Source organism: Eleutherodactylus coqui, chromosome 6 (assembly GCF_035609145.1).
Source record: "Eleutherodactylus coqui strain aEleCoq1 chromosome 6, aEleCoq1.hap1, whole genome shotgun sequence".
In the NCBI taxonomy this organism is placed as follows: Eukaryota; Metazoa; Chordata; class Amphibia; order Anura; family Eleutherodactylidae; genus Eleutherodactylus; species Eleutherodactylus coqui.
Genome location: NC_089842.1, coordinates 204,777,386 through 204,921,564, shown reverse-complemented (window position 1 = coordinate 204,921,564; position 144,179 = coordinate 204,777,386). Strand labels below are relative to the sequence as shown.

At 44.5% G+C, this 144,179-nt stretch overlaps 2 protein-coding genes across 3 annotated transcripts; one reads left to right on the top strand and one right to left on the bottom strand.

Moving 5' to 3' along the window:
• Positions 1 to 32,186: 32,186 nt before the first annotated feature.
• On the bottom strand, positions 32,187 to 58,322 carry RHOV (ras homolog family member V). Its single transcript, XM_066608645.1, has 3 exons — positions 57,891 to 58,322; positions 41,017 to 41,075; positions 32,187 to 36,381 (listed from the first exon to the last, which is right to left on the bottom strand). The coding sequence occupies exons 1-3, from the start codon at positions 58,114 to 58,116 to the stop codon at positions 35,941 to 35,943; spliced, it is 726 nt and encodes a 241-aa protein (XP_066464742.1). The 5' UTR covers positions 58,117 to 58,322; the 3' UTR covers positions 32,187 to 35,940.
• An 18,880-nt stretch (positions 58,323 to 77,202) lies between these two features.
• VPS18 (VPS18 core subunit of CORVET and HOPS complexes) lies at positions 77,203 to 91,676 on the top strand. Of its 2 annotated transcripts, XM_066608643.1 has the most exons (6): positions 77,203 to 77,368; positions 80,116 to 80,257; positions 82,663 to 82,754; positions 84,526 to 86,381; positions 90,421 to 90,752; positions 90,868 to 91,046. In XM_066608643.1, the coding sequence occupies exons 1-6, from the start codon at positions 77,281 to 77,283 to the stop codon at positions 90,902 to 90,904; spliced, it is 2,547 nt and encodes an 848-aa protein (XP_066464740.1). In that variant the 5' UTR covers positions 77,203 to 77,280; the 3' UTR covers positions 90,905 to 91,046. The 2 variants fall into 2 exon arrangements, with proteins under 2 accessions (XP_066464740.1, XP_066464739.1); XM_066608642.1 differs by having other exon boundaries at positions 77,207 to 77,368; positions 90,421 to 91,676.
• Positions 91,677 to 144,179: the final 52,503 nt, after the last annotated feature.

Below are 144,179 nucleotides of genomic sequence, written 5' to 3'. Positions count from 1 at the left end.
CGTATATCGGCTGGCGTTTTCACGGGTGGCTGATATACGCTACCATTTGATGCATTGGATTCCAGTGCATCAGATGAAACAGGCATATTCCCATGGTGTAAAAACACCCGACCGGGCGCTTTCACGCTGGGCAGGAAAGATTGTCCTGGAACTATCTTCCTGGCCATGAGCTTCCAACAGCGGCCGGAGAAGGTAGGTGGGAGGGTGTTTAGCAGCGTGATTGCTAAACTCTCTTGCCCTTCTCTTCCCCTGTCCACCCCTTGCCACTCTTTGCAATGGGAGGGGGTGGGATGGGGGCAGAGATAGGCTCAGCACACTAGCTCCCACCCCATCCCCTTGCAAAGGGGGAGGGAAGGGGGAGACAGCTTAGCAGAGCCCTGCATTAGATGGTAGCATATATCGGCAGGCTGTGAAAACACCAGCCAATATACGCTCGTGTGAATAAGCCCTTCCACTCTAACTGGGGCATCTATAGGAGATGCATCCATTAAAGCCCCAGTTACAGAGGAAAACATCCCTTTGTAGTGGTGGCAGTCATGGACAGAGCTGATCTGGGTCTGCTATGACCCGGCAGCTCTGCCTTAGCAGGGGGCACTGCTTCACTTCTGCTTTCCCCTCCGGGTTCTCGGCTGTGACTAAAGCCCTTTTTACACGGGACAGCTGTCAGGCAAATGATGCCTGACACTCATCCCCGCATGTACTCCCTCCCGTGCTGCTGCTGTTCAGTACGGCTGCTGTTTACACTCATCATTCAGGATCATGGTTGAGGCTGCATAAAATCCTGAATCATGAGTGTAAATAGCAGCCATTCAGTACTGAACGGCAGCTATGTTAAGTGAATAGAGAGGGGCGGGGGAGAGTGAGGAGTGAAATCTCCTCCTGCCGTCCCGGCCCCCTGCTGGCTGCTATGACAGCATAGAAGCGAGTACACACAGGGGCGAGTGTCGGACATCGTTTGCCTGACTAGATTTGCAGTGGTCAACTGTAGACCAAATGTCCATGGTTGGATTTGAATTGCAGAATATGCGTGGCACCTGCGCGGATGATGCACAGTTCAAACCGCCCATATGCACACATCCGCAGTACAGAAATAAGAAAACCTGGATGGGTAAGCAGGCTCCTCGGCAGCGGGCAGGGTCGGATCCCGCATGCGGAATCCGACCCACCCGTGGACATGAGGCCTAAGGACTGTTATTGTGTAGTGGAAGAGTCTAGGACTAACAACAGTTCAGCCACAAAACTGTAGATCATGCAAAGCATAATAGTCTGGCCAAAGTCCCTTACTTTCTGTGAAGGGTAAAGCCCCATTTACACGCAACGATTATCTCTCAAAATTTGCTCAAACTATGTATTTTGAGTGTGTAAATACTACCAACCTTAGCTTTTCATCCAACTGATGGTTTTTAGTTGAGTTTAAAATCCATTGTTCAGATGAAGAGCTGATAACAGGGACCACAGGCTGTGATTCTCCACGGGAGCACTGATAACATTGTTTTCAGCTGCAGAACAAAGGGGCTGTATGCAGATAACAGACCACCTCCTGTTATCTGCATATCTGCGAAGGACGGCTCATTTACATGCAAATGAAGCTAATAAGTTACTAATGGGCATTAGTACCTATTAGTAGTTTATGCAAAATGATCGCTCAAACTATCATTCTCCCTACCTTTTGAATAAATTTTGAGCGATCATCTTTGCATGTAAATGGGGCTTCAAGTTAATGCTGCAGCATGCAAGGACTTCTGAGACTATTGTATGCTTCCAACTGTGTGGCAACATTTTGGGGAAGGTCCAAAAAGACCCAATATGATTACTTTGGTGCATAGGAACTCTAGTGGACTTTATTCCCGTAGAATACCTTTAAGAATAAATGGAATTCTAGTTGTGAGACAGATATATTCTCATCTAACATTGGTTTCTAACCTTACAAATGCTCTTTTGGTTGAATGGGCAAAAGTTCCATAGACACGCTGCCAAATCTTGTAAAAAGGCTTTTCCAAACAATTGGAGGTTATTATAGCCGGAGAAGGGGGCTCATCTACTATTATGATTATTTATTTTTAAATCACCATTAAAGGGGTCTGCCAGTTCAAACATGCTGTTCAATCTGCAGACATCATGTTATAGAGCATGAGGAGCTGAGCAGACTGATATATAGTTTTATGGGTAAAGATTCAGTATAAATCTCTGCACATTCTGAGCTGAACAGTCCAATGGGTGGTCCTATCAGTGATTGGCAGCTATCTGTGTATGACTGTATATGCAGGAGTAGCTGTCAATCACTGATAGGACAGCTCATAGGACTGTTCAGCTCAGAATGTGCAGAGATATAAATGAATAAAATACTATTTATGCTGAACTTTTCCCCATGAAACTACATATCAAAACTTTTTGAAGTTTTCCCAGGTAGCGAAGAGTTTGATGGATTGAGATAGAAAGTTCAAAAGTATAGGTGGCGCAGATCTGTTGTTCAACATATTTTGGTATACCATTCACACAGTCACCTGGGTGCCTTTGGATTTCACCCCTGAAATCCATAGATGGGGATTGGGCTGTCCTGCAACTTCATAGGGCGTACTCTCCCATCTCCACTGCAGCTATTTGGCCCTCTTGGTGGATTTGTGGCACATAATGGCTTGGTACCCTCCTGCAGTGGCACTTCTAACAATTTTCAGTTGGTCTTATTCATCGACCGTATATATGTAGCTATTGTAGCTGCATCAAAAACTCGCAACCATCTGAAGCATTGTATTTATTCAGGTGGCTGATTTTAGCCGGGTAAAAAGATTGCCTTGCAAAAATAGAACATCGGTGACCGATTTTATATGCAGTGTCAAAAGATAGGTCTTGCCCTATATTTTGCCGAGATACGCTGGAAGCTCCCATTGACTTCTGTGGGAGCTGAAAAAAAAGGGAGGGGGAGGGAGTTTAGCTGCGTCCAATGCTGGGAAAAGAAGACAGATTGCTCTATTTAAGCATTAGCAGTCATTCCAAGGATTTCTGCTGATCGAGGGATTTTCTTGCTGCAGCATATTTTTTTGCCATTACGCTGTAGCCGTCCATATAAAATGCATATGGTGGTGTAAAAGAGGTCTAAGCATGCAGGAACCTAGTGACTGGGTCACTTAGTCATACAGCTCCTGTACCTTCTCAAGATACCATTCCATCAAGGTCTGAGGTGTCCATTCTTTACCTTCTGTGCAGGACGGCTCTCCAAAGAGGGATGACCAGGAGCAGTGTTTCCCAACTCCAGTCCTCAGAGACCCCCAACAGGTCATGTTTTGTGGATTTCCTCAGTATTGCACAGGTGATGTAGCTATTGTCAGCGCCTCAGACATTGCCACAGGTGTTCTTATAATGGGATATCCTGAAAACATAACCTATTGGAGGTCCCTGAGAACTGGAGTTGAGAAACACTGACTATGTTGGCTCAATCAGTGACCCCTCTAAAAAGGCTTTGAGATTTCTGTCGTAACTTTGTGTAGTAGGAAAATGCAGAACAGATGAGCTTTAGATGCAGGAGGTAGAATAGGAACAGGTGTAATTATTAGAACTTGTGGATGCAGATGTAGCGGCAATTGCATGGTGCTTTGAATGTCTCAAAAATACTAAAAGGGATATAAAAAAATTACATTGATTATATTCATGATTGCAAGCTCAACAATATGCTCTTGCATGTCTACAAGGGTGTCAGTAGTGTCTATGGCATCAGCAAATTACCTGGTGGTATATCCACTGGGTTGGTATTGGATTGGGTTTGAGGATAGCATAGGTTGCATAATCTATGGTATGATCTGTTCTTCATCCTGCATTAAATTTTCTGTAAATTGACCTGTTAAAGTTACACGGGGTGCAGACATGTAGTAGCAGAGCCATGGGAGTTGCAGTGCATATATGCCACTCGGTAAAACCTTGCAGTAAGGCAAATTAGGAGCTTTGGGGCAACAAGAATAGACTACCCATCCCTGATGACAAAGTGGCTCATGGTATAAGTAATTCATTTTGGATTCCCTACAGAGAAAAAGTTGGGAAACGTTAGCTCAGAGTAATGTGTGCATGGAAACAAGAAGTGCCTTGTTGTTCTCTGGAACGCTTTTGTAGCCAGAGGAACAGTTGATCCTGCTATTATATCAGACTACAGTCAATAATACAGTAAGAAGATAAAATGACCGGTTTTCACTTTGATATGGCCACTAGCCAGCTGTTACATAACACTTCATGTCTGTTTGAAAAGTAAAGGATATCCATACGTAGCTGATTGTGAAAGATAAGATCTATGCAGGATAACATTCTACAACATTTCACGGTAAAAAAAAACTACTGTGAAACCTAATATGTCTAATATGTATGGTAAGTAATTTTGTAAATACATTGTTACTATGTGTTGTATTTAGAGATGAGCGAACGTACTCGGATAAGCACTACTCGTCCGAGTAATGTGCTTTATCCGAGTATCGCTGTACTCGTCTTGAAAGATTCGGGGCGCTCCGCTGCTGACAGGTGAGTCGCAGCGGGGAGCGGGGCAGAGCGGGCGGGAGAGAAGGAGAGAAAGATCTCCCCTCCGTTCCTCCCCGCTCTCCCCTGCAGCTCCCCGCTCCACAGCGCGTCCCGAATCTTTCAGGACGAGCAGAGAGGTACTCGGATAAAGCACATTACTCGGACGAGTAGTGCTTATCCGAGTACGTTCGCTCATCTCTAGTTGTATTCCAATGCTCAGAATTGTGACTTCCTGTTAGAGAAGAGTGTAAGGGGAACAAATCTGTGCTCTAATATATGCAGCATCCCGTAGGGTAACCCTTGACACATGGCATACGCTGAGGAGCTGGGAGGGCAGGATGCTGGCTTGTCATGGTGGCACTTACCATGCTCCCTCCAGGAGGAACGCATGCAGCCAGGGGCAGGACAGCGCTGGACCTCTTCTGGACACCCCTGGCATGGGGATGCCCAATAAACATTAGGACAGGTGAAAGGGTTGTCACGGGTGACGCCACCGTTCCGACACCCACTGGCATGAACATCGTCGAGGAAATAAACGAATCACAGATAGTAGTATAGTACTTCAGGTCCCTGGGAACAGTCAGGGCCTGGAATAACTTTACTGGGTGATAACGTCAAACAGTACAAGGCAAAAATCAGCAGTATTCTAAGTGCAGGCAAAAAAAAATATATAGATATACAGACAGACTTAATGATGAGTACCTCCACACAGCGATCCCAGACTTCAGGCCTCCTATGTGTGTGACAACTGGAGACGCATACCTCCACCTAGCGGTCTCAGACTTCAGGAGGCTTGCACTGGGCCTTGAGAAATTTTTGCTCACTTGTTGCTCACTCTCTCTCTTAGGGGCTCACTCCATCTCCATCACAAAGACAAGCACTCTGGGAAACCTCTCCTCCGTTTCCATGCATCACTACATGAGGGCTGAAGGTGCCCCCATGTAGCTGGACCTCCTCACTCTGACTCCAGAAGACATGGACTGAACCCTTTTCCTGCTCTTAAGCATTCACATTTATACCCTCTCTCAAACCACGTGACATGACTGAATTTCAATGCATCAGTTCAGATAGACGATTTTCAGGTGTGTAAAAACGGTCAGCCGGAATTTATAGCGCATTCCGGTCGGCCGTTTTTACACTGGCCTGAAAAGATAGTTCTGGAACTATCTTCTGTCCGGAATATGGTGGTTGGTCCCATAGACTCCTACGGGAGCTGCCGAAAAAGGGAGGTGGGAGGGAGTTTAGCAGAGGCTCTTGCTGGCTGTTGGCAAAAGGAGGGGGTGGGACAGGGCCCCTTTCCTTTGCCAACAGAGATTAGCACACTAATTAGCACACTAGCTCCCGCCCTGTCCCACCCCCTGCCTTTACCAACAGCAGTCAAGGGACAGAGGGGCGGCAGGAAGGGAGTTTAGCAGAGCTAAACTTTCTCCCCGCCAGACGGTATCCCGGGCTTGGCGTATATTTGCTGCACCCGAGCCTTCTGAATGGGCGTACAAACGGGAGATGCAGTCGTGACTTGGTCATGGCTGCCTCTCGTTCATACAATTTTCGGCTGCACTGCAGCTGTTACACGGCTCACCGAAAATTGCAGCGCCCATGTGAAGGAGCCCTCAGGCTGATACGCAAATGAGTTGTGGCGTGATTAGATGAACAGTTTTGCCTCCTGAGGCCCTAAATGTGGTTCCACCCTTCGCCTCTAAAAAGGCTCTTAGAAGCTACTTGTATGTAGTGACCTCTTCTTCTGCCTGTGTAGAGCTTGTTAACCACTAGACGCCGCTAAAAAATAATTTTTGTCCATAAGAAACACGATAGATAAAGCTGATTCAAACATTGGAACGCATGTTGCGTTTTAAAAACAGGTCATGTGATCCACTTACGCTCAAGAGGGAGAGTCCCTCCCTGATGATGACCTTAGGCTGCATTGCAGAGTACTCATGACGGACACCTATTTGTAAGTTATTATATATGTGTATGTATACTTGTATGATATGTATTGTATTCCATGCTTGAAAAACACACTTTTCATCATGTTGAAAAGCATTGCCATGTATTATTAAACGGATAAAAACCTACATGTGGTTATCCATATTTGCACGTTGGGGAAAGAGTGCACCTTATGTTCAGAAGGGCGCAGGGCTGGGGGCGTGGCCTGATCCATGAGGCAGTAGGATGCATCTCCTGAGCGCTCCCGCTGAACCCCGGCTGGCAAGCAGCATACCCGCATCCACGGACGCCTACCTTGCCCTATGGGACGCATCAGGAAGCCAGGAGACCGGGGGACGCCAGGAGGCGAAGATTCAGGACCGCTGGACGCATATATCAACCATCTTCCGCGGCGGCCGGCAGCTCCGGAGGTCTCCAAGGTGGCGCCGCCGCTCAGGAAAGGGGGCGGGGCTTCCTCCTCATCCGGAGCCAGAGTCCCTGTGAAGGCAGCAGCACTCCCAACCATGCTTCCGGCGCCCCGAACCAGCCCACCGGAGCCCCGAGATCGAGGACATCTATCTCCCCAGCGCCAGAGGCAGGTCAGAAGCTCAAAAAGCCTCCCGCGCCAGACCCCGCCCACCGCCACCGGCGCCATTATTAAGAGGCCGACTACCACCCGCGGCCCCAGGGGAGACCTAACGAACCCCACAGGAGCTGATAACACCCCCGAAATGAGCACCGTGGCTGCAGTGACCCCTGGGCCAACAGAAGACCACTACTTGGCAGCAGAACACCAAGGCCGAGCGAGCAAAAACCCAGGGTCTGTAAAATAGAAGGGGGGCAACGGTCAGGCCCCTGATAGGGCAGCAGAAGGAGAAGGGACACACAGCAGATCTATGTCCCCAGCAAGTGTGGAGGGAGAGATCCCCAGAGACTCCCAGGGCTTCACAGACCCAGAGGAGTCCACATACAGTCCTCACAGTGCCAATTATGCTCTAACCCCCTCACCGCCGAGAAAAAGTTCCAAATCTAATAAAAGCGCAAGCACACTAGGCGCCACTGCCCCAGATCCTGATGAAGACGAAAGTGACACATGGGACTGGAAAGCGCACCTCAAAAGCATTCCGACAAGAAACGAAATAGACGCCCTGCTAACTAAAGCCACTAGTACACAAATGCAAGCAATAGAAATGTTGCAGGTGGAAATAAAGCACATAGGGCACAGAGTCGCCGAATCAGAGGAAACGCAAAGCCAACTCCATTCACAACTCGCCGAACACCACCATATCCTCCATGACCACGCATTACAAATAACTAATATTCTAACCCAACTGGACGATTTAGAGAACCATAACAGGAGAAATAACGTCCGCATAAGAGGTCTAAGCGAAGACGTGGAACCAGCACGCCTAGAAAAATAGGCCACGAAGTGCTTCGGCGACATTCTCAACCGCCCTGCTGACAATCCAGTGCTAATTGACAGGATTCATAGAGCACTCGGCCCCAAAAGTTCTGATCCAGAGAGACCCCGTGATGTCGTCTGTAGAGTGCACTTCTACAAAGGAAAAGAGGAACTACTGAGGAAAATCCGCAAGAAAGGCCCACTAACCTATAAGGACTCTACCCTCCTGGTGCTACCTGACTTATCAAGGAGGACTCTTCAACTCCGGAAAGCACTGAGACCTGTCACTTCGGCGCTAAAGGAAAAGAACATCCCCTATCGCTGGGGATACCCCTTCCAGCTGCAGGCAGGGAAAGACGGATCCACTGCTATTTCTAGAGGTCTCGGCGACCTTCCAAGGTTCTTGGCCAAACTAGAACTTCCGATGATCGCAATCCCGGATTGGCCTAAAGTCGAAGCTCCAGACCCGCTACCCCCGAGAGAAGAATGGCACCTGGACACCTCATCCAGGAAATCTTCGACCCCTCGCTCGACCATAGGCAAGCTACGGAAAATGTTGGTAAGTCTCCACCTTGTTGACCTGTGGAGGTCCCTCCACCCGGCCGTCAAGGACTTCAGCTGCCACTCGCAGGCGCACAACACGTACAGCAGAATAGATTATATTTTTGTCTCACATAGATTGTTAGATGGAGCTCCTAAGTGCTCCATGGGAAACTTCACATGGTCAGATCATGCTCCAATCCTAGGGGAAATAAACCCAGCGACACAAGACTGCAGAGGGTTCAACTGGAGACTTAACGACAACTTACTTAAAGATCCTACCTGTAAAGCTGACATAGACAAGACAATAGAGACCTTTCTAGAAGTACACAGATCCGACCCGACCCCAGCGCCAATAAAATGGGAAGCACTAAAATGCACCCTGAGAGGGGTCTTCATAGCCCACGGCGCAAGACTCAAGAAGGAAAGAACACACAAACTCAAGAAGCTATTCCAGGACTTAGAGGCACGTGAGTCGGCTAATAAAACCCTGAGATCAGAGACATTATTACTGGAAATAATCAAGATTAGACACGAGATATTAGCTATCCTGGACCAAAAAACCCTACACATTAGAGACAGATTCTGGGCAGGACACTACGAATATGGCAACAAAAGTGGGAAGTGGCTGGCGAATTACCTACGACCTAGGGCCCCCCAGACGAACATCCAGTCTATACTCGACCCCTCAGGAAAGGATGTATACACACCGAGTGAGATACTAGAAACCTTCAGGTCCTACTACGCCCAATTATACAACATTCCATGCCCAGAGGAGGCAGATGAGCCCAACCTAAGAGAACAAATCCGACGATATCTACACCACAACACACACGCTACTATTCCGCCGGCCAACATAGAAGCTCTCGAGGAAGATTTCACTTCCACGGAGCTATCACAAGTCTTACAGGACCTTAAATTAGGGAAAAGTCCCGGCCCAGACGGGTTCACACTAAGATTTTACAAAACTTTTGGATCCCAACTCTCAGAAGTCATGCTGACAGCGTTTAACGTGGTTTCTCAGGGGAGTCCCTCCCCCCCCCCAGGCATTGCAGGCTAACATAGCAGTGATATTGAAGCCAGGAAAGGACCCTCTCCTGTGCCAGAGTTACAGACCGATCTCCCTCATAAATAGCGACCTCAAAATATTTTCAAAAATTCTGGCAAACAGGTTAAACCCCCATATCCCCTCCCTAATACACGTGGATCAAGTAGATTTTGTCCCCGGCAGAGAAGCCAGGGACAATACGATCAAAACTATATCCCTGATCAACGAGGCCCGAAGCTCTCACGTCCCCATGTGCCTTCTCGTGAAAGATGCCGAGAAGGCATTTGACAGGGTAAAGTGGTCTTTTCTGGAGTTGACACTGAGGGAGGTGGGCCTGGGACCGAAAACCCAGTCTAGGATAATGGCTTTATACAGCTCACCCTCGGCTCGCATCAGAGTCAACGGACTGCTATCCGCGCCCCTCCAGATTCGAAACTGCACCAGACAAGGTTGCCCTCTTTCTCCCCTCTTATATATATTGGCAATGGATCCCCTGGCATCAGCCTTGAGAGGAAACCCAGCCATACAAGGGATCACAGGGACAAGCGGCGAACACAAAATCTCAATTTTCGCAGATGATCTATTACTATACGTCACAAATCCCGACACATCGCTAGTTGAGATCATAAAAGAGCTAACCAAATATGGGACGCTTAGTAACTTCAAAATAAATCCTCAAAAATCGGAAATTCTAAACATAACCTTACCGCCATCGATGGCCACCTCATTAGAAGAGTCTTATCCCTTCACTTGGAAGACAGACTCACTAAAGTACCTTGGTACACACATCCCGGCCAACCCCTCAGACACCTTCGACCTAAACTACAGACCTTTATTATCCATATTTGAATCAGAACTAGATGGATGGTCGAAATTGCATCTCTCGTGGTTTGGCAGAATAAATTCCTTGAAGATGAACATCCTCCCAAGAATCCTCTACATTTTTCAAACTGTGCCCTACGACATCCCTAAAAGTTTCTTCAACCTGTTACAGAGAGCCTCAATAAGGTTTGCCTGGAGAGGTCGCTCACCCCGAATAAGTTACAAGACCCTAACCAGGTCTAGGCGGACAGGAGGAGCAGGATTGCCAGATCTAGAGCTCTACCATAAGGCGGCAATAGGGAAATGCATCTTGGACATAATACACAACTCAGACAAAAAAGCTTGGGTATCTTTAGAAACCGAACAGAACAACTTAAACCTGGGAGGGGCCTTCTGGGTCACAGGAAAGGTAGACTGGGGGGAGCTGGGAACATCTCCCCTAGCAATTCACTTGCTAGGGGCATGGAGGCGCGTAACTCAGAGCGGTAAGACGACAAATATCCCAGGCCCCCTAACCCCACTCACGGGAAACCCCCAACTACCCTCCACACGGACAGTCTCTAAGCTTTCAATCCTCCCAGACAGACACAGGCCCCAAATACGGGAGGTGTGGGAATCGGGAGGTATACGCCCGCTGAGCGACCTCGCCGGGGGTCACAGACTGAGACCGGGAGCCTGGTTGCAATACTTCCAGGTGAGAGACTACCTAGGTTCACTAGGGGAGCCGGGACCGCTTAGTGCAGCCCTCACCCCGTTTGAGAGGCTGTGCGACACGTCCTCTGCTCCGCCTCACACAATATCTGTGCTGTACGGGTTGCTGCTCGACAAGCGGACGGGGGAGACTCGCTTGCCATGGGAGACGCGATGGGAAGAATTACTGGGCAGGCAGATCTCCGGGGAGCTCTGGAACAAGTCTTACCTGTTAACTCACAAGCTGTCTATCTCTATCAGGGCACAAGAAGTTAACTACAAAATTGTCACACATTGGTATAGAACCCCAGACAGACTCCACAGAATCTTCCCTGATACCACAGACGAATGCTGGAGGTGCTGTGCAGAGGTGGGAACTATGCTTCACCTATGGTGGTCCTGTCCGCTAATCGCTCCCCTATGGGGGGACATCGCCAGAGTCCATGGAAAGTTGAGCATGTCGCAGGTTGTAATGACTCCCGAGATCGCCCTCCTCTCCATGGTGCCCGGCCCCATCTCTAAAGTCAAAAAAGGGCTTCTCAGACACTTCCTCATGGCTATGCGCCATATCATTTCACAGCACTGGAGACAGAGGGGGGCGATCCCGAGGACGAAATGGGTGGAGGCAGTAGATCACATTAAATACATGGAGGACCTTCGGAGTTCCGAGACCGAGCCTAACCGGGGCACAAGGGACACATGGGCGCCCTGGGTGGACTTCCGGAGCCCACCATCTCTCCTTCGGTGGCTCGTCGACGGATCCGTGTAGAAAGCGACGAAGAAACAGGACGAGAGCCGCGAGGGGCTGAAACCCGCCACCCTAGTCTACTTCGCCCCAACTAGCAACTCGTTGTTCAGACACAGGTGAAAGCTCATTCCCCCCCTCCCTGCTTCCCTTTCCCTCCTCTCTTCCTCTTTTCTTACTAGGATCAATGTTCCGGCTATTCTTATTGTTCTACATAAAAATTATGTTCTGCACTTGTTTATGCTTAATATATACAGATGTGATATGCAGAGTGGAAAATCAATAAACAGATTTTGAAAGAAGGGAGCAGGGCTAATTTTCTATCCTGGTTATATGCAACTCAAAGCTTCTGGTAAACCAGTTAGCTTTATCTGCTCCAGATATCTCTCCAGATTACTCGATCGTGGACAAAGGATTGTGTTTCAACGTCAACCTGGACACAGGGTGCCGGTGGGATCACCCTAACCAGGGTTAACCCACTGAGCCCCAGGTGAGTTAACGTTACTCTTCTACATTCGTTGTATTTAAGAGCATTTGTACACAAGGTGCAATTCTTATACCATCTTTATATATCTCTAAAAGACATCTTGAGGAATGTTCAGCCATGCCATCTGGATAGCCATTGAAAGATTGACAGTTTTAGTGATTGTTTTGCATAAAGTGTTAATAGACACTAATGTCCATTAACACTTTATCAGTTTCATTTGCATGTAAAAGGGCCTCCCAGAGCTGTTTGCAAAGCACAGCAAGTGAGCTGGCTCTGCACACAGCTCCATTGCTCTTTCATGGCTGTCAGCAGAATACAATGTAATCAGCTGTTCCCATGCAGAACATAGCGTGCGGTCCCTGTTATTTCCCTCTGGCTGACTGAGGAATTTTAAGCTCACCTTAAAATCATTGTTCAGGCGAAGAATGAAGGATGGCAGTGTTAACACGCAATAATTATTGCTCATGTGCCATCGTTTGAATGAATTTTGAGCAAATTGTTGCGTGTAAATGGAATACAACTTGGTGGTGTCGCAATTAACCGGGCAAAATTATTTAAACTTTGTACCAAAACTTTTCCTTCGAAGGGGCAAAATAGGGCATGGGCACATCTTATTTATAACACTAATATCTTAGTTTAATTTTCTCTTTATAAATGGCTCTTTCTATGCTATCACTCAGGAGGGATAACCATTGAGTAAATGGAGGTGGAGCCAGACGGCAATCGCTTCTGATCTCTTGTCTCCACTCAAAGCAAATTGGCAGTTGTTCATAAATGTACAATTGCCGGTTTACATGGGCCAATCATCATTTGGAATTTATGCCTGCCTACACTGAATGACGACTGATAAGTGAACAAATTATCATTCATTGTTCAGTTGCTGACAGTGTGTTAAGGCCCATTTAGACACAACAACTATCGCTCAGATTTCACTCAAAAGCCGTCTTTTGAGCGATAATCTTTGTGTCTAACTGCTCTGACATCGTGCAGTTTTCGTTAACGAATCGCTGATCGTTCTCTTTAAGCATGCTGAAAGAGAATGATCAGCCTTATCAGGAGTTCACAGCGGGATACAGGTGATACTATTGTTTCAGTTGTATCCCGCTCAGTGAACACAGCTGGGGTATGAAGAACACAACGATCCAGCTGTGTTCTGCATACCACGCTCGGAGCGCTCAGCTGTATAACAGCTGAGCGCTTCGAGAAGAAAACAGCTGGATGCAGAAGACAAGGGGTCCCGCTTGTCTCCTGCATACCCTGCTCGGAGCGCAAAGTGAGCGCTCAAAACTATCAATCAAACTGCTGTTTGAGCGATCACCTTGTTCTCTAAACGCACACAATGATTATCACTCAAAGGTCGCTCAAAAGATAACCGTTATGTCTAAACCAGGCTTAACACTAAACACGATAAAGCAAGAAACTGAAGGATAATTGTTCTGTGTAGGGTTTTTAGACTTACCGAATACATAAGATGTAGCTTGTCTAATGTGTATTTGAACCTCATGACTCAACAGTAGATGTTAGAGGAGATAAGGATCGCCCAGTTGGACATCAACTACCTGATCCTTTTGTTCTCAGGAGACAAGCCAATGCCAGAGTTGAATTCACTCTGAAAACCATTTCAAGGACCTGTAGACTTTTATTGCTTGTAGAGTGCTGCAGTATATCTTGATACTGTTGAAATAAAAGATCTAAAGATGGTTATACATTAAGTGGAGAATGACTTGCGATTTCCGCTCACGGAGGAGGAATCGCAGTATGCTCTGTTTTCGTGTCAATTTCAAAATCGCACTGGATCCGCGTCATCGCAGGCTCTGCATTCTCTTCACTACATATGCGCTCTCATGCCAGCTGGCACATCCGCAGCACACAGAGGACCAATGAGGATAGGTACGCAGAAGGTTACCGGCTGGGCACAGGGTCTGATTCCGCTGCAGGATCTCACATGCGGAATCCGACCGGCCGTGTGCATTCGGCCTTAAGGAAAAAGAGGCCACAAAGAAGAAGCTGTTATACTTCTGCAGAGCAGGCTAATTAAAGTCAGAGTTCTTACAATGCCAAAAAAAAAGTTTGTATTTGTTTTTTTGAGTGCTTCATTAAGTGGAATTCTATCCACTGGTAATTCGCTGAATTACCTATATTCTGGGGCCAAGGACAATGTAAACTTCTGGAACTTGCACAAACTTTTGAACGTGTGCTGCTGAATTTCAACATACTAACTCTATGACGGTAACAGCCGAGAACAGTGCTGTATTGTTTCTTACATTGCTATTATTTTTTGAAATGCTTTGACAATGACATTTATTACACAAATATTGTGGCCTGGAGAATTACTTTGTTTAATTAATGTTTATGGTATGAACAAATTTCAAAATGTGTTGAGCCTTTTTACCTGGAGCGTCTAAATAGAGAATTGGATCTAGTGGTTACATAGAATATTTAGAATTAGAATTCTAATTTACTAGAAATGTGAAAAAAGTTAAAGGGGCATTCCTACATTAGACACCTACTGCATATCCATAAAATAATAGAATACCATTTATATTTATTTAAAAATATCTAATAAATATAAATGATCATAGAATCATAGAATGATAGAGTTGGAAGGGACCTCCAGGGTCATCGGGTCCAACCCCCTGCTCAGTGCAGGATTTACTAAATCAGCGGCTGACGTATTCCGGGCACAAGGATAGTTCCAGGACTATTTTTACTGTCCGGCGTAAAAGTTCCCCAGTGCTATATTTCCTGGCTGCGTGCTTTTACACCGCGGGAATGCGCTCGTCTGATTTGATGTATTGGAATCCAATGCATCATATGATAGTGTATATCGGCGTCCGATATACGCTCGTGTAAAAAAGCTCTGAGTCAGTTCAGGGGTTCTGTCTCTCTGCCCTGTTTTTGGAGCAGAGAAACTGAAATATAACTGATCATTTTTTTCCCCTATTGTTTTAAATGGGGTTTCAAAAAATGGAAAGACTGCTATTTGCTTCCATTCCATCAGGTTTCTGTTTTTTGACTGAAAAAATAACACTGCAGACTGCGCTACTCTCCAAAAAAAAAAAACTGAAACCTGATAGAATAGTAACAAATTGAAGCCTTTCCGTTTTTTGAAACCCTATTGAAATCAATGGGGAAAAAACGGATTGTTTTTTCCATTTTATATCAGTTTCTCTACTGCAAAAATTGAGCAAAGAGACGGAAATCCTGAACTGACCCTAACACAGGTGTGAGAGTCGGATCTGACATGCGGGATCCCGCAGCAGGATCTGACCCTATGCCTGGCCAGTGACCTCGCTCACCTGTCCGGATTCTTCTTTTTCTGTACTGCAGGAGCAGCGGCCAGCGCACATGTGCAGAAGGGCCGCGGGACAGCCGGCTTCTATTGACTTCAATGGAAGCTGTCAGTGTGGAAAATCGCACAGAATGGCGTATGCTGCGATTTTTCTGCCACGAGCGGAAATTTCTGCTTGTGTGCAGGAAGCAGTGGATCTCCATATGAGGCTATGGGCAGTATTTGCTGCGGAATCTGAGTGCAGCCGCCGGCCTCGGATTCCGCAAATCAAATCTCCCCGTTTGCAGGAGCCCTTAGATTTTTTATGTTGAGCTATTTAAACTCTTCTTCGATTGTTTATTTTTTCCTTTTTTGCAAACATCTGAAAGCTCGTATATATTTTGCAAACAGAACTAGGTTGCAATTGACATTCAATAATGTTAATTGCAACTGTAGATGATATGTTCTAAATGTCTCTGACTCTCACCTTTTTCCACAGTGGGGGTCCCATGACCACTATCCTGCTGTCTGCATCGTTCACTCAGAGAATGGACGGAGACGACCACCTATGTATGTGGTTCTTTGCATTAATTCTTTGGGAGTTACAGAAACAGCTGAGCAAGCAGAAACATATATTCATACTAAAGTTGCTATGGTCTAATACCTGCGGTAGATATTACTGCTGTGAAACATCTGGGACTTGTCCTCAACATTTGTAATAGTTAGTACTTCTGACAGGCAGCTATAATTAACACATTTTTTTCATGCCTGCCCTCCTCACCCCATTGCCTGTCAGACTCTGGAGGTCTCCTCTATGTATTCCAGATACTTTCAAGCAGTGCAGCCTCCTGTCAGCCACCATTTTGACATTCAATTTTTTACTTTCAGTTTCCCATCTATCCCATGATCCAATCAGCCCAGCATTAGATAAGGGTTATATCATTCTACCTGTGGGGGAAAAAGTTTAATTATCATTACCTTCTATATTTACCTAAATAAGATACAGCCCAAAAGTATACAGTCAGGAAGAGGAGCTATGATCTCCTCTATTATACCGGTGTGACTAGAGCTGTGTGATCATCATCAGTAACTGCGACATAAGGTGACCAGATTTTCCCAGGGTTAAAGCAGGACATAGGGGTGTAGTCATGGGCGGGAATTATCACGACCTGTGATTCTACCTGCATCGTTATAAAAAGTATAGGGCCGGTTTAATAAAAGACAGGGAGAAAATTCTGCAGCATTTCTGCATCCAAAAAACTGTCAAAATAGATACCATTGCTGCGGATTTTGACTTTGGATTTTGATTTCATACCATGTAGTGCTCCCCCTCACCTCCTCTGTAGGCTTCCCACTGTCAAAGCTCCCCTGCTTCCGGTTCCCAATGCCCTCACCTGACCAGCATCACCTAATCAGTGGCGCGGCACCTGACCAGCCCGCTGGGAACAGAAGCTGGGGAGCCCTGACAGCACTGCTGCATATCTGCAGCTGATTTCTAATTAAAATCTGCACCAACAGTACAGATTTTGACTGTTTTTTTTAGATGCAAAATATGTTGCGGAAAGTTATGCTGCCAGGTGCAGAGTGGCAATAATAGTGACCCCCCCCCCCACAGTAGCCCCAGAAATAATAGTGACCCCCCCACAGTAGCCCCAGCAATAATAGTGACTCCCCACAGTATCCCCAGCAATAATAGTGACCCACCACAGAAGCCCCAGCAATAATAGTGACCCCCCACAGTAGCCCCAGCAATAATAGTGAACCCCCACAGTAGCCCCAGCAATAATAGTGACTCCCTGCAGTATCCCCAGCAATAATAGTGACCCACCACAGAAGCCCCAGCAATAATAGTGAGCCCCCCACAGAAGCTCCAGCAATAATATTGCCCCCCACAGTATCCCCAGCAATAATAGTGACCCCCCCTCCCCCCACAATATCCCCAGCAATAGTAGTGACCCCACAGAAGCCCCATATTATTAGCACTCCCACTAAGACCCAGTATACTTACCTCTTCCTGGTCTTCACAGTGCCAACTCTTCTCTCAGCACCTCCTCCCTTCTCCTCTTGTAAAATCAAAGAGGGGAGGTCAGGGGAGGAGGGAACAAAGATCCCAGATGCATACACTGCCAGCAGTGTGTGCATCCGTCCCGCGGCGCTGCACAGTGATTACCAGCCGGTAATCACTAGAATAGTGACCCAACGTCCTAAAAGCGGGACAAATGGCTGTCCTGCTGGAGTCCCGGCGGAAGGCAGTATACAGGGTCCCAAAGTGGGACTGTCCCTGCTAAATCAGGATGTCTGTCCCCTTATGTGACAGGAGTGCCTGTGTCCACCTCAACACAGTTGGTGTGGTAGATCCATGCAATAGCAGGCTGTGAATGTGACTAGAAAATGAATCCATAATCCCAAGCAGATCTGAGTGTGTCAGAACTGGGATCACATGACCATCTGAAGAAAAGGTTGCCAAGAGTTTCAGACAGAATGAAACAACTAATGAAGATAACACTAGCTTACTTATATATACTGGGGGAATAGTTACATAATGAATGAATAAAATAAATCACTGGAGTGGCCCTTTAAAATGTTGTCCTGGGAACAGTGATACAGACTGCTATTGTCTTCTATCATATAGCATCCGGTCTTTATCTACCTGTTTCTACAGGACACTCTCTATCATTTACTGTAATCCTACTGTACAAATTCATACTTTGATTGACAACAAGATTGTTCCTCTTTTTCAGGTTGACATAAAGATTGTTTCATCAAGGGTCCTAGGTGTGCCGCCGGTATGAGAGGTATTATAAGTTTAAAGGAGTTGTCTAGGACTATAATATTGATGGCCAACCCACATCCTAGGCCAATAATATCAGATTAGTGAGTGTCCAACTCCTGGCCCTTCAAGCAGGCATTTAGTAGTGAATGTACCTAGCATTATAGCTCAGTCTCATTAGCTTGAGCTGCAATACCAGGCACAGCCACTACCGCAATGCCTCACTTATGTGTGGCTCTGATTGGTGGTCAGGTGGGGTCCAGGTTTTAGAGGTATTTGACCTTCATCAAACTTAATCTGGCCCTGACACTACTTTGCCCTAACCCTGTATCTAGTTTCCTGTTCTACAAGATTTCCGTCTAAATATCTGGCTTGTCAGCTTACGCACAACTATGTGTCTGTCTCTAGTCTTGGTAATATCATTCAAATATCCAGTTTATCTTTGTATTCGCAGTTCCTAGTGGTCACTATTTTGTGATATCAACCGGGAAATTCCCTTCAAGAACGACCACACCTCTGTGGGGAACACATAAGACGACCCCACTTGCTGGCCTACACCATGGCAAACTCGCCCAGTAGCCCAGTGGATCCACTATCTGTCTATTAGCCTATACAACAGGTATTTAGTTGGGGATAAAGGGAGAGCGATAAAGTATATTTGATTGCTGGTATCTATATCTGAGTATCTGGGATTACATGAAGAGACAGAGGGATTTAAGCAAGCCTACATCCATAGAAGATCTGAGGTTAGTTCTCCAAGACTTTTGGAACAACCGTCCTGCCGAAATTCTTCAAAATCTGTGTGCAAGTGTACCTACAAGAATTGATACTGATTTGTAGGCAAAGGGTGGTCACGGTGAATATTGATTCAATTTAAATTTTGCTTTTGTTTAGTCACTTTGCAATTTGTTAAATAAACTATTAAGCATTTTAAGGGTCCATTTAGATGGGACGAATGTTGGGCAAACGATGCCTGACAATCGTCCCTGTGTGTCCTCGCTCCCGTACTGTCACACGGAAGCTACTAGTACTGGCTCGCTCACAGAGCGGCCAGCAGGGGGGCAGGGAGCCTGCAGGACATCTCTCTCCTTGCACTCCCCCGCCCCTCTCTATTGACTTAACATAATGGCCATTAAGTACTGAATGGCTGCTAATTACACCGAACAATCAGTCATCAGCTCATCATCCATTGTTTATGCAGCATAAACAATGGCCAATAAGCTGATCACTAATCGCTCAGTGTAAAGAGCAGCTGTTCAGTACTGAACAGCCACTGTGTTAAGGCAATGGAGAGGGGCAGGGGAGAGCGTGGAGTGAAATCTCCTCCTGCCACCCCGCTGTGAGCCAGCGATACTAGCTTCCATGCAGGTGCACGGGAGCTAGTATGTGCGGGGACGAGTGTCGGGCATCGTTTGCCCGACATTTGTCCCATCTAAAAGGGCCTTTACTTTGCAGAATTTTTCCACATCTACCTCAAATGTTTGCACAGCACTGTAGGTATACTGTACATATACACTGAATGGCCACTTGATTTAAAATGCAGTTAGAGTTTCCCTGTATGGAAATTATATCGTGACCACAGAGTTCAGCATAAATCAAATGAGCAAGTTTTCTGTGGATAAGTTCCAATATGAATCCACTTTAGAATGGGAAAAGTGAGCAATATGAGTAACTTCCAACGAGGTCTGGTCATCAGTGCTAGACTAGCCAGGGTATTTCCTAAAATGTTGACCTTGTGAGGTTTTCTCGTGCAGCGGTGTCGAGAGTATACAGATGATGCTGTGATTGAGGAAAAACATCCAGTGAAGAACGATCCTGTGGACATAACTTGTCAACGAAAGGAATCAGGGAAGATTGGCATGAAATGAGAAACTGGGTAAAAACTGACATGGAAAAGGACTTGGCAATTTTATTTAACTGCAAACTTAACTGGAGCAACCAGTGTCAGGCAGCTGCTGCCCAGGCAAATAGGATCATAGGGGGGTTGGGGGGGAAGAGGTTTGGGGGGCACATGACAAGAAAATTGTCCCTCCTCTTTACAAGTCACTGGTTAGACCACATATTGAATATTGTGAACAGTTTTGGGCACCAGTACTCAAGGAGGACATATACTTCAGGCGTGCTCTAAAAACGCCCCTCTTCAGGGAGGCATACCACATTCCCTAAACAAACCCCTCTGTACACTGCCTGATAACATGCTCCCTGACCTACTGACTGTAATCCTTGCCAGACACCATCAACTTCCCCTGCAGACATACCGATTCTGCCGTCACACGGCTAAATGTCTGACCATTGTCTGTGTATAGCATCCCTCACTCTCCACCTCGCCATACCATGCATATCTCCAGCCCCTTTGCCTTCTGTATCACCCCATTACTTGCAGTATGTAAGCTTGTTGGAGCAGGACCCTCATCCCTATTGTTTCCATCAACTGATTACTATGTAACCATGGTTCTGTAATTTTTGTACTCTTGTCTTTCTGTATCCCCCTGTCTTTGTAAGCGCTGCAGAATATGTTGGCGCTATACAAATAAAGATTATTATTATTATATCAGAGTTTGAGCGGGTACAAAGTGGCAACTAAAGTAATAAATGGAATAAGTGGACTACAATACCCAGGGAGGTTATCAAAGTTGGGATTATTTAGTTTAGAAAAAAGACTAAGGGACGACCTAATAACTGTGTGTAGATATATCAGGGGGCAATACAGAGATCTCTCACATCATCTATTTATACACAGGACTGTGACTGTAACAAGGGGGCGTCCTCTACATATAGAGGAAAGAAGGTTTCTACACCAACATAGAAGGCGGTTCTTTATTGTAAGAGCAGTGAGACTGTGGAGCTCTCTGCCTGAGAATGTGGTGATGGAGAACTCACTAAAGAGTACAAGAGGGACCTGGATGTCTTTCTTGAGTGAAACAATATTACATGTTAAAATCACTGATTACTTCAGAAGGGTCGGTGATCCGGGGATTATTCTGATTGTCATATTTGGAGACAGGAAGAATTTTTTGGCTTCTACATGGAGTGTTTTGCTTTCCTCTGGATCAGCATTGCAGAATAATAGGCTGAACTGGATGGACATGTCTGTTTTCAGCATTATATACTATAATATTATGTTCTGATGTGTTAACAGGTAGCGTACAGTCAAGCGAATTGCAGCCTAATACAATGCTGGTGCTATAAGTAATTTGTCCAAATGCAGTAATTGTTGTTCCTTAGCATGCAACATCAGACAACTAGCTAGTTCCAATGCCATTGCTGTCCAAGAGAAAAAGAATGCAAAGACTACAGTGGGCAAAAGAATGCAAAAATGTGATCGCTGAGCAGTAAACAAAAGTTTCCTGGTCGGATGAATACAGATTTCTGTTGCCCTGTGCTGATGAGACTCGTTCAGAATTTGGTGCAAATGGTATGAATTGATAAACCCTTCCCATCAGCTGTTTAGAGCATGTCAGTGCCTCCATCTAATTTTTTACAACTGTAAAAAGATTCCCGTTTGTTTGGGCCAATATTCCTAGAGAATGAGTTCAATAGTTAGTCAAATTTATGCCAAGACAAATTGCTGCAGTTCTAAGGACCAAAGGCACTACTAGATGAGTAGACTATGCAGTATATATGTACTTATGTATGTATGAGTGATAATTCCAGTAACTTGGAAACCTTGAAGTTATCACAACTTTTTCTTCTCCATCTCTGTATATACTATATGTAGATTCTTAAATGTTTAAGGCATTCTTTTGTAATCTATACAATATACCTCCTTCACTTTTGAATGACGTCTGTCATTAAGAACAAAGTGAGTAATGAGTCTTACCAGTCTACAGAGGACTGCAAACAGTGTGACAGACATGTGACTGCAGGAATTTTTACTTGGCCTACATTCCTTGTCAAGCAGTTGCTGCTACTCTATATGGTTTCTATGCTGGGCATAATCATGTAACACAATGTTATTTTAGCTAACAGACACAACCCGTGCTACATGATGACATATGGCAGACAAAGCTAAATTTTGCATTCCAGCATTCCTTTTCATGTATTTGTTGTGTTTGTAATGGTAGCATTTTTTGATCTGTAGCCTTATTGACTAGATGTTAAGTTTAGAACTTTTAGTTTAGAACTAAGGGGCTGATCAATTTTAGCCTAGCTAGCAATGCTTGTCTGTAAAACACTCAGAAGCAAATTTCTTTATGCAATTGCTCCAATTTTTGGCACAAAAATATGAAAATGAACACTATATTTACTGAGACTCGAGCCCTTTTTATTAGGAATGGAAAAAAGAGGGCAAGATGATTTTGAAATTAGAATTTGAGATGTAGACTTTTGAGAACTCAGAATTCAAGTTTGGATTTCAGAAAGGCAGATTTGAATGGACTCAGAGAGGGGCTAGGAAGGATCCAATGGCTGGATGTTCTTAAGGACAGAAATGTCCAAGAAGGTTGAGAAATATTGTGACATGAGATTCTCAATCGTTAACAATCTCCAAAAGTAGGAAGAATGGGAAGCGTTTAAAGAGACCAGGATGGATAAACACAGAACTTAAACATATGCTAAAAGGCAAAAATAAATGTTCATCAAATGGAAAAAGGGGGCAATCCTAAAGAAGACTATAGTGCAGTCTGCAGAAACTGCAGGGAAAGTGTCAAAATAGCTAAAGCTAATAAATAATTGAGGCTTGCAAGAGAGGCCAAAAGCAATAAAAAAAGGATTTGGGGGTATGTCAAAAGCAAAAGAAAAGTCAAAGATGCTATAGGATGTTTACAGGATGAAAATGGTGATGTTATGTTCATGTTGGCTAGTGAGCACCAGGCCCACACGAACATTACGAGGATAGGGAACCCCAGGTGAAACAACCACTGATTAACATCTCTCCCTATGTTCTACAAAGGAAGATGACCAAGGACCTACCTGAGCGGGGAAATTGCCCCAATAGGGAGTTGCCCAGCGGACCTCTGATCTGGGCCCTTGCTGCCCCTAGGAACCCACGCACCCAGGCTAAAAACACATACACATGCCACCCCCAACAGGGACAACTGGACAGGATAAGAAAATATACAGAGCCAAAATCCCACCATACAGCAGCCAATACGCAACACTAGTAGTAACAGATATTAATGCTATAAATGCCAGGTATTTGTTGACATTGTGGCCAAAATATGGAAGCTAGTGGGCCATGTCACGGCTCCCAGCAATACTGCTAGTCCCTAAACTAACCAGGAGTCCAATGACATAACCAAACAAAACTACAAGACACAAATCTTTCTTGCAGCCACCACACATAAAACCTGGTCTCACAACACAGAGGTAAAAATGAGAACAGAGAAAGCTGACCCCACCCACACCTGGGAAGACCACTTTTATGTGTACTGACCCAGAGTGATTGGCTGACTGACTGACACATGCCCAGCCAGCACAATCCCCACACGTGAACAGTAAAGTTCCAGAGAACCTGTAGTTTAGATCTCAGGAAACAGACATGACAGGTGAATTGGTTAAAAATGATGTTGAGAAGGCCGAAATTTTATATTTCTATTTTGTATCTATTTTCCCTCAGAAAGTAAATGGAACATCATCTGATCTTCCCTGTGCTATTGAAGGAATAATAGAATGCAGACTATCTATAAACAGAGAGATGGCGAGGAGACACTTAGCTAACTTAAATAAATTCAAGTCTCCAAGTCTAGATGAATTACATCCTAGGATACTGAAGGAAGCAACAGAGGTAATTGCTGAACCACTTGCCATAATCTTTGAAAAGTCCCAGGAGAAGTCCTAGCAGATTTGAGAAGGGCAAATGTTGTCCCTATCTTCAAAAAAGGGAAGAAGGTGGACCCAGGAAACTACAGGCCTGTGAGCCTGACTTCTATACCAGGAAAGATTTTTGAACAAATTATTATAGAATGGTAGAGTTGGAAGGGAACTGAAGGGTCATCTGGTCTAACCCCCTGTATAGTGCAGGATTCATTAAATCATCCCAGACAGATATTTGTCCAGCCTTTGTTTGAACACTTCCATTGAAGGAGAACTCACCCCTCCCGTGGTAACCTGTTCCACTCATTGATCTCTCTCCCTGTTAGAACGTTTTTCTAATATCTAATTTGTGTCTCCTCCCTTTCAGTTTCTTCCCATTGCTTATAGTCTTTCCTTGTGCAAATGAGAATAGAGTTGATCCCTCTGCAATGTGACAGCCCTTCAGATATTTGTAGACAGCTATTAGGTCTCCTCTCAGTCTTCTATTTTGCAAACTAAACATTCCCAGATCCTTTAACCATTCCTCACAGGACATGGTTTGCAGACCACTCATCATCTTGGTAACTCTTCTCTGAACTTGCTCCAGTTTGTCTACGTCTTTTTTAATGTGGGGTGCCCAGCACTGGACACAGTATTCCAGATGAGCTCTGACTAAAGAAGAGTAGAGGGGGATACTTACCTCACATGATCTAGACACTATGCTTCTCTTAATACATCCTAGAATTGTGTTTGCCTTTTTGTTTGTTGCATCATTTTTATTGACTCATGTTCAATCTATGATCTATTAGTAAACCTAAGGCCGGCTGCACACGAGCGTGACGGGCTCCGCCGCGGAATATTCCGCGGCGAAGCCCGTCACGGCGCCCCCCAGAGACCCCATACTTAGCAGCATATCCGGCGTCTTCGCTCCCGCATGACGCTTCCCCGCCCACCACCGCCGTGTCACATGACACGCCCACCGCGTCATGTGACGTGCCGGCGGCGTCATGTGACGCGGCGGCGGTAGGCGGGAAAGCGTTTTCACGCTATCTTCCGCTGTGTTACAGCGGGAGATAGCGTGAACGGACGGCTTCCATTGACTGCAATGGAAGCCGTCAGCGCGTACACCCGCGGCAAATAGAGCATGCCGCGGGTGAGGACGGAAGATTTCACGGTGCGGAATTCTGGGGTGGAATTCTGCACCGTGTGCCCTGAGCTATTAGGTTCAATAGAACCTAATAGCAGCGGGTAACGCAGCGGATTTTCGCCACGAATTACGCGGCAGAAATCCGTTCGTGGGAAGGAAGCCTAAGTCTTTTTCACATGTGCTGCTCTTAGCCCAATTCCTCCCTTTCTGTATGTGTTTTTTTCATCTTTCTTCTCCAGATGTAGGACTTTTGCATTTCTCCTTGTTAAATACCATTCTGTTAGTCGCCGCCAACTCTTCAGGTTTTTCTAGATCTTTTTGAATACTCTCTCTCTCTTCCCTAGTGTTAGCTATCCCTCTTAGCTTTGTGTCATCAGCAAATTTGATAGGTTTCCCATCAATTTCCTCCTCCAGATCATTTATAAAAATGTTGAACAACACTGGGCCTAGGACAGAACCTTGTGATACCCCACTGGATACATTCTTCCACTTGGATGTGCAGCCATTTATGACCACTCTTTGAGTACAATCACTCAGCCATATTTGGTCATTTTTTCAATAAGTCTAGTATAAGATACTTTGTCAAATGCTTTACTAAAGTCAAAATATACTATATCCACTGCATTTCCCTGATCAACCCAGTCGGTGATTTTGTCATAGATGGAAATTAGATTCACCTGACATGACTTGTTTGTTACAAACCTATGCTGGTTCTGGTTAATTACTCCATTTTTATCTAAGTATTTTCATATATGCTGTTTAATAATTTGTTCAAATATCTTTCCCGGTATAGAAGTCAGGCTCACAGGCCTGTAGTTTCCTGGATCCACCTTCTTCCCTTTTTTGAAGATAGGAACATTTGCTCTTTGCCAATCTTCTGGGACGTCTTCTGTTCTCCTGGAACTTTCAAAGATTATGGTGGGTGGTTCAGCAATTGCATCTGCTGCTTCCTTTAGTATCTTAGGATGTAATTCATCTGGACCTTGAGACTTGAATTCATTTAAGTTAGCTATGTGTTCCCTCACCATCTCTCTGCATAGATAGCCTGCATTCTTTTATTTCTTCAATAGCATGTGTAAGATCAGTTGATGTTACATCTACTTTCTGAGAGAAAACAGATACAAAATAGGAATTTAAAAATTCGGCCTTCTTAACATCATTCTTAAGTAATTCACTATTTTCATCCTGTAAGCATCCAATGGCATCTTTGACTATTCTTTTGCTTTTGATATACCCCCCAAATCCTTTTTTTTATTAAACAGCATATATGCAAGTACTTGGATGAGAATGGAGTAGTTAACCAGTGTCAGCTTGAGTTTGTAATTAACGAGTCATGCCAGACAAATTTGATTTCCTTCTATGACAGAATCACTGACTGGGTTGATTAGGGAAATGCAGTAGGTATAGTATATCTTGACTTTAGTAAAGCATTTGACAAAGTATCTCATACCATCCTTTTTGAAGAATTGACCAAACATGGGATCAACAAGGCAACTGTTAGGCAGATTCACATCTGGCTGAGTGATCATGCTCAAAGTTATGGTTATAAATGGCTACACATCCTTGTGGAAGAATGTCTCAAGTAGGGTACCCCAAGGCTCTGTCCTAGGCCCAGTGTTGTTCAACATTTTTATAAATTATCTAGAGGAGAGAATTGAGGGGAAACTGATCAAGTTTGCTGATGACACAAAGCTAGGAGGGATGGCTAACAATGAAGAAGAGAGAGAGAGTATTCAAAAATGATCTGGACAAACTTGAACAGTGGGCAGCGATTAACAGAAGGAGAAACGCAAAGTACTACATCTGGGCAAGAAAAATGCAAAAAACACACACAGAATGGGAGGAATTGAGCTAAGCAGCAGCATATGTGAAAAACACTTGGGTATAGTAATAGATCACAAACTGAACATGAGTCGCCAGTGTGATGCAGCAGCAAAAAAGGCAAACACAATCCTGGGATGTATTAGGAGAAACATAGAGTCTAGATCACATAAGGTAATTACTTCCCTCTACTCCTCCTTGGTCAGACCTTATCTAGAATACTATGTCCAGTTCTGGGCACCCCAGTTTAAAGAAGACATAGACAAACTCAGAGAAGAGTTATCGGGATGGTGAGTGGTCTACAAACCATGTCCTGTGAGGACCGGTTAAAGGATCTGGGAATGTTTAGTTTGCAAAAAAGAAGGCTGAGAGGAGACTTAATAGCTATCTACAAATATCTGAAGGGCTGTCACAGTGCAGAGGGATCAGCCCTATTCTAATTTACACAAGGAAAGACTAGAAGCAATGGAATGAAACTGAAAGGGAGGAGACAAAGATACGATATTATAAAAAAAAAAACTGTCCTATTGTACTGGTTAACTCTTTGGAGATCAAATAGATGTATGCGTTAAAAGACTGATTTAAGTTAATGTGGTTACATGGCATACACAGTGCAGCTGAAATATGCAATTATGCATAAATCAGGGGTGGGATTGAAATTTTTAAAAATAGGTGCACTATTTGGCTAACCAAAATAAGAGCAAGGTGCCTGTGGCATGTATTAGTGTAATCATTCTAGTATCAAGTTACAGTAAAGTAATTTAAACATGCAAGGGATAAACATATATCTTTCCTAAGAGAAAAATGAAAAAGGAAATGTGTGTGGAAAATGAGATCCACATCTACCTGTTTCCTACTGATCACCCAGGAAAACAACAATATACAATCGCAATACTTCTATAACTTCTGACCTCCAGACCTCTTGACTACATTTCAAACTGTATTTGTGGAACCTGCTCAAGTCTCATGAGCTGCATCTGCAATGTCCCCGCCAAGAGTCAAACACATAGAGCCAGTATGCCATTCAGTTTCACTTATTAGCTGCAGAACTAGAATGTAATGATAAGGCACTTTAGGCAGCATTCTGGGACTTTTTGGAAGAATAAAAGATGAGCTGCTGGCAGAGATCTACCTTCGTCCTTAAAGCACTTCACCTCTCTGGCCTCTAGAATTGATATTTGTTTTACATAACATCTACTTGAAGTAACCTACAAAAAAAGAAAAACTCACCAGGCTCTCAGTTTCTCCAAGCCACTTCAGCCTTCTCCTGCTAATTTTTCTAAAGAACCTGTGGAGGGGGAAAGATCCAAGCTGCCATCCAGGAATGCCTGAGAAGGCATACCTAAAATGTATGTTTGTATTGCGGTGGTAATGCACATTACCTAAACTCTGCTATCTCGGGTGAGTTGGAGAGGCTGTCTTAGATGACACTGAGTCCTCTCCAAATTTCCTGATTCTAGCATCTTTGACCGGTGGGGACTTTGTTATAGAGGCATACTTGTAATTTTTATCTACCAGGATCTGGGGGTCAAGCATAGGATACCCATGCTATCCATGAATAAGCCCATCCCAGTCCTTTCTGTGGACAGGGAGCTCATGACTGATGTTATCAGCTTTGCCACCATCCTTCTGGATCTGCAATTTGGGATCCGGCACACAGAGAAAATTTCCCTGCTGGTTCTACCCAGGTCCATAAACTCAGTGTTGTTGAGTCTTCCTTGGCTTTGTCTGCCCTTGCCAATCTCTCTTTGGAACATCCATTGCTATAGCCATTACCTACATTTATTTACTCTGGTTCTGAAACCACAAGTTCCTCCCAAGCTTCCAGGTCTATCCCCAAAATATGCCATGTATGATAATGTGTTCCGTAAAAAAGAGGCTGAGAGTCTATAGCAAGGTGATAATAAGCATAATTTTACTGAGATCAGTAGGAAACTGTGCAACAGGCAGATGTGGATCTCGTTTTCCACACACTGGTTAAATATTGGGCTATCTGAGCAGGCAGCGCTGGTACTAGTGCAATATGTCGACACCGGAAGTATGTGTGGAGACCTACTGAGTGACTGGTAATGCCCCAATGCTCCGGATTGGCGTCATCCCCATCTGGTAGCAGCGAGGGCACAGAGGATCTGGAGCTTTCATGCAGTGTGTGTTTGTCGGCATGGGGGTCCCGTGGCTCGAGGAGATGTCTGAGTAGGAGTAGGAGCAGGAGCGGCAGCAGCGGGAAGGGTGGAGTCCATGGTTCCCCCTTAAAGTCATTTTTGGCATAGCAGACAGATGAGAAATCAGAATGAGGTGTAAATGGAACCTTTCATAGAAGTAGGTTGAACGAACTATCACCTGGTGATTAATTTTTTTAGTCCATTTTGGCCATTACAGTTAAACTGACCACACATGGTGAATGACACTGACCGATGAAATGATGGATGAACATTCTTCTTGAGAGCAAGATCTTTTGTCTGACTATCAGATTAAAAAATGAAGCACAGCCGACTTCTTTTCCACTTGATGACAATGTCATCAGTTGGCTACACTGATTATTCACTGTTGTATGTCAGTCCACGAAAGATCGTTTTGGTCAAAATTGTCCATTTTCATCAACTTCAGCCCAACGTAAATGGGCAGCTTAACACAGTTGAAGAATGTAGTAGACTAAAACGAAAACTTTTTTTTCTGAGAGTTGGTACAATTACGTCAATACCAAAAGAATAATTCTTTTCCCATAACTTTTTAGTTTCCCATTGGAGGAGTTCTGTGAGAGCTTGTTTTTTGTGTGACAAGTTGTACATTTTATTGGTTCCATTTTGGATTACATATGGTTTTTTCGATCATATTTATTGTTTTTTTTGGGAGGCAAAATGAACAGTAAAAGCATTTTGGCTCCATTATTTTAAAGGCTTTTACCATGCAGGATAAATGGTGTGTTCATTTTATTGTACAGGTAATTACGGATATGGCAATATCTAATGTGTGTGTTTTTTTAAATGTATTTTTATTTAAAAGGGGAAAATATGGAGAAAGTGTTTTGTGTACACTTTTTATACATTTTACACAGCCCTGTATGGAGCTTGAACCCACGATCATATGATCACTATAAGAATACATTGTAGTACATCTGTACTGCATCGTATTATTGCTATTAATCATATAGCATGGCAATCCCAGTTGCCAGGCAATAATGTTGGGTTGCCATGGCAACTCATTGGCTCTCCACAATGACATTATGATGGGCCAATGACATCAAAGAGGAAGCACAGAACAGGACTGCTCATACCAGACTAACAGGTAGTGCATACAACACGGACTCCACCCAGAGCTCACATGCACACAGATGAAATTTCACAGCAAGTCTAACGGTGTCTTCATACCATGGGATAGACAGTTAGCCACCGAGCCGACATAGGGAACTTTGTCAGACATCACCCATCTGACATGCAGATGAGACATAAGACGTTTGGATGCCGCACCTGTAAGGGGATCTACATATGATACAGACAAGGACTACAGGTGTCCAAACCATCTTTGGGAAGCAAAGAGACACAACAGACCTACAAGCAAACACAGCTCTGAGTGGGAAACGGACAGATATATCTAAACAGTACAAAGACCAGCATCAACTACTGAGAGATGCTGGTTTTTATATGCTGCAGACTAAAGGAGATTGGCTGCTGGAGAATACCACACCCAGCCAGCTCAATTAACACCTACCTGTGAAGGTGTGCTCCTGGAGCCCAGTAGAACAGGTCCCAGCAGAACAACCTGACACATGCAAGGGGTTAACAGCGGGGATCAGTGTCCTCACCGATCCCCGCTGGTGTATTCGAAGGCTGGCTGTCAGTCAAAGCCATTTCTGACTGCAGATGGCACAGGCTCAGCTAAGTTTACGTCCTGTTGCCTTATGTACCAAGCAGCCAGGATGAAAACTTACCTATGTCATTAAACGGTTAAGGTCTGCTGTGTTTTTATTCTTTTTATGTATTTTCTACATTTAGTATTATGAAGAGAATTATATCACTATGCAGTATCTGCTTGATGTAAATCTGTCCTTATTACTGTACGTACACTACTTTACTAAAAAGGACTCCAAGACAAATTATAGAAAGAATTATCCTATATTATATAGAGAACCTGTCACAATCAACAAATGATTTAGCAAGATTAAGTTAGAGAGCAGGAGAAGCTGCGCAAATTTATGGGAAAAATATACTGTATATCTTGTAATTTATTGATCTAAATCTCTCTTAGGAGTCCAGTGGGTGGTCCTAATAAGAGATTGACAGCTATAGCTTTTTACAGGATAGGCTGTCAATCACTGATGGCACCGCCCACTGGACTCCTCAACCCAGAACAAGGATTTCGATTGGTATATTACAAGTTATACTAAATCTTTCAGACATCAGTCTGCTGAGTTCCTCCAGTTTTAGAACATGATGCCTGATAGATTGAACAGCATGTTTATGGTGACAGGTGCCTAAAGGTGTAGAAAATAAGCCAGGCAAGGTTAATAGAAAAGAATATTTTATTTACATTTTTACAATCAGTTTTCTTGTTACAGCCCTGGCTGTGCACAATTACATTTATACAAATATATACATAGGAAGGACATCAGGAAACCAGTTTTTACTCTTGAATAGGTATATTGATATAACAAGGTGTGTTATTTGTTGGCCACGCTAGCAAGCCTTTCAAAGCTTCCTTGTACAAGTAGCAAATACCACAGCCATCAGTGAATGCCAGAGGATGCAGTAGAACAGGATTGGTAGGTTTCACTATTAGAGATTTCTATGCTAGTGAAAAGTCATGATCCACTTTTGCGAAAGTTATGAGTTTGGGCTGGAAATGGGGAGACTGGGAATGAGGATTCCTGGCTAACTTTTGCCGTCTATGACTGACATATGTTTTTAATGTATATTAGTATAGTCAATAGCCTACAGCACCATTGGTGATAGGAACTCAAGTTGGCCAACTAGTTTTCCAGAGTTAAAGAGTGCTGCAATATTCAGGGAAAATGCCAATTTCTGCTGTCAATTGATCTGTATATAATTTCTAAGATGGTATTAACAGCATGCTTGATATAATTATAGATTTACCATTTATTATTAGAGATGAGCGAACGTGTCCGTAACGGACACATCCGCACCCGGACACCGGCTTTAGCGAACACTGGAGTGTTCGCGCGTAAGTGTCCGGGTGCCGCCGGGGGGCGGGGAGATGCGCGGCGGCGCGGGCGGCAGTAGCGGGGAACAGGGGGGAGCCCTCTCTCTCTCCCTCTCCCCCCCGCTCCCCGCCGCACCCCCCCGCGCTGCCACGGCGGCCCCCGAACTTTTTCGCCCGAACACCGAGGTGTTCGCAAAGTTCGGTGTTCGGGCGAAAAAGGGGCGGGGCCGAACGTGTTCGCTCATCTCTATTTATTATCAATCAGATGACATGACAATGCATGTAAAATAAGGACACTTTTTGAAAGAGAACCTGTTAGGTCCAGTAAGCACCATAGACTTAGTTATGACGCTTACAAGACAAGGAGCGTGAAATTCAGGGGGTATGCGTCTTATACTCAATCGGCTGCCCGTTCCCTCGCTGTCATGCCTGGAAGTTGGCGTTCAATCTGTGAACGTGGCTGTTGTCTTCAGCCAATGCAGATACTCGTACTGTTCTCTATAGGAGTGCATACACGCTGACTGAACACAATACTCATCCTTGCAAATTGAGCACTGACTTCCAGGGTTGACAGCAAGAGAACAGGAAGCTAGGTAAGCGTAATGCCCTTTTTAGTTAAGCCGATTCTCCTTTGAACCAGCAAGTGACGTCACCGCTAACTCGTTTGCAATTGTTCACTCTTGTGCAGCCTGTTCAGACAGGCAGATCATCGTTGAGAGTCTTTCAGTTCTCATTTAGTGTTTCGAATTTCTATCTATTTAAGCACAACGAGAAGTGTACGAGCCTTCAATATTTTTATGCCAGACTAACTGAACGATGAACAAAAAGCTAAGTATTCGTGTTTGTTCAGTTGTTTGCTCATGTTTAAACAAAACCATTTTCATTGAATTTAGTTCATTTTAACAGTTTTTTTGAATGATGCTTGCTAAGTGAAAACACACCTTCAGAAGCACACTCTGGACTCCATGCTACCTGTCCTGTAAGCAACATAATTTAGTTTATGGCACTTATTGGATGTGATGGGTTCCCTTTTAGTTTCATCCCATTGTTACTTGCAATGCATGGCTTGATCATGTCAATCCTTTAGCTTAAAGAGGAAATCTAGTCCAAGTGATTTTCCAGTACATCATAGATATAGGTGAGAAAATCACATTTATGAACCCCCTTTGACATTGCTAAAAATCAATGAAAATAAAGAAATGTGTTGTTCATTTTAATTATTCTATCTGGATTATAATTTATTATTACATTTTGCATTTTTACAATCTGATGCAGCTTCGACTTTCTATCATTTTACTTTTCCACATACTATACAGTTAGGTTTTTTTTAAAAACAAACATCCTTTTTACCATCTGACAACTGTGCCTTTTCCATTCAGTATTTCCATATCACATGCTTATAACTTTCTATAGTTTTTTTCCACATTCTCATGCAAAACTCAAATTTATCCACTTTCTTAGGCCATTTTCACACGTCCAATAAAATCACGCGAGATTTGTGCATTGCGAGGCACACAAATCTCGCATGGATATGAACACCATTTTTTTGAATAGGGTCCTACAAATGAGCAATGCTCTTTCCTGGGGAAAAAAATTGCGGCACATCCTATCTTTGGCGTTCCCTCAGAATGCTTCGCATCACCCATTGTTTTCAATAAGTCTGGCTCAGCATCTCATGGCGTGCAAGGTGCACGTGAGTGCGATGCAAGGTTTACCCATTGAAGACAATGGGAAACACTCCGCAGCAGCTTTTAGGATCACTACTCCCCCAAAGTGATGCGAGGAGGTTTTAATACAAAAACGGCTCACATCCGTAGGGACATTGCATGTTGGCAAGCGCAACATCCGGCAGCGTTTCACGACCCGATATCACACTCGCCAGTGTGAAATTAGCCCTACTCTTAAAATAGAGAAAAGAACACTTGATTTCTTTTTAGTGTAATAAGAAAAACTTATTTTCCAGCTACTCATAACATAAAGAAGTTCTTTTTAACCCATCAGTAAAACACCTAGAACAGTCTTTCCCAAGGTACTGTCCTCATGATCGCCCAACAGGTCAGGTTTTGAAGATCAGCATAGTTTTGCACAGGTGATACAATAATTGTTAGTGCCTCAGACATTGCCATAAGTGTTCTCGCTATAGGATATACTCAAATCATGACCTGCTGTGGGAGGGGACAGGGTCATAGTGACTGGAGTTTGAGAAACCCTGGTCCAGAATAATGGCTCAAATCTAGGCATTGACATTCACATTTTCTTGAGAGTCCTAATATTTTTAAAGCTGGGAAAAAAATCCCATGGTCAATAGAAGATTCATCTTCTTAAACACATATCTACAATCGTGAGAAGGCCATTTGACAAGTAAATAAAAATAAAACAATGTTTAACCATCTCCTGATTCCTGATGAATAAGGGTCCCTTTACATGGAACGAATATCATTCAGTTTATTGCTGGATTGCGAAACTCCATGATAATTGTTCATGGCAAACACTACCAGCAACTGAACAGCGAGCAATAATTTGTTTGCTTATTGTTTGTTGTTCAGTTTATACAGGCATAAAAATCAAATGACGATCGGCCCGTGTGAACATGTATGCCCGTTTACTGTCAATGGAGGCAGGCAGCCGGAAATGATCTCAGGCACGTTTTGCCTCCATTCAGTGAGTGATTATCACTCCTGTGTAAAGCACAGGATTGATAATCGCTGGGACGACTGTTGGATGCTTAAGGGCTCAACAGTCGTCTTGTGTAACAGGCATTACTCGAGTAGGAGATTATACATTATACACACAGTAAATTTAATCAGAATATATGGCAACAGATAGAATGGATTCATAATATATTATTGTCGTGGGAAGACAAATTTTGTAAGATAAACATACTGGTGTCAATATTCCTCAAGCATGCGTACAATTATAGCCAAACCAATAATCTGTAGCAGAAAATGAGTTCACAGTTGTCACTTATTAACGATTTGCAACATGTAAGGGTATCTTCTGATATGTCATAGGTTAAATCAGTTGGGATATCAGGAGCTGGTCCTGGTACTTTTTTTATTGAGCAATAGTAGGATACGAAAACCGGGGTCCATCACAGATCTGGGACAAAATACCAGAAGAAAAGCCGGGCAGCTGAGCGGAAAGTTAACCAACCCCAGTGTAGTCAATGGGGTCTGTTCGGTGCTGTTTGGTTCAGTCATAAGACTGAGTCATTTGGCAATGGGGATTCCCCTTTCCTGCTCCCCAAAAAGGAAAGCGAAACCACCCCAACACAGGGGTGAATCCACCATGATCATTTGTGGTTACTGAAGGCTTGAAGTGGCAGAGGCTTATCTGACTTCTTTCATCGAAGCAACATTGCTACTTATGGCCAGCTTCGAAGGGGTTTTTAAAGTTTGACAAAACTTTTTGCCTTAATGGGGTCCCTGACTATAAGTTGAAAGCTTCTGTGGGTTTCTGTAAGTCACATTTATTTCTATAAAAATAAGCACAAGGACAGAACATAAAGGACATTGGTGGGGGTTGAAGCTTCTAAACCCTAACTGATGTCATCTTCAGAAATGTCCATTGGACCTTTCAGAAGACAACATTCTCTTTATTATTTTGTATTGATATTCACAGTGCATTAAAATTTTATATCACATTTCATTCAACAATTGATAAATGTTGAAATGATGTAACATTAGGAACCTGTGAGGTTATCACAACAGACATGACCAATTTACAAGCACATTCTCATAGAAGATATACAGTATAATGGTCTCTTGTTGGGTGCAAACATTTTAAAAAGGCTTCAATCCTCTTGATTCTTTAACATATGAAAGTGTTAGTTCTTCACTTGCAATCACCCCAAAGTGAGTGCTCATTGTCTTTTGTATGTCTTGGCTTCAGACAAAGCAGAAATACTTCTTCCACCGGCATTTAGAAAGTCTTTTGAAACCCTTTGAGCTCAGTTTTTTTTCTAGCCTTGCCTTGTGCTCAATGGCACTGAGAATGGCTGTGTCAAACACATCTTTGAGGTTTTTCTGAGTCAATGCAGAGCATTCCACATATGTCTGAGCTCTTATTTTCTGTGCCACAGCGTGTGCTTGAGACTCACTCACAGGTTTAAGATGATATCTATTTAGGTTGATCAATACATTGACATCATCTCTGAGATCAGTCTGAGTTCCCACCAAAACCACCGGAGTGTGTGGGCTGCGGGTACGGATTTCAGGAATCCATTTCTCTGTAACATTTTGGAAAGAACTTGGATTCACAACGCTGAAACACACCAGAAAGACATCCGTTTCTGGATAACATAATGAGCGGAGATGGTCAAAGTCTTCCTGTCAAGAAAAAAAGAAAAATAAGGTCATATCTCTACTCTCCATAGACTCAACTAGGAAGATTTGACAGATACAATAACAAATACCATAGACACTTTTAAGAGAACCCTTAAGGCCTCCTGCCCACGGACGAAGCGGGATATGCCCACAGTTTACGAATAAACTACAAAGGCCCCGCTGGCGATCGTGGAAAAATTCGCTTTTTACCGCGTTTTTCCACAGTCTCCATTAATACTATAATAATAGAGACCTCACGCCGTGGAAAAACGCGGTAAAATAGAACATGCCGCAATTTTTTCCCCACTGCGTAAATCCGTGGCAGAATCCCGCATGTGAGGGCTGCGCCATTAAATTCAATAGAACCTAATAGCTGCGCTATTCCGCCACGGATTTAGGCTGCAGGGAACACGGAAAAAATCCGGCCGTGAGCATTCAGCCTAAAGGGGTTCTCCATAAAGTTTGTTATAAACAGCTGAAAAATAATCATATAAAATAACAGAAGGAGTGATACTGAGCTTATCTGTCTCCTGCTAGTCCTATGCCGGTGCTTACCTAGTTCATTGCCAATCTCTGACATGTGACCACTGCCTGCAGTCAATCATTGGCTGTAGCCATAACGTGTCAACAATACTGAAGTCACTACTTCGGTTTGAAATTGGCTGCAGTGGTTACATGTTGTGTCGACATGACATTACTGGAGTTGGTTGAACAGAGATTAGTAGGGACTAGGGAACAGGAGTAGCAGGGGATTGGTATGGTGAGTATAACTTTTTTGTTATTTTATACAATTATCAGTTGTTTGTAAAATAAATTTTATGGTGTTGGATAACCCCTTTAATGGAAGCCTGTCACCAGATTTTGGGCAACCAACTGAATACACAGGTGGTTGCCCAATGATATGAAGAGTATAATGGTACCTTTTGTATTTTCCTGTGTGACTCCACTCGCCCACTATAGCCTGGTCTTTGAGATGCAAATGAGGGTATGACCATCTGATAGGTGTGCCCACTGTGCCTGCAGTCCGGCTGCATCCCTGTCCATCACAGGTGAAACCCAGCCCATTCTGCACCTTGTAATATCCCTAGCTCCACCCACTGGTGACATCATGCGTTAAGCTTCACGGTGTTTGAACCACACTGAGCAAGCAGGCACATGTGCGGTGACTCTTTCCCAAATTGACTGATGACAGCACATGCATGTGACATCAGTCTGGCTGGGAAAGAGTCACAGTGCACGCACCTGCTTACTCAGTGTGGTGCAAGCACATTGATGTTGAATGCATGACATCTCCAGCGGTCGAAGCTGGAGTCATCACAAAGTATTGAATGGGTGAGGTTTCATCTGCAATGGACAGGGATACAGCTGGATAACAGGCACTGTGGGAAAAGCCTCACTTGCATATAGCACACAGCCAAAAAGACCAGGCTGTATTGGGCGAGTAAAGTCACACAGGAAAATAAAATAGGTACCGCTATACTCTTCATATCATTCAGCAACCACCAATGTATTCAGTTGACTGCCCAACATCTGGTGACAGACGTTCTTTAAGTATTGATAATCATAATGACTACTTGGTTATTATACAACTCTAAACACTATATTGCAACAGTGAAAACTGGTGATCAGAATATCTTGAAAAGTAGTTTAGAGTAGTTATCCAGAATTTCTGGGATTTTTTAAATAGATGATCATGGGGGTCTGCCAATTGGGATCCTCACCGATCAGCTGATTTCTAGTATCGCTGTCAGTATGGATAACCCAGTAACCAAACTGCCCTGTACTGCAGTGGTTGGTTTGGTAAAACAGGCACAACTCCCACTATCAAACTGGGCTGCTGCAGTACGAATGGTGCATTCTTTTGATCTATTTATGACCTATCCTGAAGATAGTTTGTCAATTGGAAAATAAAAATTAAAAAAATCACAGAGCTCTGGGACAAGCATTTTAAGGGAATTATGGAAACCTTTTTAGCATTGAGTTTCCTTCTCATGCATTTAAAAAGCATCATACTTGGTTTGCAGGCTCTGCTACATTTACGTTTCTAGCTGGGAGTGTTCCCATTATTGATCAGCTGGTCTCTTTCATGAATGTACACAAGCTCAGCTCCCCCTCCCCTCTCAGAGGCTGTGTTGTATAACCACACCCATTGAATACAACACAGCTATTTCTTTATCTCATCCTCTCTTTGAATAGTTGCTGGTCATTTCCCTCAGAAATGTTTAATGAAAACCAATTACAAAAAGACTTAGTTTCTAAAAACACATTGATTTAAAGAAAAATAAAGTGCAAAGCTGTACATAGCCTTTAATGCTTACCTGACTTAGGTTTTAAAAGCTATGGACACCTTTGAGAAGCAATTTCTGGGTGGGTTAACAATAATTTTCTAAATAGGGTTTCATAAAAAAAAATTTCTACAACATCTACATATCACGGTTGAAAGACACTGCAGTCTAGGTCTCAATAGGAGTTCTGTCAGTGAAGATGGACTGATGGCTAAGGAGACGTTTACATGGGCGAACAATTGCCTGAGTAAATCGTTTAAATGAGCAATTATGGCCACTGTCGGGACCCAATAGGGCAAATGACCGAGAATCGCTCACTTGTTGAAGTTGCTTTATTTTCAGCTCACCTAAAAATTGAGCGACTGTTGGCCCATGTAAATAGGCAGTGGTTCACCTATAAATAACTACTGTTTGCTGTGAATGGAGGTGGCTAGCCGGAAGGGATCACTGGCGCGCCTATATTCACTGAGTGATCATCACTTCTGTGTGAAAGCACAATCACAGGAAAAACTGTAAGGCCTTTAAGCACCCAACAATTGTCCCATGTAAAGGTTCTCTTAAGCCGTTTTTACATGGACTGATTAATTATTGTATGGATTCCTGCGATCCAGCAAGACGATAGAATGACAAATGAGAAGTCTTTCACTTCTTGTTTGTCATTCAGTTCTTGTATGCAGTAAACTGAACGACGTATCGTTCCATGTAAGCAGGTTATCATTGACTTATGAATGACGGTCTGCTTATTGTGAATGGAAGCGGGCGGGCCGGGCCGATCCCCGGCCCCCTTCACCTCCATTCCGTCAGTGATGCTCGTTCCTGTCAAAGCACAGGAATGATTATTGCTGGGACGGCCTGCCAGGCATCTGTTTCCCGACTGATCATCCAATGTAAAAACATCCTTTTACGGTTTCCCTCCTCTCCTGGACATTCTTATCAGCTAAATTATGATTTCCAAAATTAGGTGATAAAAAGGACAGGAGAGGAGGGATAGGGCCTAAAAACTAGGTCGTCAGTCTAGCAGGATCTCCTTTTGAGACTAAGCGCCCTTTTACATGAGCCGATAAATCACTCAGTGTAAATGCATGCCCCAAATGAACAATGAACGAGAATTCTCACTCAATTTACTCATGCATAAAACTCATCTATGAATGACTGGCTGTTTACTGAGGTGGACTGGAATGTTTCCTGGCCTGCTCCACCTCATTCAGTCAGTGATTCTCATTCCTGTGTAAAAGCACAGGAACGATGATCGGTGGGATGGTCTGTCGGGCATTTCCCCCATCAGATCTTTCTGTGTAAAAGGGCCTTTAGACTGTCTATATACCGTGATATGTAGAAGACTAACAAGACAAGCAACGCACATTTTTTAGTTAAACCCCATTTAATAATAATTGTCAACCCAAACTGCATCCCTTTAAGTCCAAAAAAATTGCCCCCAAAAGGTATCCATAGACTTTAAGGACTAACCATGTCAGATCTTAGAAAACTAGCACCAACAAGCACAGTAACTCTTTAAAGGGGTTTTCCAAAGAAATACTATTGATACCTATCCTCAGGAAAGGTCATCGATAGTTGATCGGCTGGGGTCCTTCACTCGGGACCCCGACCGATCAGCTGAGCAGGTGCATGGTGTCAGCGCCGCAATTACACAGAGGTCAGAGTGGAAGCCTCCGCGGTGACCTCTGTGTAGTGGCTGGCACTTATAACTGCAGGTACAGCTCTCATTGAAATCAATGCGTGCTGTGCCTGCAGTTATAAGCGCCGGCCACTTTACGGAGGATGGCGCGGAGGCTTCCACTCTGGTCCGTGTGTATTTGCGGCGCTGACAGTATACACCTGCTCAGCTAATTGGTCGGGGTCCCGAGTGACGGAACCCAGCCAATCAACTATCGATGACCTATCCTGAAGATATGTCATCAGAAGTATTTCCTGGAAAACCCCTTTGTCATTTCTTGCAGTTATAATTATCTTTTCTTTTTGTAACTGTGATTGTTCACACAATTACTTGTCTTCTTTCCTCTCATGACATTCCACTTAAATTTTTCCTTTGAAAAATAGTTTTCTGCCATGATTTCATGTATGATCCTTTCAGCTGTAACAGGACTCTGACTGCTAAGCTTTGAGTAACTCATCCTCCTATCAAAAAACATTCCTTACATTAGGTCTTGTTTTTTTCCATGATCATCAACTAGTAATGCCTGTTCTTGTATGAAATTACTACTGCGGATAGAAATATTAAACTTTAGAAATAAAATCTGAAAAAAAAATATCAATGATAAAAATAGATGCATATTAAATATGTTATGACTGATGACTAATCAGGGCACAATGCGAATAAGGTTTATGTACATACCTGTCCGGCAGTGTCACACAGTTGGATTCGTACTGGTGCCCCATCTACCTGCACTTGAACTGGAAGATTAAAAAAAGAGACAAATTAGTTCAAAGAAAACATCTAAAACTCCCAGTTTAGTACACAATTCATTCATCCTAATGCACTGAATTCACTGCAATAACACAAAAAAGCAATATAGTAACATAATATGTAAGGGTGACTACCCACTAGCGTTTTTTTACTGCGAAATTCGCAGCGTTTTTTTTTTCTGCAGGGATCTTTGGGCTATGGGACATGTAAAGCTAAAATCGCGATCACGCAAAATCGCGATTTTGCGCGATCACGATTTTAACATTACAAGTCCCATAGACCCCTGCAGGAAAAAAAACCTGCGAATTTCGCAGTGAAAAAAAACCGCTAGTGGGTAGTCACACTAAGGCCTCGGTCAGACGACCGTTTTTGCCGCGATTTGCGGATCACATGTCGGATGCACATCCGCAAATCGCGTGACCGGGGCCGACAATTCACCGAAAAATCTGCAGCTAGCAGCGTTTTTGGCGAAACGGGCCAGATCAAAGGAGCGCTGTCCAGCCCATTGAAATTCAATGGAGCCGGCAATACAGCCACCTCCAATGAAAGCAATGGGCTGCTGGCGAGCGCAGGATGAATTTTCGGGAAGGGCTTAAAAATATAAGCCCTTCCCTGAAAATCATCCTAAAATGTGTAAAAAAAAATAAATATATATATACTCACCTTGTCCCTGCAGCCGGAGTTCAGCCGCGTCCGGCCGGCAGTTCTCCTGAATGACAGCTGAGAGCTGCCCCTGATTGGCTGAGCGCAGGGACCAATCAGAGGCAGCACTCACTCACCCATTCATGAATTCATGAATGGGTGAGTGAGAGCTGCCTCTGATTGGTGAGAGCTGTGACCAATTAGAGGCAGCCCATTCAGCAGGCGGGGATTTTAAATCCCCGCCTGCTGAATACTACACAGAGCAGTTCAGAAGAACTGCCGGCCGGCCGCGGCTGAACTCCGATTGCAGGGACAAGGTGAGTATATATTTTTTTTAATTTTTACACATTTTAGGATGATTTTCAGGGAAGGGCTTATATTTTTAAGACCTTCCCGAAAATTCATCCCGTGCTCGCTGGCAGCCCATTGCTTTCAATGGAGCCGGCTGTATTGCCGGCTCGATTGAATTCAATGGGCGAACATCGTTCGTCTCTGCCACAGCTGTTACAGCTGTGGCAGAGGAGAATGATCTTTGTAGTATATGTTCTCAATGGGGTTGGTGCTGCTGCCGCCGGCCCCATTGAGCGCATATATAGAACACAAGGAATCGCAGAATGCAGATAGGCGCGATCTGCGATTCCTCGTGCCCTATAATTTATCGGACATCCGCATAAAAAGCGGCCATGTGTCCGATGCCATTGCGAAGCAATGGTTCTATATATGCGCAGATCGCATGCGCAAATCGCGCGAAAAAATGCCCGTCTGACCGAGGCCTAAGGCTGAAAAAAGACACACACATGTCCATCCAGTTCAGCCTACTATTCCCACAATGTTGATCCACAGGAAGGCAAAAAATACCCAATGAGGTAGAAGCCAAATAGTATAGCTAAGAAAGCTAGTACAGTAAAGAAAAAGTAAATTAACCCTTTGAAATTACTTGGATTTCTGCATTAATTGCTAATAAAATGTGGCCTAATTGTTAACTAAATCACAATTATAGAAAAACAAAATCTAATTTCACCAATAATGCACAAACTGTTGTACCGGTCACGTCTTTTATTGAGCACCTAAAGACCCGTTTATTAAAAAAACGCTAAAAAGCGATCGCTTGAGCGATAATCGTTGCGTCTATACGCACAGCTATTGTGCACTTTTCATGCACTGCTAGCTGAACATTAAATTCAGGTAAACCTAAAAATCGTTGTGCGGTCTTATCAGGACTGCGCGCTGAGTTCTCCGCCAGTAGTGCTGATAACATTGTTCCGTCGGAGAACAATGGAGCTGAATGCAGATAAGAGCCCTCCGGCTATTAGCTGCATTCAGCTAAAGGCTTCATTTGCACACTAATAAGCTATTAAGTAGCTGAGTAGCTACTTAATAGTTTATGCAAAATGATCGCTCAAAGCTGTTACTCAAACTGTCGTTTGAGCGATCATCGCTCTGTGTAAATGGGCCTTTATATATTACTAATATTTATGCATATGTCTATGGGAATGAGTTCAATTGTTGAATGGTGACATGCACGTGGTTACTTTTACTTTAAAGCGTGAACGGTCATACTGTAACGTCTGTGTGGGAGGAGGGGCACGCCATCTTTTGAAATGAAAATACAGTCAAAGTGTTTAAAACCAGGAAGACTGGTTTGGAATACACGTCATCTCCTTGTGACCTTAACCTGCTCACATTATTGTCTTGCATCTGAGGTATTAAAACGTGTTTGCAACTAATGGGTGACTTGAATTCATTAGACCTTAAATGTGCCCCAAATTATGAAGGTTAGCAAAAATATGCAGAGGCATTGGGAGCTGCACAGCTCTACATGTGAGGGCAAAAGATAATACTATGCAGGTTTTAATAGTTAATGATCATGAAGTTTAGGTTGGTATGACAACGAAAATTAACTTATTTTTAACCAGTTATCCTTCAAACTGATTGATATACATTCTATGTAAAAAAAAAAAATTACACCTAGAAGGAGTTGTTTTTTGCTGCAAAACTCGGAATTCAGTTACATCTCAGGCAGATATATAAATGATTAGAGTTGTGGTGTGATTAGATGAACAGTCTTGTTACCAGAGGTCTTACAAGTGGTTCCACCTTTGGCCTATAAAAAGGCTCTCATAGGCTACTTGTGTGTAGTGACCTCTTTTCCCACTTGTGTAGAGCTTGTTGATCATTCTACCTCTACGGTGTAATGTTAAAAGATTTCAACAGAGGGAGCGACCCATTGACGCTACCTGAGCCAGACTGTTAGGAGGTTTTGGTACCAGTAGATGTGTGAGGGCACACAAGGCAACTGAGCTCAGGATGAACTCGACAGACCACCAGTAGAGAGGATTGTCTGATTGTCCGACAAGCACAAGCAGCTCCAACTGTTTCATTGTCCACCATCCAGAGACAGGTGACAAAATTGTTACAGGTTCCTGTGTCTGTCGGAACCATTTCCAGGCACTTGGCTAAAGGACATTTGGTCTCATGGCCTCTATTAAATGTACCGTATATACCGGCGTATAAGATGACTTTTGAACCCCAAAAATTCTGCTCTGAAGTCGGGGGTCGTCTTATACGCCGGTAATACAAAAAAAAAAAGAAAGTGTCAAAAAAAAAAAATCATTACTCACCTCCCCCGGCGTTCTGCGGCGCTGCTGCAGGCTGTCGCTCCCTCCTGGTCCCTGGCAGAGCATTGCTTTCTGGACACAGGGCTTGAAATCCCCGCCTCCAGAAAGCTAATACTGTGATTGGCTAACATTTGCTGTCAGCCAATCACAACCATTCAATGACATCATTGAATGGCTGTGATTGGCTGAAGGCGCACGTGTTAGCCAATCACAGCCATTCAATGATGTCATTGAATGGCTGTGATTGGCTGAAGGCACGTGTGTTTTAGCCAATTACAGCCATTCCATGATGTCATGGAATGGCTGTGATTGGTTGACGGCGTGTGTTAGCCAAGCACAGTATTAGAGAAAGCAATGCTCTGCCGGGGACCAGGAGGGAGCGACAGCCTGCAGCGGCGCCGCAGAACGCCGGGGAAGGTGAGTAATGATTTTTTTTTTTTGCTCCGCTGTATTCCCGGCGTATAAGGTGACAGTTGGGGGGTCGTCTTATACGCCCCGTCGCCTTATACGCCGGAATATACGGTACTGTCTTTGACACCTACCATCACCTCCGTTATCAGTGGTGTCATAAATGATGAAATTGGACTACTAAGTGCAACCAGGTTGTCTTCAGCGTTGAATCCTGGTTTATTTTAGACACTGACGATGGTCATGTTCATGTCTAGAGGTCTAGGGGTGAGCGCCTCAATCCTGCCTTTGCTGTGGAGTAGCACACTGCCCCCTGCTGGTGTGATGATCTGGGGGGCCCATTGCATATGACAGTTGGTCACCCCTAGTAGTGGTACGAGGGACAATGACAACTCAGTGATATGTTTAGAATATCCTGCAGCCACATGTGTTCCTCTTATGGAAGGGCTTCCAAGCAGCATTTTCCAGCAGGATAATCCTTGGCCACACACACAGAAATGTCCCCACAACATTGCCACACTTCTGCGGCCTATCTGTCGCCAGATTTATCGCCAATAGAGCATATATAGGGCTATCTGTGACATCAACTTTGACAGCCTATGAGTTTCCACGATCTGGAAACTCAATTAAAGCAAATGTGAAGCAATATGCCACAGGATATCATACAGAACCTGTATGCTTTCATGCCCGGCTGTACCACAAATTCCATCCAAGCTAATAGGGCACTAAAGCCTCCATGCCCACTCATATCATATCTTACATCCAAGCCAAAGTTAGCTCAACAGGGTACTAGAGCCTCCCTTCAAGGGGTCAGTTTTCCACAATAAATTATCCTTCTGCTCTGATATTGTAATCACTTATATTAACATTACAATCGCACATATAAAGTTTCAATTGATTCTGAAATCTCCTTTTGGATGCTTTTTTTTTAAATTTACAATGACTGCAAACCAGTATGGCAAGGTTAAAAAACAACTGGTGGGTCATTTGTAGCTCACACCCGGTCAGTATCTGTGCTTATTGTTCAACACCCTTTGGCAATTTGTTTGGGTGTTCTGGAGCTACGAAGGGTGTAATATTTATATAGACAGATGTTTTCTTACTAGTTACAGCAATTTCCAATAAAGGTAAAAGAAAAATGTGAAAGAGATTTAGGCCATATCAGTGATGATAAATGAGTATCAGTGTTGTGTATGATTCCAATGATATCTCTATCTGAAAGTCAACGGACTGTCCGGAGTGTAACATGGATGGTGCAAATTTAATGCATATGGTCTGGCATAGTGTACAATTATGTGGATTTTAGAATGAGGTACAATATTAGCAATAATTAAAAAATTATATCTTGTTGATGTTGGTCTTAATCTCAGAACTTGGGTATTGTTGATGGGCATAGCTGTTTGACTAAGTTTGAGGTAATTTGGGGAAAATGGTCTAATATATATAATGGATATTTCATGTCAACTGCTGGTTGCATTGAGGTATCATAGAAAAGCATATGAGATTTAGAGGGGTGACGGAGAAAAGTGAGAAGGTGGAGAAGCATTAGGTTTTCCTTTTTTTTCCTTCCCTTTTTATTCTCTTTTTGTATGTCCCTATTTTTTTCTGTTATGATATGTTCTATGTATATTATACTAATGTCATGAAAATAAAGGGTGATTGTATTCAAAAATATAATTCCAATAAAAATGATCGGATTACAAAGTTTCATTCGATTCTTACAACTCTCTCTAGTTGCCTGTTTTTTTTTTTGACAATGAGTGTATGCAAACCAGTATGGCAAGAGGTTGTGTTCCCTAGTTACAAACAACTGTTGGAAACTTTGATAAGATGTAAGTAGACTAACATAAGAAGAAAAGAAAGGATTACTGTGGGCCTAGGTCCACATGAATGCACAAGAAAAGCTAAGGCAACTTAAGTACTGGAACTAAATCAAAAGGTGAAACTGAATTAAAAACTCCCAACTGTGAAGCACAGTAAAAGTAAACAATGAGAAACTTGGTAGAAAAGAAGAAAGATCAAGAAAGCTAAACGCTAAACAATATATTGTATTGTCTCTTCTATCATTTAATGGAAAGTAGGTCTATAAAACTGATTAAGTGATTTAATCCTTACTTAAACCCCCCACCAAATCACCCACAAAGGCTCTGATTACTTTCTGGGCCTGACACTACTTTACTATTCCATTGCTAAGTGAGAAGTCTCCACCACCTAGTGTCAAAGTGGCTGACATGACTTTTGCTCGTGGCCCTGTCAAGGGTCCTGGTTATCTTATATATCAACATGGGCTGCTGCAATAAGGACGGAGCTGACAGCTTCTGGCTCCATCCCCACTGATCAGCTAATAATGACCTATGTTGAAAATAGGTAATTAATAGTAAAAAATGTTTTGTTACATGACCCAATACTATTTAGTGTTTTGCAATCATCTTTGTTCAACTACAAGTTGTTTCGTAGGCTGGTTTGACATCTGCATTGGAACCTCCACCGGTCACAGATCCAACTCAAAATACTGGATGCAGCACTTTTTCGTCATCCAAAAGCCGGGCAGTGGAGTCCATAGTGTCTGCCCGGTGCTTTTCAGTTCCAACAAGAGAAGGATTTAAAAGCTTTGGGTTGCAAAACCTTTGGGTGATATCAGCAATTCTTTCATAAATTATTATTATTTATGTATTTAAAAGCAACATTAATTACAGGTCACTGTGCATATCAAAAGGGTTTCAGTGCAACATACGGTAGTACAATAAACATGTACTAAATGACTGACAGACTAGTACAGAGGGAGAGAAGAAACTTCCCGTGAGGGCCTACAATCAACAAGGGAAGGGGGAAGAAGACAGTAGATGAAGGAAGAAGCTGCTCGTGTGGTAGTGTATTCTGACTTTTTTTTTAAGCGGCTTTTGAAGGTTTCTGATCATTTAGGGTAGTTATTTTAGAGTAATAGCGATGATTGTGAAAAAAGCAGACAGAAGGAAACAATGAAAGAGACCTTGTGAGGATCAGAGATTATTTGTGGAGAAGTTTCGGGAGATTAGATCAGATTAGAGATGAACGAGCATATTCGCGAAGGCAAACTACTCGAGCGAGTAGTACCTTATTCGAGTACCTGCCCGCTCGTCTCTAAAGATTCAGCTGCCGGCGCGGGTGAACGGTGAGTTGTGGGAGTGAGCAGGGGGGAGCGGGGGGGGGGGGGGGTAGAGTGAGAGAGAGATCTCCCCTCTGTTCCTCCCCACTCTCCCCCGCCGGCAGCCGAACTTTTAGAGACGAGCGGGCAGGTACTTGAATAAGGCACTACTCACTCGAGTAGTTTGCCTTAGCGAGTATGCTCGCTCATCTCTAGATCATATGTATGGAGGGGACAGGTTGTGGACAGCCTTGTATGACAGTGATGATATCTTGAATTGGAGCAGCCAGTGAAGGGATTGGGAAAGGTGGATTGGTTGAGTCGGCAAGTTGATGGTGGATTGGAGGGGCACAAGAGTGTTGGCTAGGAAGCAACTGATGTAGCAGGAAAAATGTTGCAATCATTCATGAGATTATGAGGGTGTGCACTAGCTTCTTTAATGTCTTCACATTAAAAGAGTAGAGTGTTTTTGAGTTGGTGGCTTTATGAAGTGGTAAGGACTTGGATGTGCGGTTTGAAGGACGGGGCAGAATCAAAGGTTACACTGAGGTCATGGAGCCATAAACTGTAACTGCTTTCTCTTATGGTTGTGGGTTGCTAATGACTGCTAGTCCTGTGACCTTACGCTGTAGTATTGTCCTAAAAATCTTTGCAATGTAATTCACATGTAGCATATTTTGGTGCAAATATATCTGTGGATTTTACTCTCTGCATAGCAATGAATAAATCCTAAGTGAAAATTTGTGGCACTTCCACAAAATAATTAGAAGTTCCTAGAAGTTCTTCCCCAGAATCTACACGATGGTTTTTTACACTGTAGATGGTGTTTGTTAAAACTCCATTCGCATACATTGTAAGCCACAATTTTTTTCCCACCAAATTCTCTTTGTATGAAGTTGAAGTCATAAGGAGGTAACAGTAGGGCGCACAGAAGTCTAAGAGCACTGTATTACAGTTTGGAGTCGTTTGGAGCCGTAATAGGCCTGTGACACCTGGTGTGATGAAGTTTTTCAGTTTGATGGCATAGAATTAAAGTAAACTCACAGAATGTTACATTATTTTGGGGGGTGGCGGTGGGGTGTGTGTGTGTGTGTGTGTGTGTGTGTGTGGGGGGGGGGGGGGGTGATTGGGATGTGCAGACGTTCTGCCATTATTTTGGGGTTTTGTTTCCACAGTTGATAATTTTCTTTGGTGGACCAGCACTATTACTGTGATGCCAAATTTATGTGGAGTTTTTAAATTTTTTTTACTACTTTTACAAAATAAAAACATGTTTTTAAAGAAAAACAATTGAATCTACATTGCCCCATTCTAAGACACATAACATTTTTAGTTTTCTGTTACCGGGCTTTGTGGGGGCTTGTTGTTTTTAAGGGTTCCAGTTTGACGTATATGTGTTTGCTTTTTATTGCATTTTCTGGGACAAAAGAAAAGCAACAATTCCGGCTTTACTAAATACAACAAAATATTTTCATTGTCTGTTGTTACAAATGCGGTATTACACAGTATGGCCGCCTGCAGACGGCCAGGTCGGATCCCGCCGTGAGAATTCTCTGACGCTGCGGCTCACCCGCTCCTGGAGTCTCCTCTCTGTGCCGGCTGCCACCCAGCTGGCGCATGCGCAGAGAGTTGACGGCCTGTCACCGCTGACATTTCACGCAGAAATAGAACATGCCGTGATTTGTTTTCTGCGTGTGTTTTTACGCGGGCAAATCACGGCTGTCTGCCTAGGTTTGCGCTACCTAATGCAATCCTATCGCAGTGGCCACGGGCGTAAATTCTGCGGGAAATCTCGCCGCAGAATTTCCGCCCATGTGCAGGGGGCTTATGTGTTGCTTTTAAACATTTTTTTTTAGTATTTTATGCATTTAAACCATTTTTTTAGTGGGGGAAAAATGCATATTTTTTTAAACTGGATTTTTTTCCTTTCCATTAAACTTTATCGAATTAACTTATGACAGCAGCCTATTAGACTTTGCTGGAGGTGGCACCTAATAAGCTGAGTAATATGGCAGACATGCAGACCTTTGTCAGGTTTCTCTCTGCCATGGCAACCCATTTGTACTTTGTGATCACATTGCAGGGTGCCGATAGGTGACAGAAGGAGTTCCTTCCCTCCCTCATCTGCTTCCATGCTGCAATTGCTACTGATTGTGAATGTAAGGGGTTAAACTGCCAATATCTGAGGTTTCTCTGATACGTTCTGTTAGGCCGCCTGCAGACGAGCGGGTCGGATCCGGCGGCGAGAATTCTCGCCGCGGGACCCGACCCGAGCGCCTGCAGAGACGAGCGCGTACTCACCCGCGCCCGGCGGCCCCGGCTCTTTCATGTGCCGGCTCCCGGGCAGCCGGCGCATGCGCAGACCGGAGCCGGCGGCCGGGTAAGTGACGTATCTGTGCGAGGCTCTGCGAGCCCTGCACAAAAATAGGACATGCCGCGGTTTGTTTGCCGCGTGAGATTTCGCACGGCCAAACCGCGGCCGTCTGCATAGGAGTGCGTATTGTAATGCACTCCTATGCAGGCTTTCAGTGGCGGAAATCTCACGGGAAATCCCGCCGCGGGATTTCCGCCCGTGTGCAGGCGGCCTTAGAGCAGGAGCCTGGCTATTAATAGTCAGCCAAGCCACTATGTATGTGTAGGTTTAAAGCCAATTAGTGGGGTCAGTAAATAGGCGTATTGCAGTCACTAACTGCTAATAAATTGATACTAGCGCCATATTATGGCCCACAAAACACGAACCAAATACAGAATAAAAATACGCTGGTCTGCAACAGCCCTATAGTGAAGGCCAATCAGGCCGTGCGCGGGTGTGACTTCTGACGGCAGGGTGTTCTGTCACCCAAGAAGCTTGTTAACTCCTGGGAAAATCAAATCATAACTTTAGCAGATAGAGAGGAACCGGTTTAACTGGAAATGCTCCTGTCAACCGATACTAGCAACTTCACAGCGGCTGATGAGCGCCAGATTGTAGAATATACCTCCAAAGAATAACCCAGAAATACAAGTCTCTGAATTGTTTCCTTGTGGGAAATCTTAAACTTCCATTCAGCGGCTTCTTATCCACTTCTAGGTATACAGAAGTCTGCTTGACAACCCCTCCGGCTGGGAGTGCGGTGCTATGAAAGCAAGGAATACCGTATCTGCCTTGTTACCTTATAAGGGACCCTCCACGTGTGGAGGAATTGTTCCGCAAGACGCAATGAAATTTGCCAACCTGCGGAAAATTCACTACCAAAATCTGCAAGTCTAAGGGCAGTGAATAGAACGCATTGATTTCACTGGGCTTGGTCACACCTGCATTTTTTGAGCGTGCATTTTGGTCGCACAAAAAAAAACAGCCCAGCAGCATATCCTATTTTCATGTGTATTGCGCATGAGAATAGCATATAGTGAACTAATTAAACTTAATTGCCCATTGAAATTAATGATGAGCATGCTTGCCTGTTTTTTTTTACGTGCACAAATACGCATGGCATGCAAAGAATACAGTAAAATACGTGCACACAGGTAAAAAAAACCACAACGCATATTGCACAAATACGCAGTGCAGACATGTGCATAAATACTCTTACGCCCGTGTGGGGCCGGCTTCATGCGCAGATTTTGATTAAGAATTAAAAATAGTTTAATTCTCCTGGCAATTACATTTTCAAATCGTCATTTATGCTGATGGCTGAAAGTACATTTGCATGATGGGAGTTGCATTTTAGAACGCACCTGTGTGTGTTTTACGCACAGACAAACGTAGGCGTATATATACGCCCGCGATGGAGTGACATGATTGTGCTCTGATTTCGCGCGTATAGGTATGCATTCTACTGCACTTTTCTGCGCTGCCGGGCGTTTCCTGCACCGTGATTCCAACAGCTGAGCAACCTATATAATGCCTGGTGTTATCGATTAACACTGCGAAAGTGCGCACCCTCATAGACTTCTATGGTGCCTTGGGTGCGCAAATATTGAGCATGTCGCATATATTTGCATGCAAGTGAAAATATAATGCTAAAATTCTGAACGTGAGATCAATAGGTTCTACTGCCTGTGCTTTACGCAAATATGCGCACAAATGCGAGTTTGCAGGAGCCCTCACCGGATTTTTGTGTGCACACAAACAAAGATGCATGCTTCCTTTAATTTCAACGAGCAATTAAGTTAAAGTAGTTTATTGTGTGCTATGTTTGTGCACAATGCGCATGAAAATAGAACAAGCTGCACATTTTTTTCCCGAGAACGAAATGCGTGCCCTTAATACGCTCAATTGAACAAACCCATTAAAATCAATGTGTTCTCTTCATTGCGTATTGCACTGCGCTAATGTGTTCGTGTGAATAAGCCCTTAGACCTGCCCTTTTCGGGTGGATTTCTTTGGCAGCAGGTTGCGTTGCATGTTGCGAAAATATTCCTTCTTGTGTGAAAGGTCCCGAAGGCTTCCGTTACACACACTTTTTAGTGGTGTTTTTTTTAACCCCAAGGAGCATATGCAAAAAAAAGGCAGCGACTCTTACATTTTGTTTCTTAGGGTGCTTTCACACAGGGCAGAATTATTTTGCATTGCGCACCCAAATCCGCAGCGTATGCGCTGCTGCAAGTTTCATACCAAGACCTGCAAGTCTCCTTGCAGATCTTGATGCAGAATTGTAGGCTGATGAAGGGTATGTTCACACGGCGGAAATCAGCTGGGAATTCCTCCTTTACAATCCCTATCAAAATCCGCCTATTTTGAATGGATTTTCACATGGATCCGTATGCGGAATTTCAACATGCATCTTTTTTACGTGCGTTTTTGCACCAAGAAGTGTCATGTTAGGCCAGATTCACACAGGCATATGCGTATTTGCTTGCACATTGCGCCGCATTTTTGCGCATCAGGCGATGCAAAATTGTGTGCAAAATTGTAATTCCTACTGTACTATTTGCACGCACAAATCCCATTCATTGAAATGGCTAATTAGCCTAATTGGTTTCATATGTTCTATTTCCCTGCACAAATGTGCAGGAAAATAAAACATCATACATATTTTTTTTTGCACAACGTATGAGCTTTTAAATAAACCTATTGAAATCAATGGCCTTAATTTACTGCATATTGCGCACAGGGAAATACATGGTGTGAAATCTGCCTCCAAAATCTGCATCAAAATCTATGTCTTTTTGATGGGTTTTTTAGCGCGGATGCACATGCAGAATATGCCTTGTCAATGGGCAAAATCCATGTGCGGACTTTTGACATGGAGAATCTCATTTTCATGTGTTTCCGCATCAACAAGTGACATGTTAGACTACAAAAACACAGACACCTGAAAAAAAACACGTCAAAATTCCCGGCTTTCTGGCATAGTTTTTGGCTCAGATCTGCACGCAGATCTTGGCCTGTCAATTCGCAAAATCCACGTGCAGAATATTGACGCGGAAACTTACTTTTTAAAGTTTGAATTCACCATTAAAAATTCCACCACTATGTCTCCGTCTAAACATACCTAAGGCCGCTTTCACACGGGGTACAAAATCACGTGTATGTGAAGCTTAGGATTTCCAATGAGTTCCTTCACATTAGCAATGTTTTGTCTCATGCCATCTTGCGAGGAAAAAATAGAGCATGCTCTATACAGCCGCGGTTTGCGATTTTTTTGTAGCCTATGTTTCCCTATAGAGCCTTCCTTCATGTTGCATCGCACAAAATCACAGTTTTCGTGCAATGCGCTGCAACTTTTACAGTAGGAAGTCCTCCCATTTACCCTAAAATAAGCCCTAGCTGCATATAATTTAAAAAAAAATAAAAAACATTACCTGACAGCCGCTGTCCGCTCACTGCGGTGGCTGTGAGTGGTTCATCGGACGCTGAATTGATTAGTTCTCTAGCTTGCAGCTCAGCCAATCAGAGCCGGCGCTTCCTGGAGGCGGGATTTATGAACCCTCAAACCAGAAGGCGGCGGCTGAAGACTGCAAACAAGTGCGTCGGAGCTTCGGAAGGAGATGTGCGGCAGAGCGGACAGCGCCTGCTAGGTGATGTACAGTTTCTTTTCCTTAAATGCAGCTAGGGCTTATTTCTGGGATAGGGCTTATATTTTAAACCCCCAAAAAAATCCCAGCAAAAGAGTGCTACAAAGTTCTGCGGCAAAATCGCAACATTGCCGCAAGAAAACACAGCGATATCGCACAGAAATCGCAGGAACACAGCTGCGATTTTCTCGCAGTGATATCGCTGTCGCCTGTGGGAAAGAGGCCTAAAGGTTTATTCACAGAAGTAATTTTAATGCCTGAATTTGAAACTGACTGAACTCAGATCCATTAAAGAGGTTGTACTTCAATTTCAAGTTATTTCCTATCCACTAGATAGGGGATAACGTGATCGGTGGTAGTCTCAACACTGAGACCCCTGCCAGTTTTGAGAATGTTGGTCCTGGATTCCCTGTTCTCTTCACTGCAGGTTTACTGCAACACCCACACTGAGTAGGAGACTAAATGGAAAGCTGGTCACACAACTGTACTGACGCTCCATTCACTTTCAATGGGACTGCAAGATAAATTAACATGCTGTAGATGTAAAATCGGATAATTTAGGGTTCATGCCCACGGCTGTGACGGGCTCCGCAAGTGGAATACCGCAGTGGAGTCCGTCACAGCGCCCCCCCAAAGACCCCATACTTATTCCGCATCCGCTGTGCGAGTCCAGCATGACGTGCCGGAACGCATGCACAGTACAGCGCATGATGCACCGGTAGTGTAATATGATGCGGCCGGCGGGGCGCGTATTCACGCTATACTTCCGCTGTGCTACAGCGGAAGTATAGCGTGACGGCCGGCTTCCATTGACTACAATGGAAGCCGAATGTGTGTATTCCCAAGGCAAATAAGACTTGCCGCGGGTTATTTCATGCTATGGAATTCCGCAGCATGAACATTGAGCTATTAGGTTCAATAGAACCTAATAGCTGCGGTATAGCGCCGCGGATTTCTGCTGCGTTCCACGCAGCGAAAATCTGTCCACGGGCATTAGCGCTTACACTTTTTTATGCAGTATGTGGATGATTCAAAAAATTTTTTTTTAAAGCAACCCTCAGGGTCTGCAGAAACAAAAACGTCTGCACCAACTTCTCTATCTGTGTATTAGTACGCATCATTAGCCTTAAGGCCCACTTAGACGGGACGAATGTCGGGCAAACGATGCCCGCCACTCGTTCCTGCAAGTACCCACTCATGTGCTTTTGCACATGAGCGAGTATCGTTGCCTCACAGCGGGGCGGTTGGAGATTTCACTTCTCGCTCCCCGCCCCTCTCAATTCACTTGTACTGAATGGAGAGTACTGAACATCTGCTATTTACACTTGGCCAGCAGGGGAGGCAGGGCGACTGAAGGAGATTTCTCTCCTCGCGCACCGCCCCACCTACCCCCACCCCCCGCCAATGACTTAACATAGCGGCCGTTCAGTACTGAACTGCTGCTATTTACACCGAATGATCATCGTTTAGCTCACCGTCCATAACGGCTGTTATGTTAGGTGAATGAAGAGGGGCGGAGGAACGCAACGAGTGAAATCTCCTGCAGCCTCCCCACTGTGAGCCAGCGATACTAGCTCCTGTGCAGCAGCGTGAGAGCTAGTATGTGCAGGGACTTGTGTCGGGCATCATTTGGCTGACATTCATCCTTTTAAAATTGGTCTTTACTTATAACAACATTACAATCATACAGAAAAAGTTTCCTTCAATTCCGACAACTCCTTCTAGGGGAATGGATTGTTTTGACTATGAGTGTATTTTTGTTTTTTTTTCAGGTAAATTTGACATTTTTTAACAAAAAATTGTGGGCCAGTGTATGTGAATCGCACACCGGGGGGAAAAAAAAAATCACATCCGCATGCTTTTTGCTGCTCTGTGAGCGCCCATGATCCCTATTAGCGGCTTGACTTGCAGATCTCCCGCACTGCGGGTTCCACAAATTAAATCAGCCCGTGTGAATTTGGCCGTATTAGCCCTTCTTTTCTCAGTGTTGGCATTTTCCCACAGTTGTAAAGTACATAGAATCAGACCAGTAAAAGGCACAACAATAAACATCTGAGCACCTAGAATGACTGGCTATTACCTGAGAACATTAGATTATCAATCTACCGTTAACATGGTTAGCATACAATGATTTATAGCTGAACACTGGCTATGGGTGTAGTAGTTTTTGTAAATTCAGCAAAAATCAACATTTGAAGGGTCAACAACATAAATAATAGATAAAGTAAACAAACACTAGACACTCTCTATTTTTCTTATATACCATCTATTCCAATTCAGCATTGGGGATTGCAGATGTAGGAGGGGAATATAAATTGTGTACATATCCTACTCCACCAATGAGAAAGAATTAAACAATTACGCTTTTGTTCACCCTATAACTGAGCATTGGTCCTCAAGCAATCAGGATTAGAATAGATTGCATGTTTGGAAACAAGAGCGCCCCCTAGCAGTGATTTAGTTCAGCTTTACATATGTCCTGGGATGCCCCTCTAAACTGATGTCAGGTGTTTAGGGAAAATCATTTTGGGGCATATTGAGGAGTTCCTGGTGTGTTCAGTGATCACAGGGATTCGATGACTTCACGTGAATTTTTAATGACTAAGCAGGAAAGTTATTTATCTAAAAGGTATTATAATAATTATTAAATGCATTAGACATTGAAATGTAATCCAACATAACCATCTAGGTTGGAAGGCAAACACATTAGATAGCTGTCTGCCAAGTAAATGTTCAGCTGACAGCTATCTCTTCCGTGACGGCTGTGTTCGTGTCTGGAGACATCGGGGTGAGCGCCTCAATCCTGCCTTTGCTGTGCAGCAGCTCACTGCCCCCTACTGCTGTGATGGTCTGGGGGGCCATCACATACAACAGTCGGTCACCCCTAGTAGTAGTACGAGGGACAATGACAGCTCAGCGATATGTTCAGGGCATCCATGCTTGGCCACCATGCTTGTGTTATGAATGGAGAGTGGGGAGTAAGATGCTGTCAAACACTTCTGGCAACCACTGCTCTCCTCGACAAGAAAAAGATTGACCAAAATGAATCCCAACCGCCTGATTTTTATGTCCCCCAACAACTGCCATCGGGGAAGAGTCAACTGCTCCCATACACGTTAGATGGTTTTTCGGGTGCGGCCAATAGATATTTAATGTGAATAGCTAACATTTTTATACAAAAGAAAATGTATCAATGTGGCATATATGCAAAATATATATGAATTGCTCTAAATGCTTGTTCACTTCCACACTTGTTGCTTGTATTGTTTGGCTCCGTCCTTGGAGTTCAATAACTGGAAGCAATGGATCTGACGTATGCCAGATTCGAATGGACCATACTTATTACAATGCCGGTTTCTGGCATAACCTCTGAAATAGTGTCTGGAAATGACTTGGATTTCACCATTTCAGCTGAATGGGAAAATGCAAATCTGAATCTGTATATAAGAACTTGTGAGTTTACAAAGCCCATAACGTGCGGCTGTCTATAAGAATTTTTCAGCAGATATTGGCAGGGAATGAACATCCCCTAAAAGTGCCTTTGTGAGAAACCCACATGATGGGAGAGGTGACACCTCAGCAGGAGGCAAAGTAAGTGAGGAGAACACAATGACAATTATCCTGCACAGGAAGGAGTTGGGCAAGCTTTATTCAAGCAGTGTCAATCTGTAACAAAAAAAAGTCCATCTCTGCATGATACCCCTCACATTTTGTCACTTCTAGCAGAAAGAGGACATAACACTCACTGAGGAAGTAACAGTGGCAATTTATTGTCCCCCACTTTTGAGTTAACCCTATCAGTGTCAAGGTAACAACTAATAACAATAAATTCGATTCAATGCACCATCCTGTTTGTGTACAGATTCACAAAGTACCATAATCAAGTGCAGCCCAATGATAAAGATTATGATGGTAGCATATTGTACAGAAGTCTTCTATGGGAACACAACAGTCTTAGTTTACTTTAAAAATTGGATCTTTCAGAATAACCAAAAATGTTGTCAACTTACCAGAATACGTGTCTAGGGCAGTTGGCTGGTATTCTGTTGGGTAACCATTAATAGTGTAGCTGACCACCAGACTGGTCTTACCCACTGCACCATCTCCAACAAGGACACACTTTATGCCAGGTTCTTGGCTGTTGGGTCTGGATGAATTTTTCCTGCTTATGGATCCTGATAGCTGTGGACTCAGCCTTTCCCCCTCAGAACAATCCAGCATCACTTGAGGTGGCATGATAATAACAGTCCAGAAGCCAGTCCTGGATTCTTCAATAAAAGCCTAAAATTTACATCCACTTTCTTTCCTTTCATCGGTCACTTTGTGCCTGCAGCTCCTCAAATAACATTACCATTCGGGAATTTCACCATTATTGTATTTCAAGTACATCCTATTCAAAGCTTTTACTCTGTCATGCTAAACAGGTGTGACTATGTCATGGTTTGCTCTCCAACTGGTTTTAGGCTTGGAGCCAGCCTTATTTATACCCTCCCTCCCAGGGTGGTAATTGGAGCCTACTTACTTCCTTATAGGCAGAACATTCACAAAGCTCTTGTCTTGTCACATACAATGGAGAACGTATTTAAGCTCAAGTTTTTAAGATAATCTATAAAGTAAAAAAAAAAAAAGAGAAAATAAATTAGTTACTTTTATTTGACTTCTTCTTTAAAGAAACTATAAAAGGTGCTAAATAAAATTAATTATTTTGGCACCATCCTGAAGTGGGTTGACTTTACAAATTCACATACTGTTTGCACAAACTTATCTAACAACAAAAAAGTTTGTGATACATCAAACCCCTTATGAAAGCCATTCGAACATTTATTTCCTCTTAATAATGGGAGAAAACTTTTAGAAGGATGCTGCATAAAGTTCTGTACTTTATCTACAGTCCATTATTGATAGAGCTTGATATATATGCACATCCTTAAGGCCCATTTAGACAGGACGAATGTTGGGCAAACGATGCCCGACACTCATCCTCGCAAGTACCCGCTCACATGCTTTTGCACAGGAGCGAGTATCAATTGCTTCACAGCGGGGTGGCTGCAGGAGATTTCTTTCTTCACACTCCCCCACCACTCTCCTTTGACTTAACATAGCGGCCGTTTAGTACTGAATGGCCGCTATTTACACTGAAACATGAGCCATCATTTATGCTTCATAAAATCCTGAATGATGAGTGTAAACAGCCGTTTAGTACTAAATGGCCACTATGTTAAGTCAATGGAGAGGGGCAGGGGAGAGCGAGGAGAGAAATCTCCTGCAGCCGCCCCGCTGTGAAGAAACGATACTCGCTCCTGTGCAAAAGCTCATGAGCGGGTACTTGCGAGGAATCATTACATATTAACAGTTATGAGTTTTTAATAATTGGACTTTTTTAATAATTGGAGGATTCAGTGACTGACTGATCATATTGCCTCCCATTAGTTACAATCATAGCAAAAAGAAAAATACCTTCCCTAGAAGAAGTTGTCAGAATTGAATAAACTTTCTCTGTGCGATTGTAACGTTGATATAAGTAAGTGATTATAATATCAGAGCAAAAGGAAAATTCATTGCAGAAAACGAAACCCTTGAAGGGAGGCTCTAGTATCATGTTGTACCACCTCTAGCTTGGGTACAAGATGTGATACGGGGCGGGGGGGCAAGGATGCTCTAGTACCCTGCTATACAGTCTCTAGCTTGGATGTAGGATGTAAAACAGGCGGGCATGGAGGATCTAGTACCCTGTTGTACTGCTTCTAGCTTGGATACAAGATGTGATACAGGCGGGCAAGGAGGCTTTACTACCCTGTTGGGCCACCTTTAACTTGAATACGAGATGTGATACGGGCTGGAATGGAGGCTCTACTACCCTGTTGGGCCACCTCTGGTTTGGATACAAGATGTGATACGAGCGGGCATGGAGACTCTAGTACCCTGCTGTACCACCTCTAGCTTGGATACAAGATGTATTATGGGTGGGCATGGGGCCTCTATTACCTTGTTGTACCACCTCTAGCTTGCATACAAGATGTGTTAGGCTGTCAAAGTTGGCATCCCAGATGGTCCCATACATGTTCTATTGGTGATAAATATGGCGACTGGGCAGCCACAGAAGTGTGGCACTGTTGTGGAGACATTCCTGTGACCTCCTTGTGTGTGCGGCCGAGCATTATCCTGCTGAAAAATACCTCTTGGAAGCCACCATGAGAAGAACACATGTGGCTGCAGGATGCCCTGAACATATTGCTGAGCTGTCATTGTCCCTCGTACCACTACTAGGGGTGACTGACTGTAGTATGAATAAAGATGGTGTCACCTGTCTGTGGACAGTGAACAACGAAACAGTTGGAGCTGCTCATACTTGTCGGATGATCAGATGATCCTCTCTACTGATGGTCTATCGAGAGACATCCTGCGCCCAGTCACCTTGTGTGCGTGTCTTCATGCATCCACTGGTCCCAATACCTCCTAACAGTTGGATAAAAACGCGGTGCATGTGGCAGGCAATTGGTCAATAGGACCCTCCAGCTTCTCACTTCCCAATAATGCACCCCCTCTCAAACTCTGTTAACCGGATGGAACCACTTTTAGGGCCTGAGGTGGAAACCCCTTATCTAATCATGTCAGAACTCTAATTCATCACCCCTTGTGTTGAAATCTCTTAAGATTACATCGTAGAGGCGTCTAGTGGTCAACAATCTGTACACAAGTGAGAAAAGAGGTCCACTACACGCAAGTAGCCTCTGGGAGCCTTTTTATAGGCCAAGGGTGGAACCACTTTTATGGCTTCAGGGGGCAAGACTGTTCATCTAATCACCCCACAACTCTAATTATTTACATATCTGACTGAGATATAACTGAATGCCGAGTTTTGCAGCAAAACAACAACTCCATCTAGAGGCAGGATTTTACTTGACAAAGAATGCATCTTAGATCTTAGTATACACTAAGACTACTTTCACATGGCCAAGAAAATTGCACGGGATTTGTGTGTTGCAAGATGCACAAATCTCACATGAATTCGAACCCAGTTGTCGCTAGTTGTTCCGTTTCAGCTTATTAAAATAGAAGGACTGCTAAACGGCTCCTCGCTCAGTGTAAACAGGAGTAGCTTAATCTATGAGTAGAGCATGCTGCAGGTTTTTTTGCGCGTGCGAGAGGCACGTACGAAAAACGGAAATGTGAACGACCTCATTGAAATTACAAATACGCCCGATGACGGAGCCCTTAGGATACCTTTAACTGAGCAACTAACTTTCAGAAAGTCGCCCAGAACAGTAGCTGAAGTGCACATATGACAGCTTTTACACAGAGCTCTTATTGTTCATTAGTTGTTTACCAAGATATTTTCGTAGTGGTATCTGCATGCAAATGTGTTCAAAAACCATTCAAATATGAGTAACTTCAGCTTTAGGGCTCCTTCACACGGGCAAAATTTTGTGCGCAATACACAGAGAATAGAACCCATTGAATTCAATGGGTTTGTTAACATTTATGTATTTTGCGCGCACAACCCCCCCCCCCCCCCCCCGCAACGTGCTCTACTTTTGTGCACATTTGCGCACCAAAAATCCTCATAGAAGTCTATGGGGGGGGGGGGGGTTCAAATATACGCACAATATACAATGAGATGCGTGAAATACTGCATAATTCCGCGGGAGAAAGAACACATCTGGAACTCCTTAGACGAATGAGCCACTTAAATTTGTGTCCCCCACGGGCAGAAAAAGTACAGTAAAATACCCCGACAAGCGTGCAAAAAAGCCTCGTTGATAGTGCAAAAAATTTCCCTAAAGTTCGAGCAATTGTGAATATGCTTGTGCGAAGGAGCCCTTACACCAGGCGGATTTTAATCAACCAGCGAATTATTGCTCAGCACCCTGTTGATGGCCATGTTTGCACAAAATGACTCTTTTCAGCAATTATTTGGATGATAGTCGTTCCGTGTAAAGCTACCCTTAGCGACATTAAGACGCATTTGTTTGAAACTCATTGAAAAGGCACCTGACTACATGTTTGGAATAAGTTAATACTGCTCAGTCTTGACGTTGCAGTAATCCCCACTATCATGACTAGTTACAGCGTGTTCACATCAGTGTGGGCGCTTCTGTTTGGCGCCTCAGTTGCTGATTTGCGTTAGAATACAAGAACAAATAGCGCTGCATGAAGTGTTATTTCATCTTGTAAAATGTCAGGCAGCCAAACAGAAACCGAATAGACTTCATTATTATCATAAGAGTGCAGGAAAACTGAACCCACATCGCAGGCGTGAACTGATTCTTCAGAGTGTATGTGTATTGTGCTGACATCTAGAGGCTAATATGAAAACTACAGTATTTCGAAATGTTATATATTCATGATTCTGTTACAAATATACTCTGAGAATATGAATTTATTTATTCATTCATAAAGTACATTTACAGGGGGTGGACAAAAATATGGAAACACCGTACGAAATGCATGCCTTAAAATCGATCTCTACATGTCTTGTTGAAATATGATTTATAATCCCATGTAAGTTAAATGGAGGTAATATGACACAGATGATGCTGGGCATCATCTGCCCAAACAACAAGGTTCCATTGGTCAGGGGTTGAGCCACTCAGCTGCTGTTACCAGATACCACTCAGAGCAGGGAAAGAGGTGAAGTAAACACAAATTTGGCCGGAAAACTCTCATCCAAGCAGGGATCAAAAGGGAAGCTCAATCCTAATGATTAAAATCCCATGTATTTTGTACGGTGTTTCCATATTTTTGTCCACTCCCTTCCACACTTCCACTCCCGTCCATTCCACAGTACTGTACAAAGATTGCATAAACTGAACCCTGTTCACACAAGGGCTAGCAATCTAGTCACCTATCAGTATGCTTTGGTGTGTAGGAGAATATAAAGAAAAAATCCAACGCGTTTTGTCGCATAACAGCGACTTTTTCAACTTGAAAAAGTCGCTGTTATGCGACAAAACGCGTCGGACATATTCTCAATAAAAGTATCCATATGTTTTGAAGTTTAAAGGGCCTTGTATTTACTGGGCTAAAGAGATCTGCTTTGGAGCGCTGGATCCTTTTTTGGCTTTTTTCTTTATATTCGTTTATACGGAGTCGCATCCCTATCCTAGGGGTGCGACAGATCCTTGCTGGCTCTTTGCACCGTTTTCCTTGTTTTCCGGACTGGAGAGAGAAGTCTTAGAAAATTTGGATTGAAGTCTTCCAGGAATTGGATATATACAACGTTTACTGGGATGTGGAGGTGTTAGGTGGGGGGTCCCTCACGAGACCCACCCGCCTACGCCAGGTAAGTCCCATTCATTTATTGCAGTGGCATTTCATTACAGTGGGTTGAGCGCCGTCTCATATTATTTTCCATTGGTGTGTAGGAGAACATACAAACTCCATGCAGATGATGCTCTTGATTTGAACCCAAGACCTCCATGCTCCAAGGTACCGCTGCTAACCACTAAGCCACGATGATGCCCAGTAAGTAATATCAAAAACAAAATCAAATTAAGTTTAAGAGCTTTTCTTACAACTGAAATTCAAGACCAGAATGCCTTATGACAGTGGGTGTCAACATAGAATCATGTAATGGTACAGTTGGAAGGGATCTACAGGGTTAATGGGTCCAACCCCCTGCTCAATGCAGGATTTGCTAAATCATCCCAGACAGATGCTTGTCCAGCCTCTGTTTGAAGACTTCCATTGAAGGAGAAATCACCACCTCCTGTGGCAACCTGTTCCACTCATTCATCACCCTCATTGTCAGAAAGTTTTTGTAACATAATGCGCTACAAATCCTAGAGTCAAATATTTCCTAGTTGGTAGGGTCATTTTTTCGTATTTGTCAGAGTATCTGTCTTTTAAAAGGCAGAGAAGGTACTATTATGTACTTTTATACATGCTAGGACCCTCCGTAACATCACATTTCAATTTACAGATAACCGGTTATAACCAGTAACCTAATAGTAATATAGTATGTAAGGCTGAAAAAAGACTTATAGATAGTATGACGAGAAGAAGGTGGAGCAACCCGAATAAGAATAAAACATGTATGGACTATATCCTGTGTGGGCTTGGCCTAAGGATGCATTCAGACGATCGTATATTCGCTGGGTTTTCACGCCCAGCCAATATACGTCATCCGTCTCTGCAGGGGGAGGAAGCTGGAAGAGCCGGGAGCAGTGTACTGAGCTCCCGCCCCCTCTCCACCCCTCGCCACTATTTGCAATGGGAGGGGTGGGGCGGAGCTAAGTTCCCGGACGTAGCTCCGCCCCTGAGCTCAGTACACTCAGTACACTGCTCCCGGCTCTTCCAGCTTCCTCCCCCTGCAGAGAGCGACTATATCGGCTGGGCGTGAAAACCCAGCCGATATACGGTCGTCTGAATGCGCCCTAAGGGTGTATAGATTGGGTCCTTAATAAGAAAGTTCTCTGTGCAAAAGGTGTGTCCAACCGCAACTGACCATCTCAGTCTCCAGGGTCGACGTATAGACAATAGATACTAAAAATTATTTTAAAAAACTTGGTATAACCTCTATTATATAACCGCCACATGTACGTCTTTTGAGGCTATTAGGCACTAGGAAAAGCAGCTGATCATGAGTCCTGCTGTGTACTCGAAGGAGAGAAAGACGACTGGAGAGCTATTCTGATAAAGCTGTACAATTTCAACCTGGGAAGTGTGACGGAGCTCTCTCTGGAGTGTGCCCCAAGCAAATACTGGGGAACAGGCATAATGAAAGAATCTGCTTCAGCACCCAACAGTCATCCCAGCGATAATCACTCCTGTGTTTTTACAAAGGTGCGAGGATCACTTACTGATTAGAGAAGGAGCGCGGCAGAGATCACCCTGGGCGTCTGCCGCCATTCATAGTAACCCCTTATTTAACCCCTTAGTGACCAAGCATTTTTTTCATTTAAAAAAACGTAAATTCTTTATTTATCCATTAATCTAACTGTATGAGGGCTTGTTTTTTGCGGGACAAGTTGTATTTTTCAAAGGTACTATTGAATGTACCATATAATGTACTGAAAAACTTTTAAGAAGTTTCAAGTGGAGTAAAATGAAAAAAAATTCTGCCATCTTTTGGTGCATCTTGCTTCTACGGCGCACAAACTGCAACAAAAGTGAGATAACTTCATTCTATGGGTCAGTACGATTACTACAATACCAAACCTATATAGTTTTTCTTTTCTTGTACTATTATTTTTTTTCAGACATTTTTTAAAAAATTATTTTCTGCCGCCATCTTCTGTGCGCAGTTACGTTTTAATTTTTCTGTCCACATAGTTGTGCAAGGGCTCATTTCTTGCGGGACGTCCTGTAGGTTGCGATAGTACCATTTTGAAATACATGTGACTTTTTGATCACTTCATTTCTGGTGTTCTTAATTTTTTTTTTCTGGACAATGTTCACCGAGTGGGGTAAATAATGCATTACTTTGATAGACTGGACTTTTAAAGCCACAGTGATACAAAACATTTATTTTTGTCTTATGATTTTGATTCTGATTCTTTTATGTAATCTAACCAGTGACCTGTAAAAACAAAGTTCATCAATTACAGCTTACTGGTGGATGATCCGCAGCATTTCTGCCACGTGGAAACATACCCCATATGGTACATAAACCTACCCTGAAAACTGCGGGCATGTGCGCGCTCAACCTTCAGGCAGCAGAGGGAGGCTGACAAAAGGCCAGAGAATGACACATGCCACGAATGGAGCGCTCTTTGGCTGACAGAAGGGGCAGCTTAGGAACTCGTGACCCTATATACGGTATTATGGCGTTTTATTATAACTGAACGATTATCGTTCATAAAAATCGTTGGATCGTGTGAAGAAGGATAGTTTCTGCTTGGTGATTTTGGCTTCTAGTGAGGTCTTTGGCTTGATGTGGTCCAGGACTTTGTTGGTAATTCTCGGGGTCCACGGGATGCACAACGGTCTCCTCCAACAACACAACTTTAAGGAGTCCATCTTCTGTCTGTCTTTTTTGATTACCTGAGTCTCACAGCCGTAGCCCATGTAGTTATGGGGAAGACGATCACACTGACTAGCCGGTGCTAGTTCCAGTACTGAGATCCTTACTATTTCAGATGACATTCAGGCTCACCATTGCTTTCCGTCCATGGGCTAATCGTCTCTTGTTTTCAGATGTATATAAAGCTTGAGAATTGTATAATGAAAAGTTATGGAACTTTCTAACATACATTATCTTCTGGCATTGTCAAGTTTTCACTGTCAATAACTTTGCCGACAATATCACATGCAGGTTTAGTGCGATGGAGCACGGCTTTTCAAAGTGATTTTTTTTAAGTGTATTAAAACTGTAAACAATAAAAAAAAGTTACAAACTAGGTAACTCACTGTGAAACCACATGTGGGATTTAACTATTTGTCAAACAGCTACATGGGTACGTTCACACGGAGCGGAAACACTGCAGAATTTCTGCAACACTTTCAACAGCGCTTAAAATCCACACCGTACGAAAGGCTTTAACTAATGAGAGATGAAGGGAAACCTATATTAATCCTTTCCAATCCACTGTCTGACGTCTGAAGACATTACGATTTAAGGCTGTACAGCTCCGATGTTGGAAGACATCCGCCGGGGTTCTCTTACTGTATATTGCCAGCCTCTCTGCTGTCGGAGCCTATCCAACGTGTCCCATCATGCAGTACTGGCTTTAGCCAACAGAAAACGCAGTTGTATAACAGCAGAGAAAGAGTAAGCCCCTAGGAAAACCAGGATACAAATTGGATTGGAAAGGGTTAAAATCATACATGGAGCGATATATGGTTTCAACATACCCCCGCATCCCAGGAGCCCAACTAGACTGCAGGCGTGCCCAGATGTTCTCAACAAAAAAATAATTTTCTGCATGGAATCTGTCATTGCCCAAAAATTAAAACACTCTGGACAGAAATCCAATCACTGGTATATGAACTTGGAGGACTTGCTATACCATTGAGTCCACAAGCTTATGTACTCCATTCTCTCCCTAGCCAAATAAAAAACGTTAATTTGATACACACTATACTTATAATAGGCAAGAGGAGCATCTTAGCAAAATGGTTGCAGCTAGAGATGAGCGAACGTACTCGTCCGAGCTTGATGCTCGTTCGAGTATTAGGGTGTTCGAGATGCTCGTTACTCGAGACGAGCACCACACGATGTTCGAGTCAATTCCATTTCCTTCCCTGAATGTTTAGCGCCATTTTCTGGCCAATAGTCATGCAGGGAAGGCATTACAACTTCCTCCTGTGACGTTCCAGCCCTATCCCACCCCCCCCCTGCAGTGAGTGGCTGTTGAGTATTTAAAGTGGGGCCGCCCGCGGCTCGCCACAGACACACACTGGGAGAGATCAGGGACAGTGCTGGTGCTGCTATAGGGAAAGTGTTAGTGTAGGATCCTGTGTACAAGAACCCCAACAGTCCTTCTTAGGGCCACATCTGACCGTGTGCATTACTGTTGTGGCTGCTGGTAGCAGTTTTGCACATTTTTTCTTCTTCTTTATATCGGGCTCTGCAGGTCATTACAGCTATAGCATTCTCAGTCTGCAGTCTGTAATACAGAGTATAGGGAAAGTCCTGCTGAGAAAGGGAAAATGGTAGTGTAGTGTAGGATCCTGTCTCCAAGAACCGCTATGGTACTTCTTAGGGCTACCTCTGACAGTCTAAATTTTACAGGGTTCTGCTGGGAGTTGTAGTCCATCACAATTGCACAGCTAGGCCTGTTTGCAGCCTTCCATATAATTTTTTTCTCCCTGCAGTTTGGTTTACAATACCGCTCTCAGCGTAAAAGTGTACGCAAACAATTCCATAATTATTTACACCGGGCTGTGTCTGCAGTGAATTTGACGTACAGCGTACGGCCACAGCGACTGATAGAGGGAAAGTGATATACACACTATATAGCCTGTATTCTTTAAAAAACAAAAAACAAAAAGCTCCTTCTTAGGGCTACCGCTGACCGTCTACATTTTAAAGGGCTCTGCTGGGAGTTGTAGTGCATCACTATTGCACAGCTAGGCCTGTTTGTAGCCTTCCGTATAATTTTTTTCTCCCTGGAGTTTGGTTTACAATACCGCTCTCAGCGACAAAGTGTACGCAAACAATTCCATAATTATTTACAACGGTCTGTGTCCGCAGTGAATTAGAGACGCACAGCGTATGGCCAATGCAGCCACTTATAGAGGGAATGTGATATACACACTATACAGCCTGTATTCTTTTACAAAAAATAAATAAAAACTCGGTTGGGCTACCTTTGACCGTTTAAATTTTACTGGGTGTCTGGTGGGAGTTTTAGTCCATCACTATTGCACAGTTAGGCCTGTTTGTGGCCTTCCTGACTATTTTTTTCTGCCTGGAGTTTGCCTTACTATAACGCTCTCAGCGACAAAGTGTACGCACATAATTCCAAGATTATTTACACCGGCCTGTGTCTGCAGTGAATTTGACGCTCAGCGTACGGCCAACACAGGTACTTATAGAGGGAAAGTGATATACACAGTAAATAGCCTGTCTTCTTTTTCAAAAAAACCCCCAAAAGTTCCTTCGTTGGGCTACCTCTGACCGTCTGCATTTTACTGGGTGCCTGGTGAGAGTTTTGGTGCATCACTATTGCATTGCTAGGCCTGTTTGCGGCCTTCCTTCCATTTTTTTCTGCCTGGAGTTAGCGTTACAATTCTGCTCTCTGCGTGAAAGTGTACGCATATAATTCCATAATTATTTACAGCGGTCTGTGTCTGCTCTATTCGTAATCCACCATGCTGAGGGGTAGGGGTAGGGGTCAAGGATGTGGACGCGGGCGAGGATGCGGAGTTCCAAGTGAGGGTGTGGGCACAGGCCACACCCTCACTTGGAATTCTGCTCTCTGCGTGAAAGTGTACGCATATAATTCCATAATTATTTACAGCGGTCTGTGTCTGCTCTATTCGTAATCCACCATGCTGAGGGGTAGGGGTCAAGGATGTGGACGCGGGCGAGGATGCGGAGTTCCAAGTGAGGGTGTGGGCACAGGCCGAGTTCCTGGTCCAGGTGAATCCCAGCCAGCTGCTGCGGGATTAGGAGAGAGGCAAGTTTCTGGGGTCCCTCTTCATATCACAATTTATGGGTCCACATGGTAGACCTTTATTGCAAACAGAGCAGTGTGAGCAGGTCCTGTCGTGGATGGCAGAAAATGCATCCAGGAATGTATCAGGCACCCAGTCTTCTACGCAGTCCACTGCTGAAACTCCGAATCCTCTGGCTGCTACTCCTCCTTCCTCACAGCCTATACTGCTGCTGCAAAAATTGTACTGGGGTCTGCATATGCTTCTGCTACATAAATGTTACAGGGGTCTGATGATACTGCTGCTACATAAATGCTACAGGGGTCTGCCTATACTTCTGCTACAGAAAAGTTACTGGGATCTGTCTATACAGTTACTACTGAAATGTTACAGGGGTCTGCGTATACTTCTGCTACAAAAATGTTACTAGGGTCTGCCTATACTTCTGCCACGTAAATGTTCCAGGGGTCTGCCTATACTGCTGCTACAGAAATTTTACAGAGGTCTGCATATACTGCTGCTAGAGAAATGTTACTGGGGTCTGCCAATACTTCTACTACAGAAGTGGTACTGGGGTCTGCCTATACAGCAGCTACAGAAATGGTACAGGGGTCTGCCTATACTGCTGCTACAGAAATGTTTCTGGGGTCTGTTTATACCTTTGCTACAGGAATGTTACAAGGGTCTGTCTATACTATGGGTGCACTAAGTCTTCCCATCGCTGTGTTTTATCTATGTGGCACAAATAATACAGTGACTGACTAGGGCAGAATTGCTGGCTGAGGCCAAGTTGCTTGGCGGGGCAAAACTCTCCCATGGTTGGGCAGTCCGATTTCTTCCTGTGTAATACCATCTTTGTTCACTTACAGCATAGGCTAGGCCAAGGAACTCAAAGACTGCCCCTTCCAGTGTTGAGCTATCTATGTTGCGACACACGGATTTCCCATTGCTATGTAACTCAGGGCACCTTGGGTCACAAAGGTGGAGGATTGGTACCGAGCCTGATCCTGGGCCCACTAACGTGCTTCCCACACAGACTATGGTGTCTTGTGCTTGTAATGCCACCTCCTCCTCCTGCTTGGAGTCAGGGGATCAGCACTGGGCATCATGTATTTTCTCCCGTGTTACCACAGTTATCTGAGACACTGGTTTGGGCCAAAGAAGAGGAGCGTTACTGCATTGATGAGACCTTTACAGCTGTACTAGCATCGGAGTCCGCTCTATGCCCACGATTGCTGAGGGTGTGTGCAGAGGCCTATGTCCTCGGCACAGTGAAAATCTGGCATGTTTGGGCACTATCATTTGTTCATGTTTATTACTGTCTTTGGGTTCCTTCGGCTCGCCTACGCTGTGGGTGCACAAAGACTTCCCATAGCGGTGATTTACCTGTCCGGCACAAAGTCACTGACTGACTTGGGTAGGGTGCATAGTGCAGATGGCTTTCCCCTTGCGGTGTCGATAGAGCTATCCAACACCTAGACAGAATGAATACTGTGTGGGCACATGGACTTCCCCTTGCTATGTCAGTCGCGGCACCTTGGGTCTCACAAGGTGTTTGCTGGGACCGAGCCTGGCCAAGGGCCCGCTCACTTCCCACACAGGGGGCTCTGGTCATGGTTTCTTGGCCTTGTAAGTCCATCTACTCCTGTTTGGTGTCAGGGGATCAGCAATGCGCATCATGTATTTTCTCTCGTGTTATCACAGTTATCTGAGAAACTTGTTTGGGCCAAAGGAGAGGAGCATAACTGCATTAATGTTACAGGGGTCTGCCTATATTTCTGCTACAGAAATGTTCCACGGGTCTGCCTATACTGCTGCTACAGAAATGTTACTGGGGTCTGCGTATACTTCTGCTACTAAAATGTTACTGGGGTCTGCCTATACTTCTGCCATGTAAATGTTACAGGAGTCTGCCTATACTGCTGCTACACAAATGTTACTGGGGTCTGCCTATACTGTTACTACAGAAATTTTACTGGGGTCTGTCTATACTGTTACTACTGAAATGTTATTAATACTGGGCTCTGACTATACTGCTGCTACTAAAATGTTACAGGGGTCTGCCTATACTTCTGCTACAGAAATGTTACACGGGTCTGCCTATACTGCTGCTACAGAAATGTTACTGGGGTCTGCGTATACTTCTGCTACTAAAATGTTACTGGGGTCTGCCTATACTTCTGCCACGTAAATGTTACAGGGGTCTGCCTATACTTCTGCTACAGAAATGTTACAGGGGTCTGCCTATACTTCTGCTAGTGAAATGTTACTGGGGTCTGTCTATAGTGTTACTACAGAAATGTTACTGGGGTCTCCCTAGACTTCTGCAACATAACTGTTACTGGGGTCAGCTTATACCTTTGCTACAGGAATATTACAGGGGTCTGTGCATACTATGGGTGCACTAAGTTTTCCCATCGCAGTGTTCTACCTATCTGGCCCCCCCAAAAAACCCAGACTGACTAGGGCATGGAGTGTGGGCCGAAGCCAACATGTATTTTCTCTCATCTTACCTCAGCTATCCGTGGCACTGCAATGGGATTTCTTTATGTACCGTCTGTGGGTTCCTGGGAGCCACCCATGCTGTGGGTGCACACAGACTTCCCATAGCGGAGTTGTACCTGCCTGGCACTATGAAAAAAACCCAGACTGACTAGGGCATGGAGTGTGGGCTGAAACCAACATGAATTTTCTCTCACGTTACCTCAGCTATACAGGGCACTGCAATGGGATTTCATTATGTACCGTCTATGGGTTCCTGGGAGCCACCCATGCTGTGGGTGCACACAGACTTCCCATAGCGGAGTTGTACCTGCCTGGCACTATGAAAAAAAACCCAGACTGACTAGGGCATGGAGTGTGGGCCGAAGCCAACATGTATTTTCTCTCACGTTACCTCAGCTATCCGGGGCACTGCAATGGGATTTTTTTATGTACCGTCTGTGGGTTCCTGGGAGCCACCCATGCTGTGGGTGCAAACAGACTTCCCATAGCGTAGTTCTACCTGCCTGGCACTATGAAAAAAACCCAGACTGACTAGGGCATGGAGTGTGGGCTGAAGCCAACATGTATTTTCTCTCACGTTACCACAGCTATCCGGGGCACTGCAATGGGATTTCTTTACGTACCGTCAGTGGGTTCCTGGGAGCCACCCATGCTGTGGATGCACACAGATTTCCCATAGAGGTGTTTTACCTGTCTGTCCCCAAAACACTGACAGACTTGGGTAGGGTGCAGAGTGCAGATGGTTTACCCCTTGCATTGTAGATGAGGTATCCGACACCCAAACAGAATGAGTAGTGTGTGGACACATGGATTCCCCATTGCTATGTCACTCGCAGCACCTTGGGCCACACAAGGTGTTTGCTGGGACAGAGGTTGACCCAGGCCTCACTCACATACTTCCCACACAGAGTATTGCTGCATTGTGGAGATGTGTAGAAGTGCTGGGCTGGCAGCTGAATCCCCATTTCTCATCGATTCTCTACAGCATTGTGGGCTATCGCCCCCCCTCCCTTTTAGAGAGGGTCGCTGCCTGGCCGTGCCAACCCTCTGCAGTGTGTGCCTCCGGTTCCTCCTCATCGCAGACGCACTTATAAATAGACATGAGGGTGGTGTGGCTATGAAGCCAGAGTTTGGCATGAGGGCAGCTGAAGGCTGTGCAGGGACACTTTTGTGTGCGCTGCGGACGCAGGGTCGTGCGGGGGGGTTGGGCATCATGTAACCCAGGAGAAGAGGCAGTGGTGTGTCCCGCAGGCAGTGATTGTGCTTAGTTGGAGGTAGTGTGGTGCTTAGCTAAGGTATGCCTTACTAATGAGGGTTTGTCCGAAGTAAAAATTGTTAGGGAAGGGGCACTCTGGCCGCTATTTTGGCCTAATAGTGAGACCTGGGAACCTGAGATGCAGCCCTGCATGTTGCCCCTCGCCTGCCCTATCCGTTTCTGTGTCGTTTCCATCACTTTCGTAGGTTTTCCAGATTTTCACAAATGAAAACCTTAGCGGAGCATGGGTGATATACAAAAATGCTCGAGTTGCCCATTGAGTTCAATGGGGTTCGTTACTCGAAACGAACTCTCGAGCATCGCGGAGAGTTCGACTCAAGCAACGAGCACCTGAGCATTTTGGTGCTCGCTCATCTCTAGTTGCAGCCAATCCCCTGGTAATGCCAGATATATTGCAGCAACTAAAACACCTTCCAAAAATGGAGAGACTGAAGACAGAAAAACGGGCAGAATCCCAAGCATCAAAATTTTTAGGGAAATGGCGGGTCTTCATAAAAAAGATTCCTAGACCCAGATAAGATTGTGGAATGCATGCATCCATTTAGTAACACATCTTGGTATCGTACTAAGGCAGGAGCAGATAGATTAGAAAGACTAAAAATAACATAAAGCAATATTATTAGAAGAGGAGATGATGGTATATCCAAGTGATAAATAGAAAGTCTACATATTGATACAACATAACATAAAGTAAATTAATGAGAGGAAAAATCAAAGAAGAGACCTAAGGTCATACTCTTAATATCCATTCTCTTGAATATATATATATATATATATATATATATATATATATATATATATATATATATAACCATTTGGGTACAATTACTCAAAGATATTGAATATATAAGACACATCTCTTTCTCATAAATCATATAGTTTAAATGCACACATGGCCACAATATACCTTGGGGCATTAATTGGTATTTAACTGAAGTATATGAGTAAACTAACAAGGGAATTCCCGCCTGGTGGATAATACTTTCCCAGTGGGATTATGTGAATGCAACCTATGCAAATTTCTTGTATTGTAATGAGATTTGACGATATATATTTGATGTGATAAGAAAATTGTAATAAAAAGGAGTTAAAAAAATCCACACCACAGGGGTAGATTTTGAGCAGGAATCAGCTTTGTCTCTGCAACTGATTCTGGTGACTCCGAATACATGGCGCTGTCAGTGCACCCCATCACAGGACTCCTGACAGCCTTTAGTGAGTGGTGAGCCACTGGTCAGGTGATTCCACTTCCCCATCACCTATCCTAGTGATCATCTGCCCACGTAAAAGCACCGTAACAAGCACTGATTGACATGCTATAGTGTAGGACAGCGCTTGTTAACGGGCATGGTATCTGCCAACGCTAAACTATCTTAACTTGTAAACATCATTTCAAAAATGATAAAAATGATTCGTATAAAAAACCAAAACATGTGAATGACCCCCAGAGGTCTTATATAACATCATAGGGGACATAGATGGTAAAAAAATAGTTACTAAAATGAGTAAGAAAAAAATTACAGAATAAAATAAAACTATATGCATAAAGAAGAAAATGACCCAAAGCAGATGCCAAACAAAACCGTTGTCATATGCGCCGAAAACCATACATATTATATATCAAAACGTCCAAAACAAAATGAGAAACCCATTCCCATACTTTACTTTATTTTTGTGTAAATGTACTAATTGAAAAAAGCCCCCAAAAAATAAATGTTAAATTTTTAATTTTTTAGCTTTGGACCCCCAATAAAACAAAAAAAAAAAAAACAGAAAAGAAAACTGTTAGTGGAAAAGATATTGAAAAAAATAACCCTATGGGCTTATTTAGACGACCGTATATCGACTCGGTTTTCACGCCGAGCCCATATACGGTGTCCTTGTCTGCAGGGGGGGGGGGGGTGGAAGAGCCAGGAGCAGGAACTGTGCTCCCGCCCCTTGCCACTATTTGCAATAGGAGGGGGCGAGACGGGGGCAGAGCTAAGTCCCGGTGTTTAGCTCCGCCCACATTTTGCCCCTCCCATTGCAAATAGTGCAGAGGGGCTGAGAGGAGGCAGAGAGGGGGTGGGAGCTCAGTTCCTGCTTCTGGCTCTTCCATCCTCCCCCCCCCCCCCCCCGCAGACAGGGACACCGTATATTGGCTCGGCGTGAAAACCGAGCCGATATACGTTCGTCTGAATAAGCCCTATAGGTCAGGGGAAAAAAACGCAGCAAAAATAATTTTGGTCGCTGGAGAAAGGGGTTAAAGGGCGTCTCCTAATTAGTTTGTTGCATCTGGTGGCACCTCTGTGTGACAAACCTACACCAGCTACAAGCCAGTATTGTAATTCTGAAGGGCCCATGAGGCTATTAGAAAAGTGTCAGAGACCGGTATAAAAAGGCCAAAAGTTGCAAATGACTTTTGAACCATCAATCGCAACTTTTAGGCGCTGGTGTTTAATTTTAATAAATATACTTCTTTGAAATAGGTGGGGAAATTGCGACATCTACTGGACAGTTATCTCACTGCAGGTACTGCATAAATGGCAACTTATTGAAAACCTTTAAGAAAACACATTTCTCAGAATGGATCTTATATTGCTGTATACACAAAACACGTCATCCATCCTCGTACCGTCTTCACACTGTGCTTAGGAAACCCACTTCTATGCAAAGGAGGAGGGAAACATTCCGTAATGGCGGCCATACACATTAAATGTCTGCCCAACGATAACTCGCTCTGTCTAAAACCACCTTTTCAGATGTTTCTTATATCGTTTTTTTTAACCCCTTGGCGACATGTGATGTACATGTATGTTGGATATGCATTGGTTTTGCATGGAGACAGCTCAGGAGCCAGCTCACTCCATACACAGAGGATGTCAGTCATCTTTAACACCTGGCCACAACAGCCAGGATCAGTGATAACTCCGGCCCTGTCCCCGGCCGGCGTCATACCGTTCAATATCTGCATTGTGGATGGCCATGGCGGCTCGCCATCGGACATGCTTAGTACAATTTTTTTTTTAATTTCTCTTCTTTCTGCGTCGTCGCTAGGCAATGATGCAGATACCCGTGACCTATCCGCAATGTCAATTACGGATGGGCCGCGGGATCCATCCACACGTGGACTTGAAATCCGTGTGTAGGCAAAATACGTGTTGTAGCGCCGATTGTGAGTGAGGCTGATTTTTTTGTGAAGTTTGAAGAGGAATCGGTGCAGAGTCCACAGCGCATTCTGTGGTGAAACGCCGCCGTGCGAATACAGCCTTAAGGTATGTTTACACGTGAAGGAAACATGAGCGGAAAATTCTGCAGCAAAATTTGTAGCGTTTCCACAAAAGATTGTTGTTTTGACTACAAGCGCCCGTAGACCCATGTCTGCCGCTCCGCCGGCGCCGCTCAGTGCGCAGGGATGTAACAGTAGTGATGTCAGCGCCGCTCTGCACCAATGAGAGCTGTCTGTGCGGAGTGCGCACTAAAATAGAACATGCTGTGATTTCCATGAGCGAAGGCTCTATTGTTTGAATGTGTGTGGAATACCGCGGACTGTCCGTGCGGGTGATGATCGCGGATTCCACAATTCAAACCCGGTCGTGTGAGACCGGCCTTAGTAGAATGCCAACAGAATGACAATCTACTGAAGTATACTTTTAGCGGATCATAGAAGCCATCAAACAATTGCAAGTTCCAATCCCCTTGGCGACTTAATGATTACAAATAATAATAATCATTACAGAAAAAAACTAAATATTAAGTTGAAAAAAAAAAATCCCTTTCCTCATAGTCCTAATAAAAACAAACATATTTGGCATCACCGCATCTGTAAAGTCCGATCTATTAAAAGAACAGTATTTATGCCGGCCCCTCACCCCTACTGTCTCCATCAACAGATTACTACATGTAACTGGGTTTGTTTGTTTCCCCGTCTTGCAGGCGCTGCAGAATATGTTGGCGCTATATAAAGATTATTATACAGCAAGTGAACGCTGTCAGAGAAAAAAAATACACAACACCAGAATCTTTGGTTACCTAAGGGCACATGCAGCCTCCAGGCCGTGCAGAGCATTGCATCCCAGTGCACCCAAAGATCCCAGACTAGTCAGAGCATTGCATCCCACTGTACTCGGAACCCCAGTCTATGCAGAGCATTGCATCCCACTGTACTCAGAACCCCAGTCTATGCAGAGCATTGCATCCCACTGCACCTACAGCCCCAGTCCATGCAGAGCATTGCATCCCAGTACTGTAGGACGACACCCAGAGCCCCAGCCCCCACATCTGCAGCTCATCGCAGCTTGATGGTTTTCAAAAAATAAGTTTACATTGCTATTACTACTTGTGAAACTAAGGCAGGAGCCCAACAATGCAGAGGCGGTGATCACCATAACGTCTATCGCCCTACAGCTGCAGCTCACAGCATTCCCTAGCAACCTCCTGCTGGCCCCTCCCATACAAGTCTGGTCACGTGGGCGTGACATCACGCAGGTCCTCTAGCTCACTAGGCTGACGTTTCCGGAGGACCTGAGTGACGGGTCACATGATATGGTCAGACACCGGAAGTCGCCTGTACAGCTGTGAGGCGGATTCGGTCGGCCATGGCGTCCATCCTGGAGGAATACGAGAACTCCCTGTCCCGTGAGAGCTTCCCGAGTCAGAGCCGCGGCCCCGGCATCCCTCTCTCCGGTGGGTGGCGGCCTCGTCGGTGGAAGTGTTCTGTCAGGGCTATAACGTGTGCTTGTGTCAGTGCAGTGCATCATGGGAAATGTTACCGTTCGCACGGCGGGCTGTGGCGTGGATTGTGCCTCTCGAAGTCTCTTCCGCTACTTCGTTTGGCTGCGGGTTTGCACAGATATAACTCTTTTCAGTGGGCAGATCTGTGTGAAAATGGCGCAGGATCCGTCCACACGTAGACTTGAAATCCGCGTGCGGACAAAATATGTGTCATGGCGCCGATTGTCTGTGAGGGAGGCTGATTTGACGTGGAATCGGTGCGGAGTCTACAGCGCGCCCTGTGGGGAGCGCCATTGTGTGACTATACCCGCGAGGGATGTTTACACGTGAAGGAAACGCCAGCGGAAGATTCCGCAGTGTTTCCACAAAAGACACGACCGACATTCTGTCTACAAGCACCTGTAGACCCGTGTCTGCCGCCATCGTGCCGCTTCCCCCCCCCCCCCCCCCCCCCCGGGGGTGTAACCGTAGTGATGTCAGCGCCGCTCGGCACCAATAGGAGCTTGGAGAAATCAAATGCATCTCATCCACACGTGAGCGAGCGTAATGTAACCGCATATTACACACGCATGTTCTATTTCACTGCGTATTGTGCGTAATAGAGCACCATGGGCATGTAATAAACGCGTAATAGAGCACCATGGGCATGTAATAAACGCGTAATAGAGCACCATGGGCATGTAATAAACACGTAATAGAGCACCATGGGCATGTAATAAACACGTAATAGAGCACCATGGGCATGTAATAAACACGTAATAGAGCACCATGGGCATGTAATAAACACGTAATAGCAATTACATTGTGCAGAAGCAGCGTTTATAGAAGAATTACACTTCTCTATGGCCGCTCTCACAGCTGTTGGCAAAACACACCGATTTCAACAGCATTTTTTAACGCACCCCATCATTTATGATGGGCGGTAACGTGCGTTAAAAAGCGCTTAAACGCACGAAAGTAGCGCAGACCAGTTTGACTTCTGCTCTGTGAAACCCCATTGAAATCAATGGAGGCTCTGCACAGCGGTCGGCGCCGAGTTTGAAACGATAAATTCTGCTAGTAACATACAGACATAGCAGCTTCCTGTCGTAGGACAGTACTGAGCAGTGTGATTGTGAAGAAATAGCAGCAAGTACCTCGTGTGTGTGTGTGTGTGTGTGTGTGTGTGTGTGTGTGTGTGTGTGTGTGTGTGTGTGTGTGTGTGTGTGCGCGCGCGCGCGCCTCTCTCTCTCTCTTCAACCCCCCCCCCCTTTCATTCTTTGGAGATTTATTGGAGGCGCCAGATGGGTAGAGAAATGGGACACGTGGTGGACCTGATACTATAATACACTCCTTGTCAAAACCAATTGCCCCCCTTCCCTAGAAGAAGTTGTCAGAATTGAATGAAACTTTCTCTGTGTGATTGTAACTTTGTTATAAGCAAGTAATTACAGGATCAGAGCCAAAGGAGAATTTATTACAGAAAACGGACGCGTTGTAGGGAGGCTCTAGCACCCTGTTGTACTGCCACTAGCTTAGATACAAGATGTGATACAGGCGAGCATGGAGGCTCTAGCACCCTGTTGTACCGCCTCTAGCTTAGATACAAGATGTGATACAGGCGGGCACAGAGGCTCTAGTACCCTGTTGTACCGCCACTAGCTTAGATACAAGATGTGATGCAGGCTGGCATAGAGGCTCTAGTACCCTGTTGTACCGCCTCTAGCTTAGATACAAGATGTGATACCAGTGGGCATGGAGGCTCTAGTATCCTGTTGTACCACCTCTAGCTTGGATACAAGATGTGATACGGGCAGGCATGGAGGCTCTAGTACCCTGTTGTCCCGCCTCTAGCTTAGATACAAGATGTGATACCAGTGGGCATGGAGGCTCTAGTACCCTGTTGTACCGCCTCTAGCTTGTATACAAGATGCGATACAGGCAAGCATGGAGGCTCTAATACCCTATTGTCCCGCCTCTAGCTTGTATACAAGATGTGATACGGGCAGGCATGGAGGATCTAGTACCCTGTTGTCCTGCCGATGGCGCCACCTGTCTCTGTATGGAAAACAACAACAAAAACAGTTGGAGGTGCTTGTCCTGAGCCCGTTCACCTTTTGTGTCCACACACATTCACTGGTCTCAACATCTCCTACCAGAACAGCTCAGCTGGGGGACAATTCATCGGTACGACCATCCAGCTTCTCACATCCCAATAATGCGCCCCTCTCAGACTCTGGTAACGGGGTGAAATCTCTTCTCTGAATCTAGTGGTCAACAAGCTTCTCACAAGCGGAAGAAGAGGTCACTACATGCAAGGAGCCTCTGAGACCTTTTTATAGGCCAAGGGGGGGGACCTGTTTTAGGGCCTCAGGTGGCAAGACCGTTCATCTAATCTTATGTGAGCCCAGAGGTATTTAGCAGTTTGTACTATAATCTACAGATCATCCCAATGAATGGTAGGTATAACATTGAAATGGCATGTCCTACTTGTCTCTGTCCACTTCAGTATTTACATCCAAAGTTCACTTTTTGCACAGTTGTGCTTCACTGAACCCCCTATTTCACATGTCCTTACTACATTGCTGAGCCTCGGAGTGCTATCAGTGGGACTTGGGATGGACTTCACCGGGAATAACCGATCACAGGAGGCTGTTTTTTTTTGTTTTTGTTTGTTTTCTTTCATTTCTCTGGTGTTAACTTTCCATGTTCTTTTTCAGGCTATGTTAATGCTCGCTTAGAGAAAGAGACCCCAATATTCAATAAGCAAAGGATTGACTTCACTCCTCCAGAAAACATCAACAGCTTGGTGGTGTGCAGCAATCAGCTATGCATGAGCCTGGGGAAGGAGACCATTCTCCGGTAGGTATAGAACTACCTTTTCCGTATATCTTTTGCACCAGTCAGCTATAAATATATTAGTATCTGGTGCTTTCTGACGGTATCCTGAAGTTGTAACCAGATGGGTATAAACACCAGTGTCCAGGCCAAGCCATTTCCCTGATGTAATGCAAACTATCAACTAGAATGGGCAGAACATAGTGAAGCGCATCGTAAAGTGTGCACTCAAGGCTTCACAAAATACTCAGAGTCCAAGTTATTAAAATATCACATAATCAATGGAGTCTTTATTCACAATGGGCATTGAGTTCCTCTTGTTTCTAGTGGATAGTTTGTGGATTTACAGTTCTGTGGAAGTCGTGCCAGTTCTTTGGGGAGGTTTTTTTGCATTTTGTTAGACTGGAGAACACAGTGCCAATCATCACACTCCACACTTCAAAAAGAATGATTCAAGGGTGGTTCAAAAAGATTGGTGCAAAAGTAAAGCTGATTTCTTCATACTTGAATTGTCTTGCGACATCCAGAGTGACATTAAAAAGGTAGGAGAACTCTTCAAGTTTTTAATGCACCTTTCGGATGTTTGATGTGAGCACCATTGGTGAGACTAGACGAACCTAAACACATCTCCGCTGCAGTGGAATCGATAACGGAGGATATGCCGCAATACACCTGAGCAGAACCGGACTACAGATTTGATATCTGGTGTGTCACCAATGGTGCCCATATCTGTCAACTGTAAGATGCATTAAATACTTGGAGTTCTTCTATCTTTCTATGTCACTCTGGCTGTTGTATGACAATTCATGTATGAAGACATCAGCTTTACGTCTGCACCTTTTTTGTTTTTGACTCTTCTTGTACTAATAACTATTTTGAGAGCTAGGTATGGATTTTCCCTTACATCCATGGCAGCACCTGCGAAAGAACCCACCTCCCTCTGGACAAGAACCTCCTAGATCTTTTTAAGGCTGTATCCGCATGGGCAACATGTATGTAGAGCCCAGGCTTTCCTATGGGTTCGTCCACATGAGCGATGTTTTGTAGTTTACTACGTTGCGAGACTACAAAATCGTGGCATGCTCTAAACAGCCACGTTTTGCTATTTTTTTGTAGTCTATGTTTCCCTATGAAGGTTGCTACTTTCTCGCATTGCATAGCACGAACTTGTGATTTTCATGCCCCATTTAGATGGGACGAATGTCTGGCAAATGATGCCCGACACTCGTCCCCGTACTTACACGCTCCCGATACTCCTGCACGGGAGCTTGTAACTCTGGCTCACAGTGGGGCGGCAGGAGCGGATTTCAGTTCTCGCTTCCCCCTGCCTCTCTCCATTCAGTTAACATAGTGGCCGTTCAATACTGAATGGCTGCTATTTACACTGCACTGTCATAGTTAAACTCATCGTCATTGTTTATGCTGCATGAATGGCTGTGATAGGTCCACTGAGCGCTGGCTCTGATTGGCTAAGCATTAGCCAATCACAGCCAACATTTCCAGGAGGCGGATATTTTTTAATACCCGGCCAGAAGAGATGAAGAGAAACAGTGTCAGAAACCGAGCGGAAGCTGCAGCAACGTCGGACAGCGCTTCTAAGGCAATGTATATTGTTTTTTTTATTTTTTTCTGCATGTAGGGCTTAGTTTAGACTTTGACAGTAGGATGTACTACTGTCAAAGTTGCATCACACCACCCGAAAATCACGTTTTCATGTAATGCAACAGAGAAGAAGGCTTCATAGGGAAACATGGGCTACAAAACCTGATGAGTCACGGGCATATCGCTGGACCCGCAAGGTTTTTATGTCCTGTTGTTGCATCCTACATAACATCGCACATGTGACTCCTGTTTTACTGTGAATTGAGGCCAGCGGGCTGGAACGATTTCCGGGCGCTCCGCCTGCATTAACTTAAATGATTATTGCTCTTGTGTAACGCACAGGAGTGAAAGCTGGATGATAGCCCTTGGGATGGCCAACAGTCGTCCCATGTAAAGGGAGCCTAACTTCACTTGCAAAACATTTCATTGTATTCTACTTGCAGAAGATTACAATTCAGCTTTATTCTCCCTCCCGCACATTCTGATGCCTCTTTCTTCCCATCAGCTGTATTAAAGCTTTGTGTGAAAGCCGTATCTTTTCCAATCGGCACCGCCTGTGACGGTTGGGATGCATCGGGGTCCGAGTGGCAGAGTGGAAGCCTCTGCTCATGGACATACTGTGTAGAAGCCAGCACTCGTAATTGCAGGTGCAGCACTCATTGACATCAATAAGACCCCAGCCTGCAATTACAAGTGTTTGAGTAATATGAATTTAGACCAACGGTTCAAGCATATCTATAATTTTATGATTTAAATAAAAAAAAAAAGCTTTGTGTTTTATATATATATATATTTTTAGTTTTCTCATATAATTTCTGTCCATGAAGGATCGATTTGGTGAAAGCTGATCAGCCGAATCAAGTAGAACTGGGTCGTAAAGATGATTTTAAAGTACACAAAGTGTTCTTGGATCCCACAGGTAACAACTGATGTTTTTAATACTGATACACTGGTTCTCATGCTATATATTAGTTTAACGAAAGGCTTTGACAGTCACATTAATGCCCAGCTCACATGGGTGAATTTGATTTGTGGGGCACCCGCACGGGAGATCCATAGGGATACATGGGTGCACGCATAGCAGCTTTTTAGCATGTGGATGTGATGATTTTTTTTTTTTTTCCTGAAACTGAACAACTCTAGTTCAGTTGCTGCATCTGCTTATATGGGCCAATTACATTCAAATCCCCATGGGAGCTTGAATGATTCTGAACGATAATTGTCCCTTGTAAATGGGCCATAAGGGTAGCTTTACACAGACCAATTCTCGCCTGAGTAATCACTCAAAAGAGCAATTAGGGGTGACACTTGTCTCGTGTAAAAATGGGACCTGACAGGGCATGTGATCAAGAGTTGATGAGTTGTCGGAAACGCTTGATTTGTAGCTCACCTAAAAGCTGAGCGACTATCTGTCCCTGTAAAAAGGCAGTCCATCTATGAGCAACTCCATGTGTACTCTGAATATAAGCAGCTGGCTGGAAGAGATCAACGGTGCGCTCTGCCTCCATTCACTGAATGAGTTTCACTCTTGTGTCAATGCATAAGAGTGACAATCATTGCTTAAAGGGGTTCTGTCAAAAAAAAAAAAAAAAAAATCTATACTTGCCTATTCCTCCCCCGTCAGTCTAATTACCAGATCTTCACCTCACCTATCTTTTTCTATTTTCTGCAGTCCCAGGGAAAGGGGGTCACCTTACCTCCAGCTGGCTGATTCCTCTGCTTCCTGTAACATTACGTACATTCACAGGCAGTCTTCTTCCTTCCTGGAAATATACGCTATCTCACTAGTTCACAGCCTAGGAGGGAGTGCCAAGCTATTGCAGAGACTGCTCATGCCTGCTGTCTCTGCAATAGATCAGCATTCCTTCCTAGCTAGTGAATGCTACATCACAGGGACATGACCCTCACTGACCCGCAGGAAGAAGAATGTGGGGAATGTCGGCTTCATAACAAGCCAGCCGGCTGGAGGTGACGTGACCCGGGGCACTGAAGAAGCTCAGCGAGGAGAAGATGCCTGTGGAGGAAAAGGTGAGTATAAAATGTATATATTTTTTTAATGACAATACCCCTTTAAGAAGCCTCTGACAGGAGTTTGAGCATAGCCTAAAGAAATCTATTATGAAATTTACAAAAACTACACATTAATAAAATATGTTGTTTAAAATTGACTTTAAATGCACCAATAGTCTTGTTTTAAAGGGAATCTGTCACCACCTCTCTGAGGGCAGCATAAGGTTGTGGCAATCTTGCTGATCGCAACAATATGTTTGCCTTCTGTAGTTGTGAAGTAGTTTGTCAGAAACTTGCATTTTATCAGATGACTACAAGAAGTAGTCCTAAATATTTATGAACTGCAGACTAATCCTATCCACCTTACTAGCCACTGACTGACAGATATCTGTCTATCACTGTGCATAGAGAGAGTGCTTTCCATTAGAGGTTGCGCGGGGGCTAGCCTGCAGCTCGTGAATATCAAGGACTACTTCTTGTAGACCTCATTGTGTCTGCTGCTACTAATAAAATGTAAGTTTCTGACAAACTACTTAACGGATACATAAGACAGTAATCGACATCCATGTCACTACTTTGTGCTGCTTTAGGAGAGGACAGCATAAAAAGGTGGTGGCAGATTCCCTTTAAGTGTTTGAAACTTCAGCTTCTGATACATGTGTATTTTGTTTTTACTTTAGGATCACACCTCGTGATCGCTCTGAACACTAGTGAATGCCTGTACCTTAATCGTAATGCCCAGAAAGTTCGTCCCCTTTCCCGATGGAAAGGCCATGTGATTGAAAGCATTGGCTGGAACAGGTTTCAGAAAAACGATACTACCACAGGACCTATACTAGTCGGTACTACCCAGGGGCAAATCTTTGAAGCGGAAATCTCAACCGCTGAAGGTGGACTTTTTGGCACAACTCCTGATCAATATTTCCGGTATCTTCACACATTGGAAGAAGAGACTGGACCTGCTCCAGTTTGCTGTCTAGAAATCAACTGCGGGTATGAAAACTGTTACTGTGTTATCGCGACCACTCGAAAAAGGCTATTCCAGTTTGCTGCCAAGATAACTGAAGGCACTGAGCAACAAGGGTTTGCACCACTTTTTAACCAGACTATGGATGATCTTCCAAGCATCCAGGAATTTCCTGGTAACCTTGGTTATAGCGAAATTGCTTTTTATACTCAAAAACTTCGGACCTATCCAATGTCATTTGCTTGGATGATGGGAAATGGAGTGCTTTATGGCAATTTGGATTTTACTCGGCCCGACTCAGTATTGACTGATGTCCAAGTGTGGGAGTACCCTTCGAATGTCGAAAAGCCCATATCCATTGTTATTACACAGTTCCATTTCTTGCTCTTACTACCCGACAGAATCAAGGCTATTTGTACTTTAAATGGCCAGGTAGTGTTCGAAGACATCTTCACTGAAAAGTTTGGTCCTTTGAAAAGGATGGTGAAGGATCCAGTTATAGGTCAGATTTGGATCCATACAGAGAGAGCCGTGTTCAGGTACCACATTGAACGGGAACCTAGAGATGTTTGGAAGATGTACATGAGCATGGGCAAATTCGACTTGGCCAAAGAGTTTTGTAAGGACCGTCCGGAATGCATGGATATGGTGTTGGCTAAGGAAGCTGAGCATTGCTTCCACCTAAAGAAATACAAAGAGAGCGCCAAATGTTATGCCCTCACTCAGAACTACTTTGAAGAAATAGCACTTAAATTTATTGAAGCCAAGCAAGAGGAAGCACTTATGGAGTTTCTCTTAAAAAAGTTATCTAATCTTAAGCCTTCAGAAAAAATACAAGTCACATTACTTACAACTTGGTTAACGGAGTTGTATTTGAATCGCCTTGGAGTGTTGGAAAGTGATTCATCGAAAAGAAACTTTTATCTTAGGACACGGGAAGATTTCAGAACTTTTCTCAGCAGCAAAATAAATAAGGAATGCCTAAGTAATAACCGAGCTTCCATCTATGATCTCTTGGCCAGTCATGGAGATACGGAGCATATGGTTTACTTTGCTGTTCTTATGGAAGACTATGAACGAGTAGTATCTCACCACTGCCAAAATGATGACTATGATGAAGCCCTCAATGTACTGTCTAAGCACAAGGACAAAAACCTCTTTTACAAATTCTCTCCCGTACTGATGCAGCATATTCCGAAAAAAGTCGTAGATGCCTGGGTCAAAATGGGCAAAAAACTTGACCCAAAGAACCTCATTCCCGCCCTTGTTAATTACAATCAAAGTGCATGCACTCAGATCAATGAAGCCATTCGATACATGGAGTTCTGTGTATATGAACTCAGGGAAACCGAACAGGCCATTCACAACTATCTGTTGTCGCTGTATGCTCAGTTTCTACCCGATTCTCTTCTTGTATACCTAGAAAAAGCTGGCACAAACGCCAACCGAATTTATTATGACTTAAAATATGCCCTGCGCCTGTGTGCAGAACATGAGCATCACCGTGCCTGCGTCCACGTCTACAAAGTTATGGAGCTGTATGAAGAAGCAGTCGATCTTGCCTTAAAGGTATATATCAATATTGATAATATAGGTCTCGGGGCATAGAGTTTCTCCGTGAGGAGAGCACAGAATTGGTATGGAAAGTCTTATAGAGGCCGTAAGAAAATTTATGCAAATAGGGGAGGGAAAAGTACACCCACAGCGCCACCTATTGGAAATTGTTGTCCATAAACCAAACTAAAGTCCTCTCTAGAAAAGAAAGACATCGGTCTGCAGACAGGGTGTTTGCTCCTTGTTAGTACAGACCAGGGTACTGTTTGGTCGCGTTAGCGGCCTTTATTGTGGGTCTTTACAAAGAGTTATAGCCTTTTGTTTTCCTTTTGTCATTATGGGGTATTGAGTGCAGAATGATGGGGACAAACTTGATTACCGTAAATACCGGCGTATAAGATGACCTTTTAACCCCAGAGAATTTTCTTTAAAGTTGGGGTTCGTCTTATACGCCGAGTATAAGCTGTAGAAAAAAACAAAACAATACTCTCCTCCTGTGGCGTTCTGTGGCGCTACTGCAGGCTGTCGCTCCCTCCTCCTCGCCGACAGAGCATTGCTTTTTAGATGCGGGGCTTAAAATCCCTGCCTCCAGAAAGCTAATGCTCTGATTGGCTAACTCGGGCGGCGTCAGCCAATAAAAGCTGGCGCTGCGTTAGCCAATCACAGCCATTCAATCATGTCATTGAATGGCTGTGATTGGCTGCCGCTGCCGCCGTATTCCCGGCGTCAAAGTCGACAGTTGGGGGATCGTCTTATACGCCGGAAAATACGGTATTTTTTTTCTGATTTGCACGAGGTCACAACATAACAAACCGTAAAAAATGAAAACTTTTCAGATTCACTGTAAACGGGAAGATTGAAACTACTTATAGTTACTTTTTACTGCCATGCAATGGAGTTGAAGGGGCCAAATTGTAAATTTTGGATCCTGGTAGACCTCACAGAGGGGAGCAGTTGACGTTGGGACACCAGGCTGGTATCTTTTTGTCTGCTAGACAGAGTGGGAGAACTGCCGCCTCATAGGTTTGCATTGCAGTATGACAATGACATCCAGTAACATTTCCATTGGCAGATCATATAGAAACTTGTAATTCTTGAGCAGTGCCATCAGGTTTCTTCGAACAGCTGAGCAAGCGGTATATGGACTCGTAGATGGTCTAGCAGTCTGCACACCTCTTGCTTTGCTCTCTGAGGAGAACTAATTCTAACTAAAGTGGTGGAGTGTTTTGCTGAGTGCTTCTGCCACTTTATTTTATTGTTCCATAAGAATCTCAATGGCCAGACCCCCATTGACCAAAACTTCTGAGGTCACTATTGTACGTCCGTTTACTAAGCACTTTTTTTTTTCTTTTTAATAGCTAATACCTTCACTCCAGAGCAGGGCACACAGGCAGGAGCCACACATGTGTGTATGAAGATGGCAGGCTTGTGGACCAGGTTTAATTAGAAACTAACTGTGGCTGCAGTGACCGTTATGGGGGCACTAGGATATATAATTTTTTTTTTTTTTTTGTACTAAGCAATTACACTGAAATTTTAACAAAAAAAGTGTACTGCACATGATCACCTGTGTCAGTACGCAGTCATGCGCAGTACAGTTTCGCCGCCATACATGGCCGTTCGCAGGTTTACAGCAAGAAAAGTGTTTGCATCTTATACAGTGAAGGTCCCCATCCTTCAGGTCTTTCGCAGTTTCGAGCTCTGGTCTGTGAAAGACCTTTTTGTTGACCCAATTATGTAACCAATCAGATGAGTAGTATGGTGTAATATCAGCAAAAGACCAGGAAACTAAGGTTTTCACACTTACTGCTTTTCTTTATACCCTTTATTATCTTTTGACAGCGGCCGTTAAGAGGCTATATTTGCAGCGCCATCTTTTGCCGGTGCTGCATTATAAGCCCAGCGCTGGTCTCCCATGCCAGGAGAGCGGGTTATTGGCTGTCGGACACTTCCTGTAACATCGGGGGCTGGAGAAACCTCCAATCCCTGGTCTTTAAAACTCTTTACACACAGTGCGACTGCAGAATGTAATGGTTGACAGAGGGAGCAATGTGATCACCGGGTACCGATGGATTGCTATAGTACCTGGAGGTGAATATAGCCCCTGAGTCTGCCAGCTACGGTGGTCTATGAGGCCCATAGGCTTTCTAATGCACTGCTATATTGAACTGAAGTAGTGTATTAGAAGAATGATAAGGGAGAGCACCAGGAAGGAGGAGACTTATAAGGCCATCCATGCTCCTCTGGGTAATATGCAAATAAGGAAGATGGAACAACACCTCTGCAGCACCACCTATTGGATGGCAGCATTCCTGCAAATCACTGCTTGACCCTTTATACTGGTCTGTAGAGCAATGATTGGGAATTCTGGCTTGGTTTTTAATTTCCAAGCATTGCTCTACAGACCTGTATAAAAGGTCAAGCATTGATTCAAAAGAATTCTGCTATCCAATAGGTGGCGCTGCAGAGGTATTGTTGCATCTTCCTTATTTGCAGAATGATAAGATGCTGATATTCAAGTCCTGTAGTAGCACTGCGTTTGTAATGACCCAGAGAAAAGTTAGAACACTAATTATCTCATACAGTGCATGTCATGAAAAAAAAAATGGCGAAAGTAGCTAATTTTGCCTATCTCGCCTTACAAAAAACAGATTAGAAAGTGATCAAAATGTTGCATCGATCAACAAATCGTACCATTTAAAAAGTACAACTCCGCCTGCAAAAAAAAAAAAACAAACACTGCAAAAGCTGCAAATATAAAAAATATATAAATTTGGTACTGACAAGATTCATATCGGCCTGCAGAATTAATGTAACCTATCTTTACTGTATGGTGAATGCTGTTAAAAATAATTAAAAAAAAAACATGCCAGAATTGCTGATTTTTTTGTTAATCTTGCATTTAGAAAAAAATTGAATAAAAATAAATCAAAATGTTACATGTTTCCAAAAATTGGAGCTCCGTCGATGGAAAAATAAAAATGTTATGGCTCTTGGAATGCGGTGATGCAAAAGCAAATCTTAAAAGAAAAAAAAAAAAAAGAATAGAGTACAAAAATAGCAAAACCTAAAAAAAATTTAAACTTGGTATTGCTGTAATTGTGCTGACCCAGAGAAGAATATTGTCACATTATTTTGTTTGCGCACTGATCAATGTAACAATTAAAAGAAAAAAAAAGTTATACAATACTCTTTATGTACGGCATTAAAAAGCACAACTTGTCCCGCAAAAACAAGCCCTCGTATGGCTATGTCAACGAAAAAGTTAAAAGTTATGGCTCTGCAAATGAAACTATATGAAAAAATAATTGGTTGGTCATTAAGGTGTTAACGAGCTTTGTTAATTACCTGCGGATGCCCAATGATTGTCTATGGGCTGATTAAACTGCGGATTGCAGGTACGGGTGACAAGCGCTGATTCCGCAATTCAATTATGCCCCTGGACATGAGGCCTTAGTGACAAAGCTCGTTAGCACCTTAATGACCAACCAATTATTTTTTCATATAGTTTCATTTGCAGAGCCATAACTTTTAACTTTTTCGTTTTGAATTGCGGAATCAGCGCTTGTCCCCCGCACCTGCAATCCGCAGTTTAATCAGCCCATAGACAATCATTGGGCATCCGCAGGTAATTAAATACCTGCGGATATCATTTTCCTCAATTTGCTTAACGCACGCACGGTTAAAAACATCACAGTATGCTCCATTTTCTGCGGATTCCCGCACCGATGGCTTATGCGAAGGAGAAATTAATTGCTTTAGAAAAGTACATATTTTTAATGTCCTCTGTGACATCATTGGGTTTTGCTGATTGTCTGTAATTACTTTATGTTGAAGGAGAATGCCAACCAAAAAGATCATCTACAACACAACTAATCTCCGGTTACTTCCTAGGGAGTAGATTTTCTGCAACCTTTATGCTCCTCTCTATGTAACTAAATTACACTTTTTAATGCTGCCTGTAAAATTTTGTTCTATATGTTGTTTGAGAACAAAAAAATCCCTGAATTTTTTTTAAATTTTTTTTTTTAACCTTAATTTTAATTGTTTATAGGTTGATGTGGATCTAGCGAAGTCCTGTGCAGATTTACCAGCTGACGACGAAGAACTTAAGAAGAAGCTGTGGTTAAAAATTGCTCGTCACGTGGTTCAAGAAGAGAAGGATGTGAAGAAGGCCATGGTTTGTCTGTCCAGCTGTAATCTTCTTAAGATTGAGGATATTCTTCCATTCTTTCCAGACTTCGTGACCATTGACCACTTTAAGGAAGCTATTTGCAGCTCTTTGCAAGCTTACAACCAACATATTGAAGAGCTTAAGCAAGAAATGGAAGATGCTACCTTGAGCGCTAAGCGAATACGGGAAGACATGCAAGAAATGAGAAATAAGTACGGATCAGTAGATCCTCAAGATAAGTGTTCCGGTTGCGACTTTCCCCTTTTAAACCGCCCCTTCTATCTCTTTCTTTGTAATCACATGTTTCATTATGATTGTCTCATGCAGACTGTTGTCCCCAACCTTCCACAATATAAGCAGTTAAAGTTGGAAGATCTGCAAAAGAAACTGGTATCTGCAGCTCAGCCTTCCAAAAGTCGCTCCCATGCAAAAGAAGAGGACAGTCTAAGTCTGGGGAAAGGGCAGAAAAGTCGTGAACAAATTAAAGCGGACATTGATGACATTGTTGCAGCCGAGTGTCCTTTTTGTGGCGAACTGATGATTCGATCTATTGACAAGCCCTTCATAGACCCACAGAGATATAAAGAAGAGATGCTCAGCTGGCTTTAATATCTACTTGGAAGGGTTTGGTGAAGCATAGAAAGGTCCAAGGTCACCTTTAGGAAAGAGTTTCTTCTCTATTAATGAACTGTTGTCAGGGGTGATGGCCGTGGTGATATGAGGTCCAACACTCGAGGCTTATGATTTCCATTTCTATACTCCAGGTCATTTTATTTTTTATCAGATTTATCTGACTAATATTTCTATGTATACCTCTAGTATATGATTCTCATCCTATAGGTGTTGCTTGTGGAAATGTTTATTTTCTTTATTTTTAGGGATTTTTATGTTTCGATGAAAATGCAGTCTATTCACGCAAGACACACCGGTTGTGACTCTTGTAGACTTTTTGTCTGTTTATGGATTAGTTTGCATACATTCAGCTTAACTAATGTGAAATACAGCAGAATTGTTGGCTTTATAGAACCATTTCTTAAGTTGTTTTTTTTTTTTTTCTTCTGATTCTGATGTTCTTGAGTTAGAATGGGCAAAAATAAAAGACTGCAGCATGTCAGATGTTGCTAAAAACGATCGGACCCTTATTTCCCGTCATCTTTGTTACTGCTTCACAATAATTACATCATGAAATATAATCTGTAATAATAAATTATGCCTCGCCTTAATTTGGTTCCAGGTTTAGTTGGTTATCTCGCTTGGACGACGATGGTCCGTAGCACCGATCTAGAACGACCACGGCCATTGTTCCATTCAGCGTAGATGTCGGAGGAGGAGGTAGCTCCTCCGATCTGTTGCACCCACGAGCGTCGCAGACTCCGCCATCTGGCAGGGGGTCGTCTTTTGATTTTCCTAGCAATTACTGCAGTTAGAGCACTGTGGGTCGGGACAACTTCCAGGTTTAAGCGATATTGAAAAAGCTATTTGAGTCATTAAGTTGCTTGGGAGTAAGGCCGGTCACACGAGCAGGTTGGATTCCGAATGTAGGAGGCCCGCAGTGGATTCCGGCCGGTGACCCTGAGTATGGCACTTTACTATATTGCATATGACCACGGAGGCTCGCAGGTAGTCATGCACAGTACTAGGGGGGAGGGGGGTTCTTTTTTTTTTTTTCTTCCCTGCGCCATCGCTTAGCGATGACACAAGTAGCCGCAGCTTACATGCAATGTTAATTTAATATATGGACTGTGGATCGAAAGCCTCCATTGAGATCAATGGAGGCCATCCGCGCGGATTTCGCCGTAAAATAGAGCATGGTGTGATTTTTCTTACACTCACGGAATACGCTAGTGTGAAGAAAAATGCATGCCTTTCAATGACCGTGTTTTAACTCACAGATCGCAATTACGGAATCCTCAATTCAAATCTGTTCGTGTGAGACCGGTCTATAACCGAATTCAGACAGCCGTATATGAGCGATGGGCATCGCCCATTGTTTTCTATGGGTCTGGCACACATGAGTATGATGTGATGAGGTTTACCCATTGAAAACTATACTAAGCACACTGTGATTCTCTGCTGCGGCTTTTAACCAAAGCGAATGATTGATACATCCTGGAAGTAAGGTGTGGTGGTTTTACCACAAAAACGCCTCACAACCGCGGGGACGTCACACATTGGTGAGCGCAATATCGCACTCGCTTGTGTGAAATCTAGACTTTTTGTTGTTGCGGAAAATGATCTAATGTCAAATGTCTGTGAGTGGCAAAAGTATATGTGAACCTTTAGAATTAGCAAGTCATTTCAAGGTGAAATTAGAGTCGGGTCTTTTCAATCAATGGTGTGCCAATCAGGTGTGAGTGCGTCACCAGTGTTATTTAAAGAACGGGGATCTATTAAAGTCTAATCTTTTCAGGGGTCGGTAAAAAATAATTGCCTGCATTGAGCAGGTCTAGCGTGGCGCATTCACTTACTAGAGTTCTGTCGCACGCCGCCCACTGCAGGGTCCACAGGGCCCTGGCCCCTCTCCCTGGCGTATTCAGTTACTTCCTTGATCAAGCCGGCATGGACCAGAGTGGCGGCACTGGATGGGGAAGGCCATTGTAAAGGTGGAATTCCCCCCCCCCCCCCCTGTTTATTTTTATTCTCTAAATAACACATTAACTGGGGTACAAATATCTGTATGGGTTAGACAATATGGTATAAGAGCTATAATGTGGTACGTAAACCTGAATGCTCACTTATCAGCAGGCTTTGCTCGTTAAAGCATCAGAGCCAGGTCTGTTTGGCTGCTCACTAAGGCTACTTACACACGAACGACTATACTGTTTTGCCTGATGTTCCCGCTTGTGCTATCTGATGTACTGAAAATCGTACAAAATTAGCATGTGCCGCCTTTTTTTTACTTAAATTCAGACTGAGTTAAAAGAACGTGCGTACCAGGAGTTTCGGGGGGCTTGAAATGGAAGCCCTAGCGGCATTACATTAAAAGACAAAAAGACCCCAATACATTACCTAGCAGGCACACCGGAGGTCAGTGCGTGCGCTTGCAGTCCTCGGCTACTGACAAAAGATCGCTTCCTGGTTGCTGGATTCATAAATCCTGCCTCCAGGAAGCGATGGCTCTGATTGGTCCTCGAGCGCTGCTCAGCCAAGCAATACAGGGCTCGATTAAGCAGTGTGATAGCTGTGATTGGTTCTGGAACACTGCCCGGCCAATCAATGCAGCGCCCGATGAACCAATCACAGCTACCTCGTAGAGGTGGGATTTATGAATTGGCCAATAATGCCACGGCTCAGCCAATTCATAAATCCTGTCGCGATGGCTGTGACTGGTTCTTTGACCTCTGCATTGATTGGTTGAGCAGCGGTTGAAGAACCATTTAGGAGCCCTGGGTCCCGAGCTTTAGCCCAGCTTTCCCCTCGTTATAATCCACTCCTATACAGGAGCCATATTACTGCTTTTTCCAATTTAAAGTTTTACAGTCTTATCGCAGTGTGTCTATTTACACGAGCCCTTATATAAATGGGGGGGTGGGATGAGATTATGCTTTTGTCATACGTGATATTGGCAGGGCGGATGTTTGGGTCGGGGTCATTGAGCCTTTAGCTATGCCTCTGGTGTTGCACTACCCATTTAGAGGGATAATATAGTATTGTTTCTAACCGCTAATTAAAAGCTAGGCAGACACAGTTCTTCTGCCATAGTATGCATTAGGGAATATATGTCCTTTCAAAACCAATAGTCGAATCATTTTACATGACTAGATGACTGAATCTTTTAGAGGCAGAACCCTGACACTGCTCAGTCGTTCTATAGTACTTGGTATGACAAGCAGATAAAAGGAAAGCCTCCTAGGATCAAACCTACATTCTGGCCAGAAATGGATCCAAAGCAAGCTGCATATGGAATGAGATGCTGCAGGCAATTGATGTCTACGAGGAGTTGACATTTGGAAATGCAGAAGAGGAGGGAATTGGTGTCCCACAGAGAGAGCATGAATAATGCATGCAGAGACAGCTTAATGCTGCAGGCTACCCTCCATCAGCATTTTGGACAACACTGTTTGGCAAATGCAGAAATCCATTTACAAAACTATTCCCCTCAATTACAGTACATGAAGTTATGTTTTATAGGAATTAGTGTGAAACTATATCTGGAGAGACTCATTAGATCAGCAGCTAACATCCTATAGTCGCGCCCCCCACTCCCCTTTCATACCCCAATAGCCTAATTGGCTTCTGCCTCATTGGAGGTTTTTTTTTTTTTTTTGCCTTCCCCTGGATCAACGAGGAGGGTGGAAACTGGCTGAACTAGATGGACATTGTCTCTCTTCAGCCTAGCATACTATGTAAATATCGATATATTTCGGTACAGATCTTTCCAGTTTTAGGCCGCATGCACACGGGCGGATTGGATTCCTTTGCTTTGCTTTCAATTGTGCAGCAGCAGCTTTGACCCCAATGAAAACAACCGGGATAGCGCAGACTTTTCTTAGTGCTGCGAGGCTGGAGTGAAGACTTCGCAAATGAGAATGAAACCATTGAAAATCATTGGTTTCATAATCATGCGTTTTCACTCACTATTGCAGAGCAGCAAAGACTATTGCCAGTGGATATGAACCCTAAGGGCTAATGCCCACGGCCTGATATATGCCGCATTCCCTGCGGCGTAAATCCATGACGGAATAACGCATCTATTAGGTTCTACTGAACCTAATGGCTCAGTCCTCGCATGTGGGATTCTGCTGCGGATTTACGCAGTGGAAAAAAAAATTGCGGCATGTTCTATTTTACTGCGTTTTTCTGGGGCGGGAGGTCTCCATTAATATAGTATTAATAGAGACCGCTGAAAAACGCGGTAAAAAGCAAGTCTGTCTGCGATTGCCAGCAGGGACTTTTTTGTTTATCCCCGCAGCGTAAAACCGCGGGTGTATCCCGCTACGTCTGTAGCCAGGAGGCCTAAGAGTATAAAAAGAGGTTGACTTCAGGAGGCAACTTCTTTAACCCTTTGCAATCTAGTTTTGGATTCAGGGTTTCCTAGGGGGTTTTCTCTTTCTACCATTATACAATGGCGCCTTCTGCTGGCTAGAGTCAGTCCTGCGGTATGGGACATGCTGGAGAGGCCCCTGACAACAGAGCGGCTAGTAATATGCAGTAAGAATAACGTGCTTGATGTCTTCTGACATCGGAAGCTGTACAGCCTTCAATCAGAATGTCTTTTGATGTCAGGCAGTGGATTGGAAAGGGTTAAAAGTGATTTTCAGCTAAGTCCTTTTTACAATACTGCATGTCACTAAGTTCTCATCTCTTCTAATTACTTTCACGAAGAGTCACTGCTGCTCATAGCCACCTCTCCACTGACAATGAGGACCACTGCCTCCTCCTCCTCCCCCTCCAATGGTTGGAACCCCAACAATCACGCTTTATAGATATATCTCATGGACATGTCATAAAAATGAATTAGTGGAACAGCTATCTGATCCTGTACAGTAAACGTATGTTACATATTTCAAAATAGCAATATGAACAGAATGCTGGCGGCACTCCTAAAGGGGTTGTCCCGCGAAAGCAAGTGGGGTTCAGCACTTCTGTATGGCCATATTAATGCACTTTGTAATGTACATCGTGCATTAAATATGAGCCATACAGAAGTTATTCACTTACCTGCTCCGTTGCTGGCGTCCCCGTCGCCATGGTGCCGTCTAATTTCAGCGTCTAATCGCCCGATTAGACGCGCTTGCGCAGTCCGGTCTTCTGGCTGGTGAATGGGGCCGCTCGTGCCGGAGAGCTGGTCACCGCGTCGTCATCGTAGCTCCGCCCCGTCACGTGTGCCGATTCCAGCCAATCAGGAGGCTGGAATCGGCAATGGAACGCAAGGAAGGAGAAGAAAATCCATGGTGCACCATGGGAGAAGACCTGCGGTCCACCGTGGGAGAAGACCAGCGGCGCCATCTTCACAAGAAGAAAAGAAGAAGCTGCAGAACGCTGATGCAGGTAAGCGCAATGTGCTTTTTAACAACTAACCCATGCTTTCTTTTTAACAGGGCAGAATGCGGGGGTAAGTGAAAAAAAAAAATTTCACTTTCGCCGCGGGACAACCCCTTTAACTAAAGCTATATAAACTAGTAATTAGTAGCGTGTATGATAGTATAGTTATGATATAGACCCGCTAATCAGTAATCGTCCCCTGCCAGGAAGCTATTTTACAGTTTCCTGCACATGTATTTCTTTAGAGAGATTACAACATCCAATGCCTTACAGCTGCTTGCTAAGTTAGCCACAAAGTAGTTGATGTCATGTGGAGACGAATGATGTTATTGCATCTTCATGCTGGGAACCCACACAGTGTTTCTGATGAAACACAGCATCAGTTCACTGTTTGCAATGTGTGAGAAGACATTGATAGAAATTATTGTAATGTGTTTACAATTTTCAAAGCCAGACAACTATCTTTGTCTTTTATGAAGATCCTATGAACATGCTCTGTGAGGAGTCTTGCCAGTATGAATCATAAAACAATCGGATTTCCATTCATACATTGTGTCTGATTAATTTACTACTGCACACTCTAAAATAACTTGCAAGCATCTGAGATGTTTTACCTCCTGGTTCACTCCACCTATCATAACTAGGAGGCCTTAGCTAAATGGCTATGACTTACTCTTGCTTGCTTATTCTAAAATCCAGAGGGTAGATTAGATGTATTAAAGAAATTCTCCAGTCCGGAGACTGGTTCCAAGGCTAATCTGCCTGTTCCTAGAGTCCCTTTTTATTTTTCCAACATGGCATAGCGCTTCTGTCAATACTCCATGCTGTTTCCTGATTGGCCAGCACTGCTCACTGGAGGAACATGGTCCACTCCGAGTAATATGTGATGTCTTAGACTATGGTTGCACCACCCAGTGCTCAATGTGCAGTCAAAGAATTGCCAAAGTCATCTTGAATCATGAAGAGAGACCTCAAGAACAGGCAGATTCGTGGCCAAACTGGAAGAGGACTGCACCAGGTAATATAATCCCCCCCACACACACACTTAAGACTGGAGGGTCATTTTAATATAATTTAGTAATTCTGAAAAAAGACTGGTGCATCTAATTTAACCAATTAGCCTAACCTGGATCAACATTTCAGGCTAAAATGGTGATCCAGAGGAAGGCTAAAACAAGCGTCTAGGTGGTAGTTGCAATTATGTTTATTTTACAGAAAATAATGCCTTCCCAGCTATAAATATGACAGCCAGAATAATTCTGCATAAATTGTCATATTTCAGATTTACAGAAAAATACAGAATACATAGAGGGGATCCTTTTCTCTGTCATGGTGTCGCTTATACAGAAAAGCAGCATGGAGGATATTAGAGAGAAGCACTGAACAGTGTAGATGTGGTTATAGTAGCTGTGAGGCAGTACAACGTTAAGGTCCCCTGTCCACAGACGTGTCATATTGCGAGCAATATTCCGCCGCGGGGGAGCGCTGACAGGTCTCAGTGATGAGCCTATCTGACAGATAGGCTCACGGCGGAGAATCGCTATGATTCTCCGCTCGTGGACACTGCGGCTGCGCTTTCCATACCAACACTATGGAAAGCGTTCACTGCATTACCCGGGCCGGATTATCACCGTGGGTAACGCAATGAACAATCGTCCGTGGACAGGCAGCTAAAAAGCGATCGTTTGAGCGATAATCGTTGCATCTAAACGCGCGGCCATCGTGCACTTTTTGTGCACTGCTAGTTGATCGTTAAATTCAGTCCAACCTAAAAATCGTCATTCAGCCTTATCAGCAGTTCTCCACGGGTAGTGCTGATAGCATTGTTTCCCGTTGGAGAACAAAGGAACTGAATGCAAATAAGAGCCCTTCGGCTATTAACTGCTTTCAGCTAAGGCTTTGTGAGGATATATATATATATATTGCCATATGTTTTTTTATGCTTTATACCTATATGCAAGTTTTATTCAATTCCAAATGAGAAAAAACCTATATGTCGCCTTACATCAGATATTCCAAGAGGCCTTGCCAGGCTTGAACAAAATGTATTTTAAACACAGCAAAGAAGAATCGGACGAAGGACGCGTACTTGGCCGTTTTCCCAGAAGTGCCGTATCAAGATGTTCCACTATGTACATGATTTTCAGTGTCTCAGGCCGGAAATCCGGACTTCCCATATATGGAGAATGCATGCTTGGCCGCTTTCTTAGAATTGAGTGGGTGATTCTTTGCACTGGAGTTAATTAAATACGTGATTTTCTGTACATAAGCCAGAGGCGCCTCACTGTCTCAGGCCGGAAATCCGGACTGCCCATATATGGTTATGAGCCCATCACCCCCTGATGGTGATGGGACAAAGGGTATAAGATCTCATGTAATCTGTAATAAAGCACAGCCGAGAGCCATGTCCCGTGTGAGGAATGATACCAGACCTCTGTGTGGTTTTTTCTTCTTACCGCCGGCAACGGGGCAAGTGGGGTGGGCCTGATTGGTGCTGTACTTAGAATATATTACCCTGATAAATGGCGCAACCAACTGGGGCGACAAAGCCAGAGCCTACAACGCATTCCACCCGGATCCACGTCACAGAGAAGCCGTCCTGCTGCAAACCGAGCCTGATCAACTCACTTAGAACTCCAGGTAAGGCCAGCATATATTTATGTTGTGTTTTACACTGCGAGTCTTGCAGCGGGACTGACTATCTGTGGTTTGTGACCGGACGGGTTGGGTTAAGAGTTCTACACGGTAACTCGTGTGGGCTCCGGGTTTGCCGTCATGGACCACTGACCGTGATATGCGCACCAATAGGTCACCCAGAAACTAGTCTGTAGTTTATTTGTACTTTGAAGTTTTAACGTTTTAATAATAGTGGAGATTGTTGTATCTGCAGAATTTTTTTTTTCTCTTACTTTTCATTTAGTCTCACAGAAGGAGGAACCCTCGGTTAGTTTAGTTGTTAATGGTTTAGCTAAGAAGAGGGAAGCACTCTGTGAGACAGGTCCCATAGACGAAGGAACCCTCCGTTTTAGTTTAGTTTAGTTGTTGATGGTTTAGCTGAGGAGAGGGATGCACTCTTTGGGACTGGTTCCATAAGAAGAAGATGCCTTCGGTTGTTTCGCCATATATAAGGGGCTGACAATTCGGGTCAGAAGGATGCACTCTATGGAGCATGTTATTATTATTGTTGTTGTTGTAATATGCGTAAGATCTTATTAAAGAAGACAGAGCCCCTCAAGGGCTGCCGCCGTGTGGATGAATCTGTAAAATGTAACAAAACTTATGAAAATGTGTGACACCGACCCGCACGGCAGATTACAAAATGGTGTCTGGGAGGGAGGTCTTTAGGACCCAGAGGCGCCTTGAAAGACCAAGGTTTGCTAGGAGGAGAGAGAGAGACAGTCAGAGTAAGTTAAGTATGTACACATTATTTGTTTAAGAAAGTATCCGTAAGTGAAATGTTGAAAAGTACAGTAAGTGATCAAGAGGGCGTCAGGAGAGTGTCTATTGAAGGTTACATTGGCAGTTAGGTAGGGGAGAGAAATAAGGGGAGCAGGCAAAGTCGAGAAGAAAGTTACAATGCATGTGATTTATTGGCAAAGAGAGAGTAAAAGGTGTATAATATGTATAATCCATACTAGGTGGATATATATGTGTATATATGTATATACTGTATGTGCAAATAGTTAACTGAGCTTGCTTTTAGGGGAGAAGAGTTTGTTGACATGTAGCTGCGAGTCTGTGTAAGCTTTTCAAGGTCGGAAGATAACAGAGAGAAAGAATGCAATAATAACCCTGGATAATATCTCTGCTTGCTGTAAAGGAATGAAGGCTTGAAATGAATTTAATTAATTATACTGTCTTAGTAGGCAGGAAATATAGCAATTTATATTCTTACTTATACAGGGGTTGAAAATGAATGTTGCAAGGTCCCAGCATATGTGTTAATTATGAGTTCAAATGCAGGGCTGTGCAGTCTGTGTTTCATATTCGTAGAGAGATAAGAGATGTTTTAAAAAGGTGGGGGCTTTCAGAATTCACTCCAAATTCAGGGTCACAGATTCTAAAACACTTTAGCGTTTAATACAGCATATAATAGCTTAAGTAAATAAGAAATATAGAATGTATCAGCAAACTTTTTTTTTCACATAATTTGTCAAAGATAGCGCTCATTCACAATCTCATCTCAATAGAATCATGTACTTTATAAAATTAAAAGCACTCACCTCAATGTTTTTCAACTGATGTATGTATGTTTGCCAAACTTTTTTTGTCTGTGCATCTGTATGTACTGGTACACCTCCAAGGGGGGTGACGGAGCAAACTTGAGAGCATGGATGGATGAGAGTTAGTGACCCGTGTTCAAGCTGTGGTGGAATGTGTGATGTGGATAATGACTGGGGATAAAAGTCCTCCCCATGCATGGGACTTTGCTTGGTTGAGATGTGGACGTGTAGACTGTTACGCTGAAATGAGCTGAGAAGACGGACGCACGGTGCCAATATCGAAGGGGTGGAGCTAGATGATGTAATAGTACGTAATGTTTCATCCTTCTTGTCCAAGGGAGGGGGTGAGGAGCTTGAACAGCTAGTAAAAGTTTTTGTTTTGTTTTGTTTTGTCTCCCGTCTCAAATTTTGATAAGACATTGCATGCAGGAACAGACTAATAATGAATTCACTTAAAGGGATCTCACATTTCCAATATTAGTAGATGTTTTGTAGATTATTCTGCCCCGATGTAACTCATGTCTGTTATTGGTGCTAACATCTTACAGGCCTTATCTGCATCCATCAAATCTTTTTACAATGTTGTACTACCTTAAACCGGGTACTATTGTTCCAATTGAGTACCCTGTTTTAAAGGGGGGGAGGAGAAGGCATAGGTGATCTAGGTATTGCAAGTCAGCCATTTTTAAATTCAGCCATTTTTAAATTTTTGCAAGCCATTTTTTAATTTTTAAATTTTTTGCAACAAGATTCTGATCTTTTTTAGAATACCAGCCTGATTGTCTAGCATTGATGCAACAAGAAAATTTACGTTTTAAAAAGTTACTGAAAGCCCTTGTTAATAATGCATATTTTGAGTTGTTTTTTATAGATGGTACCCAGGGTGATTGACAACTCCACACTGGATATACAGTGGTTACACAACAAGATGTCCTAAAAGCAGAATGCCTCCGCATGTCGCAGTACAAGAAGCGGAACTAAAAGCCCTCGCTGAGGCGTGTAGAGTGGAGGAAGGTAAGACGGCAACCCTTTACACTGACTCCCGGTATGCATTTGGCATAGCTCATGATTACGGCCCAACATGGAAGGCCAGACAGTTTTTTACCACAGCAGGACAGCCAATTAAGAATGTTGCAACAGTGCAGGGTCTCATGGAGGCCCTACTTCTACCTGACAAGGTGGAAAGCTCACACCAATTCCTACACCAGAGAAGCAAGAGGCAACGCCATCACAGACCACACAGCAAAAGCAGCGGCCCTCAAGCCGTGGAAGAACAGAAGAAAAGAGGAATTTGATAATAACTTGGACTTTGACTAAACCTTGGACTTTGATAAAAACTTGGACTTTGATATGAACTTGGACTTTGATAAGGACTTTGATATGCTAATGACTTTACAGTTACAAGCCAGCAAGGAAGAAAAGGAAAAATTGACTAAAAAAGGGACGGCGTATGGCGAACAGTCAACAGCACTTGCTTACCATAGTCCCTGTGCCCCATGATGGCCCAGCTGACGCACGAAAAGACGCACCTCTCAAAGCAGTAATGATGTCGATGCTTGAACGAGGACGGGTGGCTCCTTGGTTTTCTGTAGCTGCTGCATCATTTGTCCAGTTTTGCATGATCTTTGCCGTAAGCAACAGGGCAGAAGTAAATTTGCCACATCACACTTGCCTAGACCACTCTACCCATTTCAGGGATTGCAAATTGGCTACACTCAGCTCCTACTTGTTGGGAAGCATGAAAATGTGCTTGTTGTTGATTTCTTTTCAGGTTGGAGACCTACCCTGTTACCAAAGTAAATAAGCAGGTAACCGCACAGAAGCTCATGAATGAGGTAATCCGCAGATATGGGGTACCGGAAGTGATTGAGTCAAACAAAGGTACACACTTCACAGGTGAAATAATGCAACACATCATGTCTGCTTTGGGTATATTCCAGGCTTTTCACACACCCTACCATCCGCGGAGTAGGGGGAAAGTAGATCCAAAAGGCAATGAAGAAAATGGGTAAATTTTGAATTGAGTGTCTTCTATTTGTTTTTCTTTTTCTTAGGAGGATACATGCCAAAGTAGCAGAGTTTGGGGAATGATTTTCTTGTTAATGTTGTCCTAGGTTTCTCAAAGGAATCGTTAGTAATCCATTCTGCAGTCTCTGCTTTTCTCCCAGGTCCTACAGATGAGTGTCACAATCTAAAACCAGGTGACAGGGTCTATGTAAAAAAGTTTGAGAGAAAACCCAGTTTAAAGGTCCCTACCAGATGTTGTTTACCACCCCAACTGCAGTCAAGCTCGAAGGAAAACCCACTTGGATCCACACTTCGCACTGAAAGAACTCATGATCCTGCATATCCTTTACATGCTATAATGTGGTACAATTCCTCTAACACACACCTTTGACTACTGTACACTAGCCCCCTGTTTCAGGGATCAGAACAAATTAATACAATCAAATGTGCAATATGAAGACTACACTGAGGGTGAGAATTTGACGCTCCAGGCGGTAACTTTTATCCACATGTATACATAGATGCAATAGGAGTGCCAAGGGGGGTGCCAGATGAATTTAATTCTTGAGATCAGGTTAAAGCAGGTTTTGAGTCCTTATTTGCTTTTGTCACTGTTAATAATAATGTAGATTGGATGAATTATATCTATTACAATCAGCAGAGGTTTGTAAACTACACCAGAGATGCTTTACAAGGGTTAGCTGACCAATTAGGGCCCACGGCATCCATGGCGTTCCAAAATAGAGTGGCCGTGGATATGATTTTAGCAGAAAGAGGTGGGGTATGTAATTTCCTGTATGTGTATTATCCCTTTGATCAAAAAGAGTATGAGTAAGGGACTGCATAATGTGACACCAAAATTTCCCTTGTTTGAAAAAGATGAAGAGCCAGTTCCGATAATGCCAACCAGATACGTTACCAGAAGAATGGAGAAATGTATCAGTACTGCGCCTGCCCAGGTCTCCTAAGATGGACTGTCAGTGGAATTCCCATATGCCTAGGGACAGTGCAGAAGACCTTAGGTTCTGGCGAGGGCACACCCTGTGGGGTGTTAACTCGTACAGATAGAGGGTATGGATGCCCGGAAATAAGCCCAGGGAATCCATGGCCTCCTTCTGAGGTTAGGTAGGGATCCCTCCCTTTTAGGAGTAGGGACTTACGGGCAGTGGAGAAACCCTGACGCAAGGGAGAGACGACCGAGGAAGAGTGCAAGGTCTGATGCTTGATCTCCATATTAAGTTTTTTAGGGGGGTTTGTGAGGATATATATATATATTGCCATATGTTTTTTTATGCTTTATACCTATATGCAAGTTTTATTCAATTCCAAATGAGAAAAAACTTATATGTCGCCTTACATCAGATATTCCAAGAGGCCTTGCCAGGCTTGAACAAAATGTATTTTAAACACAGCAAAGAAGAATCGGACGAAGGACGCGTACTTGGCCGTTTTCCCAGAAGTGCCGTATCAAGATGTTCCACTATGTACATGATTTTCAGTGTCTCAGGCCGGAAATCCGGACTTCCCATATATGGAGAATGCATGCTTGGCCGCTTTCTTAGAATTGAGTGGGTGATTCTTTGCACTGGAGTTAATTAAATACGTGATTTTCTGTACATAAGCCAGAGGCGCCTCACTGTCTCAGGCCGGAAATCCGGACTGCCCATATATGGTTATGAGCCCATCACCCCCTGATGGTGATGGGACAAAGAGTATAAGATCTCATGTAATCTGTAATAAAGCACAGCCGAGAGCCATGTCCCGTGTGAGGAATGATACCAGACCTCTGTGTGGTGTTTTCTTCTTACCGCCGGCAACGGGGCAAGTGGGGTGGGCCTGATTGGTGCTGTACTTAGAATATATTACCCTGATAGCTTCATTTGCACACTTAAGTGCTCTTAAGTAGCTGAGTAGCTACTTAATAGTTTATGCAAAATGACTGCTCAAAGCTGTCACTTAAACTGTTGTGCAATTATTGCTCCGTGTAAATGGGCCTTAAGTCCGTCTGTCTACCAAGATAGATTTTTGGCAGTTTTTCAGAATCAATAATTAGTTTAGGAGCAACAAAAGAAGGAGGAAAAGAGCCTGAAGGGTTGTTGATACAGGGATATATTCTGATTGCTAGATTTTGAGTCGAGAAAAAAAAAAATTTCCCCCAAAAATGAGGGAAATTGGTTTATACTTCATGGGTTTTTGTTTTTTTTTGGAACCTACCTCTGGATCAACATTACAGGATAATAGGCTGAACTGGATGTACATTTGTCATTTTTTTTGTCTTACACACTGTTACTGTCCCATCTGTCCAGTAATATTGTAGAACCTGACCAATAGATACAAAGACAGAGGACAGGGACAGGTTGGGAAGCAGGTAGAACGCAATAGGCTACGAATAGCTAGATACATAGTAACATAGGTCTTTTTTCAGTCTAAAAAAGTTACTATGTCCATCTCGTTCAGCCTATTACTGCACCAATGTTGATCCAGAGGAAAGAAAAAAAAACTATGAGGTAGAAGTCAACTTTTCCAATTTAACGGAGAGATTTCCTTCTTGATTCCAATCAAAAAAAATTCCCTAGATCAGCAACCCTTCTGACGTAATAAGTGACTATAACATGTAATATTGCAATGCTCAAGAAAGGCATCCGGACCCCTCTTAAACTCTTTTAGCAAGTTTACCATCACCATGTCCTCAGGCAAAGAGTTCCATAGTCTCACTGCGCTTACAGTAAAGAACCTGTCCTTCTATGTCGATGCAGAAACCTTTCCTCTAGATGTATAGGACGCTGCCTTGTTACAGTCACGGTCCTGTGCATAAATAGATGGTGGGAGAGATTTCTGGATTGATTCCTCATTAAAGATGAGCGAGCACCAAAATGCTCGGGTGCTCGGGACGAACTTTTCGCGATGCTCGAGGGTTCGTTTCGAGTAACGAACCCCATTGAAGTCAATGGGCGACCCGAGCATTTTTGTATTTCGCCGATGCTCGCTAAGGTTTCCTTGTGTGAAAATCTGGGCAATTCAAGAAAGTGATGGGAACGACACAGCAACGGATAGGGCAGGCGAGGGGCTACATGTTGGGCTGCATCTCAAGTTCACAGGTCCCACTATTAAGCCACAATAGCGGCAAGAGTGGGCCCCCCCTCCCAACAACTTTAACTTCTGAAAAGCCCTCATTACCATGGCATACCTTTGCTAAGCACCACACTACCTCCAACAAAGCACAATCACTGCCTGCATGACACTCCACTGCCACTTCTCCTGGGTTACATGCTGCCCAACCGCCCCCCCTCCCCCCCACAGCGCACACCAAAGTGTCCCTGCGCAGCCTTCAGCTGCCCTCATGCCACACCACCCTCATGTCTATTTAGAAGTGCGTCTGCCATGAGGAGGAACCGCAGGCACACACTGCAGAGGGTTGGCACGGCTAGGCAGCGACCCTCTTTAAAAGGGGCGGGGCGATAGCCCACAATGCTGTACAGAAGCAATGAGAAATAGAATCCTGTGCCACCGCCATCAGGAGCTGCACACGTGGGCATAGCAATGGGGAACCTATGTGCCACACACTATTCATTCTGTCAAGGTGTCTCTGCATGCCCCAGTCAGACCGGGCTTTTTAATTCATAGACACAGGCAGGTACAACTCCCTATTGTGAAGTCCCTGTCGACCGATAGCATGGGTGGCTCCCTGGAACCCACCGGCGATACACAAAAATATCCCATTGCATTGCCCAACACAGCTGAGGTAGTAATGTCGTGCTTAATGCAGGTGGGCTTCGGCCCACACTGCATGCCCCAGTCTGACTGGGGTTCTTTACAAGTGGAAACAGATGCATTTATAATTCCCTGTGGACCCACAGCATGGGTGGGTGCCAGGAAGCCACCGGCGGTACATAGAAATATCCCATTGCATTGCCCAACACAGCTGAGGTAGTAATGTCGTGCTTAATGCAGGTGGGCTCCAACACTGCATGCCCCAGTCAGACTGGTAATATGTACCTTAACAGTAACCGCGTTGGTGGTAATGTGGTGGTGACTGCGGACCTAGTAGCGCGGTTTTATTTTGTTGGTTTTCGGAATGTGGCCAGGATTAAGTGGGCCGTGGCGGGGGATGTTTTGGAGGCACTACGTGTCCTCTCCACGTGTCCGTGGTTATATGCACCTTAACAGTAACAGCGTTGGTGGGAAATGGCCTCGCCGCCATCATGTCTTTGGGAAGCCTCTGTTTCCACACCCCAGAGACATACCATTAGCAGCGGTATAGGCAGAGCCCAGAATTAGTAACATTTCAGCCGTAGCATTAGCGACAGGCCCCACTAACATATCACTAGCAGCATTATAGGGGGAGCACAGTCTTAGTTCCATTTCAGTAATAGTAGCAGCCTACACAGGCCCCAGTAACAATTCCGAAGCAGCATTATAGTGGGAGCGCAGTCTTCGTTCCATTTCAGTAATAGTAGCAGCCTACACAGGCCCCAGGAACAATTCCGAAGCAGCAGTATAGGAGGAGCATAGTCTTAGTTCCATTTAAGTCATTGTAGCAGCCTACACAGGCCCCAGGAACAATTCCGAAGCAGCAGTATAGGAGGAGCATAGTCTTAGTTCCATTTAAGTCATTGTAGCAGCCTACACAGGCCCCAGGAACAATTCCGAAGCAGCAGTATAGTGGGAGCGCAGTCTTAGTTCCATTTCAGTAGCTGCAGTATAGCAAAGGCCCAAGTTACATTTATGTAGCTAAAGTGTAGGCCAACCCCACACACACTTCTGTACCATGAGTGCAGGCGAAGAACATACAAATTGCTATGATTACACTGTAGGTGAGGGCCCCAAAACATTGGTGTACCAACAGTACTAATGTACCTCAGTAAAAATTGGCCATGCCCAACCAAGATGGCAGGTGAAACCCATTAATCGCTTTGGTTAATGTGGCTTAAGTGGTAACTAGGCCTGGAGGCAGCCCAGTTTAACGAAAAATTGGTTCAAGTTAAAGTTCCAACACTTTTAAGAGCATTGAAACGTATAAAAATTTTTTAGAAAAATTATATGAGTGAGCCTTGTGGCCCTAAGAAAAATTGCCCGTTCAGCGTGATTACGTGAGGTTTCAGGAGGAGGAGCAGGAGGAGGAGGAGGAATATTAGACACAGATTGATGAAGCAGAAATGTCCCCGTTTTGGATGGTGAGAGAGAACGTAGCTTCCATCCGCGGGTGCAGCCTACGTATTGCTTACGTATCGCTGCTGTCCGCTGGTGGAGAAGAGAAGTCTGGGGAAATCCAGGCTTTGTTCATCTTGATGAGTGTTAGCCTGTCGGCACTGTCGGTTGACAGGCGGGTACGCTTATCTGTGATGATTCCCCCAGCCGCACTAAACACCCTTTCCGACAAGACGCTAGCCGCAGGACAAGCAAGCACCTCCAGGGCATACAGCGCTAGTTCAGGCCACGTGTCCAGCTTCGACACCCAGTAGTTGTAGGTGGCAGAGGCGTCACGGAGGACGGTCGTGCGATCGGCTACGTACTCCCTCACCATCCTTTTACAGTGCTCCCGCCGACTCAGCCTTGACTGGGGAGCGGTGACACAGTCTTGCTGGGGAGCCATAAAGCTGTCCAGGCCTTTAAAGACTGTTGCACTGCCTGGGCTGTACATGCTGCTCGATCTACGCACCTCCCCTGCTACCTGGCCCTCGGAACTGCGCCTTCTGCCACTAGCGCTGTCGGATGGGAATTTTACCATCAGCTTGTCCGCCAGGGTCCTGTGGTATAGCAACACTCTCAAACCCCTTTCCTCTTCGGGAATGAGAGTGGGAAGGTTCTCCTTATAGCGTGGGTCGAGCAGTGTGTACACCCAGTAATCCGTAGTGGCCAGAATGCGTGTAACGCGAGGGTCACGAGAAAGGCATCCTAACATGAAGTCAGCCATGTGTGCCAGGGTACCTGTACGCAACACATGGCTGTCCGCACTAGGAAGATCACTTTCAGGATCCTCCTCCTCCTCCTCCTTCTCAGGCCATACACGCTGAAATGATGACAGGCAAGCAGCATGGGTACCGTCAGCAGTGGGCCAAGCTGTCTCTTCCCCCTCCTCCTCATCCTCCTCATCCTCCTCATGCTCCTCCTCCTCCTCCTGAACGCGCTGAGATATAGACAGGAGGGTGCTCTGACTATCCAGCGACATACTGTCTTCCCCCGGCTCTGTTTCTGAGCGCAAAGCGGCTGCCTTTATGGTTTGCAGGGAACTTCTCAAGATGCATAGCAGAGGAATGGTGACGCTAATGATTGCAGCATCGCCGCTCACCACCTGGGTAGACTGCTCAAAGTTTCGAAGGACCTGGCAGATGTCTGCCAACCAGGCCCACTCTTCTGAAAAGAATTGAGGAGGCTGACTCCCACTGCGCCGCCCATGTTGGAGTTGGTATTCCACTATAGCTCTACGCTGCTCATAGAGCCTAGCCAACATGTGGAGCGTAGAGTTCCACCGTGTGGGCACGTCGCACAGCAGTCGGTGCACTGGCAGATTAAACCGATGTTGCAGGGTGCGCAGGGTGGCAGCGTCCGTGTGGGACTTGCGGAAATGTGCGCAGAGCCGGCGCACCTATACGAGCAGGTCTGACAAGCGTGGGTAGCTTTTCAGAAAGCGCTGAACCACCAAATTAAAGATGTGGGCCAGGCATGGCACGTGCGTGAGGCTGCCGAGCTGCAGAGCCGCCACCAGGTTACGGCCGTTGTCACACACGACCATGCCCGGTTGGAGGCTCAGCGGCGCAAGCCAACGGTCGGTCTGCTCTGTCAGACCCTGCAGCAGTTCGTGGGCCGTGTGCCTCCTATCTCCTAAGCTGAGTAGTTTCAGCACGGCCTGCTGACGCTTGCCCACCGCTGTGCTGCCATGCCGCGCGACACCGACTGCTGGCGACGTCCTGCTGCTGCTGACACATCTAGATTGCGAGACAGAGGTTGAGGAGGAGGAGGAGGAGGAGGGTGCTTTAGTGGAAGAAGCATACACCGCCGAACATACCACCACCGAGCTTGGGCCCGCAATTCTGGGGGTGGGTAGGACGTGAGCGGTCCCAGGCTCTGACTCTGTCCCAGCCTCCACTAAATTCACTCAATGTGCCGTCAGGGAGATGTAGTGGCCCTGCCCGCCTGTGCTTGTCCACGTGTCCGTAGTTAAGTGGACCTTGCCACTAACCGCATTGGTGAGGGCGCGTACAATGTTGCGGGAGACGTGGTCGTGCAGGGCTGGGACGGCACATCGGGAAAAGTAGTGGCGACTGGGAACTGAGTAGCGCGGGGCCGCCGCCGCCATCATAGCTTTGCAAGCCTCCGTTTCCACAACCCTATACGGCAGCATCTCAAGGCTGATAAATTTGGCTATGTGGATGGTTAACGATTGAGCGTGCGGGTGCGTGGCGGCGTACTTGCGCTTGCGCTCCAACACTTGCGCTAGCGATGGCTGGACTGTGCGGTGCGAGACATTGGTGGATGGGGCCGAGGACAGCGGAGGTGAGGGTGTGGGTGCAGGCCATGAGACGGTTTCCTGAGAGGGGGGTTGGATCTCAGTGGCAGGTTGGGGCACAGGGGGAGAGGCAGCGGTGCAAACCGGAGGCGGTGAACGGCCTTCGTCCCACCTTGTGGGGTGCTTGGCCATCATATGTCTGCGCATGCTGGTGGTGGTGAGGCTGTTGGTGGTGGCTCCCCGGCTGATCTTGGCGCGACAAAGGTTGCACACCACTGTTCGTCGGTCGTCAGGCGTCTCGGTGAAAAACTGCCAGACCTTAGAGCACCTCGGCCTCTGCAGGGTGGCATGGCGCGAGGGTGTGCTTTGGGAAACAGTTGGTGGATTATTTGGTCTGGCCCTGCCTCTACCCCTGGACACCGCACTGCCTCTTGCAACCTGCCCTGCTGCTGCCCGTGCCTCCCCCTCTGAAGACCTGTCCTGTGTAGGCGTTGCACACCAGGTGGGGTCAGTCACCTCATCGTCCTGCTGCTCTTCCTCCGAATCCTCTGTGCGCTCCTCCCTCGGACTTACTGCCCTTACTACTACCTCACTGCAAGACAACTGTGTCTCATCGTCATCGTCCTCCTCACCCACTGAAAGGTCTTGAGACAGTTGCCGGAAGTCCCCAGCCTCATCCCCCGGACCCCGGGAACTTTCCAATGGTTGTGCATCAGTGACGATAAACTCATCTGGTGGGAGAGGAACCACTGCTGCCCAATCTGAGCAGGGGCCCGAGAACAGTTCCTGGGAGTGTTCCCGCTCCTGAGCATGTGTCATTGTAGTGGAGTGAGGAGGCTGGGAGGAAGGAGGAGCAGCAGACAGAGGATTCGGATTTGCAGCACTGGACGGCGCAGAACTCTGGGTGGATGATAGCTTGCTCGAAGCACTTTCTGCCATCCACGACAGGACCTGCTCACACTGCTCATTTTCTAATAAAGGTCTCCCGCGTGGACCCATTAATTGGGCGATGAATGTGGGGACGCCAGAAACGTGCCTCTCTCCTAATCGCGCAGCAGTCGGCTGCGACACACCTGGATCAGGAGCTCGGCCTGTGCCCACACCCTCACTTGGGCCTACGCGTCCTCGGCCGCGTCCACGTCCTCTCGGCCTACCCCTACCCCTCAGCATGCTGTATTACCAGTGATTTCCAAGCCAGGAAAGAAATTGGCGCAAGCCTGCAGCCAAAATAGAATTTTTTCCCTAGTTTTTCAAAGGACAAGCCACACTGCGTGTATTCAATGAATACTACTAAGTTTAATAACTGTGTTGTGACCCTGCAAATGTGTCAGAGAACTGCAGTGATGCAAAGTTATTGGCTACAGCAGATCAGGGATTTCCCATGCAGGAAAAAAATTGGCGCAAGCCTGCAGTAAAACGTAGCTGGCTGCGTCTGATTTTTTTTAACGTTCTGCACGCAGCACACACGTACCCAGAGCCCTGAGGACTGTCAGAGGCAGGCGAAATAGAATTTTTTCCCTTGTTTTTCAAAGGACAAGCCACACTGCGTCTATTCAATGAATAATGTATGTCTTCTGGCCCTGCCTACACAATTCTATCCCTGTAGTATTAATGCCGGGTGCAATGGTCTGCACAGCCGGTTTTGAGAAAAAAAAAAAAAATGCAACACTGCTAACAGCAGCCTGGACAGTACTGCACACGGATAGATGTGGCCCTAGAAAGGACCGTTGGGGTTCTTGAAGCCTACACTCACTGCTAACACTCTCCCTGCCTAACCACCACTTCTGTCCCTATTACAGGGCGCAATGCTCTGCAGATCCAATTTTGAAAAAAAAAAAAAAAATACAGTGCTAACACAGTACTGCACACTATTAGATGTGGCCCTGAGAAGGACCGTTGGGGTTCTTGAAGCCTACACTCACTACTACCACTCTCCCTACAGCAGCTCCAGCACGATACCACTGTCCCTCAGCTAACTCACAAGGCATCTGAGCCGAGCCGCGGGAGGGGCCGATTTTTATACTCGGGTGACATCTGATCGCCCCAGCCACTCACAGCAGGGGGGTGGTATAGGGCTTGAACGTCACAGGGGGAAGTTGTAATGCCTTCCCTGTCTTTCAATTGGCCAGAAAAGCGCGCTAACGTCTCAGAGAGGAAACTGAAAGTAACCGGAACGCTGCGTGGTACTCGTTACGAGTAACGAGCATCCCGAACACCCTAATATTCGCACGAATATCAAGCTCGGACGAGTACGTTAGCTCATCTCTATTCCTGATATATTTATACATAGCCGTTAGTTCACCCCTCAGTCATCTTTTTCTGTGAAGAACCCCGATGTCTGAGACTAGACAGCTGATGAAGCATGAGCCTAGGATCTTTGTCTGATCTGCCCTGACTGAACCTGCTAATAAAGTAGAGCACTGGCCCTGAAAAGGGTGACCCCGTGACTTGGACTTAATTAGACATCCTATACATCACTATGTGGAATATGGAGGAGAGGAGATACTCAAGGACAGAACAGGACGGAACAGACAGACAGCACAAGGGCCAGACAGACGCCGTCTGAAGTCCAAAGTCAGAAAAGTCACAAACTAAGACCCAGAAACAAAACGCTCCAATCAACTGAGCAGGACCAGTATATACGAGTGTATTACGGGCATTCTCTGTAAAGCAGTGTCGGAATAAAGTCCCTAAGCAAGCTACTGATAGGCTAACTGAGAGGACAGTTCAGGTAGCCTATCAGAGCTACAACAGAAGGGGGATGTTTGTCCTTCAGCGTCCAGTGCCAAATGCCACTGCACATGTGTTGGCAAGTGCAGAACTTGGTCCAGTGCTGATTCTGTGACATCACACTAGATCCGCACATGCACCCAGACCTCATTGGCACTACAGTTGCTATGTTAACCCCTTCCACTGCAGGCAGTTTTCATTTTACTGACAAAGCCTCATTTTTCAAATTTGACATGTATCATTTTATGCTGTAATAACTTTGGAATATTTTTACTTATCCAAGTGATTCTCAGATTGTTTTTTGATGGTATAATGTATCTTATGTTAGTCGCCAATTTTAGTCAATACGTTTTCTGTTTATTTATAAATAAAAAAATACTAAATTTGTACAAAATCTTTGAATAATTTGCCATTTTCAAATTTTTCTGCTTGTAAGACAGATTTTCATATAACATAAAAAAGTTAATAAATAACATTTACCATATGTGTAATCTAAGTTGACATAATTTTAGAGATGTTCTTTTATTTAGTTCGTATGTCAGAAAGCTTATAAGTATAGGGGAAATTTTTCTAATTTTGAAGGACATGCCCCAAATCAATTTTTTAAGCGACTAATTTAGTTCTCACTGTTAGAACACAGTATGGGGACACATATTGTTTGGGATCGGCAAAGGCATCCAACAGGGCTGCATCTTCCCACCCTTGTTTAACCTATATGCAGAAGTGATCATGCGTAAAGTGGACCTAGACGAATTGGAAATCGGGGTGAGAATAGGTGGCAGAAACATCAACAATCTCCGTTATGGGGATGACACAACTCTGGTTGCAGAAACAGAAGCCAGTCTAAAGCAACTGAAATGTAAGATTAAAGGGGTTGTCCCGCGCCGAACGGTTTTTTTTTTTATTCAATAGGCCCCCCGTTCGGCGCGAGACAAACCCAATGCATGTGTTAAAAAAAAAAAAACCGTTTAGTACTTACCCGAATCCCCGCGCTGCGGCGACTTCTTCCTTACCTTACTAAGATGGCCGCCGGGATCTTCACCCACAATGCACCGCGGGCTCTGTGCAGTCCATTGCCGATTCCAGCCTCCTGATTGGCTGGAATCGGCACACGTGACGGGGCGGAGCTACGCGATGACGCGTAGAAGGGGGCGGAGCCAGAACACCGCTCGTGCCGAGACCCATGAGAAGGGAGAAGACCCTTCTGCGCAAGCGCGTCTAATCGGGAGATTAGACGCTGAAATTAGACGGCACCATGGAGACGGGGACGCCAGCAACGGAGCAGGTAAGTGAATAACTTCTGTATGGCTCATATTTAATGCACGATGTATATTACAAAGTGCATTAATATGGCCATACAGAAGTGCTTACCCCCACTTGCTTTCTCGGGACAACCCCTTTAAAACTGAAAGTGAAAAAATAGGCCTCTACCTGAATTTAAAGAAGACTAAAATTATGACAACTGCAAAAAATGGCCAAATTCAAATAAAAATTGACAATAAAGTCATAGAATGCGTGCGAGACTTCATCTTCCTTGGCTCACGCTGGAGAATCTACCCCAGAGATAAAGCGTAAGATAGCATTGGAACGAAGCGCAATGCTAAACATGGACAAAATCTGGAAAAGAAGAGATATCTGCATAGCAACTAAACGCAGGATAGTGCAAACCACCGTTTTCCCCATAGTCATGTATGGATGTTAAAGCTAAACTGCGAAAAAAGCTAATAGAAGGAGGATTGATGCGTTTGAGCTGTGGTGCTGGTGAATGTAACATGAGCAGAGTCGCCAAAAAAATCTATAATGCTTGGACAGATCAGTGGAAAAAAAGACCTGGTCACCAAAGAACATGATGGCTGATAGTGTCAGAGCTGATACTGACATAGATATCACACCCGAAAAACATGGAGGGAGGGAGCCTTTAGGGTCACCGAGGGTCGTGAACGGCTAAACGGCTAAAAACAACAATTTAGTTCTGAAATGATATTCAGAGGCCTATACATTAGACTATACAGGACAGTGCAGCTCCGATGTTGGAGGCTGTTCTGCATACTGTAATATACATATGCAGAATAGCTTCTGAAATGCTCCACACATTTCTAATTTCTCTAATTCTATGTATCTACATACATTTACAGGATTATTACAAATGATCTTCCAGATGTAAATCACTCAAAACTCACGTTTAATTTTCAGAAAATTGCTAATAAAATCATCATGACACATTTTTATGTGTTTCTGTTGAGTTATTTCAAAGAATCCACAACACGCTTTTCGACGCCTAAATAATAAGAGCTGGGGAGTGCGCAGGTGGCATGGAAGTTGGATTGGAAAGGGTTAGAGCAAAGTGGAAGATAAATTAAAAAGTTTAATTTATTTTAAAGACTTTTGATTTTCAGAATTTTTTTCCCTTTAACACAGCAGAAGTTAGCAAATAAGCAAATCTCAACATTTACTACCCTAACTGAATAGCTTTCAGAAATATCCCACATATGGCCCTAGTCCACAACATGACTTCATCACAAGCCTCATAAATGCAGGAGGACCTTGTAGATTTTGGGTCCTCCCTTTTATTGGGACAATTTCCTGGTACCTATTCGGGCTTGCAGAAGTCTTGGGGTGTTAAGACATAAGAAACACCCATCAAAAGAGTCTACTTTGGAAACTACACCCCTTAATGAATTTGTAATGGGGTATATTGAGTGTTTTGATCCCACAGGTGTTTTAGAATAGGGCTTTTTAATGTAGGCATGGCCCCAAATTTTTCACTTTCTGAAGGGGTATTGGGAGAAATCCCACAATTTGTTACCCAGTTTCTCCCAGGTATGGAAATGGAGAGAAAAAGCACAACAAAATTTGCTATGCAATTTCTCCTGAATACCAAAATTTCCTGTATGTGGACATAAATTGTTGTTTGGACATATGGCAGGCTTGAGACGGCAAGGAGCGTAGGTTTTGCTAGTATAATTTTTAGATGCCATGTCGCACTTGCAGACCTTGTGAGTTACTCAGTACAGTGGAACACCTCCAAAAATGACCCCATTTAGGAAACTACATTCTTGAGTGTATTAATCTAGGGGTATAAAAAGGGGACGTTTTGTTTTTGGGTCTTATTGGAATGCCAATTTATAATGTGGGGACGTACATAAGCTGTGCCGAATATATCAGGCCTTCATAATTTTTCAAGGGGAGGGAACGGTAAAAGTAGCAATTCTGTAGTTGTACTGGTTTACTTGATATAGGTGTTGCGGCTTGTCGGTCGCAACAACGTCGTGGCATGGTGGCTTCAACACAAACAAAGACCTGTTGCCTTGTTAAGCAGGTCAAGGGTTAATGCATCATGTGCAAAGTCTGCTGGTGCTGTCTCCCCCTGCTGCATGGATGCATGCTGGATTAGCCATGCCTGGGAGTAGGGCGGAGGTGTGGTTTTCTATTCACTCTTCCAGTTTTCAGGTGCAGAGGGGCTATATATTCTCACCTCTCCTGGTGAGCAGTGCTGCTTATTCCGTTCCATAGTGGAGAACTTGGAGTTTGGAGCTTTGCTGTGCTGGGTGTTTTTCTACTTGCAGATAAGTAGCTGCAGGTTCCTTTCCAGTTTGTTTTGTTGCTTTTCATTTCTGTTTTTGCTTTGCATGTCGGTTCATCTCTCCAGGGGTTCCTATAGGGACAATCAGGGCCCAGAAAGACTGTGGAGCCGCCTTTTATCGAGGCAATGTCCTTGCTTTAGGCAGGGACCTGTCCTCTCCCTGCTAGGTTAGGGCTAGGCTTCCTTCCCTCTCCTTGGAGTGGTGCTACCGTCCTGCATAGTGTGGTGTGCGGCTTTTTATAACTGTGTGTACGTTCCGTTTTGCCATGCTGAGTGTAGCACTGTTGTGTTGCATGGGCTTTACATCTGGGCTACATATTTCAGTTGTGGTGCGCACTGCTCTTCGATGCATTGTTTATCTACTAAAGTTGTCGTGAACAACACCCTGCATCCGTGCTGTGCGTGGTGCTTGTGAGCCGCACAGACGTGACAATAGGTTTTTTGTTACACTATGTTTGCTCAATAAAATAATTTTTCATCGCCATATTTAGAAAATCATAACTTTTATTTTTTCATCTATAACACTGTGTAAGGCTGCTGTCACATCTGCATTGGAGCCTCCGTTTTATAGTCAATGGGGTCTGTTCGGCGCTGTTCAGTTCCATCATAAGATGGACCCATTCAGCCAGGGACTTCCTCTTTCCTGCTCCCTGAACAGAGCAGGAAAATGGAATTCTTGATGCACGAGATTTTTGCGTTGCGAGATGTACAAATCTCCCACTAACATGAACCCCATTCTTTCAAATGGAGTCAAATAAAAATGCATCGTGAGTGTGATGCAAGCTTTTTCATCGAAAACAATGGGAAACACTTGCTGGTCCTCTGACACGGCTGAAAGCTGTTTTGGAGCATCACTTCTTTACTGAAGTGATGGGAGGCATTTTTGAAAGCAAACCGCCTCACATCCATGAGTAAATCGCATGTTGCGGTGTGCAATATTGGGCTAAGTTTCACGGCTGAATATCGCGCTCGCCCTATCGTGTGTAGGTAGCCTAAGGGCTTGTTTTTTGTAGCATAAGCTGATGACTTCATTGGTAGCATTTTGGAGTGCAATCAAAATTTTTGATTTCTTTTATTGCGTCTTTAGGAGATGAGCTGTTCGAAAAGAAATGTTCTAGTTGCTTTTTTGTTTTTTAATTTCTTTTTCGCATGCTGTTCACTGTGCAGTATAGATGACATCAGGAGCTACACCTGCAGCCTGGTTCTCTCCCTATAGTTTCCCTATGGGCCGTGGTGGTATGGCAAATTACATTCTCACCATAGCCATCCAGCATGAAAAAATTGCAACATGACTAGAGATGAGCGAACGTACTCGTCCGAGCTTGATACTCGTTCGAGTATTAGCGTGTTCGAGATGCTCGTTACTCGTGATGAGTACCATGCGATGTTCGAGTTACTTTCACTTTCATCTCTGAGACGTTAGCGTGCTTTTCTGGCCAATAGAAAGACAGGGAAGGCATTACAACTTCCCCCTGCGACGTTCAAGCCCTATACCACCCCCCTGCAGTGAGTGGCTGGTGAGATCAGGTGTCACCCGAGTATATAAATCGGCCCCTCCCGCGGCTCGCCACAGATGCGTTCTGACAGAGATCAGGGAAAGTGCTGTCTTGCTGGAGTTGCTATAGGGAGAGTGTTAGGAGTATTTTAGGCTTCAAGAACGCCAACGGTCCTTCTTAGGGCCACATCTAACCGTGTGCAGTAGTGTGGAGGCTGCTTTTTGCAGTATTGCACATTTTCTTTTTTTTGTATATCGGCCGTGCAGAGCATTGCGCCCTGCAGTAATTATACATAGTCCAGGGCCAGTAGTGGTGGTGAGGCAGGGACAGAAGACATATTTATTGAATATAGGCAGTGGGCCTTTCCTAAAACATTTGGGAAAAAAAAAATCTATTTGTGCTGCCTGTGACTGTCCTCAGTGTACTGGGTCTGTGCTGGGGGTAGTTGTCCTAATTCATACGCAGCCAGCTAAGTGTTACAGCAGGCTTGCGCAAAATTCTTTCCTGGCTCTGTGTTGGCTGTTACATCACCGCTGTATTCCAGTCCACAGTGCAACAGTCTGCAGTTATTTTACATACTCCAGGGCCAGTAGTGGTGAGGCAGGGACAGAAGACATATTTATTGAATATAGGCAGTGGGCCTTTCCAAAAACATTTGGGAAAAAAATCTATTTGGGCTGCCTGTGACTGTCCTCAGTGTACTGGGTCTGTGCTGGGGGTAGTTGTCCTAATTCATACGCAGCCAGCTAAGTGTTACAGCAGGCTTGCGCAAAATTCTTTCCTGGCTCTGTGTTGGCTGTTACATCACCGCTGTATTCCAGTCCACAGTGCAACAGTCTGCAGTTATTTTACATACTCCAGGGCCAGTAGTGGTGAGGCAGGGACAGAAGACATATTTATTGAATATAGGCAGTGGGCCTTTCCAAAAACATTTGGGAAAAAAAATCTATTTGGGCTGCCTGTGACTGTCCTCAGTGTACTGGGTCTGTGCTGGGGGTAGTTGTCCTAATTCATACGCAGCCAGCTAAGTGTTACAGCAGGCTTGCGCAAAATTCTTTCCTGGCTCTGTGTTGGCTGTTACATCACCGCTGTATTCCAGTCCACAGTGCAACAGTCTGCAGTTATTTTACATACTCCAGGGTCAGTAGTGGTGAGGCAGGGACAGAAGACATATTTATTGAATATAGGCAGTGGGCCTTTCCAAAAACATTTGGGAAAAATAATCTATTTGGGCTGCCTGTGACTGTCCTCAGTGTACTGGGTCTGTGCTGGGTGTAGTTGTCCTCCTAATTCATACGCAGCCAGCTAAGTGTTACAGCAGGCTTGCGCAAAATTCTTTCCTGGCTCTGCTGTGCGCTCCGTAAGCGAAGTCAGCCTCCAACCACAGGCCAATAAGCGGCACATTTAATTACAGCGTTCTGTTTCTGCACTACTGGTAATACACCATGCTGAGGGGTAGGGGTAGGCCTAGAGGACGTGGACGCGGGCGAGGACGCGGAGGCCCAAGTCAGGGTGTGGGCACAGGCCGAGCTCCTGATCCAGGTGTATCGCAGCCGACTGCTGCGGGATTAGGAGAGAGGCACGTTTCTGGCGTCCCCACATTCATCTCACAATTAATGGGTCCACGCGGTAGACCTTTATTAGAAAATGAGCAGTGTGAGCAGGTCCTTTCGTGGATGGCAGAAAGTGCATCCAGCAATCTATTGAACACCCAGAGTTCTGCGCCGTCCACTGCTGCAACTCAGAATCCTCTGGCTGCTGCTCCTCCTTCCTCCCAGCCTCCTCACTCCATTACAATGACACATTCTGAGGAGCAGGCAGACTCCCAGGAACTGTTCCCGGGCCCCTGCCCAGAATGGGCAGCAAGGGTTCCGAATCCTCTCCCACTGGAGGAGTTTGTTGTGACCGATGCCCAACCTTTTGAAAGTTCCCGGGGTCCGGGGGATGAGGCTGGGGACTTCCGGCAACTGTCTCAAGAGCTTATCAGTGAGGTAGTAGTAAGGGCAGTAAGTCCGAGGGAGGAGCGCACAGAGGATTCGGAGGAAGAGCAGCAGGACGATGAGGTGACTGACCCCACCTCGTTTGCTACGCCTACTGAGGACAGGTCTTCAGAGGGGGAGGCAAGGGCAGCAGCAGGGCAGGTTGCAAGAGGCAGTGCGGTGTCCAGGGGTAGAGGCAGGGCCAGACTGAATAATCCACCAACTGTTTCCCAAAGCGCCCCCTCGCGCCATGCCACCCTGCAGAGGCCGAGGTGCTCAAAGGTCTGGCAGTTTTTCACTGAGAGTGCAGACGACCGACGAACAGTGGTGTGCAACCTGTGTCACGCCAAGATCAGCCGGGGAGCCACCACCACCAGCCTCACCACCACCAGCATGCGCAGACATATGATGGCCAAGCACCCCACAAGGTGGGACGAAGGCCGTTCACCGCCTCCGGTTTGCACCGCTGCCTCTCCCCCTGTGCCCCAACCTGCCACTGAGATCCAACCCCCCTCTCAGGGCACAGGCACTACCGTCTCCTGGCCTGCACCCACACCCTCACCTCCGCTGTCCTCGGCCCTATCCACCAATGTCTGTCAGTGCACCGTCCAGCCGTCGCTAGCGCAAGTGTTGGAGCACAAGCGCAAGTACGCTGCCACGCACCCGCACGCTCAAGCGTTAAACGTGCACATCGCCAAATTTATCAGCCTGGAGATGCTGCCGTATAGGGTTGTGGAAACGGAGGCTTTCAAAAGTATGATGGCGGCGGCGGCCCCGCGCTACTCAGTTCCCAGTCGCCACTACTTTTCCCAATGTGCCGTCCCAGCCCTGCACGACAACGTCTCCCACAACATTGTACGCGCCCTTACCAACGCGGTTACTGCCAAGGTCCACTTAACAACGGACACGTGGACAAGCACAGGCGGGCAGGGCCACTATATCTCCCTGACGGCACATTGGGTGAATTTAGTGGAGGCTGGGACAAAGTCAGAGCCTGGGACCGCTCACGTCCTACCCACCCCCAGAATTGCGGGCCCCAGCTCGGTGGTGGTATCTGCGGCGGTGTATGCTTCCTCCACTAAACCACCCTCCTCCTCCTCCTCCGCAACCTCTGTCTCGCAATCAAGATGTGTCAGCAGCAGCAGCACGTCGCCAGCAGTCGGTGTCGCGCGTCGTGGCAGCACAGCGGTGGGCAAGCGTCAGCAGGCCGTGCTGAAACTACTCAGCTTAGGAGATAGGAGGCACACGGCCCACGAACTGCTGCAGGGTCTGACAGAGCAGACCGACCGCTGGCTTGCGCCGCTGAGCCTCCAACCAGGCATGGTCGTGTGTGACAACGGCCCTAACCTGGTGGCGGCTCTGCAGCTCGGCAGCCCCACGCACGTGCCATGCCTGGCCCACGTCTTTAATTTGGTGGTTCAGCGCTTTCTGAAAAGCTACCCACGCTTGTCAGAACTGCTCGGAAAGGTGCGCCGGCTCTGCGCACATTTCCGCAAGTCCCACACGGACGCTGCCACCCTGCGCACCCTGCAACATCGGTTTCATCTGCCAGTGCACTGACTGCTGTGCGACGTGCCCACACGGTGGAACTCTACGCTCCACATGTTGGCCAAGCTCTATGAGCAGCGTAGAGCTATAGTGGAATACCAACTCCAACATGGGCGGCACAGTGGGAGTCAGCCTCCTCAATTCTTTACAGAAGAGTGGGCCTGGTTGGCAGCCATCTACCAGGTCCTTGGAAACTTTGAGGAGTCTACCCAGATGGTGAGCGGCGATGCTGCAATCATTAGTGTCACCATTCCTCTGCTATGCCTCTTGAGAAGTTCTCTGCAAAGCATAAAGGCAGACGCTTTGCGCTCGGAAACAGAGGCGGGGGAAGACAGTATGTCGCTGGATAGTCAGAGCACCCTCCTGTCTATATCTCAACGCGTTGAGGAGGAGGAGGAGGAGCATGAGGAGGATGAGGAGGAGGGGGAAGAGACAGCTTGGCCCACTGCTGAGGGTACCCATGCTGCTTGCCTGTCATCCTTTAAGCGTGTAAGGCCTGAGGAGGAGGAGGAGGAGGATCCTGAAAGTGATCTTCCTAGTGAGGACAGCCATGTGTTGCGTACAGGTACCCTGGCACACATGGCTGACTTCATGTTAGGATGCCTATCTCGTGACCCTCACGTTACACGCATTCTGGCCACTACGGATTACTGGGTGTACACACTGCTCGACCCACGGTATAAGGAGAACCTTTCCACTCTCATACCCGAAGAGGAAAGGGGTTCAAGAGTGATGCTATACCACAGGACCCTGGCGGACAAACTGATGGTAAAATTCCCATCCGACAGCGCTAGTGGCCGAAGGCGCAGTTCCGAGGGCCAGGTAGCAGGGGAGGCGCAGAGATCAGGCAGCATGTACAGCACAGGCAGGGGAACACTCTCTAAGGCCTTTGACAGCTTTCTGGCTCCCCAGCAAGACTGTGTCACCGCTCCCCAGTCAAGGCTGAGTCGGCTGGAGCACTGTAAAAGAATGGTGAGGGAGTACGTAGCCGATCGCACGACCATACTCCGTGACACCTCTGCCCCCTACAACTACTGGGTGTCAAAGCTGGATACGTGGCCTGAACTCGCACTGTATGCCCTGGAGGTGCTTGCTTGTCCTGCGGCTAGCGTCTTGTCAGAGAGGGTGTTTAGTGCGGCTGGGGGAATCATCACGGATAAGCGTACCCGCCTGTCAACCGACAGTGCCGACAGGCTTACACTCATCAAGATGAACAAAGCCTGGATTTCCCCAGACTTCTCTTCTCCACCAGCGGTCAGCAGCGATACCTAAACAATACATAGGCTGCACCCGCGGATGGAAGCATCGTTCTCTATCACCATCAAAAACGTGGACCTTTTAGCTTCATCAATCTGTGTATAATACTCATCCTCCTCCTCCTGCTCCTCCTCCTGAAACCTGACGTAATCACGCCGAACGGGCAATTTTTCTTAGGGCCACAAGGCTCAGTCATATAATTTTTGTAAACAATTTTTATACGTTTCAATGCTCATTAAAGCGTTGAAACTTTCACCTGAACCAATTTTTATTTTAACTGGGCTGCCTCCAGGCCTAGTTACAAATTAAGCCACATTAACCAAAGCGATTAATGGGTTTCACCTGCCCTCTTGGTTGGGCATGGGCAATTTTTCTGAGGTACATTAGTACTGTTGGTACACCAATTTTTTGGGGCCCTTGCCTACAGTGTAATCCAATTAATTTTTTGCCCACCTGCATTACAGTTGACGTTACATCAGCTGTGCTGGGCACTGCAATGGGATATATTTATGTACCGCCGGTGGGTTTCAGGGAGCCACCCATGCTGTCGGTCCACACGGAGTTGTAACTACATGTGTCCACTTCTAAAGAACCCCAGTCTGACTGGGGCATGCAGTTTGGGCCGAAGCCCACCTGCATTTAATCTGACGTTAGCTCTGCTGTCCAGGTCACTGCAATGGGATACATTTATGTACAGCGGGTGGGTTCCAGGGAGCCACACATGCTGTGGGTGCACACAGAATTCCCATTGCGGAGTTGGGGATTCCCAGTTGTACCTGCCTGTGACTATTTATAAAAAAACCCGGTCTGACTGGGGCATGCGGACACCTTGACAGAATGAATAGTGTGTGGCACATAGGTTCCCCATTGCTATGCCCACGTGTGCAGCTCCTGATGGCTGTGGCACAGGATTATATTTCTCATTGCTTCTGTACAGCATTGTGGGCTATCGCCCCACCCCTTTTAAAGAGGGTCGCTGCCTAGCCGTGCCAACCCTCTGCAGTGTGTGCCTGCGGTTCCTCCTCATGGCAGACGCACATATAAATAGACATGAGGGTGGCGTGGCATGAGGGCAGCTGAAAGCTGCGCAGGGACAATTTGGTGTGCGCTGTGGACACTGGGTCGTGCGGGGGGGGAGGGGGGGTTTGGCAGCATGTAACCCAGGAGAAGTGGCAGCGGAGTGTCATGCAGGCAGTGATTGTGCTTTGTTGGAGGTAGTGTGGTGCTTAGTTAAGGTATGCATTGCTAATGAGGGCTTTTCAGAAGTAAAAGTTGTTGGGAGGGGGGGGCCCACTGTTGCCGCTATTGTGGCTTAATAGTGGGACCTGGGAACTTGAGATGCAGCCCAACATGTAGCCCCTCGCCTGCCCTATCCGTTGCTGTGTCGTTCCCATCACTTTCTTGAATTGCCCAGATTTTCACAAATGGAAACCTTAGCGAGCATCGGCGATATATCTAAACATGACCTATCTTCGGGTGTTCCCTCGGAATGCCTAGGATCTTCCGTTGCTTTCAATTTGGCAAGCAGAGCGTCGCAGTACATGTGAGGTGCATGCGAGTGCGATGCAAGGTTTACCCATTGAAAGCAAAAGGAAGAACTCTGTGGCAGAGGATCGTTACTTTCGTGAAGTGATGCGAGGTAATTTTGACACAAAAACGCTTCACATCCGCAGGGACATAGCATGTTGGCAACCGCAGTATTGGGCCAAGTTTCACAGGTCGATATTGCATTTGCCAATGTATATTAATTTAAGGCTGGCTGCACACGAACAAGTCGGGTTCCACATGCAGGAGCCTGCAGCGGAATCCGTCTTTGATCGCGGGAGGCGACCCCGCATACCCTCTCCTTCTGTATTGTGGATGACCGCAGATGCTGCCATGTGCAGTACAATTTTTTCAAAAAAATATTTGTTCTTTCTGCATCATTGGTAAACGATGACTTGGGTATCTGCAGCCTATCTGCAATGTTAATTGTGGATGGGCTGTCTATACTACAGCTTCTATTGATTTCAATATAAGCCGTCCTTGCGGACCTGCACAGAAATAGAACATTTTGTGATTTTAAATCCACTTGTGGAAATCACAATCGCTATCTACTCATCTGAGCGGACATGCAAATGTTCTATTTTTTCAATACGTATCGTCCGTAGATTCCGCAATTAAAATCCGGTCGTGTAAGGACCACCTAAGGCCTATTACTGTCAGAGAGAAAACTGACAACCGCAGACCACCATAGCTGGCAGACCCGTAAGCCATCATTTGACCTCCATTCCCAGTGCAATGATCCGCGCCCTGCAAATCTAATTGCAGGGGTGGTGATAGGGTGAAGGAAAGAGCCCCTTCCCTCTCCAAACTCCCTTGATGCTGCTGCCTGCATTAACAGAGGCATCTATTGGGTTAAATTGCCGAGATTGGAGTTATTTTTATAACTTGAATAGTGATTCATTTGCAAGCACATAAGAGTGGTTCAGGCTATCACATCTACACTGACAGGTTCTACACAACTGTCAACTTGCTCGGGAATTGCATGAAATTAAAATAGATATAACAGGAACAGTTATGGCTTCTAGGAAGGATTTTCCGAGTGATTCGAAAAAGAAGCAACTTGGGGAATATGAATTATGTGCCTATCAATGTGATATGAAAAGGATGTTCCTCTCGTTCCATGACAAATGATTAAGTGTCAATGCTTAAGGACATTCTTTGGCACTCAAACACAGTTGGTCACTGCTTATAGGAAGAAACAGAAGGTTCAATTTTAAAAACCAACAGTTATTTTATAATACACAAGGTTTATGGGGGGAGTTGACAGCTAATCCCTACTGTAGATGTTTCGGATTTACATAGAGGTCCTACAAATGGTGGAAAAATTATCCTTTTGGCTAATGGAAGTTGTAGTTGTGAAGAGTTACATCCTTTACTCATTAGATAAGAAGAAGATTGGTGAAAAATTGTAGACACACCTTTCTTACTTGAGAAATCACATCATTCAACTCGTGGCCAATGTGACAAATTCAAGATAGAGGGGAAGACCATCATCTTCTGACCTTGAGGAAAGGCTAGACTTGCATTTCATAATGCAAAATGCAAAAAAAAATCTACAAAAGGATTTAATGGTTTGCAGCAGGAGAAAGAAGGAAGGAGACAAACCAGTTTCTTCTGTGAGACAAGCAAGAAGACTTCATCCTGGACATTACTTCAAGAAGTGCTATACTCAAAAAATTCTAAACAAAAATAATACCAAAATGGATAATAAAATCATCAGGTAACTTAATATTTATGTTTTTCTCTTTTAAATCTGTAGGATAATTCCAGGTAATCTACCAACTTCTTTTCCACCCAAAATAAATAAGAGCTGGGGAGATTCCAGGTGGAAGAAAAATTGAATTGGAAAGGGTTAATCAATAAATGAACAATAATGTAAATGCTTTTCCACAACGTTTGCTTTTTGGGGGATTTTTGTTATTTTATCTATCTTATATATCTTTATCCATTTAGTCAGGCCAACTCTCAGACACTTTATGGACCAGCCCTCTCCACGTGGTCCTGTTTTGTGCCGCTTCTTTCAGTTCCATCATTAGCATGTTAGTGCCGGCTTTGATAGTATTAACCCAGCGCCTTCTTTGGCGGCCACGTCTTTTTTTGCGGCTGACCACTCCAAGCATCAATGTTTCTAATGAATTAGTTCACATTATGTGGCCGAAGTATGAAAGTCTTTGCTTTGTAACTTTGCCCTTCAATAAAAACTTTGGTTTGATTCTGTCTATGGCCGCCTGCACACGGGCGGAAATCCCGCGGCGGGATTTCCGCCACTGAAAGTCTGCATAGGAGTGCATTACAATACACACTCCTATGCAGACGGCCGCGGTTTGGCCGCGTGAAATGTCGCGCGGCAAACAAACCGCGGCATGTCCTATTCCTGTGCGGGGCTCGCAGAGCCTCGCACAGAAGCGTCACTCACCCAGCCGCCGGCTCCGGTGTGCGCATGCGCCGGCTGTCCGTCAGCCGGCACATGAAAGGGCCGGGGCCGCCGGGCGCGGGTGAGTACGCGCTCCTCACTGCAGGCGCTCGGGTTGGGTCCCGCGGCGAGAATTCTCGTCGCCGGATCCGACCCGCCCGTCTGTAGGCGGCCTATGTCTGTTTTGTTTATGATCTTGGTGGTCCAAGGAATTTGTAGGCATTTCAGTGCATTTTGTTATACAAAGTGCTGAAGATTATGAGACAATCATTAAGAAAAAACTCTAATGCCATCATAAATAATTAGCTGCAGTAACAATATTTCTTGTGAATTATTGCAATGTTGTAAGATGACATTATTCCTTCGCCATAAGATATTGGCACAAAGACAAGAAGAACGTGTGATCAGAGGAGGATTAAAGGAAAAAAAGGCTGTAATGCAAATTGTTGGTAGGTGATCACTCAAAGGAGAGTAAGTTGATGGAATTATTTATTTTTAAAGCAACCATTTATTCCAAACCAGTAAGTAATATATTTCAAGGTGTGCAGATTATTTCATCAGATAGCTCGATAAATATATATATATATTGTCACGGATGGGAGAGGGGGAACCCCAAACAATCCCGCCTCTACCATCGATTTGTCACAGATCGACTGTTCCAAGCGTATTCTGACCACATGTCATGGATGAGCCTCAATCGATCACTCTAACGAGATTGTGAGTGTGGAGTTCCCAGACTACAGGTGGATTTGTAACCAGCTTTCACAGGATCCTGTTACATGCAGACCGAAAGCACAAATCCTGATCCATCCTAATGCACTCCAGCACTCTTCAATGCCATGCACATACACACACTGCCACCACCAGCTATTCAGGGAAGATGGCATCCAGACTATGAATTAGGAACACAATCTTCGTAGTTTATGGTTCGTTTTAAATTGGAAAGGCTTGACTAATAAATTGCAGATTTATTCTAAAAGAACTAGCAGTGCAGATATATATATGTGTGTGTGTGTATATATATATATATATATATATATATGTATGTGTGTATATATGTGTGTGTGTATATATATATATATATGTATATGTGTGTGTGTATATGTGTGTGTATATATATATATATATGTGTGTGTATATATATATATTGTAAGACAGTGACGGACAAAGTGCTGGAGGGTGGATACGTGCCACCGAGCGGCCTGGGCTCGGTGGAGGAAGCCAGTGACGCTATGTTACTGACACGTTGTAGTGTTTGTAAGTGGCTCCAAGCCGCATAGTCTGGGCCGGCTTTCCGGGAGTGGTCTAAGTGAAGGCTGGGACGGCCACTCCCACGTACCAGGTGGGGCTGGTACCAGGCCTTATAAAGCCTTGGCCTGCAGGTTGGAAAGCAGCTGAGCATCTGGCTGAGAGCCAGAGAGAGAGCATCTGGCTGAGAGCCAGAGAGAGAGCGTCTGAATGAGAGCCAGAGAGAGAGCGTCTGAATGAGAGCCAGAGAGAGAGCGTCTGGCTGAGAGCCAGAGAGAGGGCTCTGTGGATCGAGGAGCCCGGCTAGCCCAGCGTGTGGGCTGAGAGAGCCAAAAGGCGAGGTTGACAGGGTGACGCTCCTAACCTCAACACCCAGGAGGGTGTGGTGAGACCTCCACAGGTCTGAGGACTGGACTGGCTGTGTACAGCAAGCAAGAAGTATTCTGACGTTTTGAAGTGAGTAGTCAGGAACAAGCATATGTATAGCGAGAGCTCAGACGAGCAGGTGTTTATTTCCGTTATTGGGTATGTTTCTGCTGCAATAAACCCAGGCAAAGCCTGGCCTAAAGAACGTTGTTGCCCGGTGTCACTGTCTCTGGCCGCGGATGCCCACGCTGCTACTGCCCCTAAACGCTAATCCCTCACATATGGTGTTTGGATGCGGGCAGCGGTCTTAAAGAGACATACACCAGTTAATGGACATTCTGCTGCAGCAACTGGAGAACTGTTGCTAAGGGCAACCGCCCAAAGAGAGATTGTCTGAGCGTGCCATAACCCCATGTTCCGGGTGGACGCTGCAACATCGCAGAAATCAGACACTGCCAAGATGGAAGAACTGATAAAGCAGCTGGTGCAAATGAACGCACAGCAGCAACAAACGTTGGCTCAGCAGCAACAAATGAACATGCAGCAACAACAAACGTTTGCTCAGCAGCAACAAATGAACGTGCAGCAACAGCAAGCGTTGGCCCAGCAGCAACAAGTGATGGCGACCCAGCAAAAGATCCATGAGGAGGCCATGAGAGCTCAGGCCGAGACTAATGCTCTCCTGGCGCAAGGTGTGCAGAGATCGGCTGGTTCGCTCCCCACCACCCGTACCGCAGTACAGACGGCCTTGCAAAAGGAGAAGGAGCATTGTGAGAGGTTGGCTAAGGAGGAAGCTGATCGCCGAGTGCTGCTGCAACAGACGAATGTTCAGTATGAACAGCGCTTAAAAGAGATGAGAAGTAAGAAAGAAAAGTTAAAGGGATATCTTTCATCAGCCCATGAAGAGATACAAGACCTCAAAGATGTAGCCAGAGAGGAGGCTGAACGCAGAGTATGTCGGGAGGCACAAGCTGCGCAGTATGAACAGGACTGTAAGAAACTGCAAATGAAAACCCAAGAGTTGAAAATGCAGCTAGCCAAGAAAAATGGTGACTGGGAGTGCCAAGTAAGTCAGCTCAAGGAAGAGCTGGAAATACAGAAAGCTGCATGCAGTAAGACCAAAAGGCAAGCAGAGTTCTTGGAAGACTTACTGGGTCACAAGGAAAACCAGGAAGTGCTGCTTGAGAGACTGGTGTCCCAGCTACAGATGAGCTTGGATGAGGAAGCTGAAGTACATGGAACCCAAATCCAGGAGCTGGAACGGAGTCATGCTGTAGCTGTGGGGAAACTGTCCAAGCTGTTGAAGCAACTTGAAAAGGTGAAAGAAGCATTGGAAAGTGAGTGTCTTGAGCTGTCCCAAAGAGTGAAGGGGTTGTTGGAAGACAAGTGTGCATATGAATGCAAGAGAGACACCGTAGAGATGCAGCTTCAAGAGCTACAAATAAAAATAGCCGAAGGTGACCGTGTGCAAACCGCATTGTCTGAGCAGGTGAGCAGGCTGCAGGAGAAGCTGGAAGCTCAGACTGAAGAGTCTCAGAAGTTACTGCAAGAAGAAAAGCAGCAGAAGCTGGGTCTCAGTGCACACCTGAAGGCTATGCAAAATGAGAAAAATGTGCTCCTCAAGCAAGTAGGGGAGGACGCAAAAGCTAAGAGAAGCCTATCAGAGCAGATTGCAACACTTCAGGCTGAGGTGGTGGATCTGGAAGATAGACTGGAGAAGAGTGCTTTGTGTCTGGTTTCTGTGGAAGAGCAGAAAAGAGAAATACAAGGAGAATTAGAAACTACAAGGCAGCAGTGTGAAAAGAAGACAGCTGCCTGTGACAAGCTCGAGAAGGTTAAAGTACATCTTCAGCAAGAGATAGAAGGTGCTTCTGTGAAGCTTGGTCTCCAAAAGGACCCTGTATCCAAGCTAAGAAAGACACAGCAACTATGTGAACAGCAGCTCACAGAAGAGAAAATCAGGTCTGCAAGATATGTCACTGAATGTGAACGTGCTGAAGAAAAGGTCTGTAAGAAAGAGACTGAAGCGCTAACCCTGAAGCACCCCCTGAAAGTAGTGTCAGGCAGAGCAGAGCTTCAGCAGTTCTCAGAGAAGTTGTGCATGAAGATAAAATGCTGTAAATCAGATAGCCAAGCTATCTGAAAAAGTTACAAGTAGTAAAGAATGCCAAATTATGTTTACAAAGGGAGACTACTGAAGCTGAGAAGGTCTCACAAGTGGACGCAGAAGAACTGCAGCAAAAGAATAGTGACGTACAAAAGCAAACCCCAAAAGTGAAGAAACTGTTTGTCCAAGTGGTAGAAGCCTATCACAGGGATGCTGGCTCCAAGGACCAGCTCATCAGTGAACTGAATACTACCAAGGAAAAGTCAGAGTCAGAGGTAAAGGAACTGGAAGAACACAGAGACAAGGTTCTTGCACTAGAAAGAGACCCCCGAGCCTGGAGCTTTGACCCTGGAGGGCCAAGAAGAAAAGACTTTGAGCGTGGGACCAAGGCCCAACACCCAGGCCTTGTCAATGACGCTTTTCAGGACAGCTAAGTGTCCGAACCCACGGGCTCGAACAGAGGGGGAGGGTATGTAAGACAGTGACGGACAAAGTGCTGGAGGGTGGATACATGCCACCCAGCGGCCTGGGCTCGGTGGAGGAAGCCAGCATTTCTGTGTCAGTGACGCTATGTTACTGACACGTTGTAGTGTTTGTAAGTGGCTCCAAGCCGTATAGTCTGGGCCGGCTTTCCGGGAGTGGTCTAAGTGAAGGGTGGGATGGCCACTCCCACGTACCAGGTGGGGCTGGTACCAGGCCTTATAAAGCCTGGGCCTGCAGGTTGGAAAGCAGCTGAGCATCTGGCTGAGAGCCAGAGAGAGAGCATCTGGCTGAGAGCCAGAGAGAGAGCGTCTGGCTGAGAGCCAGAGAGAGGGCTCTGTGGATCGAGGAGCCCGGCTAGCCCAGTGTGTGGGCTGAGAGAGCCAAAAGGCGAGGTTGACAGGGTGACGCCCCTAACCTCAACACCCAGGAGGGTGTGGTGAGACCTCCACAGGTCTGAGGACTGGACTGGCTGTGTACAGCAAGCAAGAAGTATTCTGACGTTTTGAAGTGAGTAGTCAGGAACAAGCATATGTATAGCGAGAGCTCAGACGAGCAGGTGTTTATTTCCGTTATTGGTTATGTTTCTGCTGCAATAAACCCAGGCAAAGCCTGGCCTAAAGAACGTTGTTGCCCGGTGTCACTGTCTCTGGCCGCGGATGCCCACGCTGCTACTGCCCCTAAACGCTAATCCCTCACAATATATATATATATATATATATATATATATATAGGATATATAAAAAGATTGTTACATGGGAGTATAAGGGTATACAGGTATGCACAACAAGACAATATTTTAAAATAAAATAAGAAAGAAAAATAAACAAAAGATACCATATTTGGGATTTGTTATGCCCAAGATTCTGATCTGTGCAGAGTCACTGAAGCAATGGGAGCAGCCTTACACCAAGGCGTATCTCTGAAGTCTGACAACAGGGGTCTGTGGAGCCCTAAATTATAAAGGATCCCTCAGAACACACCTCCCCCCACCCCCTCTGATGTCATTCAGGAGGGTAGGGGTGGGGCCATACATTCCCTATGGAAAAATCATAATTTCCCATTTTCCTCATATCTTGGTGGGGGGCCATCAGATCAGGAATATTGGCCCAGTATATTTCTGGTCATGATTCTATCTATTCAGCGATATCAAGCATAATGTAAATTATAACAAGGAACGCAGATATGCCATTTGGGGGTGATACTGAGCTCGTACCGCAACATGGGTAGATGTGTTTCATTCAGCTGTTCCGCCCGATTCCAAAAATAAGATTCATATTCGGATAGAACCTTTGCACGACTAATAACCCTTATGAAAAGATTTTCCCATTTATCTGTCTCGGAGTCGCCTAGTCCATGGGAAATAACAGAGGTGTTAAACCTCACTGGAAGGGAAGGGTAATTAGCATTCCCCTGTCACTATCTAGGTTAATTGCCATCATGATCAAAAGACTTCCTGAGGCCCAATGCATATCAGAGGCCTCTCAGACGTGAGGGAGGAAGGAGAGAGTAAAACATTGAATTTATCTTTCCCAGTATCCTGAGCGGCAAGTTGCTATGGATAGTTGGGGGACACTTCATTATTATCTCAATATCACATATAAAAATATGCAAATTCCTCAGGGTCCAAAAGCATTAACATAACCATTGGTGGCCAACAGATTGGCTTAAGTGGCCAAGGGCAGTAAACCTTCTGTGGATTCCTCAATCAATGCAAGCTGTACTTTGGTGCACATCCTACTCATTTACCTATGGATGAAGAAAAGTTTTGTACATCATTATGCTTTGTAGCTTGTAGCTTTGGCAAAAACCCATATAGAAATTAATGACGCTCAGCTAAAGGATTTGTACATCTTCCTAGCAGCCATGAGCCAAGTCTTTGGTGAGCCTAACCGATGTGCAACAGCAGGAACAGCATTATTGGTGCTACGTCAGAGCAGACACTAGGTTGCTGAATATGCTATGGAGTTCTGAGGGTGATACTGACTGGAATAATGCTACAATACTAACATTCTGAAGTTTGCTCTGATATAGATCATTTTCTGCATCACTGTGTTCGAATTGACACTTGACTGAATGTAGACAAGAAAAGTGTGGTTCTATGTGGTCACATAATAACACCCATTACTCATCTGTTCCAGCCCCCACTGCTAAGGATTTTCAAGTTTTACGATGAACCTGGAAATGGAACCTATGCAAATTGACAGTCTAGCAAAATATAAAAAAGCTTACAGAAGAGACTGAAAGCTTGGGGAAAAACAGTACTTCTATCCTTGTCAAATGTCCAAGTTATTTACATAAAATGGTTGTGGCGGTAGCAGATCTTAACTTTACTGATGAAGAATCAGTTGTTTCTAAACAAAGGTCACCAATGCATGCAGTCATCCATTCTATTTCAGTTGCACATAACATGTAAAAGGAAAACAAAGACCATCATCACTTTATTCCCAACAAGTTTTAAATTAACTCTCCGTGGACATCCACCTCTGCAATGGTAGACTATGGAACTGATGGGAACTTCATGGATGTTTCTTTTGCTAATAAACATGGAGTGAAATTCCAAGGAAATCCATCGTCTATTGCTTTGGAAATTGTGAATAAATCTCCACTGAGCTCAGGCTTAATTATTCAAGAGACTGAACCTTCGGAGATCATCATCACCATGAGGTATTTGGCCTTTCTGTTAATTTCATCTCCACACTTCTCGATCATCTGGGGATTGCCATGGCTTCAGGTTCAGGTTTACTGTGTTACACATGCTGTGGATTTAGAATTCACAATGTACTTCAAATACGCTGCAACTTCTATGTGAAGATTTTCTTATCGATGTGGATGAGATTTTTAATATCTAGTCAACATGGCTTGTAGTGTATAAACAAGCAATTACAGCCTGTGCGAAGGCATCCTTAGGCTTTCCATTTGCCTGTTCAGTTATGAGAGCAGGAAAATGGAAAGTCCTTTCCATCACAAGATGGAACAGAACATCAATAAATGGACCCTGTAGACTTTATTGGTTTCCATCCAGCTTCTGTTAGGCACACTAGCCTTTTCCCAAATGAAATATCGCAGCATTACACCCTGGATTTTAATGGAAATCTGCATTGGAGGCTCCAAATGGAACCTTTGACACAGATGTGAATGAGCCTTTTGTCAACAATGAAAATAACTTGTTTTAACTTAAGTTTCTTTGCTTGACTCACTAGGTGGCATCATTGCTTAACAAGTGAATAGTCAGCAAGTGAAAACATGTCAATAAAGAAAACTGGTAGTACGGATATGCACATCTGAAAGCATGCTACTGTAGGAGTAAAACAAATACCAGTATGTTCTTTACCTCAATATACAAGGACTTGGACAATGTTAAGGAATACCCACGAATATAATTCTACGGCGGACAGATTTACTATTGAAAATTTGCAGGTTTTCTGATGCAAATTGCACTAGAAAATTGTCTTACATACTTTGTGCCACATACACTATGTCTTTTAGACAAAGGGGCATGACATCTGAAAAAGGGGCATGAAAAACAGGGTATGGTCTAAATGTCACGTTGTGTGCCAAAAATGGTGTAATTTTGGAGTAAACTAAATCAACAAATAGATGGAATAAAGTTACACTAGAAATTTGAAAGATTTGACAGATTTAACATTTCGCAGAGCCACTGTAATAAATCTGTTGCATTTTAAGACTGTCCAGTTTAGTGTTGAAAGAACCGAATTAGTAGAACCCTGTTTCAGTCGAACTTTGCTAAAAGTTTGGTTTGGCAGGAACCTGAATCTGAAGTTCACAAAACCCCCTAAAACACTGTCTAAAAGCAGTGTAGTGGTGGTCTATCAATGGATATAGGTCATTGGCAGCACTGTTGACGTATAGCGCTGGGGTCCTAAGTTCAAATTTCAACAAGGACAACATCTGCATGGACTTTTTAAAACTCTGTACAGATGTTGTCTGTTGTCAATTTGAATCTAGGACTCCAATACTGCTAACCAGAGGTGTAACTTGAAGCTCCTTGTGCCCCAATGCAAAATCTGTAACAGAGCCTCCAACTACAATGTTTTATCATAGTACTATATGGAGAAGAGAACCCTATTGGGCCCCCAAGGCTCCTGGGCCTGAGTGCAACCGCATCCTCTACATCCCCTATGGTTACGCCCATGGTGCTAATCACTGACCCACTATGCTGCTTCTTCCTTCTTTGGAAAAGAAGAAACACAGAGAGAAGGCACCAACTAAATGCAAATGTAGTCCTTGGTCAGATTTGAACCTAGAACTGCAAGATAACCAACAATTAAACCACCATGCTTCTTTGGAGGAGGGGAAGCTAAAACACGAGAATATACAAACTTCATGCAGTTGCTGTCCTTGGTCAGATTTGAACCTAGGACTCCAGCTTTGCAAGGCAACAGTGCTAACCACTGAGCCACATCCATTGAAAAACTACCACCACGCTCTTAGACAGTTTTCAATACCTGTTTTAGCGGTTTTTATGAACTTCCGGTTCGGTTCAAACTGATTTGAACTGAACTTTTTGATTACATTTGTCAAAACAGCCAAACTGAACATTTGAAAAGTTTGCTCATTGCTACTGCCCAGTCTAAGTTTGCACTGTCCAACTATTAGTATTAGTAAATCTTCTCCATTCTGTGTTCAGGTTGAGAGTTTTCCTGAATGCATGGAATAAAGCTTTTTCCAGTTTGCATTGCATAATATGTAATTCCATTACAGTATCTAAGAGGTCCCTGGCCAGATCTGATTAAAAAGTGGGAAATAAATGCTTAAGAAAAAAAAACAAATTAGCTAAGAAAATGTTTCAAACCTGACAACTAAAACCTTCTGATAGGTTATTTAACTTCCTATGAAATTGGCCCAAATATGTATGCGTGTATTTGAGATAGGACTGAGGAAAGGGATGACTTTTTTTGTATAGCACTATGGGACCTACAGTAATGCTATATTATCAGGAAATAAAAAATGAAAAGATAGACTAAGGCCTCATGCCCACAGCCGTGACGAACTCCACCAGTGGAATATCGCAGCGGAGTCTGCCACGGCGCCTTCCCAAAGACCCCATACTCACCTCCCGGATCCACTGTGTGCGTCCCACATGACGCGCTGGCAGTGTGGGGTGATGCGGCCAGGAGTGGGCGGGGACGCGTATTCACGTGATACTTCCGTTGTGCTACAGTGGAAGTTTAGCGTGACGGCCAGCTTCCATTGACTACAATGGAAGCTGACCGCGCGTTTTCCCGCGGTAAATAGAGCATGTCACGGTTTCTTTCACGCTGCGGAATTTCGCGGTGGAATTCCGCAGCGTGAACATTGATTTATTAGGTTCAATAGAAATTAATAGCTGCGGGACAACGCCATGGGCATTAGCCCTAAATAGCATCAAAAGAAAGGATAAAGATATCAGGATTTATTGGTTTGGCTTTGGGCCAGATCTTGAGGCAACACCAAAGGTGCTCCGATCTTCACCCTTAAGTCCTAGTAGTCGGGATGTGGGTTTTGCTGTAGGGTCCGTAGGCCATTACTTTAGAATTGGTCTCATTACTTTGGCAACTGATGGTACTAAAGGCCAAGGCATGGTACCTGAGGGTGTGAACAGGAGTGTAGTCAGACAGTCCAGGTCAGTGCAGGCGGCACATGTCAAAACACGGAACCAAAATGGAAAACAGGTTCAGAATGGTAATTCAGGCCAGGGGTCAGGACAGGCAGTGGACAGAAGCAGAGTCAGAGTAACAAGCTGGGGTCAGAAACATAGTTAGGATAGCCAATGTCAGAAAACCAGAGAGTCAGAACGAATCTTGAAAGCACCTTAAGTAGACCAAAAGGAACTCAATACTCAGGAACCCTCCACAAGGGTGTGTGCCAGGTGTCCATAATGATTGGAGGAAAAGTTTTCTTTTCATAGTCATTGCATTTGGACCAGATGGAAGAGATTCAGACTTTAATCTCAAGGAAGTTTGAGTAGGAGTTTCACTGATCTGTTTCATGGCAGCACATGGTGGGTGTGTGGAAGGAAGCACCACATATAGCTTATGAATGTTGTCACGTAACATCCCAGATGGCTTTATTTGATTTTACACTGGAAGTTTGTCATCTCATTATAGAAACGTCCTGCTAACTGGACTGCAGTTGGAGAGCAAGTTGACCATGTGTGCACTGAGTGGGATTTAACAGTAAAGAAGTGTGGGAGGAAAATACTATACTGTTTGAGATGCAGCCAAGAAGATTATGGGGAATGTAATTGAAGCACAGGAAGTCTGTGAACAGCATATAAATAGTGCACAGTGGATTCCTCAGAATGAAGAGTAGAAACTCAAGACAAAAATTAATGGATGGATGTACTATAGCGTTGTGTGGTGGTTTATAACCATTTTGAAATTTGACTTTGAAATTCTTGCAAATTTAAAAAATAAGATGAACTGTTCCAATATAAATTGAAAGTAAAGTGGTTGTATACACAAGGGTGGTGCTGTGTTTGAAAGAAAGCAGCTATGTTTTTCTAATACTGGACAATCCCCTTAAAGGGGTTGTCTCGTAAAAGCAAGTGGGGTTAAGTACTTCTGTATGGCCATATTAATGCACTTTGTAATATACATCGTGCATTAAATATGAGCCATACAGAAGTTATTCACTTACCTGCTCCGTTGCTGGCGTCCCCGTCTCCATGACTCCGTCTAATTTCGGTGTCTTCTTGCTTTTTTAGACGCACTTCCGCAGATGGGTCTTCTCCCTTCGGCTGGGCTCGGCAGCAGCTGCGTTTTGGCTCCTCCCCCTTGTACGTGTCATCGTGTAGCTCCGCCCCATGACGTGTGCCGATTCCAGCCTCCTGATTGGCTGGAATCGGCACATGTGACGGGGGCGGAGCTACGCGATGACGCGTCCAAGGGGGCGGAGCCAAAACGCAGCTGCTGCCGAGCCCAGCCGAAGGGAGAAGACCCATCTGCGCAAGTGCGTCTAAAAAAAGCAAGAAGACACCGAAATTAGACGGAGCCATGGAGACGGGGACGCCAGCAACGGAGCAGGTAAGTGAATAACTTCTGTATGGCTCATATTTAATGCACGATGTATATTACAAAGTGCATTAATATGACCATACAGAAGTACTTAACCCCACTTGCTTTTACGAGACAACCCCTTTAAAGCACCACCAGTAACATAGTATGTAAGGTTGAAAAAAGACATATGTCCATCTGGTTCAGCCTATTATACCCACCTCCTCATGTTGCTCCAGAGAAAGGCAAAAAAACCAAAAAACAATGGGGTGGAAGACAATTTTTCTTAACTCAGGAAGAAAAATCCTTCCCGACTCCAATCTGGCAGTCAGAATAATTCCCAGATCACCGACCCTTCTGAAGTAATTAGTAACTATAACATGTAATACTGTTATAGTGTTACTCTCAGGAAAGGTGTCCAGGCCCCTCTTGTACTCTTTTAATGAGTTCCCTTTCACCACATCTCAGGCAATGAGTTTCATAGTCTCACTGCTCTTACAGTTAAGAACCCCCTTCTATGTCGGTGTAGAAACCTTCTTTCCTCTAGACATAGAGGGCGCCCCCTTATTACAGTCACAGTCCTGGGTATAAATAAATAATGTGCAAGATCTCTGTATTGACCCCTGATTTAGTTATACATAGTTATCAGGTCGTCCCTCAGCTGTCTTTTTTTCTAAACTGAATAGCCCCAATTTTGATAACCTCTCTGGGTATTGTAATCCACCCATTCCATTTATTACTTTAGTTGCCCGTCTTTGTACGCGCTCAAGCTCTGTTATGTCCTTCTTGAGTACCGGTGCCCAAAACTGTCCACAATATTCCATGTGTGGTCTGACCAGTGACTTTTAAAGAGGAAGAATAATGTTCTCTTTATGTGCCGCTAGACCTCTTTTGATGCACTGCATGATTCTAATTGCCTCGACAGCAGCTGCCTGACACTGGTGGCTCTAATTAATTTTATAATTGAAATAGTCTGATTTCCAGGAAAGGAACCAACTAGAGGGCATATGCAGTTTCACCTATAGCATCCCCTTTTTCCACAACTTGCGAGCCTCATAAGGTCAAGGAACTCTGTTAGCTGCAGGACTTAGGTGCCTCTAGCTAGCCTGTTGGTTAAATTCCTGGATAACATTAGCTGTTGGGGAATGAGACCAAATGAAACTAATAGGAGATGAGGTTGCTGGGCGACAACAATGTAAGAGTCTTTACAATATATTGGGAAGTTATACAGGAGTTTGGAATAGAACTGTGGTCAGGCAGACAGAGTTCTCCATATGTACTGACAGCCATAGTGACCCACAGTTTTAATGAAAGCCACAGTGACCAATAATGTAGAAATATGCAGCCTCCCAGCATAAAGCCATATTCAGGTGGCTGTGTGTGAGTTGTGCCTGAGATTCTCGGCATAACTCGCATGGGACAACATATGGACACCCATTTACATGTCCCACTTTTACCAATGAAATAGACCAGACTGAAACACACTGTGATTTCTCTCTCATGGACTATTGGTCCGTGGGGAAATTCACACACACGAATAGCTTAATACACTCTAATTGGTCCGTGTGCCATCTGTGAAATACATGGACAGTGCATGGTTGGAAAAAATGGCCTTTTGAATGGGCACTAATACTTGCTTTTATGTATTTTTTATTAGGCATAACAGAAAAGTATTTCAGGTACAAGTGTCATCATTCAGTAATACAATATTCTTGACATCGACGTCCATGGCTGACATACATGCAAATGGCTAATACATACATATGTGTGAAGTTGTAAATAAGTCCTAATGGATAAAGGGGACATGGTGATAATAAATTGAGCAGTTTCTGGAGGGGAAGATTTCAATAGCTCAGTGCTGTGCATTGTTTGCCCGACAGTCATCCCATGTAAAAGGGGCTTAAGTCACATTGAGAACAAAATTAGCAAATTAACCCAGTTCCATAATGACCTAATTTATACTCCCTATCTATTTATGTTAGCATTAATTTCATTTAGAATTCTTTATACAAAAAAAAAGGGGCTTAAATACCCATTTAAAAGATCTCTTCTATGGAAGGAGGCTATAAGCAATAACACTGATATCCTCTCCATCCAAGAGACACACTTTACTTCGTTGGCCTAAAGTCTCACACAAAAAATATCCAAAATCTATAAATCATGTTCTGATAAAAAGAAAGCAGGAGTTCTGATTGCTATTTATGTAGATATTGTAAATTTCAATTTTACCGATTTGACAATCGGTTTCAAAGGGAGGTTTATTATTTTGACCAGATCCATAAACAAAATTCCTTTCACTATTGCTAACGTTTATGCCCAGAAATTTCTCAGTTTCATTTCATAAACAAATTAATTAAAAAGATCTGAAATCTCTATTCGGGCAAACTTATTATATGTGGTGACTGCAACATTGTCCGTTACACAGATTTAGGTCATAGGGTTAGGACATCTCCCTCTTTGTCCCTTTGCTTCCTTAATGCCTCTTCCAGAGAATATATTTTTTATTCCACCCAACATTATTAATTTATTTTCGGTTGATAGAGGGACACTCCCCTCGATCACCTCTTCTTCAATTGGCACCTCTATCTGATCTGATCATTCCCCTATTTTATTAACCGTATCATTAGACACTAAACTAAATAAGGTTAGATCCTGGAGAAATAAGGTCACCCTTATGAAAATTTCCCACTATAATAAATAGATAAAAGAGAAACTCGAAGAATACTTCCTATTTAATGACCTACCTGAGACTAACTCGTTTTTGATTTGAAATGCTCACAAAGCTTTCATACATGGTTTTTTCAATCACCACGTCCTAAGGCAGAGAGTTCCACAGTCTCACTGCTTTTACAGTAAAGAACCCCCTTCTATGTTGGTGATGTAACCTGCTTTCTTCGAGACGTAGCGGATGCCCTCTTGTTACCGAAGCAGTCCTGGATATAAACTGATCACAGGAGAGATCCTTGGATTGTCCCCTTATGTATTTATACTTAGTTATTTGATCGCCCCTTAGTCGTCTTTTTTCCAGGGTGAATAATCCCAATTCCAGTCTTCTCATTCCATTTATTAATTTAGTTGCCTTCTTTGAACCCCCTCAAGCACTGCAACATCTTTCCTGAGCAGCGGTGTCCAGAAATGCATACAGTATTCTATGTGGGGCCTGACAAGTGCCTTATATAGTGGAAGAATAATGCACCCCAAGACGCTATTAGCTTTTGCAGCAGCTGACTGACATTGGTTGCTCCAGTTAAATTTACAATCTACTAGTACCCCCAGATCTTTTTCCATCTCAGTTTTCCCCATCAGTACCCCATTTAGTGTATATTGGTGACATCCGTTTCTCCTGCAATTTTCTTTTTTTTTTTTTTAGCCAAGTATCCTATTATAAACTTATTAGCAAATTGCTAATATTTGGTATCAATATTACAAAAGCACTTAAGAAATCTATTCAGCTTTTATTTTCCTTCCTATAATATCCCATCTTTCCTCTCGGAAATCTTGTTTCTATAAATGTTCTGCCCCTATTGTCTTCTATCTAAATAAAATTAACAAATTTTTCAGGCCACAAAGACTCTTGGTTAGGTTGTATTGTACTGTAGAAGACCTTAATGCTTCCCAAAATTCTCTATTATTTCCGCACGATCATTGTCCATATTCCCCATTTCATAATTAGAAAATTACAAACACAACTCTCAAATTTTATATGGAATAATAAAAAACTGAGAGTTGCTATATCTATTATCTACCTTCATCACAAGCAGGAAGGGCTGGGAGTACCAAATATCCTACTATTACGTTACAGTACTTAATCTAAGAACTGGAACTCCCACTCTTTCGACTCTAGTTGGTAAGTTCTATAGAATTATTCTTAAATGATAATAGGCTATTAAACACTTCTATTTGCTCACACGATGACCTCCTCAAATGTGAAGGCTCGTATTCTCCCTTTTCCACACAAACTTTCCCCCCTTATGATGGCAGTTATCCAAGCTTGGATATTTTGTCATGGGAAAGACTCCCAAATACTTTGTTCCTGACTTGAGGCTGTCCAGTTGGGTTGGGAAAGGAGTCACCTGTAAATCAGAACTTGTTCATAACGGCAAAATGAAGACCTTTTTTGAGCTTAGATAAAAATTGGAGTTTTTAAGCAGAGATCTTTTTAAAATTTTCTACATTTCTTCCCTTTTAAAAACACTCAACATGTCTGAAGTCATCATCCCTTCAAAAGTACATTGCATAATATTTAAAAATGCTCTGGGCAGCCACTTATTTGTACGTCAGATATACAGTATGTTGTTGGGAGACATGGGCAAATCCATAAAAGCTAATTTTCTGAATCGGAAAAGAGATATATCTACTAAATTTTCTTTAAGCCAGTTGTTTTAAGTGTTGGAGTATATTGCTAAATCTTCCCTTAGCTCCTCTCTTATAGAAGTTTACTACAAGCTCCTAACTAGATGGTACTTTACTCCAGTCAAAATCACTAAATCTTTTTTCGGGCCTGAACAATCCACATTTTCTGGAGCTGTCAAGTTTTGTCCTCGCTTTGGAAAGATGTATTATCTTTGAAAAAGAATGCAACTGTAGTGACAATTTTGTAATAACCCCGCTATGGTATTCCTCTTGTTTGACTCCAACTTGATTCCTTCTCCCTTTAGGAAACTGATTTGTCACATACTCCTTTCTGCAAAACTGATAGCTAGAAATTGGAAGTCCCCCATGTCTCCTTCTATTACAGCCTTAATCTCCCTTATATCAGAGCATAGCTTTTATGAAAAGATTATCGCCCTTCGTAACAATTCCCTTCATGAATATTATTTGATGTGGAACCATTGGATTTTGCTTTTTTTAAAATTTGAACCATTTTCTGCTTATGAAGTTCTCGTATCCCTCTCTACCACTCTTTGCTTTACTCTTTCTTTCCCCATCAATAAGGGGGTGTAAATTTTAAACGTTGTATGGATTTGATTGAAGTTAAGTTATGTCAATATTTGTCAATTGTTATGTTCGCAGACTTAGTACAGATTTGCCCTTCATTTAATGTTTGTTAAAATCTTTACAATAGAAATTCTTAATGATTAAAAAAAAAATATATTTCTGTAGCCATATTCCTGTGATGTGTAATGTTTTAAATTTCAGTTAAGGGGGCTATATGAGTGCTTGTGTCTTGCTGGATGAACTGTTGGGAAAATGATGTGGTACATATGACTTCTGGTTCACTTTTTATTATGTTTTTTTGAGATGCAGGTTAGCCTTGTATAATTTTTTCATGATGTTTACTGTCTGGGATAAATATTTTAATAGTTTGGACTGTTATGGATGCGTATTACTAATTATGTTTAATATTTTTTAAAGATTATTCTTTGAAAAATGGTAAAAGGGAGTGGGCTTGGAAATTGTAATACATTTTTTCAGATATCTAAAAAATATTAAACTTATTTTCCATTTTTTTTGTCTCACTAGAGGAGTTGAGCTTGCAATCTCTTGAGTGATTGTGCAGTATACTTCAGTATTGTACTATTTACCTTATCCACAGGCAGGACCTAAGATGCATAAATACATGGCAGCCCTAGGAACCTTCACTAGGCCCAAGGCTGCCACGGCAATTACACCTCTGTAATCTTATTTAGCTATTGGAGAGATATGGTTCTGATGTATGCATGGCAGCCTTGCCGCGGCCCATCAGCTTACATTTTTTGGCCAAAATGCAAACTAACACCCGCATTTATCAGTGTTTTTTTGCATGTAGTGTGCTATAGATGCTGGGGAAAACCGGGATACCCTGCTAGTGTGGCAGACTGTGTTGATACAGGGTAATCCACTGCTTTGCCAGTAGGGGTTGTATCACTGGCATACATATAGGGGTCACTGGGGTGGCGATTGTGACCCGGCCCCTAAGCCCCCGGGAGCCCAGGGGGCTTACTTTCCATGACACTGACTAACCGCAGTTACTTTCACTAAGGTCTCTGCGTGGGCCGGACTCCTCCCCTATCTGGTTCTCCAGCACTGAGATCATCAGAGGGGAGGAGTCTGAGCAGAGGTCCGGGAGGAAGCACCGATGTGCAGGAGAAGCTGCCTGCCTGCGCAGCGACCTTAGTGAAAGTAAGTGCAGTCAGTGAGAGGGAACGTTCTCCTGTGTGATGGGGGAGAACGAGCAGTGTGCAGTATGATTAAGAGGGGGGGAGGGGGATCCTGTGTGATTGGGAGTGGAGGAAAGGAGAACAAGG

Excerpts from the sequence above, each read along its gene's own strand:
- RHOV (XM_066608645.1), bottom strand. The coding sequence starts at position 58,116 with ATGCCACCTCAAGTGATGCTGGATTGTTCTGAGGGGGAAAGGCTGAGT. Across the intron at positions 41,076-57,890 it reads TGCCCTAGACACGTATTCTG|TTCAAGTGCAGGTAGATGGG; the intron begins GTAAGTTGACAA and ends TTAATCTTCCAG. Across the intron at positions 36,382-41,016 it reads TGTGTGACACTGCCGGACAG|GAAGACTTTGACCATCTCCG; the intron begins GTATGTACATAA and ends TTTTCTTGACAG.
- VPS18 (XM_066608642.1), top strand. The coding sequence starts at position 77,281 with ATGGCGTCCATCCTGGAGGAATACGAGAACTCCCTGTCCCGTGAGAGC. Across the intron at positions 80,258-82,662 it reads GGGAAGGAGACCATTCTCCG|GATCGATTTGGTGAAAGCTG; the intron begins GTAGGTATAGAA and ends CTGTCCATGAAG. Across the intron at positions 86,382-90,420 it reads CAGTCGATCTTGCCTTAAAG|GTTGATGTGGATCTAGCGAA; the intron begins GTATATATCAAT and ends AATTGTTTATAG.